The 144179-nt window shown below is 40.1% G+C and overlaps 1 protein-coding gene across 3 annotated transcripts; it reads left to right on the top strand.

Annotated features, from left to right (window-relative positions):
• The first annotated feature begins 71624 nt into the window (after positions 1–71624).
• On the top strand, positions 71625–138561 carry SLC7A11 (solute carrier family 7 member 11). Of its 3 annotated transcripts, none has more exons than XM_063157122.1 (13): positions 71625–71696; positions 75485–75710; positions 78380–78506; positions 83017–83132; positions 91567–91692; positions 94437–94536; positions 97504–97548; positions 124509–124632; positions 125903–126006; positions 126477–126573; positions 129594–129743; positions 131481–131658; positions 136385–138561. In XM_063157122.1, the coding sequence occupies exons 1-13, from the start codon at positions 71676–71678 to the stop codon at positions 136450–136452; spliced, it is 1482 nt and encodes a 493-aa protein (XP_063013192.1). In that variant the 5' UTR covers positions 71625–71675; the 3' UTR covers positions 136453–138561. The 3 variants fall into 3 exon arrangements, with proteins under 3 accessions (XP_063013192.1, XP_063013193.1, XP_063013191.1); XM_063157123.1 differs by lacking the exon at positions 71625–71696 and adding an exon at positions 75111–75148 and having other exon boundaries at positions 75636–75710; XM_063157121.1 differs by lacking the exon at positions 71625–71696 and having other exon boundaries at positions 75161–75710.
• Positions 138562–144179: the final 5618 nt, after the last annotated feature.

Here is a 144179-nt window from a genome sequence, read left to right as displayed (position 1 = left end):
CCCAAGCTCTTCCCACTGACAGGAGACCCTTGGCCCAGTCCGATGTTCCACTGCACCCCATGGATGGAGATATTTGGCCATCCAATTGGAGAAACCAATCCTCTTTGAGGGCACAGTGTCCTTGGTGTTCCCCTGCTGACTGCCTGTCCCATGTGAGGTGGGAAATGATTGCCAGGCAAAGTCACCCCAGAAACAAGTCTTTCTCCCATCTTCTTCCAGCTGCCTCCCGCAAGTGGCACATGTGCACCCCCTCTCCCACATGCTTCTGACACTGCAGAAACAGATCAGAATTGAGCTGGCTCCTCACACATATTCCAGATGTTTTAAATGAAGGCAGAAACGTTCAAGGTCAAGAAACTAGAGATGGGATCTTTAGAATCACATGTCCATCCTCCTGTGGAGAGCTCCCAAGAGGGGCACACAGCAACAGCTGGGAAGCCGCCCTCCCACTCTCCTCAGCCCAGCAGCACTTGGGGAGAGAGAGAAATGCCAACAACCTGGGCCTGCCCTGCCTTCCCAGTCAACTGTGCAAGCTGAGCAGAAATCTTAAAAAGGTTTTGATCTTGTTCCAACACCCTTTCCCCCAGCCCCATGCAGGGCAGAGAAGCCAAACCAACCCATCTCCTGCATGCCTCTGCTAAGCCTCACAAGCCCTTTGTTGTGCTTCCGACTGTGGTGCCTGTAGCCTCATGTTTTCACTTTGGAGACTTGCCTCATAACTGCCCTCTGTACAGTTCTAGTGCTCCTTTAAAGAGCTTCTTCATCCGCAGTAAGTGTTTTTATAAACCCAAAATTGTATTTTTCATAAGCATATTCCAGTTTTCACATCAGCACTATGATGTGACCCCTCATCCTTGATATCTAGTGCAACTGAAGGACAAAAGAGATCTTCACACTTTATCAAAGTGCTCTTCTCACTGCTTTTCTTTGTTTCTAAATCTATTTACTGAAAAAGTCCCTGTCATGTTACAATGTCAATGGCTTAGTGATAGACATCACCAAAAATCAAAATCACATTTGCCCCAAAATGTGGATGTTTATGTTCAGAAACATGAAGTCTAACAACATTTGATCTCTGCCTGGGAGCAGGAAAGAGAAATGATAAAACTTGTATTTTAAACATTGAGTCTTTGTCTTACAGTCAGTTTTTCTTTCAGCAGCTGGTCTTAGCAGAATTGTCTCTGCACAGCTTTGTGGCTCAAAGCCACCCAAAACAGAGTGGAAATGAAGCAGTTGTGTGTACGTCTCTGCCTCTCCTGCCCCGTGCTGAGGGCCTTTGAAGCAAAAGGAGGAAAGGTGTGCATGCAAAATGGGGTCAAGTGCAGTCACCATTCAGAAAACTGGGGCTGAACGTCATCTAGGTCACTGAGCACAAAAACAAATTCCAGCCATACACAAAGCTCATTTCATCAGTGTACAGAGTGCACCTCACCTCAATGAAGCTCAGCCATGACAGAGGTTGTTCTCTCATCTCTGTATTCCAGCACTTTTGGTCAAGAGAATAAAAGAAAAATGTCACCCTACTTAAAGAACTGCAAGGGGCTCACCTATAAGATGGGATTTCCCTCAGAGTAACAAGTGGTTGTTCATCAGAGTAGCTAATGCATAAATGCCGACCTTACAGCCAGACTCTCAGCCCAGAGTGGCAGTGAAGATGACGCCCAGATGTAAACACCCAGTGTTTATTAGCACAGTGTGGGGCTGAGGGACACCTGGTTCCTCTCAGGGGGAGATTCCAACACTTGAAACTCAGTTTCTAAATAAGCAGGGAAGGTACCAAACCTCCATCACAACCTCAGTGCTGCTGCTCTGCATGGGGCTTTGGTTACAATTGAATGGAGGAATGTTGGGGGACTGGAAGCAAAATTTGGCAATTTGTGCTTATTAATCCAGCGCCTTCTGCTGCTGCTGCAGGTAATGCAGGTAAAGCAACTTACAGGGATTGTATGAACTGATTGGGTATTCACACTTAAATACCTTTAAGAATTTTACTTCTACCAAAGCCTCTTTTAGAATGTGAGGCTGTCCTGGTCTGAGAGACAGGTGTCTGCCAAGGAAGGCGGGAACCTCCCTCCAAAGGGGAGGGACCCTCTTTGCTCCAAATTATTATAACTTTGGAATTATGGGGCCTTTTGGCAAAGATATGGGGAAAGGAGTTACAGCTTTTCCTTATATCTGTCTATGTATGCATAGATAGATAGATGGATAGATAGATAGATAGATAGATAGATAGATAGATAGATAGATAGATAGATAGATAAAACAAGGTAAGCAGTCTTGATGGCCCCATCATCATCATCATCAGCAGCAGCAGCAGCAGCACAAAGGCCCTGCAGCCTCTCTCGGCCCCTCCGGTGCAGTGCCGGGCACGGCCAGCAGGGGCGCTGGTGGCTCCCGGCCGGGCAGGGCGGGTGCGATGATTCCCCCGCGCCTGCAGGGGGCGCTGTGGCGCCAGCTCGGCCGCCTCTCCACACTGCCATGGCGGCTCCGGCGGTGTCAGGGAGAGAGGAGAGAAGCGGCTTTCCTTTGCAAAGCCACGGCAAGGAGCCGATCTCTGTGCCCCTCCGGTTCTGTCATGGACTACAGCAGGAACCTTGGAGCAGCAGGCTGGAACAGCAGAGGCGAGCATACCCGGGGTGGCAAATAAACTGTAGCAAAGACTCTGGAGCTGCCAGAAGCCACGAGGTGTCCAGTCGGGCATGGAATCAACATCCCATGGTTAAAGTGTAGTTAACATCCCAAAGCCCAAAGCAGCACCAGAAAACAGCAGGGTGGGACAGTGTCAGATGGGCCCCCACAGGCCGCTGCTGCACACAGCCGGGATATTCTCCCTCTGGAAATGGGGAGAGGGTAGGAGTCCCGGGTTTTCCCCTGAGGCACCTGAGCAGTTCCTGAGGATCCTTCTCAATGAGGTTGGGTGTTGAAAATGTCCCAGTTCAAAGGTTGCTCTTATGAGCAAAGGCTCATCCCCAGCAGGAGAAGCAGTCAAGGGCTGATCTCCACATGTCAGCGAACTGCGAATTCTGCCCTGCAGCAGCACCAGCCCGACCTTTCCCCTCCAGTCCTGAGAGCCAGAGAGAGCGAGGGATGAGCCCAGCCTCCACTGCCCAGCCAAAATCTCGTGGTGTTTCTGCCTTTCCCAAGAGAAAGCCCCACAGCTAAGAGACTGCAGCCAGCTGCAACCTTCCCCGCACCTTGGCCACATCCATTGTCTCTCTTAAGTATCCATAGGCAACAAATGCGATAAAAATTCTTTAAGGGAAAAGAAAAAATGACTAAAGCCTTACGCCACAACAGACATATATGTTTATTTAAAAGCCATTTATGACAATGACTGGGATTTGCTGATACACAAGCCTGTGCTTCTCTTCCCTACAAATACAGAAATGGGCAGAAGAAGCAAGAGCATGGGTAATTGTAAACAAAGGTTGAGTCTTTGTAAATCACCATCACTTCACCAGTGACAATTCTGTTTGTTGTCATGTGCCTTTCCTCCCTCTCTTAACTTGTGCTGTTGTGCTGCTGCTCTCTGTCCTGTTTGTTACTGGTCTGTGTAACCAGTCAGGGAAGTGGCTCTTAGGGCAAAACTTTGGTACCTGGCCCAAGGACAGTACATCCAGCTGGTAAACAGTCCCTGTCAGCCACAAGGTTGACAGGAATGGAAACAAAATTTTGTCATGTGTGGAAATAACCACACTAGAGTTTGCTGATGTGGAACACACTCCAGCAGTGGCTGGGATTTTCCCTCCTGTTAAGAAGCTGGGAGATTCCTCTCAGACTTTTTTAAGGTTATGTTAGCCAAGGAACGACACTCACTTTTGAAATTTTAATGGTTTATTAAACCTTAACAAAAATACAACAAAGGGCTGAATAATGAAAAATTATGGTGCTGGGACTCTCTGTGACCAGCAGCCACATGCTCGTCTACAAAATGGGTGCTCTGCCTTTTATACCCTTAGTGCCCCCCAAAGATTTGTTAGTAAATTCCTTCTCTGCACTCCATTGGTGGAGATCACTTTTGTACATCTTGGATGGAGGCCAGGCTTTGCCATGTCATGCCTCTTAGTAACAAGCCAGCCCTCCCCAAGTGACTACCAAGGCTATTACAAGGAGGAGGGGAAAGAGTACTATGAGAGGACATATTCTCATAACATACACATAATATCTATCTCTTAATTGTGAGAGCCAACTATCACATTACTCTCCTACAACAGGTTATCATTGGTGGGGAATGTCTGGTGTGACTTTTGCTTTGTGCCCTGTGACTTCTCAGAGCTTTCAGGACCTGCTTTATGAGGAAGCTCCAGGGGAAATTGCAGGGTGCTGTATGGATTTAGGGTGATCTGACCCTTCTGGGAATGGCAAGAAATAAGGTAGGCAGAAAAGAGGTGTTTGAAGGGGAACCAACTTTCTGGTTTAATGTGTCTATAAAAGCCACCCATATAAACAGGAGTGATTTTCCAACTCAGAGGAGTTAGCATGTTTTTTTAACCTATCTCTTTCATATGTGAAGAAATCTGGATTTTTCTGTAGTTTCTTTCTGCCTTTGGCTTTGAAAGAATGGTAGATTTTCACTTGGGGGTTGAATGCAGTACAGGCTGTCCTGGTGAAGTCCTCAGCTGAAGTAATGAGTTGATGCAGCTCCCATGAATTAAGGTAAAGTCCCTGCTGCATGTTTGCCTCTTGAGCTTTATACTATTGTTCAGCATCCTCCAAAATATTCATACTTCTGCGACAGGAGGGCACCAGTAGTGCAAAAGCCATGCATTGAATAGATTGAAGAAATTGAGATCTACTATATTTCAGGAGAAACAGATCCTTAGAATGGGGTGGGTTTTTTTAGCAGAACCTAATGTACATCAGGTTCATTTTTCTCATAAAAATTGGAGGGAATCTCGAATGTGCTGGGGTCATAAATAAATTTTCAAGTAAAGTGTTTTAAATGTTAACACTGATGTTAGGGTTATTTCCATTTGTGGTTTTACTCAGCCCTGGAGATGTAATACTTAATATTGTCAGAGCAAGAGCTTGGAGTCCATCTCAAGTCTGCTTTTCTTTCTTCATATTTTGTGGTATTTGTTTTGTTTTTTAAAAATTCCTGTTTGTTTCACCCTGCATTGGCAATTAATGTGACTCTCGTTAAAATTGGAGTATGATGACTTCTTCTAGTGTGCAAGATGCGGGTCAGTTTCAAATCCTCAGAGAAAACTTTTCATGATATTTAACAGGCTTCACTTATCTGAGCAAAAATTACTCATTTAAACCACTGTCAATGCGATGACTCAGGCTCTGTTAGCAAGCTAAGAAGGTGATGATCAGACATGTAGATGTATTCAGATTTATTAGGAGATGTCTCTTTAGGTGTCTGCCTTCAGATGTTATAACTACGAGTCTAACAGAGAGCACCTAGCACAGAGGTATGTAGTCAGCCTTTTACTGTATTTGACAAAAATGAAGAAAATAAATATGTTATTAATTCAGAGTAATTAATTTATTATATTAGACTATATCTTTGGCATGTGTTGTTGTTATGTGCTCAAATTTGACCACCTGAACTTACAGCTTTGGCAAATACAGGGTCGTCTTTAGCGCTTTAGTGTAATACTTTGAGCTTAGAAAAGCTTTTATGAAAATGGTGCAAAATAATTTTTGCCTTTTTTTTTTTTTTTCTACAAGAAATAAGAACAACATAAAAATCAGGTTCTGGTTTTTCCCTGAATATTAGTATCCCAGTCCCTGTGGCAGCACTGTGAACTGGCATGGAAACAGGCAAAGGGCTCCTGCTGCAGCAGAGAAATGAAGCAACTCTGCATCTCAGAACGCCACATGGATGTCTCACAGACCCTCTGGCACAGTCTCCACCAAACCTGTGCTTTCTTAAAACCTTGGAAATATCTACAGACTCCTCCATCCTTCAGCCACACTTGGGAACATCCCAGTCTTTTTAGTGCTAAATTACAAACAGTGTGGCCCCTTCACAGCCCATCTGGCCTCACCTGCAGAAGCTGCAGCAAGATAGGCTGATGTTCTCCTCCCATCCTATGACCTTTTGTGAGCTTTTAGAATATTTCAGAAGAACAGAATTTGTTACATCTGCCACAACAACAACAACAACAACAGCAAAAGCAGTTGCCTCCTTTGATGGCCCTGCAGACAGATGCTTCAAAGGAAGAAGGTCAATATTTAATTGACTGTGTGCTTTGAATTTTACTCTTCAGTGGAAAACAAGGATGCAGCACTTACACCCGCAAGGAGAAATGTGGCTAGGGTTCATTTTCAGCTACTATTAATGTTTTCCTGAGGAAGTGCAGGCTTCCTGTAAACTTGTTAAGAGGCAAAACTACTCTGGTTTTTAACACTATGCTTTAATATTTTCTACAATGAATAGAGATAGTGCAACACTTCAGATTTATCTTCTGCATTTTGTGACTTCCAATATTTGTGTTATATCTTATGTTATATGTTCACTTGTGCTGAGTCCATTCCTCTATGGGTCCTGCAGAAGTCATTAGGAATATTCAGGGGAAACAGATCTGTGCTACAAAATTGTGTTGCTCCAAGTTTTGTTATCAGGTAGCAGTTATCAGATGTATGCATCAGTGACACAGTGACATCAGGATGCTAATGTTGATCACATATCATCTTGTAGCCTGACCCCTGTAGCAGGATTCTGGATTCTCTGATAGAAAAAGCAGAGACCTCCTTTCCATGCTTTGATACAAAATCATGGAACACTGAAGTGTGTTGTCCAATATTGGATCAGCACGAAAGTATTTGTAATACTAAGGAAAACCGGGTCATGTAATTGCTTTTCCCCCTTCTCAGTGTTTTTGCAGCCCAGATTTTTTGCAAAGGATAAATCTTACAGCTCCTTTTATGCTTCATTTTTTTTCTATCAGCAGGAATCCAATCCCTTGCAAAGAGACATTTTGTTTTTTTCACCCTCTCTCATTATTTTTAAAAGAGTAAGTTACTTTTCCTTTCTATTCTTTGTTACATGCTTTGCATGGAAAAATTATTTTCCAAGAGTTTAGAATTAAGATAATGCCTAGTGCCTCTGGATTTACCTAATATTAGTAGTCCCACATTTGTGAAATGAAAAAAACATCAGAAATTAGTGAGAATTGCAACTTTCAATTAAGAATGAGCATGAAAGTGAAGAGAAATTAACATCTCTGACATTTGTCTTTCCTGACTGCTCTTTGTTATTTGGTTGGCTGCAGACCTGTGTTGTTTCTGAGAGCTCCAGGCTCTCTCAGGTGGGTTGACGTTACCCTTGGCACTGGCCTTCCTCTCTCCCCTGCTGTGTGCTTGAAAGTGCATGTGGCCCAGTTCATATGGAACACCGTGGTGTGGGGCAAGGTGTGGGTGGTTTGCCCCCAAGTGTGAAAGGGAAAATTCCTGGGTTTTGGCTCCTGGTGTTTTGTTGTATGACCTTCTCTTGTGGCAACCCAGCTTCAGAGCCCTCTTCTTGAAAGCTACTGATTGTCTCTGTCAAAGCCCATGCCTCTCAGCCTTCCCTGAGATGCCTTCAGCAGTGTTCCCATGATGGGAGATGATGCAGCTTGCCAGATGTGTCCTTACCTGCCTCTATTCCCCCCCATCATGATGAGATACCCCTGGATTTCTTTTCTCTCCCTTCTCCAGGTAGGAGGATAATATGTAGAGGGTACTTTCAGATGGAGCATCAGTGAACTTGGAAGTGCTAGGTTTACAGCTGGATTCAATGTTCTTAAGGATCTTCTCCAACCTAAATGATTTTACAGCCTATTTGCTTTGGCGTCACCTCAGCCCACTCATGGCAGCACAGGAGGCTGTGGGCATCGTCCACTCACAGCTACCTGTCAGGCCTGGCCTTTTTGTAACTGTGCAACAGTGAGTTCTCAAGCCAATGTCCTTTCTGTTTGACAGCAGAAGTGTTGAAGAGGGCTGTCTTCTTGTGACAAAATGACATAGTAGCTCAAATGACCAGAAAGGAGGAACCTCTCCACAGATGACACTGTGCATCACCCATCCAGGCTGTGTCTGATGCTGCAGGAATGTGGGGTTTTAGTGTGGCAAGGGCCATGACAACTTCTCGTTATCTATTTTTTTTTTTCTGTTCAGTCTTTTAAAACTAGCTATTTCACTTAGCCACTTGTTGTTAGACTTTCTTGCTAAGACCTTGCTAAAAAGGAGCCCTGTGGCATCTCTCTCCTACCTCACCCCCAGTGCAGAAGACCTGGGGAATGAAATGCCAGATAGTAGATGGGCAAGGAGTCATGGCACACCCGAATCATAATAGAGTGACTCCAGTTGCTCTGATGACAGGCAAGGCAGAATTCATCCACTATTCTCTGCAGACACACAGCTGTGACTGCTGTGGGATGCCGGTGATCGTTTCCTGTTAGCTGAGGGCATGTGTCTTTTAAGGAGATAACATTATAAAATTCAAAAATGTGTTTTTTCTGACTTGATCTGAAATTGTAAGGATCTATATATAAATCTCTAGTGATAAAACCTGTATGTTATGTTGACAAAGCTACACAGACTGAAGGTTGAAGGGTTAGAACTTTATCAATCGTAAGAATGAATAATTTTTAAATATCATCCAATAAAGGGTTTATCCTAGGTGCTTGGTAGGTTTTTCTACATGTGTTCATGACATGCATACAGCATTTCTTGTATTTCCAGCTATAAATAAAATGAAAATTTGTGCAGAATGTTTTTTTTTTTAAATGTGTTCTTATTTCTTCTTCTTTCACTGCCTAGCTGTCACATAAATATTTCCTGGTTTGTAAAAGCATGGAGATATTTTTAGATCTCTCCCTCCAACAAGAATGTGAGGTCAGCATGGTGTTTATATTGTTCCACCAAATCAGTGTGATGTTACACACTGAGATGTGGGGAGTTTTCTTCCCCTCTCTGTGTTACTGCCTTGCATTCAGACTTCAAAACAATGCAAAATGTCCAAAATACGAGGAGAAAGTTATAGTTCTCTCATCTTGGTAGGATTTTCTCACTGAAATAATTGTTCGCTTAAATTTTAGAACAAGCACCACTATAAAGGGCCAGTAGCTACTTTTTGATGTCAGATTCTATTCCATAACCTCTTATGTGATTTTGCAAACGTATCAAATTTTGCTCCAACTTTGCCAATGATCAAGGCTCTAAATTTAAACCCTTGTTTTAAATGTTTATAGACCTTGACTAGATCTGTGCTAACTATTTACTTTGGTTTTGCTGAGATTGTCTCAGTTCTGATGAGATCAGAGTTGTGCTTGAAAGCCAGTATCTAATGCCAAGTTTTGTTATTAAGATTCTCATGGCATTTTGTAGTCTACAAACTCCATTTGCTCAAGTATAGAAAATTTCATACCCCATCCTCTCATTGCCATTGATTAGGGCAATTTTAGACTTGTGAGAGTATTTGGGTATCATTTTGGATCTGGCATAACTTAGGTTTGCCCACATGTTGAACTCAAGAAGATGAGATTGGTTCTTTCAGGACTCTAGGAATGTTTTTTCATGATATTGATGCAGAAAGCAAGTAGCATAATGAGGGTACAAATGTTTTAGCAATAATATTCAATATACTGTTTGGTGGGATTGGAACTTTTTCTTCACTTCTTATTCCACAAATAAACTAATCTTGCAAGCAGGGACAGCAAATGAAACTTAGAAAAATTTAATTCTTTACTGGACCATGCTGCATCACAGACTGCCATCTTTTTTCTTAGCTCTCATAGCAGACTACCCCAATAAAATTGCTGCTCTCAGAACAGACAGAATGAATATATTTCACAGAACTTATATTGGCAAGACAAGACTGCTGAGGTGACGGTACCCTCAGTTTTGGTAATTTATGCATAATTTTATGTTCTCTACAATGAGAATTTCAGCACCACCAGACTGGCAGATAAATATCTAGAAATAGTAAAGTGACATCCATATATGTGTGGGAACATGCATGTCCTCCTTACAAAAGAGACCTCTAGAAAGGCAACATAGAGACAAAAATAAGGTGATGCTGTCTTGAAGGAACTTTGCCTTCTTCCCGTGTTCCAATTAAAATCTTGTTGTTCTGACCCTGTGTAAGTTGGGTCAGAATATGTTGCACTTTATTTTGAAGGGCAAAGTTGAGGCAATATAGCCGCAGTTTTGAGCACCAGTTCTCTGGTTTTGCTCAGACCTGGTTAAATGAGGCGCTCCCAGGGATGTAGAAAAGCTGATTTGGGAGCAATGTCTGCTGAGTGGCCCAACTTCTGTTGGAAAAAAGGTCAAGAAAGCTTTGAAAAGTCATTATTTTTATTATTTTCTATGATTTGCACAAGACTGTATCGAAGTATAAGACTGAAACAACTTCATTAATCTTCTTACCTGCTACAATTTCAGCATGAGGTGGGGAGGGCAGTTGGTTGTTTCCATTTGGCAAGTTTTACTTTTTTCTTTTCATCTAGGAATTCCAACAACAACAACATTGTTGCCCGTTTGTTCTTTGAGTTCAATGACTCAGTTATGAGGCGGGAGAAGAAAATGTTCATCGCAAGTGAATTGCTCTGCAAAGTACAGGCACAATGATGCTATCACCTAATTACATACTTTCAAGGTAATCTTCTCAGCCTTTCTTGGTTAGTCTTCTGAGGCACAGGGCCGAGTGTGACCTTGAGATCCATCACTTGAGAGTGCCACTGACTCCTGTAGTGCACTTCCAGCTCTCTGAGCTTTGTATGGCTTTCAAGAAACACAGCTTGTCCAGGGCAAGTAACAGACATGTATTTCTGTTTTTTTCACTGTTGGGAGCACATAAGAAAGGACTGCATGCTCCCCAAACTATTATTCAACAATGGAAATAAAAAAAGCTGAGGTGGATATGAATCATCTGTTTGCTTTCAAAATCCAAAAATACTTAAGAACTGTTGTAATTGCAGTATTCTGAAGGGGAACAGTGTTGGAAACTTGCCTTGTTGACAATCAATTAATGATGGGAAAAAGAAAAGATAAAGGGTTTCTAGGCTATCAGCACTGTGACTTTTTAATGAAGAACTGTGAACACAGACATACACATATGCACAGACACCTTCACAGTGCCCCAGGCAAATGATTATTAAAATTAACAGCTTTAATAGCTGTGGCTGCTGGTACACAGACAATTTTAAGTGTTTCCCCTGAAAGTTAAGCTAGCTTTTACTGAGACTCCCCCCAACATCCACAAATATTTTAAATGTTTTTGACATTTTGGAGACAACAGTAATGTTTTACAGAAGATAATACCAGACCAGAAACAGTAAAGCATTATGAAGAAGTTATTTTGGGAGGTTTGGGGAGAGAAGAGGATAGAATTGAGTCACAGCTGTGAAGCACATGGGAGCACAGAGCAGCCTGGCCTCGAGGGGAGGAGGTGCCAGAGGGCAGAGCCCTGCAGAGAGGAGCCTGCTGGAGCTGGCAGGTGAGCAGTGGGTGATCTCCCCTTATGGGGACACTGAGCAAGCACATTGCTGAAGTGGCAGCCTGCGAGAGGTCACTCAGTGAGAATTACCATGTAAGGAAATACTGTGTCCTAAAGAAGTCTATAAAACCAGCTCCTATCTTTGAATAAACTATTGAGATTCCTTGCTGGTCTGAGTCTGTGCCTCAGTCATTATTACAAAGAGGAGATGTCATATTTTTGTGTACCCCATAGGAACTGGTGCAGTCTTAACATGCAGCGGAGGGCTGTGAGAGGAAACATTTGCCACCTTCTCACTTGTGCCTCCTGCCAAATTGTTTTTGCTTTCTGGGGGCATGGTTCTCTTTAATGGGGTGTAATTACTCAGGGTTCTGCCTGAAATAGGCACAAACATGTCTGGTAGTTCACTTGGCTGTTACAGTGGCAGTGTGGAATCATGAGGACCTTACAGAGTCACGGTGGTTCACAGTCATGGATGGTTTTTAGAAGGAGAAGGAAAGTTGAAGAAGAAGAAACTTGCCATAAATGTGTTCTACAGTTCTTGTGCAAGGGTCAATCTTCAGTGGATAGATTAACCATGAAGTTCTTGAAAATTCCTATTCCTAATTTGTGGAGCTGCATGTCTTAAACCTTTCCCCCGTGCAGAGCCTGATATTTAGGTGAAGGATTTAGTAGCTATTGGAATGGTTACTTAAAATGTATTTTATACAAATTTCATATTACACTGCGAGAAACAGATCAGATTACATTTGTGCATATAAACCCTAGTTAAATGTTCTTTTAAACAATGCAAACCTGGGCATAATTTTTTTCTGGGTGTTTGTGTTGGTTTTTCTTTTTTCTTTTTTTCCCCAAGTGTTAATGGATTGCCTGGTTAATACTACCTGGAACTCTGCCAGTGTCAAACATAAACAACACATTACTTTTAACTAGCAAATTTATAAAGATTTACAAACTTGATAGATGGCAGTTACCAGAATTTTAAACAAATGATTCTGTTTTGAATTCTGTCTGCTCCAGAGAATTAATTTGAAAGGAATTCAGAAATAAATATGTTCATCCTATTTAATTCTTCGAGTGCTTTATCTGGCAGTTACTCTATTCAGTTTATATCCTACTTTATATTCTAATAGGCTATATGGTCTTTCTCTCTTTAAAGAGCAAACTTCAAGGGGGGAAGTTGCTTAAAGAAGTACAGTTGCAGAGATTTTCAAAATTATGAGCTTGCTGGAAGCTTCACAACTTCTTTATCCTCCTCAAAATAAATGAAAAATAATACAGAATAGCCTTAATGGATTTTTAAAGGAGTACCAAATTGAAGGGTTTAAGCACTGTGGAAGTTAAAAAATAAAATATTAATTTAAGTTATTGTCACTCCTGTCACTGCTAGGATCTTTCATTTTTTCATGCTACACACTTCCTCCCCCCAACCAAGTAATAAACCAGTCTGAACAATGACTGAACACTGAATGAAATATATTGAGATGTATTTAGAAAGCCATTAATGATAGTAAATTCCATTAGTGGAAGTTAAAAGGTTAAATGCTCATGCATGCAGCATCACATAAAGTAAGTGGCTTGGGAAGGGCAGAGGCTAGATTTTTATCCAGGTCCTTTCAGTCCCTTCACTTCTCAGTCCTGCCTTGCCATCCTGCTGTTAGTGTTCAGAAACATTATCATGAGAATGATTCTATGCAGGTGCTTTTATTGAAGAGCTCTAGGTGTCAGGGGTACAGACCCAAATCTTACTCTGACATGGGTTCGGGATGAACACATTTTTATATTCCATCGTTATATAACTTTCATGTTAATTATTAAACCTATATTGTTTACATAGATTTCATCCAAACATGGGCTCCTCGTGGCCTTCCTCAAACTTGTAACGTAGTTTCTCATGATTCTTCTTATGATTAAACAATAATTATATTTAATTACATCTACCATCTAACAATTATATCACTTGTCATACACTGCTTACACAGGTGCAATTTCACATGATCTGGCAAACACAAAGCCTAACATTTTCAGAGTCTATTTTTAACATTTTTCCAGGGCCCTACTGAGTCTAGCTTCTTTCTAATTCCCCGAATTTTATGATTTTAAAACCTTTTACTATCACTGCCACCCCACCTCTGAAAGTGTACAGAGCCAGCTTGGATGGGGTTCTGAGCAACCAGGTGTACTAAAAGGTGTTTCTTTTTTAAAACACAAGAAAACCTGAGCTCTTTCCTATCTTTTAAATCAAGGGTGTAGGAGAATGGATTGCAAGCAACTTCACCTCTAATTAGTTGCAGCTGTATTAATTACCAAAGAGGAGGAACAGCCCTGCCCTAAAGGAGTCACAGCCATGTCCAGTAAGGATGGGTGTTATAAAAGAGTGGGTTAGCTAGCTGAGAGAAGATCTGCTGTAAGCACAGTTGGAGCCTGCAGTCAGAGTCTGCTTGGAAAGCTTGTAGTTGGAGTCTGCTGGCTCTGCTGTGAGGAGGAAGGGTCAGGTGGTTGTATAAGGTACAGGAAGGGGCTGTTCTGCATGAAGAAACAAGTGCCTCGTCCATCTCATTTCAATCTCTAATGCAAGTTCTATAGCAAAACATGGGTATTTTTTTTCTAAATCATACTGTCAAATTCATGTAAAGTGGTAAAATCTCAAGCTTTTACTATTGATAAAGAAAGAAAATCCAGATGTGTTTTTATTATGACAGAATAAAATTATTATCCATTTTCAGTCTGCAAGCTCTCGGCAGATTGACGTTACCAACATGCATGCCAACTCAGTAATAATTGTTCCAGTTCCTAATGCAAATATAACATTGTTCCTTTGTAATCCAGTCTTAGTATTCCTTAATTTGTGTCTTTAAGATGATATTGACCACCTTGGCACACTGACATCCCCACTATTGAGCTTGTGCTTGACTGATTCTTCCCCACAAGTCATATGGGTTTCAGCCTAGAAGCCAACCCAAAGAGGTTCAGGAATGTGACCTCACACTATTCAAAGTTACTGTGTCCCTTGGCACATAGAGGAGAGTGTCCTACCTTTCTCCAATGAAGATTCTCCTCCTGCATGGGATATACTTGGAGACTGGAATTTGCTCAGAGACAAGCTGTGAAATTTAGACTACTGGAAGATCACACAAGAAAATGTTTGTTGTTGTTCTTGTTAAAACTTTCCCAAAGAAGCTTCAGTGCATGACAGTCTCATTCTTCTATGCCCATTGTTAAAATTTTCACATTTCCCAATTTCTGGAAGCAAATGTGACTTTTGTTTTGTCATATATACGAAGATGTTAATGTTGCCTTACAACAACTTCTATTCTTGTTGCTAATACGGAAAAAAGAATTCCAATCACTTTGGTTTTTAGGTCATTGAGCAATTAAGCAAAAAAAAATTGTCTTTCTAATGTTTGTTCTTAGACTTTACAGACCTTCAAAAGCTGGAGGTGGCTATTAATATTTTCTGCTATTTGTGAAAGACATCGTATCTCCCCCCCCCATGCTTGATCTTTGTAGGACTGGATGAGGTTGTTTTCGTTTTACTTTTTTTGAGCTGGACTGATGGTGCTCTTTGAGACTTAGCAAAGAGACAGATGTGTTGTGATGACTAGCATCTCTCTTCAGACCACATCCCTTAATCTCTATAAAAAATGTGTTTTCCATGAAAAGGTATTTGTCTAATTCTTCCAAGGCCACCATCTCTTTACTGTCCTTGCTGCCACTTTGTTTTTAGTGTTTTTAGTTTTGGATCACTGATGAAAAGACTGAATGGACTAAATCAACACTTGAAAGAAGAAGGTAAATTGTTGGGGTTTTTTCATTTTCTTTTTTTTTTTTTTTTGGTGTTTTTGTGGTTTTTTTTAAACTAGTATTAAAATAGGGAAAGCTTCAGTTACAGAGCATATGCTCCTCTCTGGCATCTAGTCCACAGAATTGTCCTTGAATGTGCTGGTTTGACTTACCTCATATAAACTTTGCCAGTCAGCTCTCTCAAAGTGAAGCAAAACATTCATGGCAGCCTGCTGAGAGGACAGTTTCAAATCCTCTTGAGATCTTACGGCACAGCACTACTGGCTGCTGATACAAAGATTTGACAGGACAGCTCAGTTTATTGTTTTCTGGGGATTAGTATTCTATCCCTGATGACTTAACATAAGTGATAAATGCCCTTGGAAATCCTATGGCACTTTTTGAGCGGTTGAACTCAGTCTTGGCAAGGCTAGCAGCATGATGATATGATGGCTGAAGATGCTCTAGTCATCACTGGATTTAGGGAAAATTTCAGAATAGCAATTCACATTGTCTTGAGTTCTCCCAGTTAATCCTGTAATGTGTATACTTGCTTTTGAACTTCTCCTTGCATTACTCTTCTTCTGATTCAGGTAAGGTCCCCAGTCTGTGTGCTAAGGAGAAGTCAGAAACCTGAAATTGTATGAAAAATACATAGGAACTCTTTTAGTACCATGGGCAGATATTCATAGCTAGATAAGGAATTACAGACATACTTTTTCTAGAGGGACGAGAGCAAGCAAGAGTGGAAAATAATCCCTTGTCTGACACATTCTCCTGAGAGTGACTGGATAACCTTTGTACCAGATTGTGCCTTTAATAATGGTAACTGCATAGCTAATATTTTTCCTTTCCTGATGAACTACCTTGAGGTTTTGTTCTTGCTCACAGACAGGACAGGGTTCTGCAGCATGTACATTTTCCAAAAATGATTATTCACCAAAAGGTTTTCAGAATGAGGTATCTGTCCCATTCCTCCCCTTGGGTGGATTCTGAATCTTTTTTATGGAGAGCAAACCTACTTATAGGTAGAGGGGCTAACATCAGCTCAGGATGATGATGCTGGAATTTATTTCCATGTGCTGGTCCCTGCTTTCACTGCTGATGTCTTTTCAAGTGCATTGTAAGCAAATTCTTCTTGATTACAGGATCCTTCTGTTGCAGGAAAAAATGTCCAGAGGCAAAAGAATTATTTGTTCTTACTCCTTGACCAGTACTGTGCACAATACTCCAGTTGCATAAAGAATGCTCTGGTTGTGTGAGGTTGTCAGGCACGGCTGATGCCTTTGCCTCCTGGCATTTCAACCCTGAGCAGAGCAAGTCCAACACACTGGGCTTGGCTGCTCTTATTGCTCTAAAACTGACAGCATCTAGGTTTCTTCTCTGTGAAAGGCATTATAAAAGCCAGATTGCTGCTGTTAATAGCAGATGTGATCTACCTCTAGCACAATGCAGGGATTTGGTTCACTAATCCATGACACTGCAGTCGCTTATGTTCTATTATTCTTCAAGTGGAAGACTAAAGCACATGATGCACTTTACATTGCATTCACTTAAATACAGCGAGTTTAACTCAAATGAGTTTTATATATGTTAAAATATATTATCAAGGTATATATATCTATGGATACATAGAACAATATAGTGGAAGATATCTGTAATAATGACCAAAAAAAAAATATATATTTCTGCCACTAGTGGGAGATGAATATTATGCCCAATCCGTGGCAGTGCTCAGGTTATCTGGGGTCCTGAGCAACCTGATCTAGTGAGTGGCATCCCTGACCATGGAATGGCAACTGGAACTAGATGACTTTTAAAGTTGCTTCTAGCCTATGGTTCTCTCTATATATCACTATTATTTCCTCAACAGAGCCTCTAATAAAGATTAGGAAGGCATTCTTCTGGGTGTTAGTATAACACAGTGTGAAATTCCGCTGCTCCAAGGGACCTTAATGATCTTATCTAAACTCGTTGATGAGTGGGATCTGCTGCTGTGGAATGAATATTTAACAACAACAACAACAAAAAAAAAAGGCAAGGTGTAGTTTCTCCAGAAAGAGAAATATAAGTATGTTAAACTTGTATAATATAAACTTATATAAGAAATATAAGTATGTTAAACTAATTATGAAATTATTGTGTGAAATACTTCTCACAAATCTGAAAACATGAAAGTATTTTCTCCTGAGCTTCATAAAAAAATATTTTAGATGAGCCTTGACGTTTTTCATCAGAACTGTGTATAAAATGGTCATAGAAAGGGGAAGGGAAAGCAGGAGAGAAAAAAAAGACATTTTCATCTTCTTTCTGCTGCTAATATTTTTAACTTTTTGAAACAGAAGGCTCTATAAAAAGGTAAAGAGTTTGCATCCATTTGGGCAAACCAAGAAGAATATGGGTTGGTTTTTCTTTTTTTTTTTTTGTGATTTGAGATGATACTGAATCAGATACACTGGTGGTTGTATCTTCTCAATGCTTGTGAGGAGCCAATTTAGTTTTGGTTTGTCTCAATACTGATTGTCAGCGGCATGTGGGGAGGGAGCGCACATATGCCACATACAGGAGTCAATCAGAAGATAGGAGAAAGCCTTGTCTCTGGGGAGACTTCACCTCAACAGCAGCTCACGTGGGACAGGCTGTCAGGAGAAGACACTGTACTCCTCAGAGGGGCTTCTCCAGTCAGATAGCAAAAGGTCTCCACCCATGGACTGCACTGAAAGGTTGGACTGGACCAATGGTCTCCTGCTGTCAGCAGGCAGAATTTGGGAGGGGCTAGGGAGTATAAAAGCTAACTGCTGCTTGCTCTCTGGCTCGCTCGTCCCTTTGCTGTGACCCCAGCCTGTCTTTTGGCTCTCCTACCTGTTGCAGCCATCCTTTATGAAAAATCCTTTCCTTAGGATTTTTCCTCCTGAAAAGCTGGGAGGCCTCAGGAACAAAATGCAAACATTGATTATCTGCTGCTGTGGAATGCAACAGGTGCATCTGTGATTGGCCCATGTTGGATGTTTGTAATTAATGGCCAATCACAGCCCAGCTGGCTCGGACAGAGAGCCGAGCCACAAACCTTTGTTATCATTCTTTGCTATTCTATTCTTAGCCAGCCTTCTGATGAAATCCTTTCTTCTATTCTTTTAGCATAGCTTTAATGTAATATATATAATAAAATAATAAATCAAGCCTTCTGAAACATGGAGTCAAATTCTCATCTCTTCCCTCATCCTGAGACCCCTGTGAACACCGTCACACCAACCTTGCCAGCTCTTGCTTGCCCTTGTGCCTGTCCTGTCCCTCTGTGTCTCTGCATCCAGCCCTGCCTGCCTCTGAGCCAGCCCAGCACTGGGATCCTCATCTGGACCCTGCCCAGGGTTCTGGACCTTCTGCCTGAGTAGCCTGTGTCCAGCCCTGCCCACCTCTGGCCCAGCCCACTGCTGCCATCCCTGCTGTGACTGTGCCCAGGGCCCTGGACCTGCTCCTGCTCGAGTGCCCACACATTCACTGCGTGCCCGCTCACCCGTCACTGGTGACCTCTCTGAGAGCTGCATGCACACCCCCTCTTGTGTGGATGTTGATGGCACTCCCTGATCCTGTATTCCTTTTCTCTTTTCCTTCCTTCTTTTTTGTCTTTTCCAGTCCTCTTTCCTTTGGGTAACTCCCTTCTCTTTTTTTTTGTTAGTGATAAATGTTTTTCAGATGTCACATTACAGCTAGTCTGTAGCTGGACAAGATAAATGTAGCCATAACGTAAATTCAATTTGGCTCATCTAGTTCAGAAATACACAAGTCTCTGAGTGAGCAATCATAGGATAGGTTTAAACTTAAACAGAGCCCTCAGCCAATCATGTTCAATCCAGAATGCAGAGATATCACTGCTCAAGGAGCTGGGCAGTGCTGAGACCTCAACAAATCTATACCCAGGAGTTTTGTAACTCCATATATGAGAAGACTCTGAACAATAAAACACGCTGTTGTCACTCTGTCCTGGTGACTCGACTGGTGAATCTACCTCCAACCTATGGACAAGGTTTGCTTTGTTTGACTTGACTTTGTTCCTGACCATCTAATTCTAAAAGAACTCCTCACATTTTCCCTCAGTGGAATGTGACAACACTACAGATTCATATTTCTCCAAGGAAGAGTATTTTTGGCTTGTAAAATGCTGAAGATTTCTATTACTAAATGTTTGTTATGAAAATGATCGCTTTATAATTTTCATTGGGAAAATATAAAAATAAATATCCATCCAAAAATCATAATTCTTACCCTATAATTAATGATTTGTATACCATAAATTACAAAGGAATATGTGTTCCATAATAACAGATGAAGTGCCTTGAGACAAATCTGAAATGTGTCATGTGCACATACTGTAAAGAAGCATAGATTAATTTTGCATGCATGAAGTAATGTAGTGTCGCTGGATAAAATTAAGGTAAAGATTTAGTTTAGGCATCTTCACCTACAACATTTTCAATGAGCTGGTTTTCCATTTAAGTAAGACTGTTTTTTTCTTATCTAGGTCATATGAATTTGAAGAACACAATAAATGATTTCTTGTAATCCATGTAAACCACTTAACATACCTTGAAATGGTTGTTTTCTGGCAATACAGTAGACACATTCACTTATTTCCCACAAAATCTATAGATATGAGTTGTATTTGTGGGCAAAAAATTTCAACAGACAATATGTTAATATCCGGGTGAAAGCTCAGGAGTGTCTGCAGTAGGCACTGTATTTTGTGAAAATTGCCTGAACAGCTCATTTTCAGATGCAAATCCTTATTTGTGTCACCCATGATAGGAAACTGCACAGAGCTAGGGTTACTAGCAGTTCTCTTTTTTTGTTTTTTGTTTTGTTTTTTTTTTCTTTTCTATTTCTGGCAATGCCCTCTTTTTCTGGAGCTCTTTTCCAGAAGGGTTATGGGAGATTTGATGCAATTGGTTTCCTGGAAACTGTAATTCTGACCAGCGCTGCCATTCTGTGCCAAGCACACTTCCATGGCCTGGTAAGTGATCAGTCATGATGGCATGTGGTTACACCTGGTCACACGTGGCAGTGGGACGCTAGGGGACAAAGAGGGACAAGACTCTTTCCACCAAACTTTCAAAATCCTGCTCTCTATAGAAGGAGAAAAAGTTACAGCAAGAAAATAATGGATAATGTGAGCATAAAGGAGAAAAGCAGAAGGTGAGGAGTCACCACTGTGCTCAGAAGAGCAGAAACAGAAAAATCCCAGGGAGAAAGTACAGGAAAGACTGATTTATCTGGATCGCAACTAAGCGGTTAAATTGTCTTGATAATCTAAAACAACTTGGTTGGATTATGTCTGATTGAATGACATCCACATTTTCAGATACAAGCAAGAGGTCTTTCATCCTACTTGAAATCAGTTGGTTGTAAGGATGTCTCTTGAAAGGTAGTCCCTTTTTTTCCTACTTCTATTTTCTGTCTTCTCTTTTATGAAGGCCCACCTGAGATGGCTGAATTTGTGTGTACAGTTTCCTCGGCCAAAACTAGATCCCTGGCAGCCTTCAAATCCCTTGTTTCCTGAGCTATCTCTGCTGAAGTTATTGAAATACTGACAGCTGTAAGCCTGACCTGAAGCCTCTTGCAAATGAGGTGGGTCAATATGCTTACAATCAGTATTCTAGAAATACCAGTTCAAAACCTCTTTGGCTTATGTCCTAAATCTAATTCTAAGATTTAAAACAAAGTTGTCTAGGTTTACGTATTCTAAACAAATTCCATTATAAATTATAAATTATATAGATGTGGATTTAAATGATGCGACTTCAGGTATAACTGAAATGAACTCTGAGCTTAAAAGATACTACAAATGCCTTTAAAGGTATTCTTTAAAGGTACTTAATCTGAGGTTAAAAGGTGCTACAAAAGGTACTACCCATAACCTTCATTCTGCTCTTTGGTAGCAAATGGAGAATCCACAATATGCTTGTCATACAGCAAGAGCTGTGATCCTTTAAAGAACTTGCAATCAAAGGAGCACAGTAAAACAATTGCCCAGTAACACCTGTGCCTGGGTCTCTGTGGAAAGGGGAAGCTTCTGGATCAGTTCACCCACCCAACAGCATCATCTGACAGCATCCAGGACAATAAGTATGAGCTGGTATGTAGAGCACTGATCATGTTTTTAAAATGCCCACTCTGAATGGTAAGCAGTTTTGTATACCGTATTACCTATGCCCATTTCTTCATCCATCCCTGGAGATGGGATGGGGCTCTGAGCAACCTGGTCTAGAGGAAGGTGTCCCTGCCTATGCAGGGGGATTGGAACTAGATAATTTTTAAGGTTCCTTCCAACCCAAACCATTCTATCATTCTATCTCCAGCCTGCATTTGATTTTCTTTTCATCATCATCACAAGATATATTTTGCAGATATTTGTTTGTGGATATACAGTTTAGGAAACCTTTCCCCCACAAGAAATTAATCTACTGAATACTCTTAAAATGTATAGTCAAGCATCTGAAAAGCAGAGTGATTTGTTCTGAGTTATTTATTAGAGGAACTGATAGAGTGCAAGTGAAGCATTTTAGATTAAGTGATTTCTTTATCACTGAAATGTGAATGAAGTACAGCTTGTTGCAATTGAGTTCTGTATCCAGTTGTTAGCTAGAATTAGAATTAGTGTTTGTTATTGGATATTATTGAAGAGCAGAAGGAATGGTTTTAAAAAAAATCTGTTTTTCCTGCAGATATCCATACCAAGCTTCAGTACTGCAACAATATTCTCAGACATGGGTGTAGTATCTGAAAATATGCCTTGGTCTAGGGAACAAGTGAAGATTAACTCATTGACATCAAGTTGGTTGGGAACCAAGCTACAAGGCCCATGAAAGGTCTAGAAAGCATCCTTGGCATTTGCATTTCTAGTAGCTAAAGTGACGTAGATCAAGGAGCAGAGGAAACCACAAGATAAATCAGAGGAAGGAATGGAGTGGTGAGAAAAGTGTAGTGCTTGTACTTTCTTTTGAAAATTATTTACATCAGCTTTAAACCAGTTTGGTTAGATTAGAAACTAATCAGATCACTGAGAGATTTATACAGCAGTGAAATTTGATTTCCTAGAAAGATTAGAAATGCAGGACAAAAGGGGATTTCAAGGACTGTGAAGTAGCGTTCCCTGTCAGGGAAGGCTCTGTCACTTAGTTATTTCCAATACTATAATTAGCATTCTTTTGTATTTAGAAATTTCCTTTTCCCACTAATTTGCTTGATTCACTGTCTATCCCTGTCCTAATACATTTATTAATGCCATTTTAATATCATAGATACATTTTTTGCTGGCATCAGGCTGATGGGGTTTATCCTCAGAGATCTACAAATAATTTTTATTCATAATTTTTATTTCTGTAGCATGGCAGTTCTTGCTAGGAGATGTAAAGAGAAGAATTCTGATGTCAAATGGAAAAAAAATTATTAATATATGAGTTCTTTGTGCTCTGAAATTTCTACATATTATGAAGAAATTCTGTTTGATTAATTGCTTTGGCAAAAAATTAAATTTATAATATTTTCTCTTGATACTTAGAATTCCTACATTATGCTTATTAGTTGTTGCTTCATCACCATCACAAAGCTGTGTGTACTTGCCAAACTCTTTTATTCTGAGTCTTCATTTTAAGGACACTTAACCACAGAGCTATAAGGGACAAGATAGTATCTAGAAAATCTTACTTCTGTTTTTCTGAGCAGCATTTGTGATGCTGTTTCCACTCAACACTGTTCTCCCTTTTTTAGTATTTGGTGAGCAAAGACAATTTCCATTTTTTCTACTTGGAACTCATAATTACTTCCTGGCTGCTTTTCTATGCATCCTGCACTGATTTTGGTATTGGTAGAGAATTTAAAGTATGAGGAGAAAAATATACCTGTTGAAAGCACCTTCATTTTTTTTTTTTTTTCTTTTTGTGTTCATCAGTAAGTGAGCAGAGAGGCACTAACAATTTGATGTTGATGGTTGCTAGAAATAATTTCAGATGGAGCAGAATGTCACCGGAAGGGGTCCAACAAAAAAGAAAAGGAACCAAAGAAGCAAGCAGTGAGAGTTCACAAGGGTAAACAGTAATCTGAACTGGCTACAGCAAGGTCAGATGTCTCTGCTCAGCAAAGTCCTAATTAGTAAAGCTGCTGATGAACTATGAGAGCAAGACTGCCAGGCTGGTGTTAATCACATGAACCTAACTCTCTTAATTGGATTGCATTTTGCCACTTGCAAGTCCTAATTGTACAAAGAGTTTATTTAGCAGCAGGCATGCTTTAACTCTACAAAATATTTTTTTCCCCTGTCACACCCTTCTTCATTAAATTAACTCTTTCTCAAGAAATCAGTTTCTCCTCCCCAGGTTGGATGCCTTTAACAACCATGGTTATTTTGCTGTTTTGTTCTTTTCTTTTCTTTTCTTTTCTTTTCTTTTCTTTTCTTTTCTTTTCTTTTCTTTTCTTTTCTTTTCTTTTCTTTTCTTTTCTTTTCTTTTCTTTTTCTTCCATCTCAAATCAATATTTACAGGTAAAATCTGGTCAATGGAGAGTTTCTAAAGAGGTGAGATGTAAATGAAAGATTGTTGCCACAAAGTAATTTTCCAGCCTGCTCAGAAAAAATAAAGCAAAACATAGTGATTCGTTGCAAGGCAAGGAGAGATGGTAAGACATTCTTCATTTTCAGCAGTCCAAACAAATGCTATAGATTTATCCATTTTGTTATGGTGGTGTTTGTGCAGAAGTGATTACTAGATCATTAGTGTTCTCTTTGGGTTTTGAATGTTTAGTGGATATGTTTTTAGGGCCTGCTGATTAGAAGTTTCAGGCATTGGCATAAACTGGCTCCCACCAAACCCCTGACTGAGCTCCCACAGTGGCACTGACAGAAACAGTTGAACTGCCTGGTAAATCCTCCCAGTTTCTCCCCTGAACATTTTTCTGGGAAGTGACTGCCTCATGCAAAGCACCATGTGCGTGTAGGTGCCTATTGCTTAACCAGAGCTAATTAGTTCAGCTCATCACCACCATTTCACTGTGCCTATATAATTTAAAGGAAACTTCTACACACACCTAGCTCTGTCAGTGCGGACTTGCCCCAAAACGTCAAGTTTCATTACTTTGATACCTCTTTGTTTCTGAATGGCAATTTATTTCCACAAAAGGCAGATGTCTTTTTTCTTTTCTAGAATGAAATGAAGATGACAGCTGCCATGGACAGCACTCTGATTGGTCTTTTCTGTTTTCTGTAGAGTCCAAATCTGTTTTTCATATACAAATCCCAGAATTCCTCTCTTAGGTCTACAAAGAGATCTTAAAGGTTTATGAGTATTTATGAAAAAAAAAAAAAAACCAAACCAAGAAACTGTCAGCAGGTAAGAAATCACAAAACAACTTCTGTTTCATTCCTATCTGGCCAACATACTTTTTTTTTTTTTTCACAAAGATAAAAATATTCTATGAGTTCAAAATATGTATCTAAAAATACTTTAAAACATCCCTGGTGCACTCTGCAATCTCTTTCCTCAAGATGTGCACAGTCAAACTGGCCAGGGGGTGCCACTGCATATTCCTAATCCAAGAGTCCTGATTTTCTGCCCCTGAAACTTGAACAAAGTGAAGATGTAGGGGAGAAGAAAAGTGGTTTTGGTACAGTAAGTCATACACATCTCATCCTATTGGAGGTGTTTGGATGTTGCCTTGCTGTCTGCTGCCCAGTAATATATGCCCTCAGTCCTCAGGTAGGTGCTGGGCACCTGTGTCTAATTTCTTCTTCTTTTTTTTTTTTCTCTTTAGGCATCTACCTTTCATCATCACCTATAGCAAATCTAATTCAGCCCCTGATATTTCAAAAGAATCTCTCACTGAAATATTTGAAATATGTTACACAACTAGGAGTGAGGAAGGGCCATGAGTACTAACAGTACAATGAGGTCAACATCTTTCACTTCCTTTTAATAAAATACTATATTCTGCTTGTTATGTGGAGTTTGATCTCTGAGAATGAAGTGTCATAGAGCCCAGTGAGATCTTGGCAGATTGTTCCATAGCTAAGGTTCTGTTTTTACAAATGACCTGTCATCAGATGATGAACATCTGATCTTCTCCAGCTGTGGGATCTCTAAGATGTGTGATTGTGTGTCTGGATTGGCTGATTCAAAAATACCAGAGTAACCTCCCCTTCCAAACCCCTCTCGAGGAGAGGAATTTTAGAAAAAAAAAGGGGGTTAAAATTAAAAAAAAAAGATTGTATGTAATAGTTTTATTGTAATATTGCTGAGAAAGCCTTCTGGCATTTTGAAAATTGGCCAGTGCCAAGGAACTTGAGATCCACGCAGAGCAGCCATGAGCAGCCATGACACCAGTGGTCAGGCCAAGGAGCAGCTGCAACTGCTGACATTATTTCCACCCTGAAGTTCAGCGCTGGGCTGTCACAGACACCTTTTGTGAAAAATCCTTTCTTGGGATTTTTCTCCCTTCTGAGCAGCTGTGGCCTCAGCAACAAGATGTAAACAATGGTTATCTGCTGCTGTGGAATGCAACGGGTGGATCCATGATTGGTCTCGGGTGGATGTTTGGATTTACTGACCACTCACGGCAGAGCTGCTCTCCCTCTCTGCTGAGACACAGATCTTTGTTATTCATTCTTTTCTATTCTTAGCTTAGCTAGCCTTCTGAGAACCTTTCTCTCTATTCTTTTTAGTATAGCCATAATGTAATATATATATCATAAAATAATAAATCAAGCCTTCTGAGCATGAGGTCAACATTCTCACCTCTCTCTTCACCTGCAAGCCTTGTGACCGCTGTCAAAACTGGTGAACCCCGAGTGACTGAGGAGGACAAAATCATCACTGGGCTCTCTGCTAGACCCACCTTACTGATCTTCTAGGCTATGCCTTGAACTCTGGAGCAGGTTTATGGGCAGTGGTGTACTAAATGTAAATCCGATACCATATTGTCTTTGACAGAGAACAGCAAATACTGTTAAAGCATTGGATTTTTTAAAATTAAAACTGTGTTGAAAACTACTGACATGACATAAACTGCTCCTTCACTAGGTAAACAACACTTTTTTAATAACCCCAAGGCCAACAGGCTTTTGAGATTGATAAATAACTTTTGGCAGAGAAGCTGTAATCATTGGCTACATTTTTGCCTTATTGGTGTAAAAAAGATAACCTATCTATAAGAGAAATGGACACCCATAAAAGAGACATGACCAATGCCTTAGGAAGTGATTCAAAAAGATCGATGCATAGGAACAGATAGTTCAAAATTGTGGAAAAGAAGTAAATATGACCCTCAGAGACGAAAATTATGACAGACTGAGGGGCCACCAAACAGAGAGACATTTCTAAGGCTTGCCTGACCTAAAGGAAGATGGATGAAGTAAAAGATGTTAGTGCTGTATGAAAGATGAACTGGTGTGGAGGAGCTCAAAGATGCTATGCTTTTTGCTCTTTCTCATTATAAAAGTACAAAGGGATATTGAAATTAAGGCAACAAATTTAAACTAGATAAAGAAAAACACATTTTCAGGCAACATTTATTCAATCTATAGAAGTTGCCAAGGCAGGACAATGCTGTTGCCAATAGCCTGATAGGTAATAAAAAGGATGAGACACACGTGAAAAGGAGTTGTTACACAAGTCATGAAAAAAGTTACATTCTATGAGCAATTAATGGGGCTTCAGGGAGAAACAATGATCATCTGCTGGGTGTTGGAGCCAACTGAGGTTTGAGTTTTAAAGAGGCAAAACTTCTTTTAAATTCAGTAGAATTTCCTCTAATTAAAGCCTGTATGATTGTCTTCATTGTCCCACCCTCTCCACAGGATGGCATAATTGCAAAAAAGGGTATATTTAAATAAATGGTGCTCGTTGCCTAAACACAGGATTTGGTTTTAATCTGCCTCTTCTTCTTCCTTTACTTAGGAAAATAATTTTGTGAAAAAGCCAGCTGATGTTTGGCTTGACATCCTGGAGTTATCCTGCCTGTGATGTTAAAGCCAATTTACACTCATAGCTTCAGAACAGTTTTGGGCAAGGATCTGGTTATAAAATCTAGACTTGATTCCTGCTACTAGATGAGGCTTCCTGCAGGAATGCAAAGCCACAGGATTTGTATGGTAGGCCGAGTATTTATTAGCATATTTTTGCTCCTGGGCTGCACAAGCTCTGTCATGTTGATATGGTACCAGAATTTTAATTAAAAAATTCTGGAGTGGAGACTTTTAGCAATTATATGTTCTGCTATTATCCTTTTATTAGTATAAAAAAATGCATTTACAATTATCTGATGCAAAATACAGTGAAATTACATTGGATGAATATAGACCTGCCAGCCTGCAATGTGTTATTAATAGCTAGTGTTAAAAAATTATTTTGAAAGGAAAGCTGCAAAATTCCAGTTTTTCTCAATGTAACTGGAACAAACCATTAAATCAAAAAGATTATCTCTTATTATCTCAGATCTCCTTTATAATATCCTGCCTAATGTTTAAAACATAAATCCTTCATATGGTAGAGTATTTCTGAAATTAAGCTTAGAACTTGAAAGTTTTTAAGCATTTTCTCATAAAGATCATTCTGGCTGTTTTGTATGCTGCAATGGTCAGTAGCAATTCAGCTTTCTTCCTTTAAAAAGACTTTTCAGGACCTCATTTTGCATATGCTGACAAAATGAACAGATATGAATGTTGTTCGGATTGCTTGTGTGTGAATATATCTCAAAGATAAAATAGAAAAATCCATTCACCACTGGACTGTCTGTGTCTGTAAAAGCAGAAGCTTCATATTTGACAGGCTGCTTACTTGGATTCTTCTCCCAGCTCAGTCTTGTCATGTCCTGAAGTCTTTATTATCTTGCTACTGTCTTGCAGGTCAGAGGCTATGGAACAAATTATTGTGATAAATGTCAATAGTTAATTTAACTTCCATTAAAATTTTCTCTGTCATAAGCCTTAAATTAAAGAGAAACAGCCTCTCTTTTATGACTTGACACGGCAGTAAAAACAGAATTACATCTGGCTTTGGCTCCAAGGGAGGGGATGATGACACTTGAAAAACTTTTTACAGAAATATAAGGGCAGAGCATGGTGACCTCCTGCTTTTAGTGGTTACCCGATGCTCTGCCCAAACTCGAATTCATACTGGAATCACTTAACTCTTAGTGAAATTTTATCTCATTCACTGAGGCTGGAGTGGAATAAATTTTTAAAATAATTATTATCCATTGTCTTTGTGCACTACCTGCCTCTGTTTGGAAGAGCTGTATCTTCAAGCTCTTTCCTTCTTTGAAGGAAATGTGCTCTAAAGTGGCAATCCATAAAAGCTGTAGAGCAGGGACTAGAATTCCTGTGTGGAGGACAAGAATCCATTAAAAACCCCTCAAAAACCTAAATCAAGGGAGCATGAGGAGGTGGACAAGGAACATATTTTTCATTAGTACCTCTGATTTTGTGACTCCACCCCAGAACTACAGCAAATTTGGAGTTTCTAAGAGAACGGGATGTGCTTTTCTGAGTTTAGTAGGTAACGTGTGAAATATTAATGTTATTTGATTTTATTGTTAGCCACTTGGAAAATGTGAGTCCAAGTGTGTGAGCAAGGCATTGCTAAAAATGTGCTTATTTTTCAACTATTTTTTATTTCCTCACAGTAGGTACTGTGGAAGTCTTAAGTCCGTGATTCAGACTGATCATGAAACATGACTACAGGGCACTGCCCTTGATTGGGAAAGTGCTACATGCTGCTGGGAATGCAGTCACATGAAGATGGTTATTCAGTGATCATTTTTCATGCTGATGGATTTAAGGACAAAGGGGCTGGTGGAAGCAATGCAAGTGTTTCTCTGTCACCTTTTCATTAGGTCATTAGGTTAGAGATGAAGCATCTTGTAATTAAGTTTGTGGGAAGTTATATTCACTTAATGTTAATTGCTGACAGATGAAGATATTTTTGTTAGAAATTTACTGTCATACGAAAGGAAATTCAAAGTTACATGTCTGAAGTTTTCTATTTTTAAAACATGAAAGTTATTTTAAGATTTTTAAAATTTGTTATTAAAGATTTCAGGTTGTCTTAAGGTCTTACCAGTTATTTTGTGTTTTATTTTTCTGCCCAACTTGATAAATAAAGGTTAGGCATAAATGAATATGCTATACACAATACATTTACATGTTTAATGTCTAACTTCACAAAAAACTCTCTAGGGAGAATCTCATCAGTAGAGTCACTTTAACTTATGGAAAGCTCATGTTCTGAAGTTTATAAACTGCATAGCCTCTGTGTCACACAGCTGAACTCATCTCAAACTGGTAACCTAGTCAGCTGTCTGTGGTTGTGGTTTCCTTTTTTGTATTGGCATACAGGAAGAATTCTTACAAGATGGAAAAAATATCAGTGGATTAAATAATACTTTTTCTCTCTTTTTTTTTTTAATTTTTGAATGCAGCATTATGGCAGTATTAAATTTTCAGGATGCTTTGAATGTTTGATCTGAAAATGAGAAAAACTCATAGGCTTTGCAATGAAAGTAACTGATACTGGAAGGGAAAGGAAAAACAAATACTGCAGAAATTTTGTTAAATATTTTAATATTGTGAAAGAAATACAAATGTGAGTTATAAGTAGTACTAGAGCTATGTTGGAATTTGAGCCTTTCATTTCTAATGTATCAATTCTTTCTTCTTTTCAAATGTACAGAGAAAGTGCTAAGGTAGCCACCTTCCTCCTCTATCTATTATTTGAAAATAGGCAATTAGGAGAGCAAAGAATTTAATATTAGTTGACAGATCATTAGCCTGTAACACAAAAAGCAGGAAAAGACAGGAGCCTAAGGAAGCAGTAATTATATTTGGAGTTCAGGGGGGAGTAAAAATGGTCTTAATTGGGAAGCATGATAATATCTACAGGTTAGGCACAAGAAAGCAGAAAATTGCTGGTACACAGAAAATTAGGATTATGCCTCTTTAGGCTGGTCTGTGTACAGTTCCTTCATGACCTGGGCCTCTCCTGGGGGATGGTAGTGCTGGGTGCCTGGTGAGTGACAGCTGTCATGAGCACATTTGGGTCTCGTTTCCCAGAGAGCTGAGTCTTCACTATGGTTGGGCTTTGAATGGTGGAAAATAGACTCAGCTCCTGGTAAAGATAAAATGGCTGGACTATTTAATGTGCTAAAATTGGGTTTATATGTCCTCCCATTTCAGGAGAGAGGAACTGGGGGGGTGTGTTGCAATGAGCAGCTACAGACTGGAGCCCGATATTGAAATGGGAATTTCATGAGACTGAAACAGTAAATCAGACAGCCCCATGAGTAGCTTTTTAAAATAGAGATTTTCTTTTAAAGAGTGATTTAGGTCGAGTTGTTACTTCATCCCAAACCTACATTCAAACTTCTTGGCTTTCTGCATCACATAATTTACAGTATGGGGTAAATCTTATTACAGCTCTTTCATAATGAAGGAAAGGTATAAGAAACACTTACCCTACAATGAAAACTGCTGCCAGATCTGTGCATGGTGATATAGTCACCACCTGTGAGCAAAACATTCCAGTAGGGAACAGCAGTACCAGCAATGGGAGACGGATGTCCTAGGACAGGGTAGGACACCTTTACAGAAAGAAAGGGGTTATGTATTTTTCTTTCAGGAATTATGATAACAGCAAACACTGGTCTGGAGCTAAGCTTTCACTTTAGGCAAATCAGTAAATTGTGTTCTACTGTTAATTTTAGGTGAGTTAATGGAGGGTATGATAAATATCCAGATAAACAGTCACTAGCTGAAATGCAATTTAGTAAGTATTACACTGGGGTTTTGGATGGCTGTTTAATTATAATTAGGTATATTATAATTTTTCAAAGCATTTTTTCCACTTTTAGTTGGGTTTTTTTAAGGAAAAATAAAAGAACTTTTTAATTAAATTAAAATTGAAAAAAAAAGTTCGTTCTTCTCTTTTCAGTGTTTTTTCAGAATGCTTACCTTTTGTTAAATTTTCTTCTCTCCCAGTACTAAAGGTTGTCTTTAATTAATTTCCATTTCTTCATGGTATATTATTAGGAAGTAGAATCTGTAGTGGAGATTAAAACAAATGTGAAGTTTTTTGTATTCCCTGAGAAACCTGGGGTCTGAATAGCTTAGAATAACATGCAATTCTTGAATATTATCTAATTATGAGCTGGGGTTTTTTTAAACCAAATTCCTAGAAGAATAAAATCAATGCTGTCTTTCTTTATAGTTTAAAGTCCCCATTCTGCAAAGACTTTTGCATAACAGTTTAGTAGCTGCTCAAAATGTATGAACTGTATACCCTTCTCTGCTTGAAGTGCATTTTTAGAGAGGCAGTTTAGGATATCTTTTAGATTGCTGGTGAGATATCTAGTCATATAAAATTATTCCATAGGACACAGTTTAGTACAAACCTTAAAAATTATAGCACACGTCCTTCATTTAAAAATAAGGGTATGGAATTTCAATGACATGCTTAGACGACTTTGAATTGAAAAATGGAGGAAAATAATAAACAGAGTTATGGAGGAAAGACATCTTTCCTGCAGGAGAACAAGTGAAACAAACTTGATTAAATTTTGGAGGGAGTCTGTCCCTCTAAAATCAGAATATATTGTAAATATAATACAGCACTTGTAAAAAAAAATAAATTATTGTAAGTCAAATGACAAGCTCCTAGCTGAAAAGCTGGGAGCCCTCAGCAACAATATTCCATCTGGTTATTCTGTTTTTTTCCCCTTGTTTTATCTTCTCTGTGTATACCTTTATGATTGCTGGAATCTGGGACTTCTCTGATACAATTATGTGATTATCCTGATCTGTTTTACAGCCCCTTCAATTCTCTGTTCTGTTTCTATCCAATGATTCTAACTTTAAAGTCCAGGAGCATATGGGATACCAGATATAGGTATATCCATCTTGTCAGAGGAATGATGCATTGCTGTATCATAATTGACATTTTCAAAGAGTGTTATCCTTGCATATTTCACAAACTGCTTTCTTTCACTAATACAAGAAAGCAGAATAGAGGAGTGAACTTATAACACTGATTTTAGAGGAAATGAGATAATCTAAATACATAGGTAAAGCAAAAATTTCCCTTAGAATTTAATTTGAAATCAAAGTTTTCAAACACAACTACCTTGGCTTATGCTGTTTCTTGATGAAGTGCTGCTTCTGGGCACACGTACAAACACATTGATGCATGCAAAATAGCATAAAAAGTAAAATCTACAAGTTCAATTTTTATGTATTTCTGTTGACCAGATTTTCTTCATTATTTTGTGTTTTGTCTGCTGCCAAGTACAGGTTCTGAGGAATTCAGAAGTTCAGGGTACCCTACAGGTATGAACTGTAGCCACAAAGTGGAGGTGGGTTGGGATGGCTGAAATTTTCTAGAGAATGCAGACGAACAGGGCTGCTCTGTATTTTTTAGTTTCAATTAAGGACAATCAAATCTTCCTTTCCTGTTAATTTGTGAGATATAGAATTGCCTTTTGTTTTTTAAGAAATCTTTAAAAATTTTTAAGTTTACCAGTGTTGTCCAGTAAATCAGACAACACTGAAAAAAAAACTGTCTCAGCTCTGAAACTTCTTGAGCCAATCTAAATGATGAATACTAATCAATATTTCTGTATTTATAAAACAAGTATTTCAGTCCATGGAGATTTACTTTTTGTGCCAGCCATGAGCCCAATAGTTCATGCTTGACTTGAGAGATTTTGAATGGTGCTAAAATTTCTTGTGGCTGGTTCTGACCGGCTTATGCCAAATGCCCGTAAGGCTGCAATTCTCTTCAGTTCACCACATTTTTCTCTGTCACACAGAATAAGCAATTTCTTGTGTTTTAAACACAGATTCAGGTAAGAACTTTAAAAAACTAGAAGTTTATTAATGGTTATTGTGAATGTCATTCATAATGACACATTGTGTCAACAGTAGCTTCCACCACTGGTTTCTCTCTATCATGTCGGAGAATAGTATGAGTTGTTAACTAGTTCCAACATTTCATCAGAAACTTTTGCAGTTTTCTGGAAGCCCTGACTTCTGGAGGGAAGACCCTAATCTTTTATTAGAAAAAGAGAAGAATGTGTTTTAGATCTTTCAGTTCATCTCTTTTGTATGGAAATGGCTGAAAGTATAAGCTTTATTCCTCCCTAGTACCTTGACAATACAATAAAAAGGGATCTTTCAGAAGAAAAAATTGTTTTTAAAAGGCATTTGAGGAAAGGGATTGTTTCAGGAGGGGTAAAGGCTGACGAATGAATTTATAAGGCCAGGAACTGACATGACTGTGTGCTGGAACTGAGCTCGTGCAGCTGGAGGCACAAGAAATGACTTTTCCCTTTTATCTTGCCTGTGCCAGCTAAGAGTTTAATCTTCTCTGTTTGCTGCGTAGGCCAGATGCTTCTCTTGGTCAGTGGATTACAGGAACAGAAAGCTCCTGTGCTTGTGAGACAATTACTCTCATCTTCCCACTGTTTGTGTGTTATAAACTGAGATAATATTTCAGATATTAAATAGATTCTGAATGATTTAGTGCTCAGCAGTGTGCTCTTCTGATCACTCAGTTATGAGTCCACCTTTCATTTGGAGATCACATTAACAAAAGAAGGTGTCATACAAACAATAGTCTGGTGTTGCTGTGTAATCATTCACTTATGCAAAGTTTCTTTATTTGCTTTTCAAAGAAAATTCAGGATGTGAGGTTGGCAGGAGTTCCAGCTGATTCAGGGTGACTATTGTGTAAAACAGTCTTGAGCGAAACCATGGCCTCTTCTGATTCTTTTATCTTCTATATCAGTGCGTAAATCTTGGGCAGGCATGCATGAGACTGGGAGAGATGGGATCTGGATGTTTAAGGCCAAGTTGGATGGGGCTCTGAGCAACCTGGTCTGTCACATTCACATTATCTTGAAAAATCCCTTCACCCAGGATTTTCCTCCCGGGAAGCTGAGGAGCCTCAGAGAAAAATGAAAACAATAATTATCTCATTTGCTTCTCCTCTGTTTTGCTCTTGTGGAATGTGTTTGGAGATTGTTTATCCAACAGGTGATTCATTGGTTTCTGGTGTGGGTTGTTTTCACTCTTTGGCCAATCAGGGCCAAGCTGTGTCAGGGCTCTGGAGAGAGTCACGAGTTTTCATTATTATATTTTTAGCATTCTGTAAGTATCATTTCTGTATTCTTTAGTATAGTTTCGTTTAGCATTCCTTAATACAAGTTAGTATCATAAAATGATAAATTAGCCTTCGGATAACATAGAGGGGTCAGCTTCGTTGTTCCTGCCTTCATCAGGGCACCCTGCAAATACAATACTGGTCTAGTTGAAGGTCCTGGAAAGAGATAGTCTTCAAGGAACCATTCTAGGATTCTATGGTGTGTTTCACTGTAGTCCAGATGTTGGCTTAACACTAACAGATGTGTGCTGGTGTGGTAGCTGAGGCTGCTCTTGGTCTCTGTCTCCTTTGCAAGGAGCCTGAAGGGCTGCTGTCATACCCTTCCCCAGCTGCCCTCACTACTCCCTAGTCCCCAGTGCAGAACAGCTGCTGACACTGGCTTGCACAGTTATGGGCTTGTGAAGGAGTGCAGGCCTCCTTTGTACCCTGTCACACTCTTTGCTGGGTTAGGTGCTTTAAAAGGTAGGTCCATCAGTATTCATTCACTGGCCTGCCCTTTCTGCATCCCTTTTGTTTGCTTTTTTAAGGGTATCAGCTTGTGTGAGCAGAGAAATGGACAACTGGCCCCATTAGAATCACTGCATAAATTGGCACTGTGTTGTTTTCTTGTTTGTGCTCAGCTAAACTTTGATTTCTGTCGTTTTTATTACTCAGGTTGTGTGAATAAAATCTGAGAGTGTAACAGAACATTCAAGACACAAACAGTGTCCTTTAAAACCTGCCTGAATTCACTCATTCATTAAATAAGCAATCAAAAATGCATGCCAGTCCATAATTGAATTAACATGTGTCAGAGACTGAAATATTATAGTTTATGATTTAAACATTTTCATGAAGGACATTTGCCTAGCAAAGACTGTATTACAAAAGCTGCAGAGAAGACCACCACACCCTGAACCTTTCTAACTGGGGCCCTGGACTGCTTGCTGATGGAGATAAGGTAAAGCAAACTCAGATCTGGGGAGAAAAGACTGCATTTACACAGGGATCAAGCTTAGCATCTTCCGGGTAGAGATGACAGCCCCAAGGCTATCAGCTGCCAGGTTTGCACAGACCCTCATACCAAAGGGTGGGTGGAGGGGGAGAGAGGCTTTGGGAGTATGTTGGAAAAGCCTCTGGTCAGAGGTGCAGTGAACGTCCACCCTCTGCTGTGCACAGCAGCTCAGCTGTGGAGCCCTTCACCTGGGGTAAAGCTTATCCACAGCAGAGGGGGTGTCATGGCCCATCAAAGGCACCCCTAGGGGATCCCCCAACCCTGCAGCAGAGCATCCACAGTGTTGCAAGGGACAGTGTCAAACTGGTCCCCTGCAAGGGAAGCACCTGCCCAAAAATATATTAATCCACTGGATTCTACCCTTCTTCATGGCACGGCATGGCATTGCAATGGGGGACCCTCATCACCAAGAAGACTAGATGGAGGGGAGCAATGAGTGTTGTTAGGACACCTGGAAAGGTGATATGCTTCCACCTAACCCACGTCACTCTCTCCCTGTCCCCCCAGACCCCATGCACTTTCCCTTTCCCCTTTCCCTTTCCCTTTCCCTTTCCCCTTTCCCCTTTCCCCGCCCCTTTTCCTTTCCCTACTAAGGAAGGCAGGAGACTCCCTTAGAATGGAGAATATGACCCCATTCCCTCTGAATTATTATAACCTTGAAATTAAGGGGCTTTCAGGCAAAGGTATGAGAAAAGGAATAACAGTTGTTTACAAGTGTATGTATGCATAACAAGGCAGCAAACAACCACAATGGTGACAAGAACAGAAATCCCGGGAACAGTCTCATCCTGCTCCTTAGGGGCTTCCCCCTCCTGTGCAGTGCCGGGCACGGCCAGCAGGGGCGCTGGTGGCTCCCGGCCGGGCAGGGCGGGTGCGATGATTCCCCCCGCGCCTGCAGGGGGCGCTGTGGCGCCAGCTCGGCCGCCTCTCCACACCGCCGTGGCAGGGAGAGAGGAGAGAAGCGGCTTTCCTTTGCAAAGCCACGGCAAGGAGCCGATCTCAGTGCCCCTCCAGGTCCTTCATGGACTACAGCAGGAACCTTGGAGCAGCAGGCTGGAACAGCAAAGGCGAGCACACCTGGGGCAGCAAATAAAGAGTAGCAAAGACTCTGGAGCTGCCAGAAGCCCCGAGGTGTCCGGTCGGGCACGGGATGTGGGGTTAAAGTGTGGCAAAAAGCCCAGGGCAGCACCAGAAAACAGCAGGGCTGGGCAGTTCAGCCACAGACTGCTGCTGCATGCAGCATGAAGATTCTCCCTCTAGGAATGGGGAGAGAGTTGAGGTCCCGGGTTTTCCCCTGAGGCACCCGAGCAGTTGCTGAGGGTTCTTCTCGTTGATGAGCCTAGCCCTCACTCCCCAGCCAAAGTCTCATGGTGTTTCTGCCTTTCCCAAGAGAAATCCCCAAAACTAAGAGACTGAAGCCTGCTGCACCCCTCCCTGCACTTTGGCAGGGGTGCTGTGGCACGAGCTCGGCCACCCCTCCACATGGATGATGGCGGACATAGCCAGGGGGAAGAGATGGAGGAGGGTGTTCCTTTAAAAACCCCCAAGGGCAGCTGATCCCAGTGTTCCCTCTAGATTGCAAAAGTGAGAGAAATAGGGCCGGGAGACCAGGTCTTTTAAAAAGGCCTTTATTAAAGACAGCTCTGGGTGGGGAACCTGAGGGGTCGCACACACTGCTGCTGCTCCCACAGGACGATGCTGAGGAGGTGGAGGAAGAGTGCAGCTTTGTCTCTTGGCAGAGCTGGGGCTTCTGTCCCCACGAGAGTCCTTAGGAAGACGATATTGGCTCATAGCTTAGGGGTATCCTCTGAGGCAAAGTGGAAATTTTCCAGGGTAGAAATCCATTTTGATTTAGGTGAAATGTACATTTTTGAGTTGGGTCTGTGGTTAGAAAACATAGCTATTTGGCCTGACTGCAAAACCTACACTCAGAGAAACTGCTTCAGTGAAGGACAGAGATAAGGTGCGGGAGACAGAGGGTGATAAAGAGAGACAGAGAGACTGCTGTGAGAGCAAGCCAACCTGACCTAGGAATTCTTTCTGATAAAGAAGAACTAGTGGCAAACGGAAAACGTCATGCGAAATCCGTAAAAATGAATATGTATGAACCTATTGTGAAATTGTATGCATATGTATTGAGAGGGGGACAGAAAAGGACCTGAAGTTCCCAGAGGCACGCATGTCATTTTGAGGAGAATGATTCCCACATGCGTCCAGCGCTGTAATAAACATACCGGCTTTACAACTTTCACAAAAGTTGTGGAGTTTTGATTATCTCCACAAAACACCTCCAAGCTGGGTACTATAAAAATTATGGTAGTAGGACGGAATCTGGCTGTGGTTAAGGGGGGGTGATTTAGTGTGGTACTGGTGGGTTAAAGTCATAGTTTAATGTGCTGGTTTGTTGTTTTGGAGAGGGTTCATATAGTTCCCACAGGCTCTCATTTAAATTCAGTCAGGGCACAAGTCCTTCTGGGAGCAGGGGAGCAGGGGGAATGGTTCCCGGAGGGAAGGGATACAAATCCGGGGTGAGATGAACCTTCAATGAACCTTCAAAGTTCTTTCCATTTTATTCACAGAGACCTAATTTTCTTTGTTCTTCCTTGCTCTGGTTTAAACCAGGTCATGCCAACATTTTTGTAGAACTTTTGGTGCTCTATTGCCTGTTTCTCTGTATGCTTTTCAAGGAGTCTTTAGCTCACAGGAAAACCACTTTTACCTGCCCTCAGCTTGGCTTCCTCATTGCTGTGGATTTGTAAATCCAAGGTAGTTGGAGCTCATACACACCAAGTCTAGCAAAATTCGTTGTCTTTGTACCCTTGTTTGTTCTCAATGACATGGCTCTGATATAGAGATTAAATATCTGTATGGTTAAAAAGAAGCTCAGCTTTATATAAAACTCTTCATTGTTCTTAAAGAGTGATGGATTAATGTCCATTGACTCCTTGGCTGGAACCATCTCTTCCTTCAGCTTTTCTCCTCAGATATTGCACTGTCAAAAGAGGGGGGTGCAGTAGGAACATCACTGATAAAGAATGCTTACTCCCGAAAATTTTGAATTTGTGCCTTACCATACAGTAGATTTGTCTATGTATAAAACCAATGAGGTTCCAAAGGTCTTGGGATATTGCTAGAAATATTGCTAGAATTTAATTGGTCTGAGTATGAGCATCTCACCTGCCTCTGTTCTATAGTCCTCGTGCTTTTGAGGAAAATGTTTGACATTTCAAAGAAAAGTAATACAAAATGCAGGAAAGCTTCTTCAGCATGTTGACATGGCAGACAAAGCAACACAATTGATTTGTGCATATTGTCATATTCGTGTTAATTTTTTATCAGTTTTGAAGTGGTTATATCCTTAAAGTAAGTATAATTACTTCTAATATGTTTAAAAAAAAATGTTGTATTTCTCCCTTCACCTTTCATGCTTGCACCTCAGACACATTGCAAGGAAGAAACTTGGTTTGTTCTTCAATTCATCATCAATTACAGCAGAATGGGCTTCTGACCTAATGCATCCTTTATGATAGCTCGTAATGAAGTAGATAACAGCTATTTTTGGTAAGCCGCACTTAAAGTTCCATTAAGTCTTTATTTCAGTAGCCTACAATGTAGATCAACTGAAATCACAAGATTTGGGTCAGAATTAGACAGAATATTAGGAAATAGAAACTTTTGTTATCTCCCTCAATACTACAGAATTCACAGGGAAGGATACGCTGCTGAGGCTACTTTTCCTACCTACCTACCTAATTCACCAAAGGCAGTTTTGAAACAACTTTAATTGTTTTTGTACTTGAAGACAGTGATTTAAAGCCTTTTTTGTGAGTATATTTTTGTTAAACAGGCAGAAGACACCAGAAACTGCTTTGTATTTTGCACAGGTAGGAGATGGGGTTGTTCAGCAATAAAGATTACCTGCATGCTGTCTCTGTCTTAGATGGCTGTAACTCATGGGAATTCACTGAAGTTATTCCTGATTTACAGTAATGTAAGGGAAGGGTCAGAGAATAGTTAGCTTTAAGAAAATGGAACAGGTTTGCAATTTCCTAATACCTGGCATTCCTAGAACCTTAAATTTATGTGTGTTTTGTAAGAAGGCATTTTCTTGGTCAGAATGCTGCTAATGGAATTAGTATTAGAAATCAGGAATCCACACCATTCAAATGGTAAACTTCCAAGTCTCTGCCTGGAGATTACATTTTTTCTTTTAGCCTGCACTGCTTGCTTTAGGACCTTTTGGATTTCCACTACGAAGGCTTCCACATCAGTGTTCAAAGAAAGGAAACCAGGAGGTACAGGTAACAGCCAAACTAGGCACAAAGTTATTATGTGCCAATATTTCTTATGAGAATGAAACGTACTTGTTTTGTACAGCACTCAGTTCTTTGTAGGTCTGGAAATGGTGGGATGTAGTCTTTTCTCAGCTACCACTGAAGCTGATCTTGTCAGTGGACATTCCTTCAGGAATGAATACTTTCCTGCATGAATATTTTTGGTAGTAAACATACATGTATCAGATAGATGCAGTATCTATCTGTTAGACCAGAGACTGAATCAGGCTGGAAAAAGGGCTTCAGAATACTGCATGAGATGGGTGGCATCATATGTTGACCTGGCACTGGTTGTGCTGTTGCTGCAGACAGGGAATCCTCTACTCCAGATCTGCCTGAGCAACACGGATCAGGTGCTCCCCTTTCTTTTCTCTTTTCCTTTTTCTCTAGTTGTGTGTTTTGTTGGGGGCCCTTAAGGAAAGTCACCTGGCAAGATTATCAAAGCACTTACTTATGTTAATAACAAAGTAAGAACATCAGTAGATTTGTATTTTCTACCTCTGAAAGAAATAAATAGGGAGCAGAAATTACTGACTGCTTGGAAGGATGCTTAGTTAACAAAATTACATTTTTTTTAAGAAAATAATTTCTCTGACTATCATCTGGTCATTTCTTGTGTGACCCCTGTAACCTACTGGTCATCTTGGTGTGTTTTTCCTACATTACTTGTGCACACACTGCTCTTCTCTTGCATTATTCATGGAAACCTTTTCCCTCTATGTTATCTTGTTAGCCAGCCATTGTTTTTACCTCCTGGTCTGGGTTATACAGGAAGAAAATGTCAGTGGGCAAACTTGTATCTTGTTTAGTGCCCCTTCAAGAATGCTGGTGTTGTTTTGGGACTTGGTTGTTTTTCTGTCTCTGGTAATTTATAGCAGCTGCTGCCCTTGAAAGTGGAGAGCACAAAGGTGAGCATATAATAAGGACTAAAGGCAGATCCCTGGAACGTTGAGCTTTGGCATAGTGCTGTGGTTTGCATCAGAATTACAAACAAGGCTAGTCCATGATATAGGAGAAACAGTGGGAGCAGGATTCCACAACTAATCAACTAACCAGCACGAACCCCTGCTTGATCCAAGAAGGGATCAGAGAAATGTAAACACAAAAGCTTTCTCTGGAGAAATGTTTGAGGGTGACAGCCAGAAGTTTTCTTGTGCCATTGCATCTAAGCGTAGCTTGTTGAGGTTTGCTTTTATTTTCTATAGGAAGCGGATGGCTACCTGATTCAACAGTGTTTTTTGAAAGGTAGCTGTTAACCTGCTGGGAATTCCAGATCAGAATAATAATTGCAGGATTATCCCAGCTCGCCTGGAAGATGTTCCTTCCCTAATGCTTCCCCTGAGCTTTGTTTCAAGCCTTTTGTGAGTCTTTTTCTTAGATGGAAAAAGGGAAAGAAGTACTTGTTTTCCTCTTCTAGCAATCCCTAGATAGGAGAAGGGTTATGGATATTGAATGTTCACTTTGGACATATTTTCACTCATTTACTGTTGCCACTTTCCAGTAAACACTTCATTATAATGACTTATTGAAAGCTCTGGCGTGTGATCACTAGAAGTGGCAATAAATATTTGGAACTTAATATTGAGCTGGTCTAAAGGAAGACCAGGAAGTCTTGTTGACTCTAGTAAGTGGTCTCAGACTTTTGATGTCTGCTCATCTTTCCAATGAAATCTGATGATCCTAGTGTAACTGAAATGCCAAGAGTGTTTGGGAAGTGAGAATTAAAAGAGGAACTGAGTTATTTGATAGTAGATCTGGTAGAGAAGGAAAAGAATAATATTGCAGAAAAACAACAGATACTGTCTTGTATAGGGAACCCAAGATCAATATCACTAACTTTTTAGAAAGATCCGAGTTGCTTTTATTATATATTATAAATAATTTTATCCTTTGTGTTGGGCTCATGTAGAATCAGAACAGGAACTCTTTAAGGAGCAGAATTTGAGTTCAATGTGCTCAGGTTTTTGTTATCTATGTATCAGTTCCACATACTTCAATATCCTAATGGTGTTTGGTTTTTCACCACTAAAACAATTTTCCTCCTTTTTTGGAGGCAGGATGGCTGTCTTTTCTAGGGTTACTTTTTTTGGCTGTTGTTCAGATAGATACCAGTAAAGAACAGCATCTTGCCTTCAGAATATTCCTTTTAGAGCCCAGCAGGGATTCAGTGTCTGGGATAGCTACAAAACTATTTTTTCAGTTTGATTCAGACTGAGACAGAGGTGGGTCTTGAGTTTTTTAAGAGAGACCTTGCCACCAAGACCTTGTGGCAAGAACTCTTGCCACCTCCTTGTGCCTGGGAGTAGAAATTCTGGCCAAATGTCTCCGGCTCACCCATTTTAGAGCACAGGGAGTTTTCAGGAAGGATGGAAGTGAAGAAGTTGTTGTTTGTTCCATATCAACTTGTTCCAGGTGTGATTTCCCAAGATCTACCAGTGTCAAAGGACTGTAGTGGGTTGACTTTGGCTAGACACCAGGTCCCCTCCATGACTTGAGAGAAGAGAGAAAATATAATAAAGGATTAATGAGCTAAGGACAAGGAGAAATCAATCACTGATTACTGTGACAGGCAACACAGACTTGACGGGGGGAAATTAGTTGCATTTATTACCAAGCAAATCAGAGCAGGATAATAAGAAATAAAATCTTCTAACATCCTCCACCCAACCCTCCTTTCTGCCCACACTCTACCTCCTCCTCTGCAAGCTAGGCAGGGAGACAAGGAGTGGCGGTTGTGGTCTGTCCATCACACATTCTTCCTGCTGCTGCTCAGGGAGTGGAGTCCTTGCCCTGGGTCCCTCCCATCAATAAATGTTCTTCATGAACTTCTCCAAAGTGAGTTCTTCCCATGGGCTATAGCTCTTCACTAAGTGCTCCAATGTGGGTCACTCTTCCATGGGATGATGTCCTTGAGGAGCTCAGCGTGGGTCCCCCACAGAGTCACAAGCCCCACCAGGAAATCTGCTCTAATGTGGGCTTCTGTCTCCATAGGCCCCTGCCAGAAACCTGCTCCAACACAGGCTTTACTACCCATGGGGTCACCAGCATCCTTTGGTCATCCACCTGCCTCAGCCTGGTCTCCTCCACAGGCTGCATGTGGGTCTCTGCATCCCCATGGACCTCCATGGGCTGCAGGGGCACAGCTGCTTCCCCATGGCTGCCCCACAGGGGACAATCAGCTCTAGTGCCTGGAGAACCTCCTGTCCCTCCTTCTTCACTGACCATGGTGCTGTTCATCTCCTATCTTCTTACTCCTCTCTCCTCTGTGCAATAATTTTTTTACCCTCCTTCTTACAAATGTTATTCCAGAGGCACTGCCACCATCTCTGATGGGCTTTGCTTTGTCCAGTGGTGTGTTCATCCTGGAGTCAGCTGGCACTGGTTCTGTCAGACATGGGGAAAGCCTCTGCAGCTTCTCACAGAAAGCCACTCCTGTAGCTCCCCTGCTACCAAAACCTGGCCAAAGCCCAACAAAGGGTCTCAGAGAAGAAGTTGCAAAACTCACTCTGGAAAACTTTTTCAGAGTTGAAGCACAGCTTCTTTAGCTGTTTTCTGTACATTACTCTTAATTTGCTTGATTTTCACATTGATGTTGGATCTATTTAGGATTTATAAGGACACTGTTAGATCCACATCCCCTAACCTTTGCGTTTTTAGATTGTCATTAGATTTAAATATGAAGCATCCTGAGTGCCAATTTAATTACATTGTATTACTGGCTAGTTTTCTGGCAGTATCTTGTCTCTGACAGTCCAGACTGGCTTCTGAAGGGAGCTACTTATGAAAATATAGTCCCTAGGGCAATGATTAGAGAGGAAAGACTAAAAGAAGAGTCTGTGCCCAAGGAGGAGTTAGTAGTCAATGCAGGTAGAGGAAACTCTGCATATTATCATGCAAATTTTGCCCAAGCTCTTGCATGCATAAAGAAGACCTCATGTACTACTCGCAAATGCAAATTGAAAAACAAACCCCTTACTGGAGCAGTTATTTTAAATAGCCTCATAACATTTTAAATAATATGTGAATTTATAGTTGAAATATTATGCAAAAATGGCTTATCTAGAAGATGCTTATTGGACCTCTAGGTGATATGTGGATATCAATTAGTGAGCATTACATTTATTATTTCTAATTAGCTTTAGAAACCCACCAAAACACTGAATTACAGCACCAAAGAACACATGTTTAGGGCTGAGTTTGTGCTTAAAGGAAGGACTCAGAATCTTTCTAGAGCTTAAATCGCCCTGTACTTGTGAATTCTCCCCCAAGCTGCTGACCTATTTGAAGCCTGGAGGAAATCTGCAGGTAGATGGAGAGAGCCAGACCACCCCCCTGCTGGGGGCTTGCTTCCAGGATGAACCAGTGCCATTCTGCTCTTCAGCTGTCAGCCTTTGTAAGGAATGCAGAGGTGAATTAGCATCACAGGGCCAGAGCTGTTACTGCCTGTATGGGCTCCATACCAACTTGGTCAACTACCTTAATATGCTAAAATAGGATGAGTTAGGAGTTGATTCATGAGTGGATCAGACATCCCTGCCTTGAGGGTGGCAACATCTGTTAGGCAGCTGGGGGAGGAAGGCAGGGAGTGACAGCAGCTTCAGCTGCCTGATTTTCCTCTGCTCCTGCATGTCTGCCAGAGCCCTGTGGTCGCAGGTTACCCCTCATTAAAATGTCCTTCCTGGACTGAGAGTTGCTGCTCGTTGTTCTCAGTGAGACTGAGGTTTACAGGATCAAAGGTTCTAGCTTTGCCTGACATATGGCCACGGGCTATATTTGCTTACTGAAAAAGCAAACTCTTCCTACCAGATGAGCCTGAGCTGTGCAATGCTTTCTCCAGCCCTCAGCATATGGAGAAGGAGGGCTGCAGTTTGAAACTTCTTTCCTTCCTGCTTTTTCAGTTTTTCTGACATCTTCCCCACCTTACTGGGTTGGCACTGCAGTTTTCTAATGTGGTTCAAGAAATCTTTTCCCTGTTCGTATCTTAAAGACAATTCTCATTCAGCTGCAGGCACCAGTCAGCCTTCCAAATGCTACAAGCTTGTCCTGGTCGCCCAGTTTTACGGCATCCCAGTTGTTCTCCGTCTAAGGTTCAGCTGTCATGGACAAAAATTTGCAGTCAGTCCCGGACACTGTCTGCAAAATAGTTAACTTAAAAAATTTAGTTGTAATTTGAGTTTGTTTGGTGGCTTGCTTTTATCTGTAGGAGTCTCTATGTTGCTTTATTGACGATGATAAATGAATGATTTCCTGATATCTTGCAGATTACAGGCTGAGGAATCCTGATCATCTGAAAAGTCTTGCCAGCATCTGAGAAATTTCAGTCACAGCCAAGGTCTTCATTGGTAAAGAAGAAGTTGCTGACATTTGTTAATTATGCTTGTATTTTTCTTGATCACCTTCTCAAGTTCAAGTAAGATAGAAATTGATTTGCTTAATGAAATTTATCTGTTTGATAATTCAGGATTTTATCTAAGATACATCTAGACTACATACTGGGTTCAACTATGGTGTGTGCAGGTGTTTTCTGCACAGAAATGGGATTTCAGGAGTAAAGGATCACTTGGGATGCAGAACACAGAACTGGAAGAGGATATGCACTCCTGCCGAGCCTGGTAATACAGATGCAGCTCAGACTTCTTCTGTTTCTGCTTATGATGACAAAATAAATAGTAAATAGTATTGCCTTTCCTCCTGGTATGAAATCCATTAAAAAGACAGACAGTTGTTCTTTTCTTTTATGCTGAAGAAGCTACTTGTATTGGAAGTGGAACTGAAAGAATCTAGCTTTCAGTAGGATGGTATGGAAGAACATGCTCAGCAAACATAAATAATGAAGAAGAACATCAGAAAATAGAGAAGATATGGTAAATGGGACAAACCATATTGTGAAATGTTTTATCAGAAACTGAAATTTTTCTTCCTAGTTCTCTTAATATTTTTAAAACAGTTTTCCACTCATTGCCATATATATATATATATATATAATTATATATAATTATTATTATTATTTATATTAGTTAGTGAGAAACACCAAAGAAATACTGCTGGTGCTCAACCCCTGCCAGAATGTAAAATCTGGAGAGGATCCCCTCTCAATTTCCAGTCATTCTGAGCACAGTCTGAGCATGAAGATGCAGATGGCCGGAATGTGGAGGCAAGAGGGGAGTGTGGGACATAGCAATAGTCCCAGTGAAGAACATCCTTATACTGTAAAACCTTATTCTGTCAAAAGCCCCATGCTTTCCTTACAGGTAATTAATATCCTTATATTTAAAAATTACAAGATTATTATTCTTTTAAGATGCCAAATCAGAGATATACTTCTGCAGAGGTATACCTGATGTATACCTTCACTCATTTTCAGTCTGCTCAGGATGAGACAAGTAGAAGTTCAGGACTAGATTCAAATTAGTTGTATATTGTTATGAACAAAAACAAGCTGCAGGTCTGCAGCTTCCCGTTCATATTGTTATGAATGGGAAGCTGCAGACCTGCCGAGCCGCCCAATCCTGAGCTGATCACTTTTAATAAAGGCATTAAAAAGGAGAAGAAGTCTCCTGGCCCTTTGTTTATTTCATATATTAAGTACACTTGCATGATAGGAATAATCTGTGCTAATTCTCTGAAATAAATGTTCCACTTCTCATTTCATTTACTCACTTTCTTTTGCAGAACCCCTAAATGAATAAGGGATTGTTTGTTGTCAGTTAATTGAAACTATCAACTAGATTATTTCTTTATCCCAAATTTATTGAATCACTTGGCTTCTAGTGTAAGAAAGATTTTATGAGGTTAATGTAGCACAGGAAAATATCAATGTAATTTTTTTGTTTGTGCCAAATTTTATTTTAGTTATTACTCATTAATAATATTTATTATTTAGTTCTGTTTTTTTTTTAGTAAAAAAGTTGTGAATAAAGCTCATCAGATATTCAGGCTGTTTCTGTCTCTCTGAAGTGAATGCTAGACAGTGAGTTAGTCAGATGTGATGCTGGGCGTGTTCTTACTTCTTCCACTGCTATCCTCACCCACATCCTTCCAATTAAATTGTTCAGTTTCAGATTATTTGATGACGATAGAAAACATCTGGTGTCTCCTGTGGGCTTGCATGGAGTCTAGGATGGAAAAGGAACACAGCCAGAGACAGACTTGGAGTGGACTGCTAGCAGATTGCTACAAGACTCTTTCCCACATAACCTTTTGCCACACAGCATGTCCCAATGTGTCTAATTACACCATACCAAGGGATTAAAATCCACAACAATGACCTACCTTGGAAGGAGAGTGGGGAAAAGGGAAGGCATTGCTATTCCAAGGCCCTGAAGTGCCTGGATATTCTGATCCTTTTTCTTCTAGCCAGTCTTCCCCAACTACTGTTTTCGTATATTCAGCTTTATACCTTTTCAGCTTCCTCCACAGAATTGTTACTGGGGGGCTGTAAGTAAATTTGCCAATCAAATGCTTTCATTATCACCTTTGAAGCTTTGTTATTTCCTGTGCTCCATCCTTTTTCTCATTCTGATCTCTTATTCTGAGTGTGTGCCTCAGGCAAGCATTACAGTCACACTGAATTCTGCAGCTCCTGCCTCTCTTGCTCCAACAAGCACACACATGAGTGTGAGACCCAGGCAGTGCACATGGAGCCATCCAGCTTTGGGCTTTAAACTGAAAGAGTACAGGTTTAGATTAGATAATTTGGAAAATATTTTTAGGATGAGGGTTGTAAAACACTGGCACAGGCTGCCCAGGGAAGTTGTGGATGACCCATCCCTGGAAGTGTTCAAGACCAGGTTGGATGGGGCATTGAGCATCCTGGTCTAGTGAAAGGTGTCCCAGCTCATTGCTGAGAAACTGGGCTAGGATACCTTTGAAACCCCCTTATAGCCCAAACTATTCTCTGATACCAAGATAATTAAGCAGGAGGAATTTGGATTGTGTTTGTTTTCTTCAGGAAAGTTGTGAAAGTAGTGCTTTCAAAAATCATGAAGGAACAAGATGATATCCTGTGCAGGCAGAACAGCAAACCTGTTCAGTCTGCTGTGGCATCTTGAAAATAAAATGGGTATGCATTTCTTTCTGCTAAGCACTTTGCATCAATAAATACTATAAGCCCTTGGCATTATTAATTGCCCTCACATTCTGTGAAGCAGGAAAACAGCCAAAGGTGAATAATCTTAATTCCTAGTCCCTTTATCTAATTTAAACAGTATTCAGTGACCTTTAGCCAGAGAATGATTTTTCAAAAGCCTTTTCAAACTCTATTTTAACATGACATCCAGCTTTTCAGCTGTGCCTGAGATTTCGCCAAGCCTGGGGGAAGGTCAGGGCATTATATAAAACATACCAGCTTCATCTAGCCATGTTCCGATAAAGAAATAAAATAGATCAATAAAGCATGTTGAAGTCATTATAATACAGATTTTGGAAACTCCTGTTAGCTGAGCACTTGTGGGTATTAACTGAAAATGTGTTTTTTTTAAGGATGAGTGGCTGCAGTATCTGCTGTCACTCAGTGACTGGGAGCTTTTTCTGCATGCAGATATCATGCCCAACTCAAAAATGTGTTGGCCAGGTGGCAGTCTTGATATGTGCCTTATCAAGGACACATTGGTAAAAGGAGAAGTATGTCAAAACTCTGATTATCCTTCAACTAAATTAATCCTGTTTTGGAAGTTTGGAAATTTTTCACTCACATGTTTGTATCTAGGTAGTCCTGATTAGGCAATGACTTTGTTCCTCTCTATTAAAAGAAAATGTTACATTTTTTGAACTCTGTTTTCTTGAAGGTGTTGATGGGCAATAAAAGATACATAAATAGTAACAAAATCATCAAATTTGAGAATATGTAACCAGTGACCCAAACAGCAAAATTAATTACTCTTCTTAATAAAAACGAAATCCTCGGTGTACTCCAGAGCAAAGGAATTTACCTAAGGAAAATAAAAATCCATAAAATGCTTAATGCTTGTCTTGCTATGGCATATTTCCTATTATAATTATAAAAAATTTCCAGTTGTCACCTGCTGTATTTTCTAGCTGCTCACCTTTTATAGATGGGATAAGTTCAGGAAATTAAGGTAGAAGGAACTGAAAGAGATAAATATAAGTTTCCTGTGTTTGAATGGATCATTTTATAAAATATGGTCCAAAAGTTGCACATATTGAACTATATCATAGGCTGATCATCCATATTTTAAAGAAATGGAGAAGATCATGTGAATATGGATACGAGTAATTGATTTACTTACTTCTAAGAAAACTATTCTATTATATATTGTTAATGTAACAAAGAAAATCCCAAGTGTGAAACAGCTGCAATAAAATGAAATTTCTTGTCTAAAAGAATTTTCAGGTTTTTAATGACCTTAATTTTTTTATAGAAGATATTCTTTGAATTCCTCCCCTTGTGATGCTTGCAGAAACAAACCAAATGAGTAATATCTGATTAATTCAAAATTAGATGAGATAAAGCTGTTTTGGACTATGCATTTATTTGTTTACAATGTTCCTAACCCAGAGTTTTGCTGAGCACTGACATGTTGGGTGCCTTGTGTTGTGGGGCAGGAGTTAGTTTGCTATAACTCTGCTAATTATAAGGTCATGGGATCTATGAAGAAGTAAAATTACTGCTCCTGCCAGGTGAGGATTTTTTCTAGAACAAATGCTATTCTTAGCTATGGTATTTAATAGCTGAAGGAGGGAAGCTTCCAGAAGGCACAGTGCAAGTCTGTAAGTGTGGTCACCCTCAGCTCTTCTGTGAGAGCAAAACAAACTAAGCAAAGTGAAGAAGTCAGCCAGTCCCACCTAAGCATGTGGGCTATAGACAGGAAGTTTAATGCATTTTCCTGTTCTCCAATTAATCTCATTATTCTCCCCCATTTCTCACTATTTCTTGAAATTTAATCCTTACACACAGGAGCAGTCAATCCCAGGGACATCTGAAGGACCAGGCATTATATGATGTGTGATGTCAGACCCTGATGAGGACGACTGTGTCCTTCCTTAGGACACAACAAGCATGTTCAATCCTTGTCTTTTTGTGATGTTCTGGGAACAAAATACATGACTTGTGTGTTTGAGTTGTGATGCCCAAGCATAAGCTTACAGCACTGACAGTTGCAATAATTTTTGCAAAGTGGTCAAGACTTGCTTTGGAAACTACTGGCATGACGTTAATTTTCTGAGGAAAGTCTTTACATAACTGCAAGAACCATGAACTTCTAAGGGGATTTTAACTGCAAATGAATTTGTTACAGTTTGGAGACACCCCCAAAGTACATGCAGTTTGATTTCACATGAAGTTAGATCCAAAAAATGTTCTTGGAAAATAGATACACCCTTAAGCAGTGGAAACAAATGCAGAGTACTGTTTATTGCTCACCAATTAAATTTTAACCTCAAATGTCAGGTACTTTTTGAAAAAAGAAAAAAATAAAGATCTTCAATGACAATCCTCAAGTAAGTATTTCTTAATAACTATTGATTCTACATGCACTAGTGCCTAAAGGAGATAGAAAGGAATCTCATAAATGTCAGAGAGAGAACATCAGCAAAACATTTTCTGTAGAAGTCACAGATTGTAAATATTTTCCTTTGAAATCACAACCAAACATAACAGCAGTTCCTGTCTCAAATGGTTAAGTAACCTTTTTTAATTTGAAAAATTTTAATTCCATACTGTTAAAGAGTGATTTGTTACTTTTCAATATTTGTTTATAGGGACATTTATAGCAGGAAAGTTTGGAGCTGTATTGTTTTTTGGTAGATTTTTTTTATTCTTTACTGAAGTCTTTAAATGTGAGGTCTTTTAACCTGTATTTTCATAAAAATAACAGCTCTTACAGCTGATAAAAATGCAAAAGCTATGGTACAGAATAAAGGACATAAGTCACATTATACCTATACAATAGCTAAGTACTGACCAAAAAAAACTGTCTGCCACTGAGTTTAAGTGCATGGCCAACATGATCATTTGCACCTTTTTGCAGTCAAAGCAAACAACTTCATTTAATTTTCAGTGAAATTATGTGCAACTTTATGCTGGTTTTCAAATTAATTGTATCATAGTCGAATAAAACCTGCAAATGTATTGCTTCCCTGGTTACAACATAACTTTCTGTCTTTGCACATAAGCATTTAGTCTCATAACACTCTGTAAACTGGGTGAAATTTTACAGTGAAAATGGGGGAAGGAGGGGAGTCTGTGGCATAAATAATTTCTGGTTTTAGGCAAATTAGTAATGTGAGGATTCCTGTGAAGCACAATGTGACCTAAAGTTATTACACAGGAAATTTAAATCTGCAAGTGCCTCCTGAAAATACAATTAGAAACTCTTCCAGACTGAGTAAAGAAAGGCAGAACTACTGGGATAAGAGAATCCTTTGGAGTAATACCTCAATAACTCTGCTTGCTGAGTTGAGGTATAAAGTTTGTGTTTAATGGTGATTATTGTTGTCGTGCTACTGCCAACCCTTCTAACCCTCCCATCCTGAACCTTCTTTGTACTCACAGTTTTTCTTTTTAAGTAGTTCTCTTCTTTGGTCCTTACATGTAGAAGAATTAAACAAGGCTGTCCAGGCTGCTAATAAGATCAAAATCTGTAAAATGAACTGGAGGATAGAAACAAAACTCAGTTTGAACAATAAACAAAGAAAAATAATTACGATGAAGGTCATAAGAAGATGATGAATCCTGAATTACCACAGGAGCCTGGCCATGAAACTATAATAAGGGGAAAAGAAAATCCACCCTAGCATATCTCATTTTAATTAAACTCTATTATTTTTATGTGCTGCCATAAATTTTGCCACCAGTTTTATAGATCCTGACTTGCCTAAGTCTGATTGCAGTCTGGGAGGTGCTATGTCCACACAGATTTCTATGGATTTATTCAGAAGTAGGAAAGGACTTTTGTTTCTTGTGTGGACCAAAATAGATATAACGCAAAGAAACCAGCAGTAAAAGAAAGCAGCTGCAGAACAACAGAGTACCAGTGAGCCTGGATGTCATGTGCTACAGTTAAACTTTTTCACTTTAATGTGTCTTTCTTTAGCATGTATGTGGTGATATTTAGTTGGTTGAGAGGAGGAGGTGTGTAGGTGTGAATTATTAGTGAAGCCTACTGCATCTGGGATGTGTTAGAAGCTCATGAGCTCTTCTGCCTCGAGCCCAAGAAAGGCTACTTGTAGTATAAGTCAGGCAATAATAGGAAAAAATATAGAGTAAAAATTGATGCAAGCTGTCTTATGGGGAATTCTGCTCCTTATATTGAAAACTTTGAATGTAGAAAGAGGACAGTTGCGCACAGGACGGTCTGAAGATAATAAAGTCATTTCTTTAAGTGCTTATGGTGCCTTCAGAGAGAAACATGTCCTATTGGTGTAACTTTTGTGACTTACGGAGTCTCCACAGCACATGGAAAGACTGAGCTGTCAACTTTGGCCACTCCTGAAATGCAGTAGCCTCTTAGGAGTGTGTGGCTGCATTGACAAGTGTCACAGAGGAAATGGAGACAGGAGGGAAGAAGGGAGGGAGGGAGGGAGAGAAGGAGGGAGGCAGGGATGTAGGGGAGCAGGGGGCCTGCAGGAGCTGCTGATCATAATCTGAATAGAAATTTAATTATGGCACTGTCACTTACACAGTTAATTTTATAAAGTTGCTATCTGATCTTTATTGATCCCAACTGGACTATGAATTTATTGTTTCTTCAGAAGAATCATAGAATCATTTAGTTTGGAAAGGATTTTACAATCACAGAGTTCAACCATTAACCTAACACTGCTGTCTCCACTATTAAACCACAGTTTTACCAGCCAGCTTATTAACCCACCCTGAGACTTTCTTTCCTCATGGCAGGACACAAACAGTCAAGGAGATTTCTGGAGGGCATCAGGAATAACTTCTTGCTTTAAGCACTGGAATGAGCAGCTAGTGTGATGCACAGACAGGTCTGCTCATTGTTAGCATTGAAGACATGGCTTTGGGATGTGGTAAGCAGTCAGGTTTGGAATCAAAGGGACCTTGAACATAATTTTGTTCTAATACGCCTACTGGTGGCAGGGACACTTTTCATTAGACCAGGTTGCTTGAAACCCCATACAGCCTGGTCTTGAACACTTCCAGCAATGAGGCATGCACAGTTTCTCTGGACAATGGCTGTGGGTGTGGAGGCCCATGAGCCTACCAGGGAAAAGGCAATGGCAATGGAAGGGTAGGTCTTAGGCTCTGGGCATTCCCCACAAGTTGTGATGAGGAAGGGGCTTCTCCCATGGTGTTCTGCAGCACAATGTTAATTATCCCCAGTTCTGTTCTCCCCAATGGCCCGTTGGCCTTACCTACCCCTTTTACCATGTTTGTACCCCAGTTCTAGAAAGTTCTTTGTGCCCTGTTTCCCCATTGGCCCTTGTATCCCTGCCTGTCCACCCTCTTGGCTGTTAGTATTTGCCCTGCCTGTGTACCATCCCCGTGCCCTCGGATCATTGATCCTTGATGCTCTGCTCCACCCCCTCTTACCTGGTCCCTCCTTTGTTCCCTGGCTTCCATCCCTGGCCCCTTAGTTGTGTGGATTCAATAAACCTCCAGCAGAACTCCATATGGAAGGCCATTCCCCTTTTCAGTCATTGACAGCTATGTGTGGTGAGACCGTATGTGACTGCATGATTGTCAGAGCACCTGCCCAAACATCCTCACCTGGAGACACTTTTGGGAGGGTAGTGGCAATTTACTATCCACCCAGACTGCTACAGTGGGGTCCAAAACAGTGGGGTTCAATATCCTGAGAGGAAGGAGGAAGGAGAGCAGTAGAGAACAACAGATCCTGGGCTCTGTAGTAACCATCTGTAGTGGTTTTTGTCATCAAATGGCTTTGATGAAGGGGCAGATGCCTCCTCAGTGAGCTCACTGATGGCACAAATCTGTGAGGAGTGAGCAATACTCCAGAGGGCTGTTAGCCCTTCAGAAGGACCTTGATAGACTGGAGAGGTGGACAGAGAAGAACTATCTGAAATTCAACAGAGGCAAGTGCAGGGTCCTGCACCTGGGGAAGAATAACCCCCTGCACCAGCACAGGCTGGGAGTGACCTGCTGGAAAGCAGGTCTGCAGAGACGGACCTCAGGGACATGGTGGACAACAAGCTGTCCGTGACCCAGCAGTGCACTCGTGGCCAAGAAGGCCGATGGTGTCCTGGAGTGCATCGGAATGAGCAATGCCAGCAGGTTGAGGGGGGTGATCCTGCCCCTCTCCTCAGCCCCAGTGAGGCACAGCTGGAGTGCTGTGCCCAGTTCTGGGCTCCTCCAGTACAAGAGGGACATGGAGATCCTGGAGCATGTCCAGCATAAGGCTATGAAGATAATGAGGGACTGGAGGAAAGGTTTGGAGCTGGTGCTGTTCAGCCTTGAGAAGAAAGCACCCTCATCAATGTCTGTGCGTCTGCAGGGAGATGTCAGAGGATGGACCAGGCTCTGCTCATTGGTGCTCAGCAAATGGACAAGAAACAGTGGGCAGAAACTGATGTGCAGGAAGTTCCACCTGAACATGAAGGAGAATTTCTTTACTATGTGGTGACCAAACACTCTTAACAGATTGTTCAGAGAGGGTGTGGAGTCTCCCTCACTGGAGATATTAAAAAACCGTCTGGACACCATCCTGTGCCTTGTGCTCTGCGATGACCCTGCTTGAGCAGGGAGGTGGGACCAGATCACCCACTGTGGTCCCTTCTTGACCCATTCTGTGACTCTGTGACTTCAGGAGAGCTTCAGCTCAGATTCTGCAGCAAAATGACAGCTGGGATGGCATGGGATGTTGTCGCAGACATTTCTTCACAGAAATCCTTTCTTTCGGATTTCTGCGTCTTCTGGAGGGCAAAGGCCTCCGAAGAGAAGGTAAACAATTATTATCAGCTGCTGTGGAATGTAATGGGATGCACCTTGATTGGCTCATGCTTCTTGTTTATAATTAAGGGCCAATCACAAAGTGCAAGCCAGGGACTCAGTCCTTGGGTACAACTTTGTTGTAGATTCTTTTCTATCTATTCTTAGCCTAGCCTAGCAGCTCTGCAAACCTTTCTCTATATTCTATTATTATAGTAATAATGTATTATATCTTATATCTTAATAAATCAAGCCTTCTGATCAAGAAACAAGATTCACCGTCTCTCTCTCACCAGCAGCGACCCACTCAGGCACTGTAATAGGATGTAGCTATAGGGGAAGGTAAGTCAGGAAGAGAAGCACGCTTATCAGGAGATGTTTGGGTACAGAGGGATGCCACCCACCACAACTATCTCTCACCTTTTTGCTTATGGATGAATGGTACAGAGCAAACAAAGCAGGATATCTAGTCTGTTCCTCTGAAGATTGGAAAAGGGCAAGATGTTCCAGTAGCTGTTCAAGGACTGGAATCTAGATGTCTCTATAGCTGACAGGGCTGTACCTGTCTCTTCCAAAGAAGTGCCTCGCCGGGGTGAGGGAGGTAGAACAGCAGAGAGGTTGAGGGCTGGCAGCTGTTGCCAGAGCCCTGAACCCAAGAGTATACTTAAAGCTGGCTATCTGGTGAGTCACATCTTCCCAAAGTAGCTAGCTGTACAGGGTGGAAATTTTCCATCTTTCTTTCTTGGGTTTGAAAAGTGATGCCGTCTTTTCCTTGAATCAGTGATGAAAAAATAAGTAATACCTGAGGTGTAACTGCAAGCTTGAGTAATGATTTCCTATCCACTCTCATGTCCTGGTAAATTACCAGAAGAATAATGTAATTGAACTAGAGCATAATTTTGAAAACTTATCAGTGGGGTTAAAGGGAGACTAAACCTATTTTACCTAGTGTGTGACTTCCAAAGAAACTCCACACATTGCAGAAGGTTATTAGCAGGTTACAGCAGCTATGAAATGTGTTTTGAAGGAAAGCTAACTGTATAATTATTTGGCTTTGATAAAACTGTTGCTGGTGTCAACTGACTAGCACTAATCTTAACACTGCATTGAAGCAGAATGTAGATAGCTTTACTGTTTTTCCTTTTTCTACAGCTTGAAATAGTGGTGCTGTTATTGCCTGATATTACTCTTAGCACAAAAAATTACTGCCTGACATAGCAAAAATAAAAATAACTAAAAAAGAAAAATAGGCCAAATGTCATAGGACTTCACTATCGAAAGCTATCCACAGGACACAAGATTACAAGTCCTTATTGCCATGACCTCATGGCCATGCGAGGCAACAAAAAACTGCTTTAACAGTTTTAACAGTTTTTTGTTCCAAAAAAACCTAGCCCTGGAATCGTCTGCCCTAGCAGCAAAGTTACCAGTCAGCTTAGCCTTTGGCTTTTGTCATTCACATGATTGTGAATCACTAAAGATTCTCTTGTACAGTAGATTTTTCTGTATCTTTTCTTACTGCAATTATTACACTTCAAGAAGTTGCTGAATGTTCTGACCTCAGTTGCAGCCTAAGCTGATCCTCTTTCTTTACATTTTATTCTGGTAATACTTACTCTTCTTTTGGCATACTACTGGGCTTGGGGAGAAAATTTTAAGTACCACAAGATCCAGAAATGGGAATGTGACAGTGCTTGAGATTCTTCTTAAGCTATTCTTTAAACTAGCAAAGAGATTTATGCAAAAATGAAAATACTAATCTTTAGATGATGTGGAAGTGAAACTTAAAAATGGCGTGTACAATATTATTTAGTTATCCATAAATATGAGGAGGAATCCTGTAGCATCTTTCATTTTAAGTATGTTTAAATGTGTGATGGAGAAAGAACTGCTAACAGCAAAGCTGGAAGAGGTAAAGGTGCTTCATCTTGGACCACAAATCTTCTGGACCTGTCATGCAGTGATAGGCAATTTCCAGAAAAAGGACCCAAGCATGAGTCATTTGTCATGGGAAAGTGAGGAATTTATCATGTTATTCTCCAGCCTTCTAAAATGTCCATCTCCCATGCTTACTCATTTAGAGGGTTTTCAACAGAGGAGCAGTACAGAAGGTATGCATTGGATTGTAGAGTTCCACCCCGATCTGTTTTATGTGTTTGTTTTAAAGTAGACCTTAAACACAGGACAAACCAAGCTTTAAGGAGAAGATCTGTTCATTTGGTAAAAATCTGAGGAGTAAGGTGTTAAGTTGTCTCAGCTTCTGTTAGTGCCTCATACTTTAGTACTACTTTGACTTTGGGATTTTTCTTATAATTTGTACTACTTCTGTTCAACTTTCCTGTTTTATACCATTTCTCACTTAACCACTAATTGTTCAGAAATTTCTAGTGAGAATTTTTATGTAGAAATTTTCAAGCTGTCTACAGGTTCAGTGGTTGTCATCCTACTAATCTTAAGTAGTGTGGAGTTGAGTTTTTATATATACTAATATATCCTATGTAAAATACCAGAAATTGAAAGTTTGGATGGAATTTTGTGGACATATTTGGTTCATACTCTAAGACAAAAACAGAGAGGATTCATTGCAACAAATTAATTGAAGCATCTACCCCTAGGTGAAAACCCTGCAGTTTTCTGATACATCACAATGTTTTTCACTGCCACCTCTTGTTTTTCTGAATACCTCTGTGTGCTGTTGTGAAACTCATTAGAAACCTGGACTGTTTTTCAAAGCTGCTCCCTTGGCTGGGGCAAAGGCATGCAGCAATCAATTGTTTCTTCTGTGATTCCTTTTATGTTCCCATGGTCCACTAGTACCAAGTATGAGCAAATTATGCCTTGCCATGCTATTGTGGGTAATTTTGTTTTGGGCTTTCCTTCGCCACCAAGGGTAGCTTCTTGCACTTTTTTTCCTTAAAGAAGTCTTTCTGCCAAATTTTATCCATCACTCTGTCATAACAATACAGAGTGATACTTTTGTGTAGCTAGAGAGAAGCTTGCCATAGATTTATCTAATATAACAATGTCTTGACATATACTAGAGTACACACAATTGCTTCCTCTGATAGTTAGCAACCATGGGAAAAGCTTTTCCTGGAGAGATGGAGCTTAAAGATAGCCAGTGACTTCTGACTCTGGTTTAAAGCTGTGCTGTGTAATGCTAGATAAGCAGAGTAACTGCATCACCTCTTGTTGTGAGAGCCTTTTATGGTCCAAGATTATAGGGATATGCCTTAAAACCTGAGGAGCTAAGGGACAGGTCAGAAAGACAAGTAGAGGAAAGGAAAATGATGACATGTTTTCAAGTTCCTTGTTGCATATAGGTAAAACCTTATAATTACCCACGAGAAAAAGATTCTGTACCCATGAGAATAATTTTGTACCCATGAAAAAGAATGTAAACATCTTTGGGAAGAAAGTCTTTGGTGAGCACGTACACTAGCAACTGCTAACCAATGAACTGAGTAGCAACAAGTTACTAACTGATTAAAATTAAACGATGCTCTTAGAAAACCATATAAATATGAGCTGTGAGCAATAAATATTGGCTATTGCTGCATGAAGGAAAGGTGTTTTGTCTGTTTCTACTGTGACAGTTCCTCTTTTTCCTGAATTGTTCATGCCCTCCAAAAATCTCCTTTCCACTTTTCCCTGTGTTTGTTTCTTTGGTTTCTTTGGTTATTAATGTTTTCTCTGCCCAAAGATATGCCTATGCCAGCCTGTTTGTCAGTCTATGAGATTCAGTTTAAGGCTAGGAGTTCTTATATGTGTTGGTGGTTTTTTTCTTTTCTTTTTTTTCTTTTCTTTTTTTTTTTTTTTTGTTTTGGTTTTTTTTTTTTTGTTTTTTTTTTGTTTTTTTTTTTTTTTTTTTGTGTCACTAGTACCTGATGCAGAAGCTTTGAAGTGGACACACTCTATTTTTACCCTCCTTGAAGGATTGAGGAGTAGTTCATCTGGCAAACACCTCATTCTGCTGCCTCTTCTCCTATAGCTTGCAACTTACACATGCATCTTAAATGGGTCATTAGCTAATCATTATCTTGAATTGGCAGATGGTAATTGCTGTATTAAAATTCTACATAACTTATTTGCCATGTAGGATTCAGCAGAATTATATGTGCCTCACCAGTGAGTTGATTAGAGATGCCTTAGGCATCATCTTTTCTAAGTTTTAAAAAATTACTCACTCACAGCTTTCATATGAACTCAGAACAGGGATAAAGTTGAAAACAAGACAGTTCTTAGAGCATACTCTACATATTCTTCATCTTTTTATAAACTCAGTCTGACCTCTGTCTGCCTCCAATGACCCATACATGAAAGAAGAAAAGGAGAAATATTGCAATGAATCAACTTTCTCCAGGCAGGATTTCTATTCCTTGTAAAAAAAAAAAAAAAGATGCAAATGAGAAAATAAAAAGCCAGAGTTGCTGAGCTGCTGATCTTGCCAGCGCTGGAATGGCTGAGGTACCCTTCGTTGGAGCATGTCAGGGTGCTAACATGGTGGAGGTGGAGATGTGTTCTAGCAGAGGTGCAGCATATTTCCATAGTACCAAAAATGACAAATTACATACCCTAAGCCTGCAAAAAGTACTCGGCTCTTAGTGAGTCTCTTTCTACGCTGGAGATTTTGCCATCCATGCTTGGGCTGATTTGTTCTCTCCACTGCCAATGGATGTGGTTGTAATGGAAAGCTTAGTTGTTATGCTTAGTTAGTGTCCTCTCAAAAGAACAGTAATTAATCTCAAAAGTACAGGAATTACAGTGGCCTAAAGAGCCCCTTTTGCAAAATATTTGAGGGAAGAGACAGAAGGTGGTGTAGGCTTTTAGTGGTCACCACTCTGTAGATAGCAAAGTGCACCAATTTTAGTGAAGTGATCTTGCTCAGTTTCCCATGTTGTGAGGAAGCCTTTGGTTAGGGTCCATCAGTAGAGCTGGACAAGAAACTTTGTGGCTTTGTTTTCCATGGCTTTGAATCTGGGCTTTGAGAACTGACCAAGTCTTGTTGGTGTGTTTATGTGATAGCTGGGAGAGATGCCTGCCAAATCAGTGAACAGCTGGGATGAACACTTGCACTGAGGCAGCCACAGGAATGTGTATACCAGGATGCGAAAAAGCCTGTGTGTGCCTGAGTACAGAGCAGTCTGAGGAATTTCTGTTGTGTTGATTGGTATGTGTTTGTAAATTGAAGAGCCAGTCCCTGCCTTAAAGGCCTTGCAACCTCAAATTGTGTGTTGAGTTTTGGGCCCTTTGCCTCAAGGAAGATATTGAGGTGCTAGAGCATGCCCAGGGAAGGGCAATGGAGCTGGGGAAGGGTCTGGAGCACGTGGTGGATGAGGAGTGCCTGAGGGAGGTGGGGGGTTCAGTCTGGAGAAAAGGAGGCTTGGGGGAGAGGAATAGAAATTTGTAGCCATGTGGAATTTGGTCTTTTCTCCTGGGTAACAAGTGATGGGACAACAAGCAATGACCTCAAATTGCACCAGGGAGGTTTAGATTGGACATTAAGAGAGATTTCTTCACAGGAAGTGTTGTCAAGAATTGCCAAGTATTGCCCAGGGAAACTGTGAAGTCACCCTCCCTGGAAATTTTAAAATTTAAAAAAAATCCAGGCGTGGCACTGAGTGACATAGCTTAAAGATGAAGATGGCAGTGCTGGATTGTTGGACTGGTGACCTTAGAGGCCTTTTCCAACCTAAATAATTTGATGATTCTTAATACTACTGAAATATACCTAGTGGAATACCTGAAAAAAATACCTAGTGGAATGAAGTAAAGTGTAGGAGTCACTGGGCAGGCAGTGGGACTGGAGATGTTGGCTGCAAATACAAGAAAGCTGATGTGGCAGGTGGTGGAAAGAGAAGTTGTTGAAGGATTCTCTGCCTATGGTCCACTGTCTTTTGGAGGCTAATAAGTGTTTTCCTCATTTTAAAAGCAGAGTGAAAAATTCCCTTTTGCTTGTTACTCAGGGAGGTTTTGAGAAAATTACAACAATTTTGCATTAGAAAACCTGACAAGTACTCTAAAAGAAGCTTCTTTTTCCATTTGTAATTCACCAAGATGTAATGATGTTCACAACAAAAATAATGTCAAAAGCGCAAGATTATGATGAAATTTGTGAGAAAAGCAATATAAGCAACTTATTTACTGGTAATGGGCATAACTGAAGCCAACAGACAAAGGGGGGTGGACTGCTTTCTATCCAAACCAAAATCAATTATTTGATAGTAATGCAAAATCAATGTCCAGTGCCATCATTGTCTCTGCAGCTGCATGCTGGGATTAGTCAATGATTATTTCACTGGATGAGCTTTAGGATGTAAGTAGAGTTAAATCACACAGCCAGTTAAATCACCAGTATTTCTTCCTGCACTGCTGTGCTGAATGTAAACATAGTGATTACTTCCCTTCCTTCCATGCCGCTTGGTGGTATGATAAATAAATGTGTGGTGTTCTGGTTACTGCTGACAGCTGGTGGAGTCACTTTTGCAGAAGAGGTGGTTTATATCACCAGGTTTGTCATTTTATTGATGGTTCATGACAGAGATTGTCATGTAGTCAGTGCACATTCCTATGAACAAATGGATGAAAGAAGCTGCTTATGGAACTTCCAAGAGAACATAAAGCTGAACTTTTCTTACCCACATATTAGGAGTAATAGTAGATGTAGCTATTTACATGTACACAATCATTAGCTTCAAAACGAAGAACTGCTAAATTTATTTTCATCCATAAAAATCTGTCTGAGTTTTGTTGTTTTTATTTAATTTGCTATTGGATAGATGCTGAAAAAGTTCATGGCTGATACTCTGATGAAATTGTGCTTCTTATGTGTAGAAAACTACCTGAATAAAGAGCTGAAGATGTCTGTGAGAACTGAATTAAACTAGTTCAAGCTTTAAGCACACCCAACAAGTATCTCTTGAAGGGTGTGGTGTGCTCATTGAGGTCCAAATTGATAGATTCTCTGGTGTAAGCAATTAATGAAGAATTCCTTAATTATAAGAAATGAAACAACTACAGTAGAGAAAAATACTGTTTATTTTATTATGACATCCAAATTTTTGGAGCCTGATCTGCGAGCAGAATTGGTCCATATATAGTTCACTTGCAGAGAGAAGGACAAGAGAGGAAGGTATTGCACTAAATCATTAATCTGTTGGTTTGCAACTGTAATGAGATCAGTCCCTCACTGTACTAATGTACCACTTCCCATCTACAGCTCAGACTGGCTCGTTCAAACTTGGAGAGAGTTCTACCAAAAAAGAGAGAAATATTACTTGTTCGAGGTTTTTCTGGAAGAATTGGTTTGAAATATTTAAGCACTACAAAGTTTTCTGACCTAAATGAACAGTGTGGGAGACTCAGAGGTCTGCTTTACCTTTGGCTTTTTTTTTTTTTTTTTTTTTTTTTTTTTTTTTTTTTTTATTGCCAGGAGAAAACTTAATGTAATAGTGAAATGTGCTATAATCTGTCTCTCAGAGGTCCTATTCAGAAATTTATCTTCCTCTTCTTTAGCATTTAAGCCTGATCATTACTTCCTGAGGAATTTAAAAGGAAATTGAGATGTTCATAGTTTAAGTGCATACAGATGTCAAATTGCTTTGTGAATGATATTCAAGAGTGTTAATGAGGGGGAAAAGTCCTATGATAGATATTGGTGAAGATCAAGATTTAGTTTTCTTTTTTCTTCTTTCTTTCTTCATATCTTATTCCTTAAAGTGGTTGAAAAATACATCTAAGAAAACTTCCTCTAGACTAAAAGGAAACGAACTAAAGAGCAGGATAGTGTGGAGTTTTAATGTGAGTGGATGGTCTAAAATAAAACATATTTTAAGCAGAAATATGGAAAACATTTTTTTTGTTTTGTTTTCGCCAGAGTTAAACATGTCTCAAAGGGACTTACGCAAATTCATGTGGGGTGGTGTTCTGGCAATTAAAATAGAGGTAATTCAGATGCAATTTTTGTGTCACGAGCTCTTGGGACTGCAGCCGGAGTCAAGCCTATGTCCTATAGGTGGATAGTGATTGCTGGGGAATCCAGTTTGGCAGGCTTTGAAGAACTGCTATGATAAAATGCTATGGTGACATTAAGCTAGTGTGCAGCAGTTAATAAGGGAACAAGAAATTACTTCTTTGTTGTGGAAAGAGATTATCCTAGAAGAGAAAGGTGAACAGTACCAGTTCAGTATTAGCCTCTTGTCTCACTTATCTCCACCAAAAAAATAAAGGTTGGTAATTTTTCTTTCTCTTAGCTTTCAGTTGAGAGTGCACCAAGAGACCATCAGGTTACTGTGGAAAGGCTTCAACATGAATAAATAGGACACTATTGATTAAACTACTCAGATCTGCAAAAATGGTGACATCTGTTAGTTACAGTGTTTGTTTCTCTGATTTTTTTGCCATACTCAGCCAACCTACTGTGTGTAAACAATAATTGTAGAACTGGGCGGAACCATGACGCCTTTAATGTTTTAGAGATGTAGCTGAAAGCTGGCCAGCTGATGGGATGAGTTCTGCAAGGGTGCTGCGTTCTGCCTTGATGGAGGTGTCACTTTGAAGGCTGCCTTTTAGTGTGATTCATCCAAAGCATTTCTATTTTATTTCTGCAAAGACTTTTGATAGCTAAGCCAAAGGTGTTTTTAAACCTGACCAGGTTTTATTGATATACAGAGAGGGGATAGTAGAGAATGGAGAGATAAGCATGCCACAACTGAAATGTGTAAAAGAGCAGGTGAGATCCTGAACTGTTTCACTGGTTATGTGATTTAATACTCCCTGCTTTGAGTGAGATTCACTCAAGGACTTTGCACGATTTAATACTCCCTGCTTTAAGTGAGATTCACTCAAGGACTTTGCACTCTGTATCCTCAGAGTCTGCAGCACAGAGCTTTGTTGTGCTAAGTGCATCTATTAAATGACTTGCAGTTTCCTTATGTGCTATGCCAAAAGGGGGGAGATATATAGAAAAGAGGCAGAAAAAAAGTTGAAAAAAAAGTTTTATTACAGGATAGAAAAGAAAGAAGGATTTAAAAAATGGAAAGGAAAAAAACCCTGGCATTTGTTAGTTGGCTGTTCATGTTAATCCTCTTTAAGACACATGTGACCTCAGCTGGAAAACCCCTCACATTTTTCAATCTGTTGTGAAGCAGCGAGCTTAGTGACAATCATAAGAACCTTTAAAAATTTCTGAGCAGTTTCTAGCCCCTCTCAGTGTCACTCTCTGAGTCTCTAGGCTGGCATACCAGCACTGCTCAGTGACTTGGACCAAATGATAAATACTAAGCCTGCTTCTATATATATCAGTCAGTCTGTTCCAGGACTACTGGTCCAAAATGACATGTCAGAAATGGATGTGTGGATTTTTGAAAAGTGACTTGAACAGAATTTTCATTTTTGAAATTGAATTTAATAATTTGTAATGTGTGCCAAAAAAAACATGCCCTGGATTTCAGCTGTTAAGGTAGTTCAGAGGAGTTGCTAAAAGTCCTGGTAGGACAAAGCAGAACATAGTGCTGAAAGCCTTCCCTCTTAAATGACTGTAGCAGTAACAAATTTAAAAAAATGAAAGAAAGTGTAATGCAATAGATAATTTTGTCTCTTATGCTGTCAAAGCTGAAGCAGGATCATACATTGTTATTTTCAGTACTTATCCAGATTAATTTTGGTTGTTTTGAGGAGCTGGATTTTACTGCCATATACGTCCAGAACTATGGACATGGGTTTATTTCAGTTTTTCTTTACTGTGTGGGATCTTAAATATATTACCAGGAAATGTGGGCTGACTGAGAATACTAATAATATGGCTCATATGGTCTAACTGTATGGATTAACTGTATGACAATGGTTTTAGACCTTAAAATAAAACTTACACCTTCCATAATTCAGAGGAAAAAACAACTTAGAAAAGAAAGGAAATGGTCAGGTTTGGAGTTTTTATTTAACCATTAATTTTTCTGCATTATCTGTGCTTAAGAACTGAAGGGAACAGCTGTCTGCTTGAAATGGTACTTTATGCTGAGCTCAAGTGAAGTTTATTTTTATCCCTTTGGTGCTATCCTGTTGTCTTTATTTTGCCTAAATTTTTAACGCATTTATAGTGATGAAATTTGATGTTGTATGATTCCTTTCATATTGTGAGAAATGAAATGTGTAGCTGTCTGAAACCACCAAAAAAATAATTTATCTTTTCTCAGATCTCATCAATTATGAGAGCTTGGGTTTTTCTGTGTATAAATGCTTCAGTCAGATTGGTTGCCAATAAAAATGCTAAACCTATAGAAACTGAATGAATGTGTTTTACCACAAAACACAGAAAATATATATGAAAAGATTTATTTTATCTGATGGTTGTGAGATGATATGTCAGGAATTAAGTACAAGGACGTATTTTGTCATACCAAGATATCACTCTTAAATGAAACCTTTGTGTTCATGCTGACAGACTCTTTATTCTTCCTAAGTGATTTCCAGGTTGTAACTAGCATTCATGAATGCAGCGACAATTTTAAGACTGTGTTTTTTAAATGTAAGTGTGTCATCTCTAGTTTCATGAACTGCTTCTCTATGAGGTCAATCTCTAAAGTTCACATGTGCATATAAATTTAAAAGAAATTTTGTTTTTCCTTGTAAAATGCAGCAGTGAGAATGATTAAAAAGCATCCTGGAAAGTGAGTCATCATAAATGAGGAAAAGCATTTTGGGAATATGACCTTGAGAAGTCTGGGGACCTGGTCCATAAATCCTACTGCCACTAAATTTTTGATGGCAAGTAGTAAAACTCAGCGCAAAGGTTGAATTGTACTTGAAATTATATTTTAAAATGAAATAACAGTAAAGCAGTGTCTGACTGCACTTAGATAAACCTTAAAGGTTTATATTATATGGGTGATATATGAAAGATAAAATTTACAAAGGGACAATGTGTGAATGGGAGCAGCCAGGCAGGCTGGGGGCGTGGCCATCAATTTATGCACACAACTGCATTTTCAACATAATTAGCTGTCTAATTGAGCATTATGGTTTAACTGACACATTTAAACATATAATTTATTTGAATGCACACTGCTTGTGATCTATTTCTAATGTTTGCTCTTCAGGACGGTATCAGACTCTAGAAGAGGAAATTATCCTTCTGATGAGCAGAAAAAAGAACCAAGAATATGTTGAGAAGCCTTGAATGCAAATAAATTTCTGTAATTTGAGATCAGAAGGGAAGCATGGAAGCAGAAAAGCCATGCAGAGAAAGTTAAGTACTGAGCATGACTGTAAAGACACGACTTAATTTCAAATACCAGAGCTGTGCTCCACTTCATGTTATCAGGCTACAGTGAAAATGTGACTGGTTCACCTGACACCTAGGTAAGAGGGATGTTGTAGCAACTGAGAGGTTTAAACTGCACATCTGTCTTCACCCAAGGGGAAAAAAACCCCCATCTTTTTCTCAATGTGACGGATTTTGCCATATAGATATGGCTGGATTTTTCCATTCCTGAACAGGGACAAGGGCACATCACCCATACTCTGTTAAAATATACAGAGTAGTCTGCCAGCAAGTTGCAGGAGGAAGGAAGAAGAATTTCCTTCATTTACAGTTGCACAATCCCTGGTGTGCCAAAATTTCACTCTTTGGGTGATAACTGGGCACTTGGACATTTATTTTTGGAGAAGAAACAAACCAATGTATGTTTGATTTTGTTCCCAGACCTTTTTTTTTCCCCTTTACTTTTGGGACTTTTCTGAACAAAATAGTGGCAGATTTTCTTTTAACCCAGCAAACTTCAGTAGTTGCAGCTCATTCTGTATTTTGTGGTGCTGAGCTGTGAATCTGCTGCTTCGATTACAGAAACTGCCAACAGACATGAAAATCCAGAACATAGAGGCTAAACAATGCCTGCTTTTTATCTTTGGAATTACTTTTGCACACTGACAATTTCTCCTTCTAAACAAAATGTAGTAACAGCTACAGTTAAGGAATTCAAAACAACTATTGCAAAACTTTGCTGCCAAAATAGAGAAGAAAAGTACTTTTTCAAACCTGAGGTTGGCACAATTCCTGGCTTTTCTCCTCACCTTTCCCTCTGCTCTCCACACTCCCAAGTAATTAATTATCAGAAGGGAAGAAAAGAAATTAAATGCAAGATCATGAAAGTAGAAATAAAAATGCATGAGTCTTTTACACCAAGATGAATTCACTTATTAGGAGACTCTGAAGTTTATAGGAGTGGACTTTGCATATCTGGATAGATAAGGTAGAATAAGCTCAGAAGATAAAAATAAAACAGTGAATGTCAAAGGATCTCTGAAATTTGCATAGGTTTCCAAATACATGGCTGCCATGCAGAAGCCAAGAGGAAAGGGAATACATACAGAAAAACTGGCCTTTGTACCCTTCATGGGGAGATGAAGGGAGATTTAGGAAGATGGACTGTGACTCAGAGCATTGTTTCTCATTTCCAGTTTTTTGACAGAACAATTGTCAGGAGGTAGAATTTCTATTTTGTTGCCCAGTGTTTTCAGAATAGCTCTTGTCAGGAGAAGCAGTATTGGAAATATAATGAGAAATACATTACAGAAAATAAAATTCTTTACTACTTTGACCTTTCAGTCCTTTACATCATGCTCCATGGTGATATCTTCCATTTTGTGAGGAATATCAAGGCTGTCCATACAAAGAGGAGAGCACTTCAAAAAGCTCCCTACTCTGGTTATGGGATTTGTTGGAACTTCTGGATCCTACTTTAGTTCAGACTTTACTGAGCATGTGCCTTCAGGTGGAAAAAAAAAGGGGAGAAATAAAGATCAAAAACTAAAATAAAGCAACAATTAATAGCAGGATACTCCTTATGTAGCAGATTCATTGCTGTCATGCCTGACGAGAGGCCTTTAAATATATGTTGTTTTCAGAAAGCTGAATTGGGCTATTTTCCTTAGTTTCTCTGAAGGGTTTTATAAATTGGAGATAATTATTAACAAAAGCTGTATGCAGATGATTAACGAAATATCTCTGCTTAAACTATACTCCTGTCCCTTTATTTCTTATTTAAATTAAGAATAAATAAAAGCCTACATTGTGTTACCTGAAGAGAAATGGATACAGGAGCAGCTCAAATTTTCCCCAGCCTAAATTTCTGTGGCATTCTGACCTATTCTGCAGGAAGTGTTCATGTGATTTACAGTGCACCATCTTTCTGTAGTCCCTCTCTGCATCCCTTCTGTCTAACACAGAATATCTTTTACAGGGACGTGTTGTGCTACTCAAAAATGACCACAGTTACTTGGTGTGCTGTTTTAACTCAAGTACAATTTGTATTTTGATTCAGCAGATGGATACTCAGTAAAGGAGATATCTGTATATTCAGGGGTGCATCCTCAAGGGGAGGGCCACTTCAGTGGGGGGGAGGTTATGCAGTGGGAAGGATTTGCTTTAGCTATAGAGATAAGTTTTCTTTAGCTATAGAGATAAGTTTTCTACTGTGTATATCAGCTCCAAATTTCAGCACTCTGTGTGTGTGTGTGTGTGTGTGTGTGTGTGTGTCTGTGTGTGTGTGTTTGTTTGTGTTAAAGAGGAGTGAGAGTCTTTTATCCTGTTGAATCCCTCTCTGCCACCATCTCTTGTGAGGGGACTGTTAGGGCTCTGAAGCCTCTAGAAAAGTGTGAACAATACTGATTATATTCATTTATTTTAAGGCAAGAGCCCTCAAATTGTGCTCTCTTACAGAGTCCTCTCAACTCTCCTCTTTGAAGTGCAACAAAGAAGAATAAAATCTGAGGTTAGTGTCCATTTTGTTATAAAAGAGCCTATGATAAGAGTAGAAACATTTGATAGGAAAGCCTCCTCTCTTAATCTTTGAACTAGATTAAAGGTGGAAGGAATGGAGGAATGCTGGAAGTGGTGCATTATACACAGAGAGGGTTGAGCTGTTGGCTATTTTTATATGTCAAGCATGAGCTTGAAATGGGCTTAGAAATCCATGTCAGTACTTTTTGTTGTCCTGGAGACTGAATTTCTCAGGATATGGGTAAACTGTACCTCCTCACAAATGTGGGGAGGGGGAAGAGGACATATTTCTGTCATGGTAGCTCTTTTGCACAAAATTCTAAAGTCTAGAAGTGGCAAGTCAGAAGTACCTTCATCAAGCCCAGACACTGTGTCCATCTGTCACACATCGGATTCTTAATCTTTTTACTAAATGTCACAAAACTTGGTAAAATTACTATGCTTGAGTAGGCAGTGTCTCTGAAGAATAGATTGTGAATGTGGAAAATAGGAACTTCACTTTCAAAGTAAAAACGGAGGCTGACCTCAGCACTAAAATACTGCTCTCTTTTGAAGTGTGGGAATAATATATGGAGCTGCACCAGTACAAACTGCTGAAGCACCTTGGCAGTGCTCCAAGCAAGTGCTTTTTCTTTTGGAGTTCTTAATACTTCAAGAAGACAAAGTATGTGTATTTAGATGCCAATGATATGATTCCCTGTATGATCCACAGGCTGCATTTCAACACTAAACTGCCACGACTGTGTGAATGATTGCCAGTCATTTCTGGGCATGTATGTGCTTTTGCTTATCTGCAGGTTAAAGCCCTTCTTGTGGCAAACTCTGTCACTGCTTCAATCCTTAACTGAGATGCCTCTGTCCATCTCTATTGATGGAGATGTTGTGCCATTGCTGCTGAAGAAGACCTGACCACCCCAGAACTCACTGACTGAAGCCTGACCTTGCTGCATTCATGGCCTGCACAATGTCCCAACCAAGATTTGTTTGGTCTCCAGTCAAAAACAATCTACATTAAATGAGAAAGGGGAAAAATCTATATTAAAAGGGAAAAAGTGCGAGTATTGCTGCATATGGCAATTGAGACAGGAATGAGAACAAGATGGGACCTACAATTCCCATCACAATTCTTCTTGGGTAAGAGTTGTAGTTTTCTGCTTAAGAAAAATCAAACAACTTTATAGATATTCTCTATTTTGTCTAAATTGTATGCAGCAGAAGGGGAAGGAGCTCACCTAATCTGGTGGGACAGACAGGTGACCTTCTGTTGAGGGTGGAGGTAAGGAACTGGGCTTCAGATCACGACAAGGGATCTGAAAGATTTCTCCACTTAGTGGTCAGTAAATTAAAACTTTGTTTAAGGTCTTGAATTCTCCTCTTCAAGATTTTGCATAGATCCTTTTCATAACAGAATTCAGCAGCTGAATCTACCTGTCACACCTGTGAAACTGGGATAAGTGTCATTAACCCTTTTTAGAAAAAGAAAAATGTGATTTATAGTGGAAAACCATAATTCACAGAAAGTTCAGCACCTGATCAAATAGAAGAGTAATACAGATGGAAAATGATACTGTATGAATTGTATGAAAAATACCATAAAAGTGAATATGGAGTTGCTAAAGAGCCAAGGTAAAATTTGACAATCTATGTGGTTGTTGTATGTTTTCTTCACATTACAAGCTTTTATCTGCTGTGAAGGATTCTCCCATGATGAATGGGGAAATGGGTTAGAAAACATTCTCACTGCTGATCCTGTCTCTATTTGAGTTTTTCAAAGATTTTTTTTTTCTGAAGTGCCAATTAATTCTCTTCACATGCCCAGCCTAGAGCCTCAGTCATCTGAAATAAAATCCTGACTCCCTGAAGCTGCCAGCAATCTTGCCATCGTGCCAGGTATCTGGCACATGCAGTTTTAATGGAAATTTACCCTGAGGTCTTGATTTCTTGAGTGCCATGAGGTATCTCAGTGTCTGCATCCAAAAGCTGAGGAAAAATAACATGGGGACTCTGAAAGTTGTTGTTTCATTCTGCTAATGAGAAATGCAAACACAGAAAACTCAAGAATAACATTTATGTACAGCATTGCTTAGATTATGATTACATATATCCTGAATATGAAAAATGGGATAGTATAAAACACACTCATATTTTCACATCCACAGGGCTTCAGTGAGAATTGGCTTTCTCTCATGTGGAGCTTTCATGCTTGATACAAGGTGCTAATGATTCCTGTCTGCTTAAAAAAGACCCATTAAACTGTCAAACCATTCGGCCAAATTCATCATGTCTTTTGAAATAGAGCTTTAATAGTGAGAAAAATAGAAGGGATTTCAGATTTCAGAAATCCCTTTTTCTTTCCTTCTTTTCGAGCTGAAAATTGACTGGCAGCTATCAGCAAATTGAACACAGGGAAACTTTCAGAAGCATTTGCCTTCTAAACTGCTCTTGCCTGCAGTCTTCCAGATATCAGATTTTTATTTGCTTCCTGCATTTTGTAGGAAGCTTTTGACTGAGAATACAAGAAAAAATATTTGAATTGCTTTTGGATTTCTTATAGACATTTTACCTTATTTTTAAAATCTGTGAGCTCGATGTGTATTTCATTCCTTCTCACTTTTTCTTTTGCTGCTAAATAAGTTTGTATCCAGCACAGAGTGGAATGCAAAATAATTTGAGTAATTTGTAAGACTCTGACTAGAAAATAGCAACCCCCCCCAACATTCTCAGCAGTTCCATTTTAACTGAAGATTTGACCTGTAGTAGAGATAACAAAGTATTTTGATATTCTCAGTTCTATGTTTGCATTAAAGCTTTAAAAATCTTTCCCAGTCTGTTGAGATATTTGTTACCTCATAATGATTTATTCTCAGTGACACCTTAGTTTTTAAATGCTTATAGATTTTCTCCCCCCAGTGCTAGTTAAACTCCTTCTCAACACTACAATAGGAGCTGAAATCCCCAGTCAAAACTTCTCAACGCTAGATTATCTACATGAAACAAATACTTTTAGGTATTTTGCCATCCTTTGACATTTGAAACCACACTGCTGCCTTTCTGCAGGGCTGCTTTCTGAAGCTCACAAACAACTTGGCATTATACACAGAAGACTCAGATCAGTTTTCTAAACAACACTTTTCATGCCATGCCACCCACATGTAATAGTTTGGGGCTTTCCTCGCCTTTTCAGTCTGGCTGAACTTCCTCTTTCATTCCTGTGTTTCCAGTCAGCGTGGTAATGTGTGGCTGGAGGCTTGACTTGTGACTCTTTGGATTTGTTTGACGCAATAAGCTGATAGACAAATGACTGGAAACGTTGTCAAGGTATGCTCTCTACATCTAGAAATTATAGAGTTTTTGTGGGCTTGAGAATTGGGAACTCAAGTTCAGGATTGAACTTTAGGTTCTTCACTTTGCTGCATTTGTTGTAGCATTACCATAAAGGTGAATGCTTTGTGTGTGTTCTGTAGCATTCCACCAGGGGAAATTCCAAAACTGTAGCTTCTTTGGAATGATACAGCTGTGTCCAGATGTTGGCAAAAACTCTGTTACTGTGAAAAGCAGGGCTAACATCATGTCAGGTGTGTTCAGCCTGAGGTACTGAGCTGTTGTTATTCCCTGTGATGCTCAAGCACTGAGAAGAAAGGTGCAGCTGGCCAGCAAGGTTATTCACACTGTGAGAGGCCACTGATGGCATTCAGGCAACCAGTCTGGGTTGCTGAATCTTCTGGCTGATGTTTTGGTGATGTTTTAGCTCTTTGCAGGGTATAGGTGTAGGACTTGTAGGCTTTTCTGGTAAGGATTTTTGTTTGGAACAGACAGTGGATGGATTGATCAGGGCTGGCAGTGAGATTAAAAAGGAAACTGCTTCACAGTGATGATCTCAGTTATGCTTTAAAATGTTTGTTCAGGAGAAAATGTCTATGAATTGGAAAAAAAACAACCAGAGAGAAAAAATAAAAAGTCTATGCACAATGCCAGATGCTATTAGAGGCTGAAGGTTTCTTTTCAGAACATGTTCTTTAGAAACACTTCTTCAAAAAAATTCATCACTCTAAAGAAAATTGCACCTTATACCTTTTTGTTCTGCTTTTAGAGTAAGTTTTTATGGAAGAATGGGGCTGTTCTGAGTGTTGGACAGGTTAAGCCCTGTGCTTTCAGAAAAGCTCTTTGAAAAGACACTGAGCATTGTTTGTTGTGTTTGCATAGCAGTCCTTGCTCTGTGATGAATAATTGAAGTAAAAGTGGCCGGTGAGATACAAATAATCAGAGGAGATTTTGTGAGCACACTGTAAGTGGGGTCAGCAGACAGTTGTGACCCTCTTCCAGCTTTGTGACCTCCTCAGGACTGGGCTCAGTTGATGGATAATTCTCATGAAATTCCCAGAATATAACAAATAATCCCCCAACACCAAATAAGTATTCTTTAGCCTGAGTGGAACTAATAATTGGAAGTAAGGCTGGAACTCAAAGGAGAAAAGCTCCTATTTTTCTTCATTTTAGTGGATAGCATGGAGAAGCTATGAAGAAGAAGTACACAAACATACTCCCTGGGAAGACTACAAATAATGAGATCACTAGCAAGCTGCCATGAGTTAGGAAAAGGAGTTTTCTGCATCTAGCTTTTCTCTGGTCCTTCCTCATAAATTTCCCTGGGAATTTCACAAAGTCCTAAGCTTTGCATGCATGCTATCCCTATACCACTGAAGGAGCAAGCACCCTTTTCCCTGCGTGGGAGAGTGTTAATTGCTATGCCCAAAGGGGAAATATGTATTCTCCTGGCTAGTAATCAAATGTTATTTGAAAGCCATTATACTGCCCAGGGTTTGTACTGGATGGTTGTTGCAGACAACTGGCTTGCTGGGAGCTGCCTCGGGGTCGTCTGGTTATTGAGCTTTTGGTTTGATCTTGGAACCAGCTTCCTGTGTAAATAAAGGGTAAACATTAGTTAAGAATGTCTCCGTTAAAGCATCAGATGTTTGAAGATGTCATGTGCTTCTTCATTAAAAAGCCTTTGAAAATGAAAATAAAGGTCACCAGCCCAACTCAGTTCTCAGGTTAATGCTTTTTGCTGGTTTGATTTGCTCCAGTTGCCTGATGTTATTGGGGGGCAGCCTGTGGAACGTGCACCAAGAGAAAACCTCTTGGCACAGCGTGCCACCTAATCCTGGCCTTACTCGTACCTGGTGCCATGGAAATTGGCTTGGTCTGGGCGGTGGGGTGGCAGGGAAGGTCCTGTCTGCAGTCAGTCTGTGCAGTCACATGGGGGCTCTGCACAGGGATCAGCAGACAGCTGAGGGATCCGCTGCTGAGCGCATCAGCAGGGGGAGGCAGAAGGAGGATGTGTTCAGAAAACAGGACAAGCACTTCTTGACTGCTCTGCAGCCAAAAGCTACAGTCACTTTGCTTTTCACCTGCGTGCATTTAAACCAGATAAGCTTTTGTTACGCTTTCTTTTATCTCAGTGCCAACTATTACAGGTGAGTTATAACTGAAAATATGAGGCTTTAAAAACACTCAAGTTTTACAGCTGCAGCATGTTGGTAGCCCAGTATCTCTTCTTTCTCACATAAATTTGAAAGCAGAGTTGTGCTCCGAGCTGAGTGCCTTCTTTTGGAAGGATAAAATGGTTTAACTGGTCTTCTTTTTACTCCCAAACCAAGGTACTAATTAAGCTATACCTGTAAAAGCAGTAACTGTAGCAATAACCTCTCACTACACTGATCTAATCTGAAGCTATTAGCAGCTGCAATAGTTATGCCACGAAGAATTTTTCCCCTTTGGCATATGTTATAAAGGCTGTCCCTTGATTAGGTCAAAAATGCTTGAAGGCTATTTATTTTTGATCTGTTTTAGGAGAAGGCACCTCTTTTTAACACTTTAAATGCTCCGTTTGAATTTTGAATGATCAGGTGAAGCAAACGTATTTATGCATCTGATTACCCGTTTATCTGGCACGGGGAGCGCTGCAGATTTTTGTGTTATCGGGGATAACTCAGAAATGCCATTCTGATTCCGGAGCTGCTGGAGATCCTGTGCTCCGGGGTGTTGCCCTGCTCCTGCCTGCTCGCACATGCCAGGTGGCTGTGAACCTTTGCAGTGCGTTTTAACAAGGTGGTGTCACGGTGCTGCTTCCTGACACCCCGGAAAACAGCTGCACCTAGGAAAACTCCTGTTCTCTGGAAATCACGCCTTAGGCTGATTGGGAGGTGTTGCTAAGTAACGGGGGGTAACACCGGGGCTCTATGGATCCTTTACAGTGGGTCTTGGTCCCTGCAGAGATCTCCAAATTCGCAACACGGACGTGGGAGAGGCGGATCAACTGCGACGCTACAAGTTCAGCCCCCGCAAACTGAACTTTTGTTGGGAGTTTTTCGAGAATGAAATTGGATTAGACCCAGGGATGACGTATCCTGTTTGATTTCTTTTCCCCTTGTGCTCTGACGAGCTTTATGTTTAGGCAGGCTTTTGTTTCTGGCTCTGAGGTGCTTTAAAAAATTGGGAGTGTGTCTCAGGGTGTCGAGGGTGATATGCTTGCATTGATTGGTGAGGTTTGGCTCGAGTTGCTTGCGAGTGCTTTGTTCTTCTCACCACCCCCAGGTCAGTTGCACAACATGCCCCTACAGTTTAAAAAGAAAAAAAAAAAAAAAGAAGGGGGGGGGGGGGAGGAAAAACAACAACCAAAAAAAGAAGAAATGCTGAGTAATGCCAGCGGTTTCTCAAATGGCTGATGCAAACCTGGAGAATTTGCATCATCATTCAGCTAGAGTAACTTGGTATGACAAGAGCTTAAATACAAGTCCATGCGGAAGCTGAGCTGGTTTCCAATGATAGGGCAGTACCACAGTGTGAAAACGCAGGTGTTCCTGAGCTGGGCTTGGATCACAGGAAGGGCTCACAGACTCTTTAAGAGCTTGTTACCTGTGTGTAGGAGCAGCTGGAAAGATAAAACAGGAAGAGACAAAGTAGTCGGCTACACAGAGAGGGAAAAAAACCTCTTCAGTTTCTGCTGAAAACTTTTCTGCCTGTGCTTGCCAGCAGAGTGCTGGTGGCACTGTAGCATGTTTAGGAAAGCTGCTGTGCCCACGGTCTCTAATGGAAGCTACTTGCAGGGACAAGCTAATGGCAAGTTGTCCTCTCTGGACAGCGGACAGCCAGCCCGGGAGGGAAAAGTTGTGCTGAAGAAGAAAGTGACGCTTTTGAGGGGGATATCCATCATAATTGGCACTATCATTGGAGCTGGCATCTTCATCTCTCCCAAAGGCATCCTGAAGAACACAGGCAGTGTGGGCATGTCCTTGACTATCTGGACAGTGTGTGGTATCCTCTCGCTTTTTGGTAAGTCCCTGAAAAGTTTCTAATTGGTCTAGAGGGGCAGCTGGAGAATTGTTGTGATTATTTCTCTGATTTTACTATTGGATAGGAAGTCAGAGTGCAGAGCTTGAGCACCAATGGGACTACAGAAGGTCTGTGCTTCACGATGGGTTTGCGGAGGGTGCAAAGATTTGCAACCCCTGTCCCCCAACTCCCGGCACCAGCTGGTGAAAGCTGGAAGCATAAATTTTATTTTATATTTTAATGGGTTCCTAAAGGAACAGGAAAACTAAATGAGCATTTTTCCCTATAGAAAGTGCTGTATGTTTTTCTCCTGTCTGTAAGATGTATTTATGGTTTGCTTGTAAAGCCCTGGCAGCTGGATGAACACACTTCTTGAACACCACTGAAATGTTTAGACAGCTCAAACTAGTTCCCCAGAGGCTAGAGCAAGGTCTGAGAGGAATAATTCCTACTGTAGGTAAGCTGTATTGGCATGAAGGGGAGCAAAGCAATAATACTAATAACCCCTCTTCCCAGCTCTTCCTTCCTCGCTCATGATGTTGCTTTGAAAGATTTGGCTACAAAAACCAGTGTGATGGAAGCAAATCTGCCCTGGGAGTTTGATTGCTGGCCTGCATATTGTGGGAGTGTTTTTGTTTGATTCTTTGTGTTCTTGAAGAGTGTTGAATTGTGAAGAAGTCCAGTTAAGTTGTTCTGTACAAAACAAAAACCTCATTCAGAGTGGAAAACCCCACCCTGGCCTCTGTGGGACAGAGGGTTCATTGACCTATTTAATGAGTTAATCTCAAAGAAACTGAAGAAGTAACATGAATATTGGCTTTATTTGAAAGGGAAACTGCTTGTTTACTGGCAGGAGGTGAAGAGGACAAAGAGAGACTGAGTGTCTACTTAATAGGCGGAACATGCAAATGCCACCTTGTAAATTGGCTCTGAACTTAAAAGAAATATTCTTCACAGGCTAAACCCACCCAGGCCAAACAGTCGAGTAAGTTAGGACCCATTTGGGTCAAGTGATAAATATGCAGCACAATCTCTTGTACAAATATGGAAGATCTGCCTGCAACAAAATTCTGCTATCAAGAAAAACCTCAGATCCTATTTGTAACCCTGTCAAAAGACCTTGGTCTTTTGAGTTACTTCACCCAGAATTTGCTTGAGCACTGCCTTAATGGCTATAACTTTAGCAGTGGTAAAGTTATTCTGGCTGTGAGATAAAGTCTGTACCAAAAAAACCCAAACAAACAAACAAACCAAAAACAAAACCAAAACCCAAGCAGAAAACCACAAAAACCCCAAATCAAAACAACAACAAAAAAATCCCCTCTCTTTTATCAAACAGATTTTTTAGGTCATTTTCCAGACCTCTAGATATGAAGAACTGTGTAAATTAGCACAGCAAAACATAGTATGTTGTTTTCAGAAGGGACCTGTTACAGATTGATTGTTTGTTTTTTTGGCTGTTGCTTTTTTTTTTTTAATATTTTGGGTTTTAGTTCCTTGTGTGACTTAGTTATAGTTGAATCACATGTAGAGGTCACGTAAGGTCTTGCTGAGGCTGTGTTTATAACTTATATTAAAACACAATTTAATTTCATCCTGAATCTCAACAGAAGAGGCTAGCAAAAGAAAATTCAGAGAGACCTTTTTTTAATGTGGCTGTAAGGATTCCTTTAAACACATCTTCAGGTGAGCTAGAGAACAGCAGATAAAAAGTTGCCACATTTTTGCAAAGTCCCAAGCAAAACAAATGAATAGGGCTGGAGAATTTGTCACCATGTGGTACAGCTTTGATGGGCTTGTACATGTGATGTGGTTTTGACAACTGTAGTTCTTATCTAAAAGTGTTGTGATGTAAAGGCGTGCGGAGAAGAGAGCTAAAATGAGTTCCTGTATGTTGCTGATCTTAACCCTCTGTGATGCAGTGCTAACAAACTTCATTGCTGTTTATTACTGTTTTCCCAGAATCTCCCAAGAGGGCTGGCTGTGTGTGTTGGTTGTGAAACGCTGTTGATGTGGTCCGTGTGTGGAGCCGTGAATCCCCGGCTTTGTAACTGGCTGAAGGTTCCTGACCTTTCGCTGCATTTGCAGTGCACAAAAAACAATCCATCAGCATTGAAAAGCTGTGACTAAGCCATCCCCCGAGTTTTGTATGGAAGATGTTAGGAGTAGTGTTGAGGAAAATTCTTATTCTGCAGATCCTGCTTCCAAATTTTGGCCATTTGGTTGCCTTTGCCCATGGCTGAGGAGAGGCAATACAGTTTTTAGACCTTCAGAGTTGGAGCCAGGCATCTCTAAGGCTGAAAGGAGTAGATCAGCCTTTGATAACAAGCAATTGTGTCAGAAATCTTTCATTTAGTAGTGCAATCTGGCTGCCTGAGAAGTATGGTGGCTGGTGTGACACCCCAATTTTTTGTCCTTCTTCACAAGGTATTGAGTAGCACAGTAGTAATTGCAAATAGCTTGTCCAGAGGCTTTAAATATAACTGGATAAATGGTTTGGTTTACTGCGTGTCTAACTGAGTGAATTAAAACTTACAAAATTAATTGGAAAAAAATTAAAAAATACAAAAAGTAGTTGTGATGCCATGGAAGCTCTGTTGTTTAGGCTATAACTGTTTTGATAGGTATTTCTGGATATCTCTCATGTTGGCACTGTTGAATTCTCACAGGTGCCCTCTGCTATGCTGAACTAGGAACATGCATTAAGAAATCTGGTGGTCACTACACCTATATCCTGGAGGCCTTTGGCCCATTGCCTGCATTTGTGAGGGTCTGGGTTGAACTCCTCATCATTCGGTAAGTGTATCAAGACTCTTTCTTTTCTGATGGCACTGCGCTTGTCAGTCATAAAGAAAAATCTCTGATATATGCTGGGCAAAAAAAAAAGAAAAATCAATTATATTTAAGTCAGTTAACTGTGTTCTTTCACTATGATTGCTTCAGAGAGTTTAAAAATGCTATTCTGCTCATCAGCTTTGAAATGTTCAAGGAGACACGTGTGTATATATGGGGGAAATAAGAAAACTCCCTGCCACAAAAATTCAATAAATTGCCTTCATTTTGGTAAGTTTACTATGTCCATTGATATCACTAATAATGTTGTTAGCCATACCTAGATATGGTACAGTGAAAAAGAGAAATCACCTTTGCCTTTTCTCAGTCTTGGCACTACCTTCTGGAGGAATTACTGTTGTCTATGGATACAGGAATAACTCCTGGTGAGACTGTTGTCCAGTAGTTTTCAGAGTTAGGGGCACCATATACATGATTTATATGTCAGATTGGGGCCCTGATTTTTTGTTTTTGTGGGGTGTTGGAGAACTTGACTCTTACTTTGAAAAACACTGGCTGACCGAATAAAGAAACATTGTCTTCACATACCTAAAATGTCCAATATGTTGCCTTGGTGTGTAAACCTGTGACTCATACAGCCTTTGTGCAGAAGAATTACAATATGAAAGTGTTGAATCATATAAAATAAACTTTCATAATGTAAATGGATCAACATCTCAAACTCACGTGTAGCCTCTCTTTGTTTTTACAGTTGTGCTGAGATCTTGATACCTGTAGAGCAGGGCAACTCACTTATACAAAATGACTTTGGGAATGCTCCATCCCCTGCCTCAGGCTGGTTAGCGCTTCTTCCCCCTCCTCTGCAATCAGCAGATTAGTCACAAATGAGGCACAAGCATGATTTCAAATCACAGCCACGTTTACATAACACTGACAAGTCCTAGCATAGATTGTGGAGTTTAGAAGTGCTGACGGTGCTGAGTCATAATGAGTCTATAAACCCTTGTGTTGTTTCCAGAGGAAATAGTTTTGTACGTCAGATGGTCCAACACCACCTCCCCACCAAAATGTAACCTTTGAATTAACTGCATCATTTCCATCAAATGTGATGAAAGGGCAGATGTCTCAACTGTATGGACTTTTTGCCAAGAAGGAAAATCAGGCAGTGGAATGAGAACTATGTTTTCACAGGTCTCTGTGAACAGCTATATCATTTCACATCAGAGAATATACAAAAGGGAACAGTAATAGAAATCTCCCTCTTAATTGCACCTGGTTGGGCAGAGGGAACTTATTAACCTAGGCACAACACCCACGAGAAACCAGGCATCATAAATTCCTTTCCTCACAAAATAATTACTTTTTTACATACAACAGTGTCCCAGGAGTGTTGTATAAATGCTCTTAGTCATCGTGATCTGCCCCACACCCAGAAAATAATCGTGTTGCATGGGAGAGAACATCAGTGGATTCTTTAATCACCCAGTGTGAGAGGTTGTGAGGAAGCCATACGTGTTATAACTTGCAACGACCAGAGCAGCACTGCTGAAACTCTGTGTGGAGTTTTATATCTGACTCCTGCATCAGGAAACTAATTGACTGCTACCATCAAAGAACTTGAGACCGCTTATATGTTTATTTTTTGTTTTCAGCAGATGAAGTTGCACACACACGTCTCAGCTAGACTGATTTTTCTTCTGAAAAATTGCAGGAGTATCACACTCCCTGAGTGTGATAATCCTGAAAAATTGCAGGATTATCACACAGAGGAGTCACAACCAAAACAGACATTTCCTGCTCTCATAAATCTCTTTAAAGCTGCTACTTGACAGTGGAGGACACACTTAACTACTCTGCCCACATACCAACTAGTTCTGCTTTGCATTGCACTGCTTCTCACTCAGTGTGAACATTTTTCTCTCCCAAACCCAGGTTGTGTGTATTTTATACATATTTATGTACCTTTAAAAAAACCCCAACAACTACTTTTCAAACAAGGGAAGACAGCAGTGTGACCGCATGGTCTGTAGAGCTTCACTGTGGTGGTTGCTAAACAAAGGCTGGATCAGAGTGTGCTGCCAGGTGCCTGGCTCACCTGTGGTATGTGCTGGGACCCTGTCTTGGTCCTCATCTGGTGTCTTCCTATATCCTTGCCCTTCAGTGAAAGCTGGTCATGCACTTTCTACCTGCTCCTGAACACACAGCTATTGAGCACTGTAGCAAAAGGAAAAGCATAGGATCAGAAAGGCTGGAAAAGACCTCCAAGATCTTTGAGTCCAACCATTAACTCAGCACTGCTGAGTCCACCACTCAGCTATGTCCCTAAACACTCATCTGTGTGTTTTTTTAATACTGTTTCACTCTTTGAACTTCCCCCTCCACTGATTGACTGCGCTGCCAGCAACATCTCCCCCAAGACATGGGAATGTCAGAGCTTTTTATTAGAGATGCCATTTAGGAGCTATGCTTTTAGAAACATAGTGGTGGTATACATAGCTTCTTTAAAAGGCTTTTCCTTGAAATGGGAGGGCAAGATCCAAGTTCTGGGGAAAGGAGCTGGGACCAAGGAAAAAAGTCTGGGACAGCTCCAAAGATCTGATCTTTCATCTGATCTAGGGTACTCCAAAACCACTTATGGCAGGCTGCCTGCAGTACTTGAAAGCCAGAAGCCTGATGATCTTCTGATATGAATTAGAAATAGGTAAAGTCAATAAATGTCTGTGAAAATCCAGACAAAATTTGTAAAGCCATTTTTTGGCCAGTGAGAAGAACATCCCCATGCGTGGGAGATGCTCATGCAGCAGCCCTTGCTCATCCATGCAGAAACTTACTGAGGCAGATTGTTCTGTTCTGTCCTGCTCTGCAGCTTGGTCCAACACAGTGTGTGACTTCTGGCTTGAGTCATAGCACAAAGAAAGTGAGTTTTGTTTCCAGGGTGCAACTCCCTTGTGGGAAATTCTTTTATTGTTTGATGGAGAACAACAACGTCTCTGCAGAATTTTTACCCTGTTCCATAGAATTTTGATCAAAATTCTGTGAAGTGAGGTGTTGCAGATTTTTTCACAAGAAATTTGCATGGACTCTTGTTCAACTCAGAAATCCTTTGAGAATCGTGTCCTTTTGTCCTACAGTATGTATGTGATAAAACACAGATGCCACCAGCTGTCCTAAAAAGAGTGAAAATGTCCTCCCAAATGGAACATGAACAGTAACATGCAGGAACAGGCTAATTTGCTACTAATGTGTGTCAGTGCTAAGGCTTCTGTCAAACAATTAGCTTCCCTCAAAGGGAAAGGCTGTATAAATATTATGAGCATTTCAAATTTGTAAATGCAACAACTTTGTGGGGTGTTGGAGAGCTTAATTCTTACTATGAAAAGCACTAACTGACCAAATAAAGAAATATTATGTATTTTTTCATATTCCTTTGTTTTATGGTATTCTATGGTTTGCTACAGGGATTTTTGCTTTCAGCTGCAGTGTTAGGAAATTGTTAGTCAATAAAAGAAAAATATTCTGTTTGTATTTTAGAAAATCCCATTTGGACTGTCCCAGAAGTTAATAAAAGATCTGGGTAGATTTTGGATGCTTATTTTAGTAAACCAGAATTCTCACTGTGAATGAATTTCATTTGCTTTTGTCTCTGAGGAGTGAGGTATAGCTGGCCATTAAAATTCACTGACTTTTGAGCAGGGTGTTGCCCATGTAATCTGATCCTGCTGTTAGGAAAATTAATCCACAAACATCAGAGGTTTATGTCCAAGAAGGAGACAGAGGAATCCTTTTACTTTGTTCAAAAAAAGGAGAAGCCATGAGGCATTGCCCTGAGGTCTCTCAGATTTTTGGAGGACACAGCCTCCTTTTTATCCCAATTTCCCAGCCACATTTTCCTTCTCTCTTTCCCCATTGGCTGATGTACTTGAGAGGTACAGACTTCCCCATATGCCTAATACCGAAGATTCCCCTCTAAAGTACAACCTCCCCTTTTAATTTTTAATTCTTGTGGAATTTAGGGGATTTTATTCCCCATTGTTTCTTTCATCTTTCAATGTCTAATTTCATTTATCAGCAAACCTAAAGTTCATTTGTAAAAGCAAATATCTTTTTCCATTCATCAATCAGTGTAATCCTTCCCATAGTTTCTTTTATCTCCCGGTGCTAGTTTTATCTACCAGCAGACCCAGAGATGGTTTGTAAAGACAAATCTGCTATTCCTCTCACTGGCCATGTTCACTTCAAGTGAATGAATGAAGATTTCTATTGATACTTTTCCTTTTTGATTATGACTGCTTTGCAACGTGGAAGCTGTAAGAGCCACCCTGGTAAGAAGTGTTGCTGTCAAGAATGTTCTGCTACATTCAGAAGCTGTGGTGCATGTCAGCAAAGCTACAAGGAAGCACCAAAATTAAGGTTCACAGTTCTCTGATAGTGAAGCTACAGTATGATCCAGTAAGAATAATAACTATGTACTATCACAGATTAATTTTGTGACTTTGTTTTCCTTTCCCTCCAGCCCTGCTGCCACAGCAGTGATATCATTGGCATTTGGACGCTACATCTTGGAGCCTTTCTTTATGCAGTGTGAAATCCCAGAACTTGCGATTAAACTTATCACAGCTGTTGGCATCAGTAAGTGTCCCATTTTAGGTTTTGGGGGGGAGGGGGGGGGGGAGTAAAGATTATATAAATTTAAAAAAAATATATAGCACACTGAGCAGGTTGTTGCTTGGTGTAAATCATTAATTACTGTGCATCCAATGCCAGGGACACCTGTGTGACATTTTGCCTGGGTGTGTGTGTTTGTGAACAAACGCAGGAGCAAAAAGAACAGCAGACTTTATCAATGGCTGGGAAAATCTATTATCAAGGCTGATTCTGTTGCCACTTGAATTTATGGCCAAATTTTCATTATTTTTGTAGAAGCAATTTCAGTCCCTAAGAGATGGCGAGGCAGCGCCAGAGATATGGAAGAATGATTACCTTCTTTAAGTGCTTTGCTCTACCTTGGTTTTAGGAGGCAACTGAATGCCAAATATGATGTCATGAAGAAATGTAGTTCTCTTGAGTGCAGACAGCAACATGAGGTCATCTTCCCCAGTCCCACTCTTTCCATCCTGGCAATAATCCTTGTTGAGGCACTTGTGGTTCAGAAAGCAGGAACTGAATTCTGGGAGCAGAACATACGGCCTGGTGCATGGTTGTTGCTGACTTGTTGTCCTACACTTGCTAACTCTGCAGTTAGTGTAAAAGGGATCATTTAGGGTCACAGAAAGCCAATATTTGCAGTAGAAAGAGGGGCACTACCCTGAGAGCAGAGGCCTTACAGTGTACCTGGGCTGGTGTGGAGGATGCATGCAATGGGAGGGCACAAAAAATGATGGGACTGGGACTCTGGAGCTTGTAGCATTAGAGGCTTGTTTCCAGGTCTGCCTGGTCACAGGTGAGAATGCTCCTTGTGGGCACACATTGGAATTCAGCTGTGCTGGGAGGGAGTGCAGAGTAGACCTGAGTAATTAGTCACAGGTTGTTCCTTTAAATTTGCTCAGTGCACATATCAGAAACAAAAAGACTGGAAAAAGGAATTAAGACATGCAAAATGATCAAAGGCCCACAGGAGACCCCTTCCGTTTTGCACAATAATAGGTTCAGATGACTTTTTTTCTTGGGAGCAAGGAGTTCAATTGACATTTAAATTTCCAGTCTCCAGGTTACTGTGGCTTTTTGTGGGAGCTCTGTCTGTAGGATTTCCTTTCTGCTGGAAGTGTTAAAATATCAGTATGTGACTGCATTCCTTTCCAACTTAATTATGCACAAACTATAGGTTTCATAGGAATAATTGAATTAGGGGTTTGAATTTTGAGGTCAATGACTTTTTTCAGCTACATGTGTCTAAAGCACTTCAGTGCAAGATAGGAGTGAAACAGATGTTCGGTAACATTAAGGTCACTGAGACAAAAGGAATATTAAGTGAGGACTCCATCAAAGCATTTTGTTAATTGCATGTGATTCAAGCACAATAGGTGAACAATTTGAAATATGTTTTTATTACTTTTAATTTAAGTGAAAATCTGTATGATAGGCCAGGGCTTGGCAAAACAATTGAACGAATAAGTAGCATTGCAGGGGAGGTGGAGTTAGGCTGAAATAATCACAGCCTAAAGAGAGAGGGGAGGTCAGATGCTTCTGTTCAGAGTGGGTGTGTACAGCACAGTTAGGGTGAGCTGGCATTTCACTGAAAGAAGGGATTCTTGTAGAAAACTTGTAGTGGTGAATGGGATGATGCTGAGAAAAACAATGACGTGTCAGACTGGGGCTTCATTATTTGCAGTATGTTCTACAGTGGAGTTTCATTTGTAGTAGTTCTTAGAACTCATGCTGCAATTAACCTCAAGGATCCCAGAGTGTCTGAGTGTTATCCTTGTGTGGTAAGAATCATGCTGTGGTGGTAATTGCTACAAATGTTTGGTGTTGGGCATGTAGGTAGAGTGACAGGTAAGATTAGGGTGCTGAGCTGAACAGACACTTTGGAGCTCTGGAGATCTTGCAATCCAATATAACGGTGCAAAAGGTAGTGTTTGTTTCCACTTCAAATTTTAAGTTAATCAGAAGGTGAAATTACATGCCTTTTTCTTACCCATGTCTGGTCCCTTTTCCTTTCTTGCCTGATGAGAGAGCACAGATTGTGTATATGTCTTTATTGCATGGGGAAAGGCAGTGGGATGCACCACTGAACTCTGTCCTTGGCTCAAAGTTTTTCCTTGTCATTTCTCATTGTACTAGAAAGGAGAGGGAGAAATTTTGAAAAATCTTCTGGTGATCCCCTGATCCCAAACACAATCAGTGTTATCTAAACAATTTCTTACAGATGTTTGTCAAAACTGGCCTTGAAATCTCCAGCCTGGGAGTTTTTTAAACCCTCACTGTCATTGTAGTCCAGTTTTTTTGGTCCTTGTCACAGTACAGATTTTCTCTTTCCTTTTTTTGTTTTTCTGCCCACCTGTATCTCCACTGATGCATCTGGAGCCTATTATTAAAAGGTTGACTGAGGTGCATGCAACCAGGATTATGCTGAGGAGTAACAAATACTATTGCTTCTCTACCAGCTGCCAAAAAATATTTCTTATAGAGGGGCTGGAGCCATTCTGTGCCTCTTCAGTGAAAAAGGAAAGACAGTGCAAAGGAGATGTAGATCAGATGAAAGTTTAAATGCAACTACTGGTCACAGTGACTTTTAAAAAATCCCTTGTCCTGGCTTTATTATTTATTAGAAAAAGACATATGCTGGGCACAAAATTCCCCTCAAAATCACCTGTTCAGAGCAATCTTGAACAATCTGTAAAAACAAATTTTCTGTTCCACAATATGCTGCTTTCATTTTTAGTTGTCTTTATTATGGTTTTTCTCTTTTTACCATGACCAACCAACCAAAATGTCCAAACATTTCAATGTCTCTGTAGAGAGAAGGATGCTTGTGTGGAGTCTCTATTCAGATGCCACAGCTTTCTGAACCTCTGAGCAAAACCTTCCTGTTCTTTTCAAACTTATAAATCGCTTAAATTCACTTGGTGTTTCTTAAGCAAGTCTTCACAAGGAGAAAAACCTAGATCAAATGCTGGATATGCAGATCTCAATTTGTCAGTCTGCCATAAACTTTTTCTCAACTCAGTTAATTAACTGTATGTGAAAGAGGAGCAGATGTCTCAAAGATTTTTGTTACACTATACATTTCATAGGCTCATAGAATGGTTTAGGTTGGAAAGGATGTTTAAGATCACCCTGTCATGGGAAGGGACATCTCCTACTGGATCAGGTTGCTCAAAGCCCCATTCAGCCTAGCCTTGAACTCTTCCAGAGACAGGATCTAATTGCTACAATTTTATGAAAATAAATGGCCAACTAGAGGAGAGAGAAGCTGGATGTGCTCCTGCACAGGGAAGGACAGCTGAAGAAAATGCAGGGAGGAGATTAGCCCTTCTGACTCCCTGCTTTGTTCCAGCAGGCCAAAATAACTCCAGGACACAAAGCAAAGGGGTGTTGTCAACCTTTGTTCTGATGCTGAAGGTAGTCTTTTTAGGAGAAAGAGTTTAAAACTCATTTACCTCTTGAAGTGAAAGTTGATAAACTGCTCCATATTTGTTGCTTCTTGACATGAAGCAACATCCTGTCACCATGCCTATCATTGCAAAAAAGGCCCTATATTCATACATTGCTTTGTTTGTATCTATTAATTATTTTCCTAACGGTAAACTTAAATATAATGGTAACAGGAAGGGATAAATTGGACTGTGCAAAGGTATCAAACTCTTCTATCAATATGTAGCCTGAATAGGAACTGAGCCTTTTCCAAACTTTTCACATGGCCTCCATGTCTGAAAGCAGATAAACAGGTTTCAACCATTAAAAACTGTGAGACTGAAAACCACTCACTAACTCTACCAACTCACATGAGTTCTTGCACTAATTCATACGTGTATTTTGGGCATTTTACACCGCAATAATATATAATTTCCCCTCTTTTCTTTCTACTTTTTTTTCTTTTGAGAAGTGTGCTAGCAAACTCAAATACCCCAAATTTGGCTGTTAGAGCTAAAGTTATGCTTGAAAACTGTGGTTGGCTGTAGGTCTTGCTGGCAAATGCTCCAGTCCCAGGTTTTATTGGTGTCTAGGTGTGTCTATAATTAGGTGCCTTTTTTCCCCTCATCATGGCAGATGTTGCAGATGCCACTCTACTGCTGACAGTCTTCAGACAAACAGTTTACATTAAAATATCTCTTGGCTTGCAGGGATCTGCTCTGATATTCTTTTGCAGATATGCTCTGATAGGTGCTCTTGTGCTTCCTGTGACTTTTAATTGGCTCATTAGGGTCTGCAGATTGAGGGTATTTTTTGGCATTTTTTGAATGCCTTGACCCTAAAAGTGTGACAAGTTATGGGAAAGCATTTTCTTGGTCTCCTGCTGAGGCAATGGTACATATATTCTGAAAAGTAGGCCAGGATGTAATGCTCACTGCTGCTTCTCCCATTAGATTTTGTTATCTGTCTAGAGCTGTGCCTGTGGAAGGGAAGAGATTGTAAAAAACATGCTTGGTGTTCCCATTGTATTTGATTGTTCATGTACCCCATTTTGTTCTCCCTCCACACTACGCTTGGTTAGGATTCATCTTAGCAAGGTGTTTAGTCTAGGTAATCTCATGTGCTCCCCATACAGTGGGGAAAGAGGAACTTCCTGAAGGTAAACGATCTCATCTGGGATAGGCATCTTGCAGAGGTATTGTTATTCATCCTCTGGAGCTAACTGTCTCTTCATTGAGATTGCAGCCACGCTCAATGCCTGACTTTTAGTTAGAAAAGTTAGATCTGAGTCCTCCTTTCACTTCCCCTTTTCTGAGAAACTGCTCCTTCTGATATTTGCTGTGATCCCTTATCAAAGTGTCTGCAATCAGCTTCTCTAAATATCTCCAATAGGCTCTGTTCTGAAGAGAGGTGTTGACTAATGGCCATAGTCCCAGAATATAATGTCCTTCCTGAGCCCTGGCACAGCTGTCATCATCTTTTTTTGCTTTTTAGCAGCTTTCTTCATGACTTCACTTCCCCATTGCCTTTCACTACCCAGTTGCTCACACAATCAGTACTATGGTACTGGTGTAAGTCCCACATTTCTAGACAAGTGTCATGCACACAGAACCCTTAACACTGAATATTTTATTAAAAAATACTACTATTATTATTAGTCTACAATGAACAATAATGCATTTATATTATGTAGTATTATATGATAAAGAAGACTGTAAACTCCTACAGCCTAAAAAGTGCAATAAAATAAAATTTAAAAAAAAAATGGCCTCAAATTTTCTAAGCATTTGTAAGCACTTAAGTCTCAGCTCTTCGGCCTGAATTACTACTATTGCAGTCCTTCAGCTCTGCACTTACTCTTGTGAAGGACTACCAAAGGACATTTTTATCAAGGGATTTTTTACAAGGGACTTATTTACAAATAAGGACACAGTGATGTGAACCTTTCAGCCAGGTTAGTGTTAATTTCTTCCCAGTAGCTATTACAGGGCTGTGTTTTGGATTTGGAATGAGAATGGTGTTGGTAACACCGTGATGTTTTGGTTTTTTGCTAAGTCCATTTTTTGCATAGTCAAGGACATTTTTCCCTGCCTCCATGTTCTGCCAGTGAGGAGGTTCACAAAAGAAGCTGGGAGGGAGCATAGCCAGGACAGGTGATTACCAAATGCATATTCCACACCACAGAGCATCACGCCTGGTATATAAACTGGGAAGATTTAAATGAAAACGCATCTGATCTGGGTTTGGGAATGGGGGTTCTGGCTCTGTTCAGTGGGTGGTGAGCAATTGCATTGGGCAGCACTTGCTTTTCTTCATTATTATTATTATTATTATTATTATTATTATTATTATTATTATTATTATTATTACTATTACTATTATTAATGTTATTGTTAATATTATTAATAATCTTGATAATTATCAATAATGATTATTAATAATATTAATAATTATTATTATCCTTTGGTTATTTCTGTATTTTACTTTGTTTTCAATTATTAAACTGTTCTTTTCTCAACCCACCAGTTTTACTTTGATTCTCCTCCTCATTCCAGTGGTGGATGCAGGGAGAAAGGGGGGAATTGAGCAAGCTGCTGCCAGGTTTAATTTCCATTTGGGCTTAAACCGCGACAACAGGATGAGGGGAAATGGCTTCATGCTGGAAAAGGGCTGGTTTAGATTAGATATATGGAAGAAATTTTTCTGATGTCCCTGGTAAGACACTGGCTCAGGTTGTCCAGAGAAGTTGTGGCTGACCCATTCCCGAAGTGTTCGAGGCCATGCCATCCAGAAACCTTCTCATATGTGTATCAGGAAGGTAAAACCAGTGCATCAGAAAACCTGGAGAAGCTCTCCCCACTCATGTTACCTACTCTGACCTGTGTGAGGTTGACAGACTGATTGCTGCAGTCAGCTTGGACTCTGAGTAAACTGGGTATCAAATTGCAGATTCTCTTACACAAAAATACTCCTCCTTGGCATTTTCTTGTGCTCTGGTCCATGCCTGGGTTTCACTTTCTACAGAAGGAAAGTATTGTATCCTGAGTCTTCCAGGAAAATTAAAATAAGCTAGTGCTTGGCTACAGCACTAGATTTTTCTAACTTATGCATTTTCGGTCAAATGAATATTTTAAATATATTTTGCTTAAATAACAGTCGTTAGTCTTGTTGGTAATCAGGACTCAGGGAAAGAAGGGGAAACTCAAAGAGCGCTAATATTAGTCAGCAACCTAAAGGAATCTTTCAAAATTTAAATGAGTCAAGATATGTCAGTGTACAGTGTAATATTGGAACAACAGAGTAATGAATCAGGCCCTGGGATTTTCTGTTGCCTGTCAAATATAGGTATACAAGGAAGTAATAAGCAAAAAAAAACAAAAAAAACCCCCCAAAAAAAAAAAAAAAAAAAAAAAGAAAAGTGTTTGAAACATCATTGCATGTTTGGGTCTCAAGTGAAATGTTGCAAAGTCCAAGCAAATTTTTTGTGACTTCAGAAGACTTCAGCTCTGAAATATGGTGAGATACAAAACTGAGTAAAGATTTTGATCTCCAAGATCCTTTTCTGGTGAAAAAATTGTGTTAGGTGGTGTTGTGAGTATATATTGACTTGTAAATTGCTCATTGGAGAGTGGAACTGTATCTCCCAAATAAAAATTATAGAGAAATACTTTTTTTTCCCCCCTGTAATTTTTATTTTATTAAAAATATATGAAAAATACATTGGGATCCAGATGACATGGAATTTTTCCCCGGTTCCATTAAACTCAAATTACTTTCAGTTGAAATGAGAAGATTTTTAAATATTTTTTAACCTCGTTGGTGAAGAGAAACTGTATAAAATAAAAGACTTGAGATAAATCAGTGGGGTTTTTTTTTTTTCCAGAAAGCCTGTGCCATGCCAGATTTACAGCGCTAGCTCCTACAAAGTAGCAAATTGTGCTTTTTGTGTCTTGAGATGTGTGATGTGGCTGATGATTTACACAAACTGCTGCTCTTGAGAGAGCTTGAGTTACAGGAGGATTGAGATGAGGAGCTACTTCATTAGCTCCACATGATGGCAAGAAAGAGAGGAACATGCTTGACCATGTTTACCTGGAGCAGCGGGGGAAAGAGATTTTTTGTCTAGTAAAATGGCTCCCATCTTCCATTCTTTAGGGAAATTTTTGTTTTTAATCTCTAAACTCCTTCTGTTTAAGTAATCTAGAATAAGTGGCACTGAAATGACAAGACCTGCCCTCCTCCTGTCAGTCAGTGCTGTAGGAAATGCTAGAGGATGCTGTCCCTGACCTAGAAGGAGATGCAAGCTGACCAGGCAGGATGTAAATACCCTTTTCACTGATCTCTCCACATGCTGGAGAGCTGCAGACCTGGGCTTTGTTTTCAAGAAGTAAAAGCTCTCTGTTTCTTTACTGGTTCCTAGCAAAGGTGGGTACAGTACTTACACTCTGGCCCTCCTGCTTCTCTGGTGGTACAGCAAAAAGGGAGGAGAACATGGAAAAGAGGACCAGAGGTAAAGCAGCTACAAATTTATGTGTGGCCTAAATGAGGGCGAGAAAGTTCAATATGGTTATTAATTGTTATTGTTTATGAAAAATACAAATCTCTACTGAAAGCAGCGCTGACAAAGAAATCTGGAATGACAAGAGTTAGGCAATTAATTTATTTCATCTCAAGAAGTGTCCTGGCAGCCTGTTGTCTACCAGCAGCTGACAATTCTGGGTCAATGAAGCTGCAGTTTGGTGTGGAGGATGTCAGGCAGAGAAGGGACAGAAGGATGGTCAGTGCAGTGGGCGAGGCACAGGGGCTCAGCTCAAGCCTTTGTTGCAGTACCTCGAAGGGGGATCGGAGAAGAGGGAGGACAAGAGCTGGAGAGGGTTATCAGGGTGTACTTCCTTTAATGCATCAGGATCTGTTGTTTGTGTGACCTCTCTGCTGGCAAAGAATTCTGTGACAATTATTACTTTCTGACTTTTCTTCTTCCCCCTCACAGCACTGGTGATGGTCCTGAATAGCACAAGTGTCAGCTGGAGCGCCCGCATTCAGATGTTCCTTACCTTTTGTAAGCTTGTAGCAATTCTGATAATTATAGTCCCTGGAGTTATCCAGCTAATTAAAGGTATGAAATGAAAAGTAAATGCTTTTAAAGAGCTTTTATCTTTACACTCAGCAGTCTTTCCCCACCTGCCTCCACCACATAATGCTTATAGCAGCAAAATCTCTTAATTAGTCTGTGCTTGCTTAACTGAGGCTCTGTACTGTCATGTCATTGATAAGAAGTGGAACTAACACTGGGATGAAATGGTATTTCCTTCAGCATGCAATGAGACTATTCCAATCAGACTTGCTTTTCCAAGGAGCAAATGGACTGCTCTTCTTCTGGAATCTGTCTTTGGCCTGAACTTTGTGAAAGGGGCAGGGTGGGATTTAAAGGCAGGTAGATACACATGCATCTCCCCAGAGCACATGCCTAGCCCAGGCAGGATGGCTGCTCTGGCTGTGCTAGTCCCTAGTCATGGTACATGTGTGTGTGTTGTGCTAGAGGGGGCTCCCCATTCACAGAACCACACAATCACACGGTGGTGTGGGTTGGAAGGGACCTTAAAGATCATCTAGTTCAAACCCTCTGCCATGGCAGAGATGTCTTCCACCGGGCTGTGTTTTTCAAAGGCCCATCCAAAGCCTTGAACACTTTCAGAGCATCCTGGGTTGCTTCTCTGGACAATCTGTTCCAGTGCCTCATGACTGTCACGGGGCAGATTTTTTCCTAACATGTAATCTAAACCTGCCCTCTGTCAGTTTATAGCTATTTCCCCTTTTCCTGTCACTACATGTCCTTGTAAAGGCCCTCTTTTCACTGACAGGTGCTCAGCTACCTGTAGAGACTTTCCCATCCCAGCCCTCTGAGCAGCAGGTGTGAGATGGTGACAAGCCCCGGGTCACCCTCCCTCAAGAACCACAGAGAGCGCCAGCAGCCATGCAGCGCACAGGGGCAGAGCAAGGAGCCCTCTTGAGTGTGTTGGTGGCAGATTCTATCCAACAAAAACTGTCACAGTTTTGGGCTATGTCCCACCCAAGTGAAGAGCGCAGTGTTAGTCTGTGCAGTGAACTCAGTTTCTCAGGGACAGGAGGCTCTCTGTGGTTAACATAGACTCTGAAATAAAAGTTTTCCTGTGTGGCACTCTGCTGATTCACTATTTTTGTTTTCTTGTTTTTCACTTTCTTTCTGGCACTTGCAATGTCGTTGCGTCTCTGTATTTGTATAGGTTTAGAGCAAATTTGGGGAAGAATTTCTTAAAGGACTTCTGGTGGGAAAAGCAGGTCTAATCGGCCCCTCCCTGCAACTGGTCCGGGAGGAAAAAATACTTCTTTGGAGAAAGGTGGAAAAAACCTGTTTATTAAACAATAAAACTAAAACAATATCAAACAATGAGACTTCTTGCTAATCTAAAAGAGATGACAAACTGAGAAAACCCCATCCCCGGGTTGCAGCTTACTCAGTCTCTGGTCAGTCCCTCAGTGCTGGCAATGTCGTAGGTCAGGCCCGGCCCGGTGGGCCACAGGTGCAGCTGCCGGTGCTCCCCTGGGTGTTCAGGCCAGAGCAGGTTAAACAGCCCCAAAGAAAAGGGAAAAAAACACAGTCCAGGGAACTTCTTTGCCTCAGCTAGCTAACACTAACTAAAAAGCAAAAGAAGAACTCCGTCCTGCTGTCTGTCCACAGACTACAACAGTCCAGGAGGAGGAACGTGGGGGAGTGAGAGCAGTGTCTGGAGGAAAAAAACCTGCACTTCTCTCCCCCCTTCACTCTTTGCAATAAGTCTTAAAGGTGCAAAAAAATTCAGCATAAACAGAACAAGACGATTGGGGATAAAAGCACCATACAGCCAACCCAGGACAGTCTCGCATGTGACATATGAAATGTGTAAAATTTCTCTCTGTTCCCATCCACCCCACTTTTTCTAGACCTTTGGAGCAGGTCAAACCTGCTCCAACCCTTGGGGGTTGTTGCCCTGATGTAGCTCAGCTAAGTGTCCCTGATTCTCCACTGGGACCTTCTTCTGGCCACAGTTCCTCCCTTAACCAAAAAGCCTCTGCTTCAACAGGGATTTTGACTGAGGGCTTAGTAAAACCAGACCAAAGGTAGAGGATTTGACTCATTGCTAATTTAAATCTGAATTAATTAAGTTTCTTCCTGCTCCATATTTGTGGAGGATCATTGCTTCTCAGGAAATTTGGGATATGGTAGGGACATTTCACAAACCATAAAGTGCTTTGTAAATGCATGAGAGCATAACAAAAGTGTTCCACATTTGCATTTATAGATATATAGATAATTCTTACTCGATGTAATATTAATACAGTATTGATTATCATGGTTGGGCGTTACTAAACTAATTTTTCAATGGTAGAAATTTCTAGAATTTTGGGTTTATTTATCTTATAAATGTTTCTTCTGAATGAAACGCCAGCAAAGTGCCTTCTGATTAAAATGTTGAACAAGTGAAATTTTCCACATCAAAGACTACTGAGCTCATTCTGCTCTTTCATGTTGATGTAAGTCACTGCTGGAAATGACAGAGCAGTGAGTGTCATCAAGCTCAGCATGCTTTGAAATAAACTAATAGGTCAAATTCTCCTATTGCATGAATACAGATTCCACAAAGCCTTTTACAATTGCTGGCAGATTATGGCTGTGAGGGTTGGGTCAGAATTTAAGGTCAAGGGGCAGAACTTCATGTCAGTGAACTGTTGGGTGATTAAATGATGTTAAATAAATGTTCCATGATGTGTTATATATATTTTTTTTTGACTAGTTATGACCAAAGAGCTCATTTTTCAACATTTTTGTTGTTGATTTTGCAGGAGAAACACAGCACTTTAAAAATGCCTTTGCAGGGAATGATGCCAGTGTTATGGGATTACCACTTGCTTTCTATTCAGGAATGTATGCCTATTCAGGCTGGTAAGTGGATGAAACTTATATGTGTTTGTCCTGAAAAAAACCCACTAATGTGCTTTAACAAAGCTATTTATTTATATGAAACAATGAGTCGCACATTCTACATCTTTTGCCAAGCTACATCATACAGCTAGGGTAGTTGTCATCACTTTTCCATATGCTCAGTGGTGATTGTGCAAGCAGCTCTGGAAGGGAAAGATTTTTCTTTTTCAGTGTATAATATATGCACTGACCACCACAATAATCACACCACAAGAAATGAATAATCTTCATTTTTTCATTAAATATTTTAATAAAAGGATAAAAGTACAAATGAAGCTTTAATTTTTTTGAAGAAGTCAGTAATTTTATAAAAAACAAATCTATGATTATGTTGCAAAATGGCCCTTAGCCTTGCTTTCTAAGAGCAGTATTTGACAAGTAAGAAACAATGAGATTGGTATGGGCCACAAAACAGAATAGGAATCTTTAGATTTTTAAACTTCTTGGTCTGAGAGATCTGGACCATACTTAAAAGAAGTGCAGCTGGCTTCCACAAAAGTCAGGTGCGATTGACTGTGAGCAAAGGTATGAGAATCTACCTTCAGGTATCCTGCTTAGAACTTTCAAGTCCTTTCTCTCTTTTCCCTACAAAGTACACAGCAGCTGGTTTGAAAGGTGCTGCCCCTTCTAGAATCTGCCTTTACAATTTATTCATGCTCCTCGGGGCTCTGCATTGTGCAGTGCCAAAGGGCTTTAGCAGCAGCAGCCTGGGGGGAAGGAAGCAGACTGCAGCGCACAGAGTGGGCTTATTTTGAGATAGCTTTGTCTGCAGGCCTTCCCTTTGCTCCCCATAGCCTCACAGGCAGCCAAGTCCTTTACCTTGCACAAAAAAGCGAGGGCTGCAAGATAAGGGGTTTATTTATTTAATATGAAAGGACAATGGGCCGGGCATTGGAGTTCTCTGCCCATCTGTAACTCCCCGGTTGCAGGAGCATTATAAATGTTCACACTGAAGTATGAACAGAACTTTATATACTAAATGACAGCAGGGGAAGAAACCCAAGAGAGTCCAAAGCCTTTATCTGAGATAGACATGTAAGAAAAGAGCCTGGCATTTTGAAGCCTCAAAGAAATGGAATTGATTATGTGGAGATCTCTACTTTTTTCCCCTCTCTCTCCTATAACTGACTCTGTCTCTCATATCCATGCATGTGATGGTTTCTCACTTTTAAAATATTAACCTAAGTTTTTGTATGAAAGCAATTTAAAAAGCTTGTTATTATTATTCAGAATTTCTTTCCTGCAAAATGCTTAATCAAAAATACTGTTATTCTGTTGCTTCCTTCCCATTTTTCACATAACGGTTCAAAGCCTTGCAATAAAAATTACCTTTTTTTGCCCTTTACACCTTCTGACTTTTATTTCAAGGTCCTTATTTGCTACTTATAAAATAAATTAGCAGGAAAAAGACCTAATTTGGCTAGTTGTTCTTCCCTGCTGTCTATTTTCCTTTGTTATCAACTAAAATTCATCACCTCATCACGAGGAGCAGACCATTAAGTGGAGTGGCAATATCCTTGCACTATCAGTTTCATGGGGCTAAATCAATGCAATTAGCTGAATATGAAGGAGTGTTGGAAGTGTTGGTGATGTGTCCTGGGATGCAGGCAGAATTCACAAGACTGTTAAATTTTAACTGTTAACTCTTAAAGATACAGTTTTGAAGAAAAGAAAAGCAGTATCTCTTCTGTGTGTGGGTTCATGCTGCCAAGAGCAAGTGTAGACTATGGGGTATGTAAAATGTTGGCTGAAAAAGTGGAGAAAAGAATGCGAGGAAACATGCCTTTGCATCAATAAAAGGACTGATGCTGGGCTATCACAGAATGGTTTGGGTTGAAAGGGACCTTAAAGATAATTTTGTTCCAATCCCCCTGCCAAGGATAGGGACACTTCCCACCAGACCAGAGTGCTAAAAGCCCCATGCAACCTGACCTTGAACGCTTCCAGGGATGGGGCATCCACAGCTTCCTTGGGCAACCAGTTCCAGTGCTCCAGCACCCTCACTGGAAAGACTTTCCTCCATATATCTAACCTAAATCTACTTCTGTGCTCTATGTGCTAGAAAGTTTAAAAACAAGTACTGATGTTTTTGCACAAGGTGGCAAAGAATTTCTTGCGCAGTCACAAAATCACTATTTTTAAAGAGCCACGTTAACTTGTTCTGCTAACCCAGTTCTGCTCCAAGACTTGTGATGGGGCAAATCTCCCAGACTTCCTGCCAGCTTGGTCACCAGTGGTTTATTCACAGCAGCAGTGCTGGCTCAGGTGCCATTTGTCTTTCTGCACAAGATCAGAAGACCAGCATAGGTGCTGTACGGACTGCTCTGTTTGATTAGACAAGATCTGACTTCGGGCCTGTCTCTGAGCCAGGCACAATTGTGTTCCAGGCAGGCACAGACTGAGTGCTAATAAATGTAGAACAGAGGGTTCAGTGGCCTTGGGGCTTGTGGCTGCTTTGCATGCAGGGCTGTGCCTGGTGAGCAGCTCCTATGAATTCTCATACAGAGCTCTCCCTTGAATGCTGCTGGAATGTGATCAGAGTGCAGCCTGTACTGGATAAAAGGCAGCAAGCACAAATGGAATATAAAGCTTGAAGTGTGCATGTGTGTGCGTATGTATGGAATTAGGGTAAACCATTAACTGTGTAGTATGCTCAGGGGGAAAAAAAATTAATTACACACTGACTGTACATAGTCACTGTCTTTTTCTTCTCCTGCTTTGCTGTCTTTTCTGAGAATTCCCTTCCTGAGTGTGAGGATAAGGGAAGGTTAAATATCCCTCTCTCCTTAATCCAAACATGGGCCTGCAAAGCCTACTGTAACTGACAGCAGTGCTTAACTAAAATCATCTTCTTGATTCTTAGTGAGAGAAATACAGAATAAAAGTACAGGAATAAATCTTATCATGCATTTTATAACTATTTTCTAGGTTTTACCTCAATTTTGTCACCGAAGAAGTGGAAAACCCTGAAAAGTACGTACTTAATGTTTTCCTTGACTTTTGAGAAATGTTGTAAAAGTAGTGATCTTCAAAGATGCTGGTCAAGCTGCTTGCCTTCCAGCAGATTTGGTATCTATTTGAATTGCAACTGCTCGAAAATTTGCTATTTTTGGTCTTTTGTGACCTTATTATGTATTCTGCTTTTATCTGCACTGAAAGAGTGGCTGGTTTTGTGTATTCCAGGATTAAGTGGATCTGTCTCTAGGGCTCTGGTTCTCCCCCTCAGGATACAAGTAACTATCAGCAGCTCCTTTCAGTGGAAGCTACTGATATCCTGTCAGGGAAATCTTGCCCAAGAAACTTATCTGCTGCAATATTTGTCAGTTTTGCTGTGTTTAAATATTAATGAAATACTTAGTTCTACTTGCTCTAGATGTCTCAGAAATGCAGGATCTTGAATACATGCCACAAAGCATCCAATCTAATTAAACAGGTGATATGGGTTTGAGCTGGTTTCCAGTCAGAGCTGAATACTCCCACATCACCTGCCTGAAAAACATGGAAAGTTGTCTTGTTAGGGAGAGTTTGATTTGTCCCATCTATTTGGGTAGATGTGTTTTGGTACATGGGGCCAGTAATAAAAGGCTACTAAATTTTTCTAAAAGTTAAAGAAAATGTGTCTTTCCAGATCAATTTTCTTTCTTTGAGGAAAAGAAGCTATTTACTTGACAAAGAAATTAATGGCTAAATTTTCTTAGATTTTTAAAATAAGATAGCTGGCTGGGTACCAAATTGCTTATTGTTTTAAAAGGACCCTCAGCACTGTGCACTTAGATAATATGAATCTGAGACATATAGGGAAAGAAAACCCCAAGCCATTGACTGGGAGCATCCAGGAGAGTTTTGTTAGTTTCTTCAAAGTCTGAACCAAATCTGATGCTATTTCAGAGGCCTGAAATTATAAGAAAATGGATGATAAAACATGAGGCTGTTAGAAACACTGGCAGATTTCTATTGTTTCAGTGACTTTGGGACGTGTTGTGTTTTAGCAGACTCTTTGATGTGATCTAGATATGTAGAGTGAGAATTGTGTGACCGGAATCTGAGACCAGGTAGAAAATACTGCATTAATATTTGTGAATAATCATTATGACAGATATCTATGTACAAATGAGTTTTTCACTAGTAATCTTCAGTTCTGATACGATGCCATTTTAGGAGCTGTGGTTTAGTAAACATGACTCTGGATGTATTTAAAATGTGTAGATGTGGCACTTGGGGACATGGTTTAGTGACGGACTTGGCAGTGCTGGTTTCATGGTTAGACTCAGTGGTCTTAGAGTTCTTTTCAAACCTGAAGGCTTCTGTGCTTTTAAGGCATTTGTATCAGTGGAGAGCTGTTGCAGACATCTTTTATGAAAAATCCTTTCCTTAGGGTTTTTCCTCCTGAGAAGCTGGGAGACCTCAGGAACAAAATGCAAACATTGATTATCTGCTGCTGTGGAATGCAACAGGTGCATCTGTGATTGGCCCATGCTGGATGTTTGTAATTAATGGCCAATCACAGCCCAGCTGGCTCGGACAGAGAGCCGAGCCACAAACCTTTGTTATCATTCTTTGCTATTCTATTCTTAGCTAGCCTTCTGCTGAAATCCTTTCTTCTATTCATTTAGTATAGTTTTAATGTAATATAAATCACAAAATAATAAATCAAGCCTTCTGAAACATGGAGTCAGATCCTCATCTCTTCCCTCAACCTGAGACCCCTGTGAACATCATCAAAAAGAGCAGCTGGCTAAAGATTCCCAGCCTTGGGACACACATGAACTCAAGCTGGATGATCTAGGGGTTAACTACCAAGGATCTGTTCTCTTTATAAAATCATGAGAGACATACACTAAAACCAAAAGACAACTTAGAGATTTTTTTTTTACTTTTGAAAAATTTTTGTGTCACAGACTGATTTTAAATGTGAAACTAAATGTAGCTGTGAAGGGATTCTGGTCCAAGACATCTAGCTCTTCAGGAAATTCTGGGGAGATAGGTTAGGAGCCAGAGTCTTGGTGGTATGATTAAATTCAGGTAGAAGCAATAAAATTTGTAAATTATCATGTGGTTACCACCAATACCGTGTGATCTTTTTAAACGTGCAGATGTCTAAACCCTTTGTGACTTTTCAAACAACTTCTGTGTCTGCAGTTCTTTTAACTGGAATTCTTGGTAATTTTCATTATAGCTATTTTTACATCTGTTGAGTTTTTTGTGACTGAAGTCAGAGGAGTGCCTATTTTTGAACATTTTGCTCTCTGCTGCATAGGACAGAAAAGGATAGCTCCTCTCTCTTTTAAAAGCTAAGCACCCCTCAAAGCATGATATATCTCTGCTAAGAGAAATGGTGCTGGTTCAATTCTGATGATGTTTTTCCATTGCAGCTAGGATGTGAGGGAAGAAGACTGTCTTTTCCCATCTCAGGAGAACTTCTCTGTACTCCAGGTTATCTTTGGAGATCTGCTGAAGTTATGTGTGCTGCTAGTGAGGATGTAGGACTGGAGGGTAAACCATGTAACGTGGCTGATTTAGTGTATTCCAGGATGGCACTGGAAAAAAAAAAAAACCCTCAATATTACATGTGCAATGTTATCACAAGGCTCTTGAAACTTTCCTTCATCACTCTTCCTCTTGAGGCTGCACTTTGAGAGGATGAGTGGATGCCCAGTTTTTACAATCTCCATGCTAAGGTATAATGTAGACTAGAAGAGAGTGGGATATTAAAAATTGCTAAATAAGTGGCAGGTGATGGTGGGGCAAATGGATTGTTACTGTCTGTGGTGTCAGAGACCTCTGTACCACCTGTAAGTGGGGATTCTGGACTCCCTTGAGCTGAAATAAGCAATTCAATGAAACATTTGGAACATATTTTTTATTTGGTTGTCACCTGTGAATGGGTCTGTTGGAAAGATGTCCTGAATCAAGGGCTGTTCCACCATGGTTCCCAAAGCTACAGGGCAAGAGAATAGTGTGGATTAATCTCAGTGGCAACTGTCTCAGCTCCCACTAAACCCAATGCAAATGTTAGATGAGCCACAGATTATTCTGCTGTTGTAGGCATTTATTAAGACTAAACTGCCTTTTCTTTCTTTTTTTTTTTTTTTTTTTTAACCTAAAATGCTGTCTTTCACTCTTCCTGTGAGCATTATGTTAAAGGCTGCACTGAGCAACCTGGTCTAGGGGAAGGTATCCCTGCCCATGGGCAGGGGGCTTGGAGCTACAACTTCAAGGTCCCTCCCAACCCAAACTATTCTGTGATTCTACTGTTGGTATGATGCTGCTGATTTTTAAAAGGAAGAGGAAAATACAGGCTTGAACCACTTAGAGCTTGTAACACATCCAGATGTGCAATTTGTAATGTTTTTCAATGGTTAGGATGGATGAAAATTACTTACAGCAAAGGAGGTGAGCACAGTGAGGTCTTCTGCTCCGCAGCTGTCAAAGTAAATGTTTGCCAGAGAATCAGTCACAGTTGTGCATTTCCAGATGTGCAACAGCTTTGGAAGCAGCTGAGGTGAATGATCAGCTCCATGCCCATGTGAACCAGCAGGTTGCAAACCCCCAGTGAACGTACCAAGGGGACGTGCCAGGTTTACAGCAGAGGGATGGCAGGAATGCTCTAGCAGAGAGTGGGGATGGGGCTTTGAGCAGCTTGGCCCAGTGGAAGGTGTCCCCACCTATGGCAACAAGATTGGAACAAGATGATCTTTACGGTCCCTTCCGACCCAAAACATTCTTTGGCAGTGGGCCCTAGAATATATCCTGAGATGTGTTGGAAGGTGGAAGCATCTGCTATTAGACTTTAAGTTTCCCAGATAGGGATTGCATTTCTTTCTGTGGTATATGGCACCAGGGAGACCCTTTGGAATATGGCATGTGTTGTTGGGAATGCAGGAGAGAGGCAGGGAAAGGGGGATGCTTGTGCTCTTGGCCAGTCCCCTCTGTGCTCCAAGCAGCTGTTTGTAGAGGCAGGAAGGGCTTTGGAGGCTGTGGGAATCTGTAGAGGTGCAGCTGCCTGCCCAGGTGCAATAAATTCCACACTTAGGTCTATAAGTAGGATAAATACTCTGGGTCTGAGACACTGGGGTGCTGAGGCAATACAAAACCCTAGAGAGGGAGAGCAGAAACAGAGGGAATGAGCAAAGCAAGGGAGCAAGGGGATCAAGCATCCTTGACAGTACAGAAGGAAGAACAGAAACACTTTAAAAAAAATCTCAAAGTGATTGTCGTTGCTTTTTGAAGAGAGTTTTGGAAGTAGTGTTGAATTCTCACTTTGGAAATGCCCCTGTTCCTTCTTTTGTGTAAGGACATTATTATAACCCCGATTATCATAAGATGTAAAAGTAGCTGTTTCTGTCTTTTACTAAACCCCTTTTTGATGTCTCATTTTTAAGCCTGAACTCCTTTCTTTATACCTCTTTGTTCAAATGCTTCTCTCCTTCTCTCATGTAGCTATTAGTAGCACCTGAAGAAACACAAAGTTAATGTTTATTTTAGAAGGAGCTGGGGTTGCAGTCTTAATATACAATTTTTAAAAATAGCCTGAAGTAATTTTAGCATCAAGAATATGTGGAATAACATTAAAGTGTGACAAGAAATTTCTTTTCCTTTTTTTGAAAATTATGCTTTGCGTGTACAGGCTGGGTCAATAGCAATTGTTGTTTCAAATAAAATACCTAAATAATCCTTGAAGCAGAACTTCACCAAAACAAACTTGTGCAGCCACATCACCTGCAGCTTTGATCTTTTTGATTTCTTACTCTATAAAGATCAGTCTCAAACTGAGGTCTTATTGTTAAATAATAGGTGAGTGAAGGAACAGCCAGGTCTCTGAGGGAGTTTGTCACCTGAAAATTGACAGGAGCCATGTTTTCTGGAGCAGGAAATTTTTAGGAGTAGGAATCATGCATGAACTTCCAGACTAATTTCTTGGTACATAGTCTTTGATCTCATCCGTATCCATGAGCACCCACTTGTCACAGACATCTTTTATGAAAAATCCTTTCCTTAGGATTTTTCCTCCTGAGAAGCTGGGAGGCCTCAGGAACAAAATGCAAACATTGATTATCTGCTGCTGTGGAATGCAACAGGTGCATCTCTGATTGGCCCATGTTGGATCTTTGTAATTAATGGCCAATCACAGTGAGCTGGCTCGGACAGAGAGCCGAGCCACAAAGCTTTGTTATCATTCTTTGCTATTCTATTCCTAGCCAGCCTTCTGATGAAATCCCTTCTTCTATTCTTTTAGTATAGTTTTAATGTAATATATATCATAAAATAATAAATCAAGCCTTCTAAAACGTGGAGTCAGATCCTCATTTCTTCCCTCATCTTCAGACCCCTGTGAACACTGTCACACCCACTATGTACTCTCAAGAAACAGGCTGAGTTTTTTCACTCAAGACCCTGAAAGCAGCTCATGCCTGAAGAGCACTTCCCTCTTCCCTCCCTAGGCAGAGCACTGCAGGATCAGTGCTGTAGTTCATCAAGAATTTTGGCAGCCTCCAGACGAGAAGATTAACACAGAAGTGTTTTCACATCACAGCAACACTTTCAGAGCCCTGTCAAAGTCAGAGCCAGGTTGTGTCAGATGCTGGCCAAAGTGAATCCCACTTTAACAAAATTGTGCTCCATCCTCACTATGAGTAGATGATTGGCCTGAATTCTTCAAGTTGTGAAGATTAGGATTGTGTTGGAAGAGAGAGAAAATATTGTTTCACTTTAAGGGGAGGGAAACTTAGACTCAAATTCCTTACTGACTTCAAGGCTGTCTGCCATCAAGTGGGCAACTTGAGAGAGATGTGAATTTATGGCTCTTGTTTTACTAAATAATTTTATTTATTTGGCTGTGTAGGTTTTTGTTGGTGTTGTTGAACTTAGGGAATATTTTTCATTTAGTGGACAAAAATAATAGAATTTCGAAGGATGTGGATTCTGAAAACATTTTACAGCATAGATTACTTTGCAGTTGCAGTTAAGCACAGCTGCTATTTGGCATAATCCTTTCTTTTGTCTCTCTATCTCTTGTCTTTTTTTTTTCCCATTTCTCCTTCACCCCCACCCCCCTGCCTTATTGAACCATTTCATTTGCAAATATTTCATTTTTGTTTGCAAAATAACTTTGGTCCAGCCCAGGCAATGTATCATTGTTTAAAAAATTACACAGTGCAAAGAACATATTATTGAGATGTATAGTGTTTATAAGTGTAGTCTCAGATTGATAAATCATGTCTTGTGCTGTTGAAAAACCAAGAAATGAATTGCTTTGCTATGACCTTGGTGTCTGAGATCAGTCAGTTTGTCTATTAGATTTTTCCACGTTCTTCTCACTTCATTTATTCCTTCTTTTCCAAAATACCAAGAAACAGTAGCTGTATAGCAAGCCACCCGAGCTTGGTATCATCAGACATTTTATAAAATCAGGCTATCAAAATATTTGATAAAATATATTTTTATACTGTTTTTAAATAATGTGAATGTCATGTCTAGCTAATGTGTGCCGCCCGTTCATTCTAATTATAGAATCAACTTTGCGTCTATGAGGACTGAGTGAGAGAAATAAAATATTAGGGGTGTGTTCTTCAATCTGTCTGAGAATTACAGAGATGCAGATGGATGGGAGGGGAATGGTGGCTGAGATGCTACAACTCTTCCAGCTCCCCTGTTATTTGTGGCCATCTGATTTTTGGCACTTCTCGTTAAAATGCAGCCCCCTGCCAAAGTCAGTCAGAAACTTGAATTGCACTGTTGCTCATTGTCAATCTAACCACTGATTAGGGATCAGATTCCCAGTAAGCAAAAGAGTAAAAAAATCATTTCAGTGTTAATTGAGAGGATGCAAACCTTTGATATTTCTGCCTCTCTGCTTCTTACATTTTTTGGTTGTTATTTTATAATTTAATGACAAGATTTACTCTGAAGAGGAATATTAATATCACTACTCTTAGACACTTGAAAGGTTTATCTGCTTGGAGCTTGACATCTTTCTTGTATCATTATATTCTGCTTATTCCTAAAAGATACATTTGACTCCAATTCATTTTCTTCATGTCAAGCTACAATGCCAAATATTCAGTGCAGAAGTTATAGGATTACATTGTGATGTTTGACCTGAAGATAATGAAAAGAGACAAATGCTAATCTTTCCAGTATTTTGTAAAGCCCATTTGCTCATGTGAATCCATCAGATTACCTTAAAGGGAAAACCAGGTCTGTTAAGTGAGCATTTGCAGTTTTTCCTCTATATATTATTTATGTCTTGGTAGATTTTTTGCACTTGAATACTCATTCTTCATCCTAATCCTAATTAGCCTCCCCCAGCTATTTCTGTGTCTCTTTAATAGAAGTTTTATACTTTCTAAATTTGACTATATCTGACAGCATTGCAGTCTGCTTAAATTCTTTCAGTTATCTGGGAGGCACCTCAGATGAGGTGTCCAAACCTGGTGAATTCAACAACAATTTCTGCAGTTTACTTTTGCCCTCTGTAAGTGATAAAATTGTGTTTTCAGATCTAGAAAATCCTTTAATGGGGAGCTGAATCTGCCAAATAAAGAAAACAAATTAATTGACTAGCTCAAATCTGCTTTCAGGAAACCAAGCATGGGTTTTGCTATTTGTAAAATGTTTGAAAAACATTTAATTAAGAATGTGATTCAGTAGTATTTGTGTGTGTTTGAGAGGGACAAATAGACAATTCCTAGCTCTCAGGGGAGCTGACTCACCAGCTGTTCTTAATAAAATGATCTTTCCTTTACTTTTGCTTTCTCACTAATCTTATTGGCTCCTTACTATGACTCACATCTTCAACTCATTAATTATTGTTTCTTTTAGAAATTACTAATAACTCATTTCTGAGACTAAGTATTTCAGTCTTGGATGCATGATTTCTGACATCTCAGTATGGGAACAAACTTTTCTCCTTTCATAAATTTATTTCATTCTTTTTGGTTGGAGGATGGTGCTCTTGCTGGAAGGTGGAAATTCTCTTATAAGCGGGACTCAACTATCCTGAGTTGCTTTGCCTTTTATTTATATTATTTCTTCACTCTTAGTTTGGGAGATTTTAGACCAGGCTTCTCAGGGCCCCCTCCAACCTCGCCTTGGATACTCCTGAGTTCTGGCTCCAACATTTCCCTTCTTCACTCTTGCACTAGTTTGAAAGCAAATCAGTACGAGACTCCACATCAGATCTACAATTTAATAGGAAAATTAAAATAAATGAAAAAAAAAATGGTTTAACCTGACAGAGTGAGGATACAACCTGACACGCTGTGGGTCAGGGTGTTGGCAGCAGTCCCATTAAATGGTGGCTGCAGCCCTCCTGCAGTGCCAGGTGTGATTCTGTTGGAGCAGGGATCCTGTAGAAGGGTTTGGTCTTCCTCTGACCGTCCAGTGGTGTTTATGTAGCTCTTGTCCTCTGGGAATCCAATAGATAAGGCTGTTTGTGGTGCTCCAAGTCTCAGATTATATGCAGTTAGGAATGCTTGGCTCCTCCCCTTGGGTGGAGCCTCTCGCAATGGGATGGTGTAATTTTAAGAGTCATTCAGTGAAGCTTGATGGCCCATTAACAGAAGATATCCCCTGGAGTTATCAGGCATGAGTCATGGAAGAGATAAAGAACACTGCCCCACCTGATTTTAACAGGTGGTCATAGAATACATACTTTTGGTTACATCTTACATTGTAACCTAAGATTACCCTCCATCCCACCCCTCAGGAGATGTGCCATAAACGCCCTAATCTTGACAATCTGTTGGATCTGCTGACAAAATATGATTGAGTTTCATGTGATAGATGCAAATGATTCAAGGGTTGCAACTTGCTTGTGAGCCCTAATTGGGTTCTGTCTGTGATAGGATTTGTTGGGGGTCACTGAATTCACAAAATATTTCCAACCAGAGTAAGAAGGAAAACCGTGATTTTAACTGTGTTACCAGCTTGAGGTAAAAATGGGGAAAGATTCAGAATAGAATTGGATGGTAACCCAAACTAAAGTCCAAATAATTGGTTTCTTTCTTTTTTTGTTAACTTCAATTACATTGGACTGGATTTTTGGATTTGATAATGTGTGTTATCCTGTAGTCTTGTAGTGAAGACGTTTCTTTGGCCCTGTAATTTTTGAGACTTTCAACATAGTAGCTACCATATATAATTAAGTGAGGATGCAGATTCAATCCTTTTGTTCTTGTTTTCCTTACTCTTGGCTGTTGAATGCAAATTCCTCCTGCCTCACCTGAGTGTCCCCTGCCCCACAGGTGCATGAGGCCCTACTTCACAGCAGCGCTGTGTCACAAGAGAGAGGGAGTAGAGAGCACAGTGTGCTGTGCAGCCTGAGTCTGGAGGGACACAGATGCATGCAGAAAACACAGCAAATCCCCAGCCCTGTCTTTGACAGATGCACCTTGTGTCTGAGCAGCGCTCTGAATTCACCAGGGCAGGAGAAGCGGGCAGCAGAGGGTCTGGGAAGATGACTCCCTGCATGAATTCACAGGGAGCAAAGGCTCCAGCAGCAGGGATAACAAAAGGGCTGCAGATTTCATTGGGCACTATTCCTCTTCCTTTCCTCTGACACAGCCGCTGTGTGTGCCTGCTGCTTTCCAGAGGCTGCATGTTTTCCTAAGGCATTTAGTTAGGGATGTTGTTACAGTCTATGATGTTCATGGTGTGTATGTGACACACATATTCAATAATTCAATACATATTATCAGATTTTGTTATTTATTTTTCCTTTTCCCATGTGCAGTTATTTGCTTTTTTTTCCCCCTACCCCATTTTTTTGGGAGTGCTTATGTCACTGTTGAGTCCTGTGGTGAAATTCTACACCATAGGAGAGATGACCCTGGGGTGCTGCATCTTTGTCATTGGCAGCTGATTTCTAAACCCCAGTTTAGCATTTGAATTGGTTCAGCTGTCTTCAGGTCTTTCTAACTCCTACTTCCTCTTTATTATCTTTCTGTTTTATGTAAAAAAAAAAAAAAAGAAAAAAGAAAAAAAAAAAAAAAAGTGATGTTCTGTTTAGAAATTGACTGTAGTGAAGAGCTACCTGTGGCAGGCTTTAAACTGATATGCCAGTCAATATGAGTAAATTAGAAAAGAGAGTGATGTAATCTATAGTGTCTGTAAAGATTTCAAAGATGTACCTTGATCATTAATTAAGACAATAAGGATGTCTTATAAAACTGCAGTTGAGAAGACTAATAATTCATTATTGAATGAAGCAAGGCAAGGTCACTTGTATAATTGCCTGTTCTAACATTTATATTCCTTGTGTAAAATACTCCTACTCACATAAAAGTCAAGCTGAAGGCTGTGGAAATATTCAGGATGAGGCAATGCAGTTTTCATACCTAAAGGTTTGTGCACAATAAAGAAACACAGTAGTTGTCTTTTTCTATGTATTTGTTTGATTTTTATAAACTGAATTATTATCTCATACAAAGTTAACTTATAGCACACACCTGGCATGGGTTTTGGAGAAGAGTGAGTGGGAAAATGGCAGAATAAAAATGAGTGCTACAAATGCATGATTAGATACAGTATTGCTGCGCTGGGTTTTATCTGTGGGTATGTGAGTTGAAATTAATAGTGCTACCTCTGCTCTTTTTCCCCTAATTGTCTGATAGACAATCTGATTTTAACCTCTTTTATGTCCCAAAAATGTAATAAGGATACTGCCAAGACATTAGTCAGAAATCAGGAAGGTAGTCTGTGACAGTGTTCACAGGGGTCTTTGGATGAGGGAAGAGATGAGGATCTGACTCCATGTTTCAGAAGGCTTGATTTATTATTTTGTGATTTATATTACATTAAAGCTATACTAAAGAATAGAAGAAAGGATTTCATCAGAAGGCTGGCTAAGAATAGAAAAAGAAAGAATGATAACAAAGGTCTGTGGCTCAACAGAGAGTCCAAGCCAGCTCACTGTGATTGGCCATTAATTACAAACATCCAACATGGGCCAATCACAGATGCACCTGTTGCATTTCACAGCAGCAGATAATCAATGTTTGCATTTTGTTCCTGAGGCCTCCCAGCTTCTCAGGAGGAAAAATCATAAGGAAAGGATTTTTCATAAAAGATGTCTGTGACAGTAGTCAGCTACCTGAAAAATCAAATCTAGGCAGCAAGCATAGGTGGAGGATGGAAGGAAAAAGATGAATTGCAAGGGCAGAGAGTGTAATTCCATACTGCTATATCCCAGTGTAATTCCATACTGCTATATGCCAGGACACAGGGGCAGTAGTGGTTCTGTTCTGTGTGTGCTGTTGGGAGGGAATATGGTAAAGCAGGGTGGGAGCGCGTGCTGCCCGAGGGATCGTCCTCCTCCTCTAAGGCAGATCTACATTAAGGCAATACTTCAGAAGCCATTGCTTTGATATGTTTGTTTCTGTTTGCGTAGACTCTGTGGCTTAAGATAAAAGAACCAACTTGAAATGAAAATGACTGGATAAATTCCTTCAGAATCGTGGAGACAACTAAAACTTTTTGAAGATTATTTGTTAGAACTATTTGATAGTTCTAAAAATGCATCATTGGGGCAGGATCCTGGGAGGGTGGGAGAGGTTCCTGCAAACCCACCAGATGAATGGGCATGTGAATGCCTGGGCTGTTGTGATGCCTGTCCTTATCTCTTCTTTTTATCCAGGGCCAGTGGAGAAAAGGGGTCTGGACTAATCTCTTCTGAAGGGATGATGATTGAGCAGACTGGTCAAGGGGAAAGTGTCCCTGTCCATGGCAGAGGGTGAAACTAGACGGTCTTTAAGGTCCCTTTCAACCAAAACTATTGCATGATTTCAATATTTTGATTTTTACAAGTGCCTGTTTTCGTTAGTTCATAGGTGACAGCGGAAGGTATGGGTGAGGTTCTGCTTGCAGTGTACACAGAAGGGGAAAACATCTACGTGGAGGTGCCCACTTAGGATACAAGCCCTCAAACAAGCTTTCCTCTGCCAAGCCTGTGGCACCTCTTCTGAGGAAGCAAAGTCCAGGGAGCTCGGGTGGAGGAGCTTCCTGCCCTCCCTCCTGCTCCGCAGTGAAGGTGTGTCCTGGGCGCTGCAGAGGGTCCTGCAGCCCCTCTGTTTCACGGAGCTCTGGTGTCTCCAAGGTGTGAGGATGTGGCAAGCCCATGTGCTGGCCCTGTCTGTCCCCACAGTGGCTGTCTGTCTGTCCCCACAGTGGCTATTCAGTGTGTGGTGCACGGTGTCGTGCCACTGCGCAACACATTGCTCCTTTCTAGCTCTCGTGGATCATTTTGTTTGCCAATGTGATAACCTGCTGAGTGTAAGGTTTGTTTGCTTTCCTGTTGCTGGTTTTACTTTTTTTGTTTTTTTAAAATCACTTCTGTTTGTTTATATGAATCATGGTTACTATGAATCAGCTCTCCTAAGGAAGTAAAACAAATGTTTATCCACGGTCTCTCTGGGTAGCTGGAAAAAAACGTAATCTGCTTTACCAGCACGGTAATGTAACACAAAATATTGTAACCTTTGAAGTTTCCATTGCCCCGGATTTTCCTTCATTTTCACCAGCTGATACACATGCAAAACTGTTCTAACATCTATTTCTGTTTCACTGAGTTACATAGCAGTACCTGTAGAGAAGGGTGACAGTTTCCTCTTCATGGGGAACCTGAGTTGCTCAGCAAAATATTCATGGTGGGAATAAAAATCCCTTGCAAGACTGATGCTCTGTTGCAGAACAGAGTGTATTTTACTGGAGAGATGATGGGTTTCTCAGGGCTGAGCAGCTGTTCTCTCTGCCACAGTGAAGGTTCCATTAGACATTTCCATTCTCTTTTGGTGGTTCCTAAGCAGGAGGCCTGGCTGAAATTACTGTAAAAGTGATGGGCAATAGTGTATTAGGGGTAGATAGAAACATGAGTAAATTCACTAGGGTGACAAGTCCAGCTGAGGTGATTCAGAGCAGTCACTGAAGCTGCACCTCACATCTCCTGTCCTGGGTCCTAGGGGTGTTGCACTCTTTGTGAAAGCAAATGTGTTTTATAGAATTTCTAGTGTGGGTGCTGCTCTGTGTTGTAGGTAAACCTCTCCCAGATTTTCTCTTTCCCACTTTAAAACTGGAACCTGGCTTTGTGTGATGCTTGAGCTCTTATTTCTGTGTTTACCAACAGCATTAGTTCTTGTGGACGTGACTCAGAGCACTCGCCCTAATGTTTTGGTCTGAGATTTAAATCTGTTTTTCAAATGGCACTGAAATCTTGCTGAAAACCGCAGCCAAAACCCTGAAATTCCTTATGAAATTACAGGTCAGCCTTTTCTCGTGGGTACAGTCAGTGTTGGTTTATAGCCTGGGTATAGAAAAAGGGGTCTCACAGCCATTTATCCTGGTCTTTGTGACAGCAAATGACCCCCACTACATATGGTTATTTATATAGGGCAGCAATAGCTACTTTAATTCATAGTGCAATGTTGTGATCTGTATGTGGTGCATCCTCTCCTGGAGCCAGGAGGGGGATGACCCTCTTCTGCCAATTTTTATTTCATTTTCTCTTTAATGCTGAGCCTCAAAAATGAGGAAGAGCAGAGTGCTAAGGCAGTGTTAGGTAAGCAGGGTGTTACACCAGCACATGTAGCAGCATCTTGCTTGCCATTAACAGCAAATCTTTTACTGGAGTATACCACTAGGCTGGTGCTGGCTAGCATCATCTGACGGAGGTGGTGAGATGACTTTCAGAGAAAGCAAGACAGCATTTTTTACTGGGATAAGATAAAAAATCAGAGAACAAAATACAAACAAAGCAATGGGCAACAAAAATGGCAAGGGCCATATGCCCTTTATTGCAGTCATGCACATCAGATTGGAGTTTTATAATGCACAAAGAGTTAATAACATGTGCCATGTCACCATGAGTAGTTGGCATGGTCACAATTCCAATAGCAATGGTATTACACACACAAGAAAAGGCATATGTTCCACTTCAGCCAGCACAATGACTTACTCTGACACAGTCTTTGTATGAGACATTAAATGGGGTTCTCTTATCTGATTGTTCATTTTTCATAGGTAGTGAGATTGCTGGCTTGTATTTAAGATCTGTAATAGCATATAAAAATGAGACAATTTGGCTTTGTATATCTTTCCTGTAGATGAGTACATAATTTCCTGTGTTACAGCAGAATTTCCATCAGGGAGAATTGATCTTTACCTAGTGAATGCTAAGATTGTTATTCCCCTGCACACCCCTTCACAGCATGATGGCTGTTTTATGTGAGTGCTTATGGGTGTGCAGATGTTCTGGGAGCAGGTTCTGATCATTTACATGTTGATATTTGGCTGTGAATATCTTGGAATTTTAAACACAAAGTGACAGTGATATTTTATTTATGGAACAACTATTGTTAAATAAGTGACCATTAGGGTTTTTAAGCATTTAAATTACAGTACAGCCTATATCCATGAAATGTAAACTAAGAGGATTTATATAAGATTATTAATGCTCCAGGGGTGCTGTGAAGTGAATAATCTGCATTTCACAAGTAGCGTTGCTGTGGTTTATTCTGTCAATCCTCATTCACTTGTAGCACTTGCTGTTGAACAAGTGCTGTTATTTCCATCTTCACCTTGACATTATGTTTTGTTTATTGTCAAAAAGTGGACTATACAGTAACAGTATTTAATTTTTTGAAGTATGATGGAATGGAAAATCCCTTACAAGAATAGTTTTGATACCATCATTTGGAAAGATCTGACAGCAATTTAGAGACCTACTCCATAGATAATAAGAATGGATAATGAATAGGAGCACTCTGATATGGCAAGAGGTTTAACTTCTATGTGGGGGTGTTTTAAAGGAAAGAAAATTTACAGTGATCTAGCACTGTAAAGGAATGACAGGCACTTCTAGTTCATCGTATCTGTTGATTACAGAAAAAAAACCCAACAGTTGCAAAGCAAAACCAGATAAAAGTAAAGATTTATCCACAAGGAATGTAGAAGACCATGAAATTCATTTTCCTTGGGCAAAACTCCCATTAGAGGATAAGCTGCTTGTGAGTCTAAGGAAGAAATATTTCAATGGATGTGAAAAAAAAGCAGCACTGCTTTAAGGTTCTTGCTTGGTGATTGTAAAAGTCATGAGCAGAGGCTTTTTCTTAGTTGCAGACTATCCCAGACATGAACAGATCCAAGCTTTAGGCCACCTCAGCTTGGTGTTAAGTGTTGACAGAGTCACGATGCTGTACGGGAATGACCCTGGAGTGCAGTGAATTACATATTTTCTCTGCTTTTAAGAATATATTTTTGCCCACAGAGAGGCCCAAAAGCTGCCATTTGCTTTGTGCTTATTTTGGTTACTGAAAAAATGTCTTGCAAGCACTATTGCTACACTGACACATAAATTTGTCTCTGTTCCCCAGAGCTGGTGTTTTTAAATGGGGTCCTGCAAGAAAAATGAAGACAGAATTTTTATAAAGGATCTGTTGCAATGTACAGAAAAAGGGGTAATGATTTTAAACCAAAGGAGAATAGATTTAGATTAGCTACATGGAAGAAGAGGTTTACAATTGCAAAGCAGTGGAATGGGTTGCCTGGGGCAGTGGTGGATGCCCCATCCTGGGAACATTCAAGGCCAGGCTGGGTGGGGTTCTGAGCTATCTGATCCAGGGGAAGGTGTCTGTGCTCTTCAGGGGAAGTAGGGGAATGTTCAAGGGTCCCTTTCAACCTAAATCTCTCTATGATTATCTAGGTTTACTTTCAAATGCAGAAGTCAGGGAGGCTGGTGCTGGACAGGCTGCTGTGGAGTGCCAGGATGTAGGGATTTGTGATGGCCAGTACATGGTCCTTTTAAGCTGATGTTATGGGTCAGGATAAGAGATAATGTGGTAAATTCTGTATGAACCCTCGTTATCACTTTCATTTTAAGATTTTAGCATGGAAGAGTAGAGCATTTTGCAGAGGGTACACTGAACAATGTACAATGGCAAAGATGAGTCAGCCTTAAAATCCTGAGTCTCATTGATTATACTGACCAAGATAATTGAAATAGGCTACTAAGTCTGGCTATTTCATGTCACTATCAACTGCAGGGAACTTGATTTGCAGCAGAATTTCAGGATTAACTAAGATTATATTTAAGGTGATGTTTAAGATTTCTCAGTTTGAACACAGAAAAAGGAAACTTCAGCCTTACTGGCCATTCTGAAAATTGTCCATATTTTGATTCATGATATCACTTCATCAAAAAAGACAAGGATAAGTTTTTCTCTTATGACTGTGATTGTAGTTTCAGCATTATGAAGTTTTAGTGAGAGAGGATTTCAGCTTACTGTTTCCCTACTCAAAGCACAGAAGGTAATAAAGTAGAAAAAGTTGATATTCACATTTGAACTCCATTCAAGTGCTTCCAGTTACTGTGTGCTGCAAAGGCATATTTAAGCTCACATATGAAGTTTTCTGGATTTCTGTTATATGTCAGAACTCCTACAGAGTTATTTCAGTGGCTGTATAGGCTGTCCCACATCTGTAGGTGCTTTGCTGGGCTGTCCTTAGCAAGACCAGAATTTCCCTGCTTTCTGCAGAGAAAACAATTTATCTGCTAGATAGCCACCTTCATGGCAGTGCAGTATTGTTAAGACATCTCCTTTTAATTTCATTTACACCTTTTTGTGTCTTTGAAAATGCTAATGCTTTAAGGCACCTGCATTTACCATTTTTTCTCATTTTGAATTTCTTTGGAAGAAGACCCTGTCTTGGTTTTTTTAAATGATCAAATCGATAGCCGAAGTTATGAAAAATTTAACAACGATTTATTGGGTCAATTACAAAAAAATATAATTTTGAGCAACCACCACAATCAAGACAGCGTCAGTCCCGGGTATGGGCGCTGGGTGAAACCAGAGGTTTGACCTACAGAGTGACAGTGTCCCCTCTAAGGTTCACCCGGAGTGTTTCCAGCATCCAGCTTATATACAGTTTATTCTGCCTGAGGCACAGGTGACCACATCTTTCTATTCACTTCTTCGAATGCAAATCTATTTCCATACATATGTTGAAATAGACAAAGATGGGTCCCGGTCTGCAGACAGAAGTTTGGTACGCAGGGGAAGTTTGCTTTCACATGTAATAAGTTGGTATAGGTCCCTGAGTACCCAGATGCAATCAGGAGGTGTCTGAATCTAGTGAAATTCTTGGGACACTGCAATGAATCACCAGGAAGGCCCCGATGTTATCTCCCAGGTGCAGGAGATAACGAAATGATCCTTGATGGTCCAGGAAGGTTCCATTCAGACGATAAACAGGTCTGATGCTATCTTGAGCTGCCAGGAATTAGTTACAATCTGAATAGATCTCTTGCCAGGAATTAGTTACAATCTGAATAGATCTCTGTTCCTGGCTGGGGAGGTTAAAACATAATTTTTACAGTATTTTATACCCACACATATCTGTTTATACAGCATGAATGAACTCCATTACATATCACATTGGTAAATGATATTTCAGTTTCCATGGTGCTCGTTATTACAAATAGCTGCTCTTTTCATCACCAAATGGTGCAATTTTCATTCATGCTGAAATATCAATGGTAACCTACAGCAGCAAATTGTTCCTTTATGATCCTTGGCATTGTGGAAACTCTCCTGCTCAAAATTAAATGTCAAGGAATTTAGCAAGTATGAAAAATCTGGCTCCTTTTATTCACATACATGCAGAGATGTATGTTCTCCCCTTTGTGCTCTGTGCATCTAAGCATTTGCCTTCCTTTATTCCTGTAAGGAGTCATTAATATGCTCCCAGTGATGCTTCCCCAAAAGTCCAGCTATTTGAGGGGTTAAGGGGATAGCATTCCCTCCTGTTCCTTCCACTGGAACTGAGTGAGGAGTTTGGTATTCAGGCTACTTGTTGCCAGGCTGTGAGTGTGAGTAGATAATTTTGGGAATGATAGCAGCCTTGCCAGCTCCCTTGCATTCCTCAAAGTGCTTCTCTGTCCTTTGCCCTGGCCCAAATTACAAACATAGACAGTAGAAATACTCACAGATCAAGGCAGGGCTCTGCTTCCACCCCAGCCCCACTCCCTGCAAACCCTGAGGTACTTGTGGCAGTGTGGGGAGGGTACTGTGACAGGCAGCACTGTTTTCAGTTGGATTCCTTTCACAGCCACTGTGATCTCTTTCCCTGGCCATGATATTGTTATGCAGGAGATGGTGGGTTAGGTTTCTCAGCTACGTGGCCTGATTGGCACATTTCCTAGATCAGGTTCCCTTGTTTATAATTCTAAATATCCCTCACTCCCCCACTGCCAACTGCTGCCAGTGGTCCATTTTTCCTAAGAAAAGTGATCCTGTCTGGAGAAAGTAGACACTGTTCATAAATCAGGCGCTCAGGGAATTAATAATTTCAAACTCCCAGGAGAGCCCGCTGTGTCACAGACATCTTTTATGAAAAATCCTTTCCTTAGGATTTTTCCTCCTGAGAAGCTGAGAGGCTCAGGAACAAAATGCAAACATTGATTATCTGCTGCTGTGGAATGCAACAGGTGTATCTGTGATTGGCCCATGTTGGATGTTTGTAATTAATGGCCAATCACAGCCCAGCTGGCTCAGACAGAGAGCCGAGCCACAAACCTTTGTTATCATTCCTTCCCATTCTATTCTTAGCTAGCCTTATGATGAAATCCTTTCTTCTATTCTTTTAGTATAGCTTTAATGTAATATATATCATGAAGTAATAAATCAAGCCTTCTGAAACATGGAGTCAGTTCCTCATCTCTTCCCTCAACCTGAGACCCCTGTGAACACCGTCACACTGCTGTAATAAATTGAACTACTTTTGATACACAATCACTTCACTTCTTCCCTTTTGCATTTATTTAAGTCTGGCAATGAGATATGTGATGATATGGAGTAGTTAAGAGGAAGTTTGACCCACTAGACCCACTAAATAAAGCAGCTTGGAGGAAGTGCTTTGGGTTGTGCCTCTGCCCTCTTTCCCCTTCATTTCCATGCAGGAGCTGGGTGCAGGCAGATGTTTATTTTTTACAGCCCTATGTCAGGTTTGTTTTTATGGCTTCCTTGCCTCCAAGCAAGCACCATGATTTGCTAGTGCTTCTCACCATGATCTACACCACTGGCAGTACTGGGAGCACTTCCACAAATAGACCTCAGGAGCAAATAAAATGCTGGAACTTTCTTTGAGAGAGCAGAGGTGCTCCTTTCATCTTTTGGCTGGGAGGGAGCTGGGCAATAAAGGTAAAATCTGACGTTTTGTCCCTGTGGTGGAAAAGGTCACAAACTTCCTCGAGGACAATAATGTTCCCCACAAATGAAATAAAAGGAGGGTGATGTTAAATGATGATGTAAGATAGAAACATAGAAGTCATTCATCAAACCCAGGTGTGACAGTATATTTGTATTTGAATCCTCTGAATTTAGACTGCTGCTTTTTAAATGGCAAGCTTTTGTGAGAGTGGCAGACAACCTTTTAACTAAACCTCACTTTAATTGCAGTACACTAGATAAATTACCATTGTCTTCTGGCCATCTTCATCACCATTTCAGGTTCTGAAATGCAAAATGCAGATCCTTTGCTAGAGATCCTGCGTTTTCCAGGCACCTGGCTGTTCTCTGGTTAAGCCTCCCAGACTCTTAACAATAAGCACACTTGAGTTCCTAGGGTAGGCCTAGTTCCCTGCAGGTATGACTGTAGCAGTAGGAAAGAAAAGCAAGCTCCTTGGGACTTTCAGTTTGTCAAGAGGGATGTGATAATGCCGTTTGTAATAACCAAATGTGGCTTTTATTTTGCACTTGAACTTGGGGTCATGTTACAGTGCAAAATAAAAGCCACATTTGGTTATTCACACGTCTTTTGGAAACAGTTTTAAACTTAGTACAATAAGTTTGCAATATGAAGATGTTGAACACTGGCACTTGATGTACTTATGGAAATAGAGTTGACTGAGAAATCACAGGGGTTGTTGATATTTTATGTTTCAAGCCTGTATTCCATTTCTTCTTTTTCAGAGATTTTAAAAATTAGTCCCCATAGTAGCTCTGTGTGCTGCCTCTTATGCTTAATTTCTGGCTCCTGGGAGTGCTCACATGCCTGCTATAGAAGAAAAGGCTAAGCAGAGACAGAGGGACTAATATTTAGTGCTGTAATCTCAAAAGTTCTTTGTGTATTTAGCTGTCACCTTTGACATCTGCTGTGTTGGCACAGTTTTCTTTGGGAATGCCAATAGTGCTATGCATTCCATGCAAAATGTTTCAGGATCCTGCTTGACCATGAGGAGTGTCTCTGGCTGGCAGTCCAAGTTTCAGAGTTCATTTTGCTCTTCCAAGAAAGATGTTTCATAAAAGGTATTGACTTGACAGGGTGGGGCTTGACATAAATGAGCACTGTGGTCAGATATCTGGCTTGGCAACCTGAGTTTACACAAAGACATCACAGCCAACTTTAAACATCTATTAAAATAAAGCAAATCCCCTTGTGAGCATAACAACTATTCTTAGTTTCTCAAGGGCTGTGGACAGATTTGCCTCTTGAGACTTGAGCTGGGAGAGTTTGCCTGAAAGGAGATATTTTATGGAAGAGTGTTACCTTGTGCAATTAATACCTAAGTCTTAAGGCAGTAATTATGCTGATTAGTTTTTAAGGAAAACCTGGTGGAAAAAGTGCCAAAAACATCTGAGAAGTTAATAAAATTTCCTGCCTTTTGCAGCACACTGAATACACAGTATGACCCTTTAAAGTCAGTTGGTCATGGAAGACCCTATTTACAAACTGTAAGCAATTATAATCTGAACCAGTGAAGCCAAACACTGAGAAGACAATAAGTAATTAGCACAGCAGAAGCTCTTTTCTTCTCTTGCTAGGTAATAGAAGGCAAGAAGGCTTTTAAATACAGACTGCAGCCTGATTCTTCACTCTTTTATCCCAGAGTCATGCTGCTGTGTCTCTGAAGTAAGAGATATGTAACCAAAGCATGGAAATGAATAAGGGGAGCCCTTTAAAACTTCACTCCTGCAGTAGCTTCCATGGAGCATGTGGTGGTGTAAATGAGAGTGCAGCTTAATGACTGAGCTTTCCTTTCTTTCATTCCTCCTCTCAAAAATCAAAAAAAGATCACAGGATGACAGAGGGCAGTTATATAATTGAATATTGCCTAAGCTTCAAGCCCACAGAGTGCAAGTCCATCTGATCTAGAACACAAGGATGGAACATTTTGGAAGGCAGTGAAGAGATGACTTGCTGATGGGAATCTTCGATAAACAAAATAACAGCTTGTCACTGAAGTCAGCAGTTGCTGAGACACTGGTTAGCATGTAGAAATATGTGGATCTGAGAGGTGCTGTGATGATGCCCATCCCTTCTGTCTCTCCATTCCTGGCTTCGATTCAGTCCTGGGAGGTGACCTAAAATGCAGTTTTACGTCTGCCTTTTCTCCTAGCAGATGGATGAGATTGTAGTTTTTTCACCTATTGATATGGTGAGGATGATTTGACCCCTTCAGTGTAAAGTCCTGTCTTATAGGCTGCATTTTACATGAAAAACATGTCAGGGATAAGTGAGTTTATATTGAAATGTGCTGCTTGCTGTCCAGGATTTAGGATTGCCACAGTTCATGGAATGACCACCTGGGAATGGTGAGAGACATAGTTTGGACTCTGGAACACACTGCTTACTAAGGCAAGCCTGTATGTCTTCTAGTCTTGCACTGAAGTCCTGGAAATATTAAATTTTTCTTGCCACTTTCTGTATTTGTTTTTTTTTTTTCTTTGTTTGTTTGTTTTTTGGTTTTTGTTTTTTTTTTTTTTTCCTCAGTGTCAGGTTATTTGGATAAATTTACTCTTGTGATAAATGTGCTCTTTTTCTGCCAAGTTTTCGTGCTATGGGCAGTGCAGTGGATGATTAGATTTTTTTTTTTAAGAGTGCTAAAATCTGGAAAGAGTTCATTTCAAAAATTGCTCAGCGGATTGCAAATGGTGAATAGATTATTGCACAAGGGAACTTTTCAAACTCCTCTGGTGGTAAATTTTCAAGTAAGGAAATATAGAATATACAGCATCATGCTCATGAAAGCTAAGTAAATTCTTGCCCATAAATCATGTGAGGGAATTAGGATTTCTTTCCTTCTTTGTTATTGTCATTCTAAATTTATATGCAAAATTATCTTCCACAATTTTTTTACTACAGTAAAGATGTAATTTCATGTAACTGTACGAGTTATTAAGTTATTTATTTCAACCTTTTTATTTATGTTTCCTGGCTGGGTCCTGCTAGTGCAGCTTTGTCCAGGACAGTTGACTATGTTGAGTATTTGTAAAACTTGGCTTTGATATGGATGCAAGGAAGAGGTTTTGGTATGACCTCTAAGTGACAAAGAATGCGGCAGGAAGATGCTTCACTGTTGTGAGCTCAGCTTGGAGGGGTGTCTTTGACTGTGTGGTTGTCATTTCATAGGGAAAAGAGCCCTCAGTGGACATGGCTCTTAGTGTTCTGTTTGCTGTTATAAAAGTTGACATTAACCTGGAATATGTGCTATGCATTTCTAGGAATGTTCCTCAGCTGATTTATTGACATGGTTTTTGTCACCCTCGGGTTCTTCCTCTGGCTTTCTCTCTTTTTCCATTTATATTGTTTTTGTTTTTTTTTTTTTTCCCTTTCTCTTGCTTGCTCTGCTTTCGGTTTTTTTTTTTTTCCTGCAAAAATATTTGTAGGAGTAGAGATGTACTAGAACAGATTATCAGAAGATCTATGATTCTGCAGCACTGAAGGTTAAGTGCAAAGCCCAGTGGTTATCCTGATTAACTGAACCATATGCCCTAGCTCTGGTGCCTTTTACAGGCTCTAGAGGAAGGAAATTTGCTCCCAAGCAATATACAGCATGGCTTGGCAACCATTTCAGCCCTGTATGGCACAGGATGGGCTAGCTGTATTTCCAACCCTGAACTTCTGTGTGATGGTAGGCTCCTTGGTGACTCTTTTTCTGGGAATCACAGGGTAAATGCACTCTTTGCTCAAGTGTGATTCTTCATTACAGTTACTCTGTGTATAGGGCAGAAGGGGAAGATTTAGCTTTGAATAGCAGCTAAGGATGGGTAAGTCTTAAAAGGTATGAAAATTCAATTCAACTGTAGTCAACATTCAGCTGCACAGAAGCTATCCTAATTGTCTCTCACCCACTTTTTAAAAGACTGTTTAATTATAGGGTCAACATTGTCCTCATTCAGATTTCCGTAGATTCCCTTTGATACTGATTTTCTTCAAAGATTTGGGAGAAGACATGAGTGTTGCAAGAAGACTTTCCTGGCAGCAGCTTCCCCTTCCAACCAATTATTGAATTTTCTCTCTGTAGTCCAAAAGTCTCAGCTAGCTGTGAGGCAGCTGTGAATTTGTTTTACATCAGAAACATGGCTTATCAGCATTGTGGGCACCCTGTGTTGTGTGTGATTCATAGAATGCAGCAGTGAAAAGGTGGAAACTGCATCAGTAGAGGCAGTTTATGGAGACTAGAACCTAGGTATGATTTTTCTTATTTAGAGACAGATTTGGAGGTCTGGAGAGTATCTAAAATATTCCAAGAAAATTGATACAGTGATCCTCTAAGGAAAGGATGTAGTCTTTATTGCTAATGGCATTATAGCTTTTATTCCAGCATGGAGACTAGTTCACAGCAGAGAATCTGATAATGGGATTCTGTTGCAAATTGGGCACTGTCTCTTAAACTGGATGGATAGAAAAGACACAATTTAAGCCCTCACTCAGTGGTTTTGCATATGGTTCCTGCCTGTCTGCCTGTGTTTTCAGGTGTTTTGAGGACCAATGCGAATCTGAATGGCGGTGTCAGTGAGAAGTGAACCATACTGTACCGCTTATCCCCGAAATCTCGAAACTGGCCTTGTATTTCTGTCGGAATCTGCCACTGGAAGCAGTGGGGTAATAAGCAGCACTTGAAAGGGCTGTGCAGGGATAGCACAGCCCTCTGAAAGCTCACTCCTGACCAGGAGACAAAAGGTGCTGCAGCCTGAGCACTCGTTTTCTCCAGGAACAGGGGCTTGGGGGCTGAGAAGTCACAGAATCCCTTGTGCTGCTCCAGGCGCTGGGTTATGATTTGCAGGCTTTTTAATTAACAGTGCTTCCTGACTAGTTCTGGCTTGTTCAGGGGTTTTATTCTTCTGAATGTGTTTGTTGGTATTACTATCCAAGGGCGTTAGCACTCTTCAGCATAACAAAGCAGGATTTGCAGTGCTCAGAGAATGGTCACGTTTTGTGAAGAATTCCAATCACTTGTTTTTTTTAAATTTTAAAGGTTTAATAGTAATAAAATGGTTATAACAATAGTAATATAATTAGAGTAATAATAATTTGGACAATTTGGATTAGGACAATATGAGACAATAGAAACAAAGAGTTACGGATATCCAGGTACCTTTTTCTGGGCAAAATAAGCCTGAAAAAGGACACACGTTAACAGAGGATTAACCCTTAAAAATAATAGCCTGTTGCATATTCATACACTTCATACATGATGCATAAATTCCATTCTAACACAGGATTCTGTCTGGTCATCGTCAGCTTCTTCCTCTCAATTCTAACGGTGTCTTCATGGCTGAGTGAGGCAGGAAGATGTTTCTTTCTTCTGATAATGGAACAATAAATTCTCTTTCTCTCAAAGATTTAGGTGTCCTGTGGCCGCTATCTCAGTGTGAGTCCTTTCTTTAGAAAAAAAGCATCCTACATAGCACAGTTTCTATTTTACCATTATGTTTTAACCTAAAACTATATTTAACATGCTACTTGAGAAAATGAATACAGCATCACTTTCTAAGATAATGTAATATTCATTTTAATATTTGTGAAAAGCCAATCATAAAATACGTATTCTTCACATGTTTGGAAGCATGATTCTTAGCCCCACCACCTCCTCCCCATTTTGAATTGCCATTTTGTTTTATCACAAGTTAAACTGGGATTTAAATTAGATGTGGATATAATGTGTTTAGTAAGAGTTAGAACAAACATAGATTATCTATTAAGTTTAGCACTACGCTTTCAGTCATTTAAATGGTATTTGTGAAAAAAGTCCAAATTTACTATATTTGGCTGAAAACACTCTTTTTAAGGTTGGAGTCAGGGCTGATTTTTCCAAAAGCTTGGTGGTTGAAGCATTCATCTGCGATGCAGAAAATATAGATAAAATACCTGCTCTGAGAGGCTTTCAATCCATGTATCCCTACCTTGAATCAGATGCTAAGAGGATTGAATTCAATTTATACACCCAGGTCAGGTAAGAAGCTTAACCCAACTGATTCCAATATATCTAGCAACTTACAGACCCCATTTTGCCTTCTATTATCTATCTGAGTTGCAAACCTCATTTTGGCATAAATTATCACCACACAGAGCTGCAGTTATTTCTTGTGTCCATAACTGTGGGTTTTCCAGCAATACAGCACCTGTATTCTGGGCTCTTTGCTCTAGTCCTTGCTGTCATCTTCTCCATCAACAGACACATCCTACAAGCTGACTGGCTTTCCTTCTTCCAGTTTCTTCACCTGAGATGTGTGCATGAGGTAACTGTGGCTTAATACAGTATCATGATGCCTACTCAGATTTGGTGTTACATTCCCAGCATGATCCTCTTACCCACCTGTGTGTCTGGGTTAATGGGAGCATTTGACACCATGGTTTCTGAGGTGGGCAAGATGTGCAACAATGATACCGTTCTGTTTTATTTATTTATAAATACATTTATTTATTCAGTCTCAGCTTAGAGCTTGTTTTCAGCCCTATACAGCCATAATGATGTGAAGCATCTATTTGAGAAATAAAGTGAAGAAGATCCTTAAATTCCTACCTGGCTATGTTTCTTTGAGAAAAAAATATCAGAAAAGAAAAATCTTTGTGCTGGTTTTCAAAATACCTTTTCCTTTGAGGTGATTACAAAAGTCCTTGAGAAATGTGCTTGTGATCTCTTCTGGAATTCCAGAATTCCTAGTCCTGTCTTTCCTTTAGCCACCTGCTGGGGTGACCTTCTTTAAATATGGCAACCCCACCATCCCTCCAAAAGCAGCCTTAATATAGAAAGCTGGAAGGAACCAGCCGTGAAGGAGGGGCTCTCAGCTCTCCTCAGAGGGACTGTACATGCCAGCCTTGGAACTAAAGGATTGGTTTCAGATCTGAGGTTTTTCTCGGTGTGACGTAGATATCAATAATATTAGGTGGAAAGAGACTAGATTAACACTTGGGGCACCTGGGTTTTTCTCCTGACTCAAACATTTGCTTGCAGTGTGGCTTTGAACACATTCACTGTGCCTCTGTTCCTCCTTTTAAAAACAGAAATAATTCCACTTTTCTGACTAGAAGGACATGCTACATAAAAGTTTGGTATTATTATTTTTTTGTTTGTTGTTCTCTATTTTAGCTAGGATGGCAGGAGGGTTGTGTTTTTCAGTATCATTTGTGCTGTACTAAATTTACAAATTTGTACTGTTTCCCTTTCTGTGTCATGTTCTGCTCTCATGTTCCCCTGAATAGTGAGAGAGATCACTGGGATGTGGTAAGGTGTGTAAAAGAAGAAGTACACCCAGCAGGAAAGGGCAGAATTTTGCATGCTGGATATTTTGGTATCCAGGGGAAGATGTCAAACACCTCCAGGTGTTTGGGTTCAGCTTGCAGGTCAATAATCTGAGTAGGCAACTTAAATGGGAAGTGGGGGACCAATGGGAAGCATGGGGGCCATAATCCCCTTGGTATCCCCAAAGGACTCCTCCCTCAAATGGTTTCTCACCTCTTCGTTATAAACCTATTTCCTTTGTCCAGAAGGTTTTGTTTATTCCTTTTTTTTTACTGGTAGTTTCTAGTGATGATATTTTGGGATCTCTAAATGTGCATTCACCATCATTAGTGGCTTTTTCCCATGTTATTTGTTTCATGTTCAGGGATTAGCAACCAGATTGCAAAATAATGAGCTGCCTTGTGTATTTCAGAAACATACCCCTCGCAATATGCATTTCAATGATTATCGTCACAGTTGGCTATGTGTTAACAAACGTGGCTTATTTCACTACAATCAGTGCTGGGGAATTGCTGCTTTCAAAAGCTGTAGCAGTGGTAAGTTACAGAAGAAAAGTACAAAGATATATTCCTGCTGCAGTTATGTTTGTTGATATTATTCTTGTTTTCAGGGGGGAAAAAGATTGGGTGGACACATCCAGTCAGGTTTTAGTATGGCAGCACTTATCAGCATCCCAGTGAAATCTGATTTTTGACTGATGAGTGGGATTGCAGTTCAGGTCATCGGTAGCATTTATAATGTAACATTGGACTGTATTTATTTACCTCATAACAAAGTCAATAGGACTTACATTTCATAGCCAAGTACATGCTTGAAAAATTCAGAGCTAAATTGTAAACTCAGCTTCTGGGAAGCAGGTATTACAGATATTTATGGAAGAGAGAACTCTGAACTATCTGGAGTGGCAGAATACAGTAACTTTGTCTCTGCACAATGTGTGTCCTGAGTACTTGGGAAGGGGGTTGCTGTGAGTATTTGAGCTCATTTGGGAAGGAGTTGCAAGGCAACCTGGCTAGGAAACACTATATTTTATATTTTATATTTTATATTTTATATTTTATATTTTATATTTTATATTTTATATTTTATATTTTATATTTTATATTTTATATTTTATATTTTATATTTTATATTTTATATTTTATATTTTATATTTTATATTTTATATTTTTAAATTTCTGTGTCTGAGGCACAATGAGGAAATAAATAATTCCATTTCTTTTCCAGTAGTGATACTGCCTGTGGCTATTTCAATTGACATGAGTTTTGAAAAATGACCAAATTCTGTAGCTAATGGGAGATCTAGAAAGAAATCATTTTATAAACAGGACAAAAAATATGCATCTTGCCTGTGGTGCCCCAAACTCCCATTAAGGCTCTTCTGCTAGCCTAAAACACTAAAGCCTGAATGGATAGATGATAGCACTGGGTAGTACCAGCTGAGTGCAAGGAAAATGGGAGAAAAAAGGTATTAAATGTGCAGATCAAATCTTAATCCATTCAGGTCTTGATCTTCTTCTTTGGAGCCATAATGGTTTAAATTGGTATGAGTCTGGGCCTGATTCCACCTCCCCATTGTGGCTTCAGCTGGAGCCATGCCCTTCCACACGCCCTCAGCGGTGGGGGTAGGACAGCCCAGCTGTATCAGCTGAACTCTCACAAAAGAAGGAACAAATGCACTGCACAATTTTCAGTGAGGGATGCAGAGAAGGGGGATAACTAACGCCGTGATAACTTGTTAATAGAAGGAAATTATTTTCCCGTTTTTTGAAAAGTCATTGTGTGTTTCTCTCTCTCTTCTAACAGACCTTTGCCGAACGACTGATGGGAAACTTCTCTTTAGCTGTGCCCGTGTTTGTGGCTCTCTCCTGCTTTGGATCTATGAATGGTGGTGTTTTTGCAGTATCCAGGTGAGCACTGCTGATGTTCCTGGGGGTCAGGGCTTGGGAGACACACTGAAGGTATGGAAGCAAGGGGAAAGGAGAGTAAGGTTTATTCCTGTAGCGGGATATGATGAATGACTACACTGTTTACCAGGTGTAGGGCTTTTTCTCACTTTGTGTGGGGTACTATTTTAAAAATCCTTTGAATGGTTTGGAAATGAGTGCTCTGAGGCTAGCCCTTAATCAATGGCTGCTTTTTTTTCATGTAAAGGAGGAAAACTGCAGGGAAAATATTAACTCCTTCCCAACACCAGTCAAGGGACACCTTCAGAGATAGTTTTGCTTTCTGTGTGGGGGTTTCTCCTGCCAGTGCTTTCATTTAGAACACCTCAAACAAGACTAAGAAGTTCTGCTGTGCTCTGTGACTTTCATGAGCCACTTTGCGTACTCACAGTAATGAGCACATTTAAAGTCTGTCCACATTTATTTCCCACCAGGATGTTCTTCGTTGCATCCCGTGAGGGTCACCTTCCAGAAATTCTCTCCATGATTCATGTCCGCAAGCACACTCCTCTGCCAGCTGTCATTGTTTTGGTAAATCATACAAACAAATGTTCCTGCACTAGAATTCATATTACAAGGCTTGCTCTAGAGTATTCAAACAGAATTTGGGCACTGCTTGAGTCTCATTTATTAATGTGAACATGGGCTTTGGGCAGGGTGGAGGACAGGAGAAAGAGGAATGAGATTTGTGAGTTGTTCTTATTCCATCATCTCCTCCTTTCTTTCTTTCCTCTCACTGCAATCTAATTCACTTCTTATTGCTCTTTTCTAATTTCTAAGGACCTGCTAGTGGTGAGCTAGTTGCCTTTCAGAGAAACAAATTCTAGTTAAACAAACAAAAAAGGGATTCAGTTCACTGAAAGTTGAATTAAACGCCAGCATCTGGGAGTACCCTAAGGGCTCATTTTACTACCTTATAGTAAAAAATGCAAGCAGTTTTGCAACTAAGATAAAGGAGGAAGAACCCTCAGCTGTCCAGCATAGTGATGATTAAAAAATGAGAGAACATGTGCCTGTGAAATGGTCGGTGGGTTTTCTAAGGAAAACCACTGGTGCTTCAGTGGAAATCCTATTACAGACTTCTAAAATAAGCAGCAAAGGTAAATGTTGGCCATGTGTTAGCTTTGCAGACTAATTTTTATGGTAAAATGTTAGGACCGAATGTCAAAATGCCAGCTTCAAAGTTCAGTTTTCATAGTGCCAGGAAGATTTTCACTTAACATGCAGTCCTCATATTCATGGGTATTCAGCCCCACTTTGGGGATCAATGACTGCAGTGTATCTGGATGGGTCTCTGCCATATTTAAGGACTCTCAGCCAAAGCAAAAGATGCACCTATGAGTCTATGCTACTAAGAGCAAATCCTTGTGGAATTTAAATTGGTTTTTGCTCTTGAAGCCTATAAGCTCACTGCTGAATTGTTGAATTTCATATGTGCACATATAACCATAGGCTTTGAAGTTTTGAAAATTAGGCAGTGTGATTATGGTGAAATGTTTTAATGAAATTAATTTTCCATAAACATTTACTTTGCATTTTATTTCTTTGGGTGTAGTCATACCTTGTGGGTAAATTGCATTGACTGTTTTTTTGTGGAATGAAATGCACAAAACGTATTAATATTATTTTTTTTTCCTGACAGACATTTCCTGGTATTGCATGTGGTCCTGTTACACCAGTGCATTGATTTCCTTTGAAAAAGTCAGATTCTAGTATGAAGATGGCTTTCCTTCAAAGATTGCAATTTTTTAGCTCACCTTACTGCAAATAGAGCAATGGCAGGATATATTCTACATCAATAGTAATTTTAGCATTTCCCTATTTTATTTCTCCTTCCAAGTTCTACACACTGTAAAAAGGAAAGAGCTTTTGAGGATAAACTGAGAAAACGAGCATGCGCTTGAGGCTTGTTAAATTAAAAAAAAAAAAAAAAGCCAAAACAAAACAAACCAACACCTTTTTTTTTTTTTTAATTAAGAAATCTGTTTATGTGTGTATGTTGCTAGAGAAATTTTCCAGTCTGACCATTTTTTGTTGCCTCAAAAGTTGGCTATTCATGGCCTCTTCTCTCAGGCCTCTACACAGAGCTCAGCCTGCATTTCAATCTGCATCTCAGTCTGCAAGTTGAGCTACCTGGACCAGAAGTATTTCTCACCAACATGAGGAATTTGATAGATGTGTGTAGTGACTTATAGAAATCAAGCCATCTGATTGTAATCCTGCTTTCTTGTATTTTCTCTTGATAGCTCTCCTTCACTTTCATTATTGTATATAGCTTGCATTCTAGTTATGACTCAGATTTTAAGCCTTTAGAGGTTGAGTTTGCAGAGAAGAAATCTTGCCCAATACAATTCAGTGGTATAATTTCCCTTGACATTTACATAGGAGTTTGCTTACTATCTATTGTAGGGAACCAAGTACTTTATTACAGGTTGGAGGCCAGAGACCCACATTTGAAATATTGAGTCTTCTGATTCAAATCCATGTTGTCCGCACTCCTTTGAAAAAAAGGAGAGCATGGCTGTGAATCTAGGTAAATAATACAAGTTAGTTTTCTATGTGTAAACATTTAGCCCAGTGTTTTACTGCATCTGCAGTTGATTTCACCTGTGGCCTTGTTATAAACCTCTAACTTCCAAGACCTTCCCTCCTGCTGAAGAATGAGGGATATGGTGAATTTGACTTACTCCTTCGTGCCCAAATGCAAGGACATTTTTTTTCTCCAGATACGCCTTTGAAATAGATCCATGTAGCCTCCCCTAACCATCTAACCCACAACAAAACACCAGTTTGTACATAACCTTCTGCCTGCCCCACAGAAGCCTTGTATCTCAGACTAGTTTTTTAGTGAGGAACTGTGTGTATTCTGGTGTCCTCTCTCCTTCTTGCTCTTCAGTAACTACCTGAGTGACAGCTAAATTCTTCCTTCTTCTCATAAATATTTGCATTTCCAATGTGCCGTAAGTCTACACTCAGCAAGTCTGCACAAAGGCAAACCCCAGCTTGTGGCAGCCCAGTGTGCCCAGCTGGCATCTCATGGTGTGGAACTGCCCCTTGCCATGTCCTCCTTGCTCACTTCCCCTGTGAAGCCTGGGGGACTAAGACTTTTTCCTTCCACAAAACACCTAGAAACTTCTGCTTTCATATGATTAGATGTGACCAAAATGTAACTGTTCTTATTATTTACATCAGCAATGAGCAAGTAAACCTGCAGTGAGCTTATATCCCACGAGAGTGCTGCCCAGGATGCTCCAGCACTTTGGTGGTGCAGCGTGCCTGTGTATTTTTGTCTGGGTCACAGGGGACAGATCTGTATTGACTACGTGTGGCCACCCAGGACAGATATATATTGATGCAAAATGGTCTCAGGGGACAGCTAGACATTGATCACATACCTGATTTTATGACAAAGGCAAGCCTGAAGTCTGTGGCACTCAACTGTGTGCATAAGGCTGTGCTGCTTGTCCCTGAGGAAAACTTTGACATCGCCGCTGTAAAATAATAGAGATCGATCTACTAAACCCCTCTTATGCTCTGAATTTCTTTTGCAGCATCCTCTCACAATGATAATGTTATTCAACGGGGATCTCTACAGCCTCTTGAATTTCCTCAGCTTTGCCAGGTGGCTTTTTATTGGACTGGTAGTTGCTGGGTTGATTTATCTCAGATATAAACGTCCTGATATGCCTCGTCCTTTCAAGGTAACATCTGCTCTCTACTCTTTTACATGAATCCTCCCTCCTCTCTGTCCTGCAGTCAGACAGCAAGGGAGCATTTTCTGATGTAACAGGCTAACCTCTTTCTCAGGAAAAACCGATTTAAGAGAAAACAGTGCTTTGCTGTGAAGAGTGAGAGCTTTCCTGCAAGGTCCCCAGTGCTACCCCAGCTGTGTTCCATCCTGGAAAAGAATTCTTCCCTCTTGCCTATGCTTGGGGAGCAGAGACTGAAGGTGCTGTGCTGAGATGAAGGCATTTGCTCAGTTTTGCCTGTCTGTTGTGCTCAGGCTGTGCGATGCGAGCTGTGTGAAAATACCGCGGGCACTCTGCAGCCACATAGGGCTCAGGCTGCAAATATTGGGGTTACTTGAGCCAACCTGATTTTCAGCCAGTCCTCTGTTTAATGTCTCCTTTGATAAAGGCCTGGATAATTTTATGATCAAATATACAATAACATGATCAAAAAAGTCATGTCAAGCACAAGAATTTATGAGAGAGGGCATTTATGTCATTGCCTGTCCAATATCAAGTATGCCAATTTTCTTTGCAAATAAGTGGTCAGTGTGATTATTGTAATATTTGGCACTTGCAGTGGATTGGCAGACAGACTTATTGTGAACCCTGAAAGAAAATGCTAATAGTCCAGCCTCTTGAATAGTATCTATTTTGGCCTTGGTTCTGCTATTTTTCTTGCTTGTTTTAAGTAGCATCATACAAAGTAAGTTGTCCCATTGTGTATCCAGAAAGATAATATCCATCATCAAAAAACTGGGAAATATATCTCTGTTTAGATGCTGCCAAGACAACTATTTTGTGCAGAACTAAGAATGTGTATTGTTGCATTCTTGTAGGTATATTAGTAAATAAGGAGGTATAATAGTAAATAAGTACAGCCTATTTTGCTTTGATTAAAGAAAAGCTTTGACAGTACACAAAAGAAGAACAGTAATGCTTTGAGGCATGAAAGGAAGAGAACAATCTCCAAGGAATTCTCAATTTTTCATTACACTTAATGTCTCATAAGCCATGCCTGTAGGCATTTCCTTCAGAGACTTGCTAAGAGAGTGATTGTATTGGTGTTTTTGAAAATTGAGCAAATAAATTTGATATGGTTACTTTGTGTGCTTTCAGCAGTGACACTGGCAATGCCATCAGTCATACAGTCAGAAAGTGCTTTTTCAATCCCTATCAGGTGCATAACACCATCAAATATCTTTATCACTAATCAAATTGCTGTTTAATTTGCTCTCTTCCTGCTAGATTTTGATTTTTACCTTAGGAAGAAAATCAATATGTTCCTAATAGTTTTAAAAGGTGACTTGAGCTCCTGGTTGTGTTTTAAAATGTTTTCTAATGGGTAATTATCAAAATGGAAATCTTTACTGTGGTTAGAGCTGCTTGCTTATAGGCTGGGGGATTAGAGGAAGGACTTTTACAATGTAACTTATTTACAGTCCTTGCATTTTAAAGGAAGTAAAACACTGGAGTGTTTTAGAGTGTAATTCAGACACTTCTGTGGTACTCACTGCATAGCACTTGGCAGGGCCTGGCTTCTGCAGTCACTGACATTTTGTGTGCCTGTTCTAGGTACCCTTATTTCTCCAGAACTGTCCTGTACTGCTGGGTCTTATCCAATTTACATCTCATGGAAAGCTAAATGCCTTGGTCATTACTTTACAATGACCTTATTATTTAATGGTCCTTTGTGTGGCTATTTTTCAGGTTCCTTTATTTATTCCAGCGTTGTTCTCCTTCACTTGCCTCTTCATGGTGGCGCTGTCGCTTTACTCTGATCCAGTGAACACAGGGATTGGATTTGCCATAACCCTGACAGGCATTCCTGCCTACTACCTCTTCATTGTGTGGGACAACAAGCCAAAGTGGTTCAGAAAGCTTCTGGGTAAGTCCTGGGGTGGTAAGTCCTTCTAGGCAAGTCCAGTGTCCCCTAACTAATGAGGGACATTCACAGCAGGGCTGTTCCTCAGCCAGTGATTGACTTCAAAGGACTGATGCTTCTTTCCTGCCCTCCCCTAAATCTAATTCCTTTTAAACCACCATCACCTTCTCCTGGCCCTGCCTCTGTGCTAATGAAGACAGCACTGCACTCCTTGGAGAATCTGTTTGGAATCTTGAGCAAAGCAAGTGTGCTATCAGGATGAGCTTGGTGCTCCCTGCCGACACTGTGTGTCTGTGGACCACTGAGGAGTGTTTGGAATGGGGCTGGAAGTGTCTGGCAGATTCAGACAGGTGGGGATTCATGGGGATGCTCTCCTTAGCAGTGGCTCCTGACAGGGCAATAGCAGCATATACCGTGGCCTCTTTGGAAATCATTTCTGTGCTTCATGAAGAATGACTTCTGTGTGTCTTGGCTCGGTAGTATTTCATGCCTGAAATACACTGAGAATACTTTCTGTACCATTTCTGAAAGGTTTTGAAAGGATTTGTGGAAGTTCTGATGTGTTGGAGAAGGATTATTTGAAAAAAATCAATTAGAAGTCAGTATTTATTTATAGTTTATTACAGCTCTTCACTCTAATTTTTTTGTTACTAGGATGATAGGCTTCTAAAATAAAGGGAATTTTCAAAATATCAAATAAGACTATTGGCAAGGTATTTCAGGAATGATGGATAATTTATTAAACAAAAAAAAAGATAATTTATTTTTCTGCAAAACTAAAACTCAGCCTGTGAAATCTTTAACTAAAACTAGTTGATTTCTGTAGATGCTGAATTAAAAGTGCATATTGTCTTCTGTGCTTCAGTCTTAATTGATGATTTAAAATGAGCTGCCCTCAAGAAAAGAATAGTGCTTTTATATGTAATTACAGTGTAACCAGCTATATATATTTTCTCAATATAAATAATTTATAGAGTTATATCCTATCTTCTGTAGAATATGTGAATTTCCCTCTCAATACATGCTGGGAAGTCCATAGGCAATAGGGCAGGAAGTATTTACAGCAAAATGTGTTAGTTTGCACTAGCAAAATCTTAATTTTATAGCAAAAATGTTATAAATTACTTGCATTATCCTCGGAATGGGTAGAAATCTTCAGTACAAATTAAAGCAGTTGTACGCAGAAGGACATTCAATTAAGTAGTTGGGGTTTAGTCTGTTTAAAATCTCTCAGTCTTGACATTTAGGGTGTAGGAATTTTCCCCTCATCAAAATTCAGGAGATTTTTTGGCATTTTCTGTTGTGTCTCAGAGGTTTTGGAATACAGCTACTTGAATCTTTGGCCACGGGATGACAGTGTTGAACTACATTACTTGGGCAAGAGAAAGAATATTCTTCTCTTTAAGGTAGACTGGATAGATGTGAAGATTTTTCTGCCAACTGTGACAAGGAAGGTGAATAATTTCTAGATTTGAGATAACACAAAATTCTCCTCCTAGAAAGAAGCCTGTGTGCCTGTGTCATATCTATGGATGGGCATGGTGTACTGGCTCAGAGAGGAATGCAGCAGAAGCCAGTCAGTGAGGGAAACAGCTCATTTTCTTTGCAATGATTATCCCCAAAATAGCAACAGTAATGACAGAAAACTGATGCTGACAGTTTTGAGCAGGGGCAGAGTGGAGATTTACTTGTGAAACAGATTTTTCTTTTTCCCTAAAGAGAAGCAATAAACCTTCTCTGTGGAGTCATTAAGCTGGCATTATTTTGGGAGCCTGAGAACATTTACAAAAGGTATTGATTGAGGATAAATTCACTTAAGGTACCTCTGTGAGATATAGAAAAGAAATTGGGCTGCTGCAAGCTTGATATTCTAACCTTGAAACAATATGTCTTGCATGGGCATGAAAGTGTAATTCCTGACACAAGGTAAAGGACAGCATAAAAAAACGGGATTTTCATTTAAGAGGTAGATTTTTGCCAGAGTAACTGGGTAACTTTCTATGAGAAGATAAATGACTTTTTTTTTTGTTGTTGTTTTTACAAATGTGATGAATCCAATCTACTTATACTTGACCAAAGCGTTTCCTGTGGTACCAGAGGAGAAGTAGCAGCCTGCTAGTCTGGGCACACTGCTGTGCTGCCAATACTATTCCCAAGCTGTTTCATGTGCCCAGATCAGCACATGGGCAGCTGGTGTGGGGCTTTGAAATGTCACCTCCTTGAGGTATTGACTGGTTCAGCTGCCCAGCTGTGCTCATAAACCCCATAAGGTGCAAATGCCCATGGGCGCAGACCAGTCCCATGTAAGGTCAGAGGGAATATCCTGAACAGGCTTTGTAAGGATCAGAGGAAAGGCAGAATGAGTAGTGGGATAAAAGAGCCAGGCTGAAGATACCTGTATTTCTGAAAGGAGTTTCACGCTGATCACACCAGCAGAGCCCTGGAATGGATTACCCAAGGAATCCCCTCCCAAGGCTGAAAGGCTTTGATCTGTACTTAGGGCATTTACATTGCCCATTCTCCTTATGCAACTGCTGCATTGAACAAGAGGTAACTTTACAGCTCTCAGGGTTTGTAGATTCTGGGATGGTGTTTTGCAATGAGAATAACATTTTGTTCTGGCCTCTTTCAAAGGAATTCTGCTGTAGAACTAGGTGTGCTGGGACAAATAATTTTCAGCTGGTACAGGCTTCGTTTGACAACTGCATTCTTTCTTTTTGTAAAACTAAGGTGAAAATGAAAAAAAAGTTGAGCCTAGCAAATCCTAAGCAGCAAATCAGTGTGTAAAAGGATGCATCACCAGCATGAGAATGCTTCTATCTGTACTTCCCCAGGTGAAAACCCAACCCTAGACTTTTACTTAAAAACATCTATTCCTTTACAATGAGTTGAATTGCAAAGAGGTAAAAAGTTGAATCCTACTTTTTTTTTCATACCTGAGCCCTTGATGGAAATGAGATCTCTTTATATAGAAAAATATCTGTCAGGGTTATTTAGCAATTCCAGAGGATAACACTTGTTCACTTAGGACAAAGTGTTATATGCTCAATTTGCTTCTCTTTGTCAAGTTTATGGTGGGATCCATGGGAGATTATCTCAACATTTTGTTGTTACAGATTTCATGTCCAGTCATATATATGTGATAAAATTCCTGCTTTCTTTCCTCACCTAAACTTTATGTAGTGCTTGTGTGGATACAAAGTCTGGGTTTATTTTTTTTTTTTTTTTTTTGTTTTTCTTTCTTTTTTTTTAATAAAGGTTGTCCCCTGGGACCCATTTGCAGTGAATTTTTTCAAAAAGGGATAATTAGGATTTTAAGTGGGCTGGGGAAGTTATCTGCATTGCCATGGCATGTTAAGCTGTCTTGTGACAAATGTGAAATTGGTCCTGTAACTCTAGGTACTGCTCCAAGCAGACCACATAGAGGTAGGTATTGACTGGAAACAGATTGGGACATTTTCATAGGGGAAAATGCTCCTTATACTGATTTTTTCTGGGTGTATTGCAACAAAAAAATGCAAAGAATGCCAGCTCCCCTAACTTTTCTGCTCCACTGTGGCTTCACCCCAGGAGAGAGAAAAACTGCTGCATGGAAATGGAGAGCTGGGCAAGGTCTTGCTGCTGGTGGGCATGTCTGAGGTGAACAGAATCACAGCCAGCTCTAGAGATGCCCAGGATTTCCTTCTGCTGCTGTGCCCTCTCCTAAGAACTGTCATGCCTCTGCTCAGCTTCATAAAATTCTCTTTTTCCCTTTGCTTGTCCTCAGAGCTGGAAGGGCTGGGATGGCAGGGGTGAAGCCTTGCTGTTTTCCTGCTGCTGTCTTTGCTCCCTGCTGCACCCAGCCCAGCTCTGATGTCCCCACAACGGGTAGGGAAAGCAGATGGGAGGAAAATGCAAAGCCTGGAGACTCTGCCCCTGTCCGTTTATAGTCTAAGGGCAACCTGGCTTTGCACTGAACTGGTGACATCCAGAGAAAAGAGGAAAGGGTGGTGGAATCTGCCTTAGACAGGAGATCAGAGAAACGGTTTCAGTTCATATCTTCTGTGAGCTGCACTATTTTACCCTTCTGGCATTGTGCCCTTGTCAACATTCATGCCAGACATTCAAGGAAAATGAGAACTTTCTTTTCAACAATTTCTGCTTATTTTAAATAGGATATTAAAAAAGAGTGATAAGTGAAAGAAATTGGAAAAAATGTTCTTTTACTATTCTCTATGTGCTGTACGAGAATTAACTGTGCCATTTATGCATCAGTACCTAAAAAGAAAACCACCAAAAGCACCAGAAGGAAATAAATGTTCAGAGTGAAAAAAAGAAAACATGAAGTTACTTGGATGAGTGACTTTTTTTTTTTTTTGCTTAGGCAGGTCTTGGCACAAATTAAGTTATTTGAATTTTTCCAGATTTTTATTTCAACATAAAATCTTGATAAAGCTAAGCAGTTCTGCAGAGTAGTAATTTTTTTAAGATAGCCTTTAAAAGCATGCAGACTTTTATTGAATAAGATTATACATCCATACCCTTCTATTATTATTGTGTATGCATAGCCTTGGATCAGAGGCATGGAAAACAGTTAATAGGAAAATGTCGAGTTTAAATGACAAATGTATATGACCTGTGTGAAGTCTATGTGCAAGTAGCCTGCATAGAAGCTAAGATAATTTTCCTGACCGCTCCTCCTTAATCTCTCCTGCAAAATCTTACCATGTATATGCTTTTATCTTTGCAGGCAGGGTAACCACAACATTGCAAATCCTCCTGGAAGTCATCCCAGCAGAGGAAAATCAAAAATCATGATCATCATGCACAGCTTTTGGCTTGGTGTTTCATTTCTACCTGAAATAAAAAGAGCAGGGAGATTTATCTCCCTTCCTAACATGCTGCAAACTGGAGGAACAAGTCACAGTTGCAATGGATACCGAACAAGTCCCTCACCAGAATTGTCTTCCATGATGCTCTTGCAACACTTTTTTAACACGGTTGATCTATATGTAGAAAGCAAGTACTTGTGCTACGAGGGAACTCTTTACTGGTTTTTTTTGGTTAACAGTGTATTATTTTAACAGACTGTAAGTTCATCATACTGGGATTTTGTTTGCCTTGTCACTGGAGATGGGTTTAAGTGATGTGTAACAGCTCGGTGTACTGTGAAGATGGATCTTGCTTTCTGTCCCTGGAGATCTCAACCCTCACCAGAGCAAGGGTGAGGTAAAGCTGCTGAGTTTCACATCCTAAGTTCTTCCCACCACTCTCTTTGGCAGCCTGATTTGACTTCTTTTGGCTTGCTGGAAGCCCCAGTGCACAGATGCAGGAGCACCAATCCTCAGACCTTTGTGGTGGCAAACTCCAGGTTTCTTCATTCCAGAGTTCTTAAACCGTAGCCAACAGAAACATCTCCTGGGACTCAACATTTCTGCCAGTGGGGCAGAAAGATTTTAGCATGGGAATTTTAGCAGTAATTTTATGCACACTAACTTTTTTACCAGGCTGGAATTGATCACTGGTTTTACCAGTGTTTGTGGGCCTACACACACAAAATCCAGCAAGTTGAGCACTGACGTTCAAAATGAATCAAAATATTTGAAGATCACCTCCACTGCTGTATGAATATTTCCTATCTAGGAGCATATGATCCTGCAGTTATCAGTCAGGCAAGCCTGATTTTAAAGTTTTATATCAGTGTTGGTGGGCAGAAATAGATGTCACTTGGTGGGAAATGGTACAGACATGGCAATAAATGCAATATTTTCTTATGAGTAAGATATAAGGCAGGCTACAGCAGATTTGCTGATTTGAGTAAGATGTGTGCTTTTCACTCAAGCACACTCCAGTTAACAGAGCTTTGGAACATTGAGGAACATGTGCTTTTCCTGTCTTCTCATGGGTTTTATCTCAGCAGAAACAGAGAAAGGCCTTCAAAACAGATAAAATGAAATGAAATTAATCTCCAGAGCTATTTTTGAGCTGAACTCTGGCTCAAATGTGAGCTGAAATTTTGCCCTTTTTAAAAGATAATTGTATAGCTGAAGAAGTTTTTTAATACTTAGAAATTGAATTTTATATTCTTAATGACTACCCAACCTTAAGGTTAAGGTTTATTATCCCTCTGTTAAGAACATAACACCTAACTATTCAATGCACTACTATTTGAGCTGTCTGCTTTCAGCAAGTCACGTTTCATGAAAATTCTTATGGAACTAAGCAACATTTAACTTCCTAAATTGGGAGAAAAGCACAACTAGTAGCCAGACCACTACAGTAAAGGGAGACTGTATTGTATATGTGATGTATATATCCAGAATATCTACTGCTTTAAAGGCGTAGGGTAATGTGTCTTAAATGTATACATGTTTTTTGATTTTGTATCTCTGTGGTGGAATTTCACAAAAGTAGGGAAATGCACGTAACTGCTTATGGAGAAGAGCAGTAATTTAAGACACAGAAAGCATTTTGCAAATAGCGTTTTTCTTTAAATGTTTTCTGTTTACAGTAATTTAGTGTTATTTGAAATTTTTTTAGGCAAACGTTTTGAGAGGGCTTTTTGTGCTGACAGTGGGTGTGTTTATTTAGTACTTACCTTTGGGTCACAGTTCTGCCTTTGAGGCCATCCCCGTTCATTGGGGTTTGGCCTCTGTCACCATGGAGCATCTCCAAAGCACACAAACTCTGCTCCTCTCTGACAGAAATAAACTGTCTGGCACCCTGCAGGAGTGCACCTAACCCATTCCTCCCCTGATGAATGCAAAGTGCATGGGATCCAGAACAAACCACTTCCAGAGCCACAGCAGATATGACTTTTTCACTCTGTTTCATTCCCATGTATTCACTTCTGTTGTGCCACATTACTTGAAAATTGGATTGTTGGCAGTGTTAACTTGTAGAAATAAATGGGCTCCATAAATATAACTGAATGTTGCTTTATTTTCCCATTGTGGTCTTTAAAGTTTAGAAATGTTTTTGAAGCCTGATTCAGTGAACATATCTTTACTAGCTTTAGTTCATGTAAAGGGTTAATTTATCCCAAGGGAAATCCTAGGACTTGTTGATTGTGAAGTTGTATACTTTAGGAGAAAAAACAATACATGGAAAATAAAAATCTGGGGGTTTTGAAGGTGCACAGGGATTTTAATTTCAGATTTAGTTTCTATAGCACATGCAAAAGCAATACAAAATAACATAATTGGGTTTCCACAGTATGATGAAAATCAGTATTAAGGATTTTTATTGCACTTGAAAGTGAGGCATATCTTCAGAAATGGAGGAAAAATATATTTTTTTAAAGCATCAAGTTCTCTTATAAGATTTTTAAGTATTTCTTTTCAGAGTCATAGAGGAAATTCTTCTAGAATAAAGAATAAACTTTATATATACTTTTTCTTATTAGGGCCTGAGGTGGTCAGCCAATGAGACCATTTCTCTGGAGATATTCAGTAGTTCTTATTTTTCTTGCCTTTTGCACTTGTATATCAACTGGATGTGCCAAAAGATATTTTCCTGTTTGTTTAGGTGGTTGTTGCTGTTTTTTTTTTCTTCTTTGAATTTGTCACTTTTCTGGGGTATAGGTAAAAATTTCACTGAAGGCAAGAGAAATGTGTATCTTATGTGAGTAGCAAATACTGGTCAGGTTTAGTATAAGATAGAGAAACTGTTCAGCACCTGAAGCTCTGAAGGGGCTGACATGCCTTTGCATCTCCTAATCTGGAGCATCACAATTCCCCCATAAGAATTACTTATTTTCAATTCAAATTGAAACAGAGGCTTCTCTTGACCACACTACATCTTCCATATTTTTCAATCTGAATGGAAAAAAAACCCCAAAAAACTTTGCTTGCCAAAGGTTTATGTGCCTTTCACTATATGTATATAAATATAACTCTTTGTCGGAATGCATATGCTCCTGCTTTTTTGATTTTCACAGGAAAATCAGGCTTCAATTTAAGAATAGTTTTCAAGTATTTTTCTACAGAAGAAAGTAGTAGTTACCTATTTTCACAGGGTGCATAATTGATATAACAAGATAAATAGGATTTCCCATTATGTTCTGTGCCTCCAGAATTTCTGACTTAAGAATTAGCCATACATCACAATCCAAGCAGATTTTAATTAGCATAAGTCTTCGAGAAATAGGGGTTGATCTTTCCTAGGAGGAACTAGATATTTCATTTTTTTTCATTGTACCTATCAAATATTGTGTTCAATGAGCAGCAGACCACAGACAGCTTGGACATCAGAGCATGGTGCAGGTAACCAATATACTGAAATCCAATACACAAGCTGTATTCATGTCTGCCAAGGATGCCAAGTGTGAATGAAGTCTGGCATTTGAACCCAGGCAGGAGTGGTCAGGGGGCAGTGCAGGACGATGTGTGATGACTCCTAATGGTGATTGGGCAGATTGAGGCTGGAGACTCTTCTGCTGGACAAGCATCCTAAAAATTAATGCTTGTGCCCATGCCAGTTTGTGTCCTGCCGAAGGTGCTGTGGAGTCCCTTTAGCCTGGCTCTCCCCCAGCAGGAAAGGTCTCAGGAAAGGCTGGTACTGTCCAAAGGAGAGGGCAGATTGAGATATCCCTGAGCCTTTTCTGTAGAAGACATCACTTGTGATTTTCCTTTTGCCCCCTGACCCTCCCCCTGCATCCTTTGAGCCATTCCTCTCTGGGGGTGTCTGCAGTAACTGCGGGAAGCCTCCACGCCTTCAACACCTCTGGGGATTTGTTGAGACTTGGCAAACTCATGGAATTTTTTTGTTGCCTTCAGAAGCCTGTAGAATTTTCTTCTGTGTGTTAGTCCAGGTTTAATTTGTTTTCTATGGTATTTTTGCCAAGGAACTCTTGAGGGACATGTCAACAATGGACACCATTTCTGTTTACATTCGCTTTCCTATTTCTTTATTTATTCAAAGAAACGTTTGAAATAATTTTTCCTTGAAGTGCAAAGAACCAAGTGGATAAAACACCTGTTCCAACAAAGGATTAACTTTATCAGGAGAGTTTGGATCCTCTTCATATTCCCTATAACAGCAATGTCTACGGTGTCGTGATGCATACCAAAGCTTTGATATTTTCTAAATATGCTATTGGGGGTGATCCAACACGGTTCTAAAAATGCTGTGGCAACAGTCAGTTTTATGCTCCTCTAGCTCATTCTCTGCTCCCAACCCAGGCTACAAAATGTTCTCACTGCCAAGCTTTTCCACTGGCCTTTTTCAGATGCAGGAATTCACCTACATCCCTTCCTTCGTGGTGCACCTGACCTGGATGTGAGCAGGTGACCTTAGCTCCAGACAGGCCCTTTGCTGAGCCCAGAGCTTGTTCTGTTCGAGGGAAGTTGGAACCCTGGGTTTTAAAAAGAAGCTGGCTTTTGCAATCACCTCTCTCATTTGTTTTGTAAAACAGTTAGATAGGAATTTTAGTGCTGTTTTTTAAATGTGGTTTTGTGTGTGAATGTGCGTGAATGCGATTTCTATTTTCCCCCCTCCCTGTTAGTTATGAGAAGTTAAATGTTATGGGATCTTCTAATTTTACCCTGCACCTTTGGCTCTGCCTGAAGAGAGCTGTTTGATGCAGCTTCAGCTGCCAATATCTCTTTGCCACTGAGTCATTACAGTGTAATTAGAACTAAAGCATGTCTATAATTTGCTGCTAGCAATGCTGGCTTGTCTTAATTATGACTTCCAGCTGATTTCTGATGATTCCCACCAATGAATATGCATAGCAAGGCAGTCAGACTGGTGCAGATGAATAACTCTTCTTGGGAACTTGAGCTTTCATGCTATCAAGGTGTTTAAAAGCAATAAGGCAGGATCTCTGGCTTAAACTGGATGCAGGCCTTCAGATGGGCACAGCCCAGCACACCATGACTGCAAAGCCTGAGATGTTTCAGGTTCTATATAAGTATGCATTCTTCCACATTTGGCAAAATTTCTGGGAGAAAATGAGGAAAATCTGAGAGGTATAAATGTGACCTCCTAGGCAGATGATTTCCCCAGTGCTTTCTTCTGCATTCACACTGACTGAAGGCTACAAATACATTTTCACTGAGAGCATTTCTATTCAGTGTCTCTTCTGCAAGCCAACTCTTTGAAACATCTGGATTTAATTTTAGGCTGGGTGCTATTCTTGTCCATTTGCTTGTTATCTTTTTACACCTCCTATTTTTCCTCACCTAAAAGCTGTCATGTCATAGAAAACTGGTTTTTCAGGCTGTAACCAGTACTTTTGAAAAACAACACAGTCATAAATTAGGGTCACATAAAGCTCTAAAGCGGTTCCAAGCTGCTCTCTCCTAACAGGCTCATATAGTTTTCTTTGCAGATTGCAGCCAGAGGATCTTAAAGTTTATCACAGCAAATGCCCAGCTCCTCTCAGGTATCAAGGGTGTGGTGTTTTAATAGAATCCTGCACTTGCACTCCAACACCTGATTAGAGGTCCTGACTTGGCCAACTTGGCATTAGAAAATTTAGGCATGTGGCAAAACTCATTCAAGGTTATGAAAACTCTGTGGGGACAGTGAGAGATTTGGACAAGCTGAAAGACTACATGCACAGCAGTGAATTTTATGATTAGCCTTCTATGTATACTTAATTACTTGCATATTTTCAATTACCAATAGCTTCATTAAAAAATATCTGTTCTACTGTTCTAGAGGGACATTTCAGGTTTCCTGAGTTTGGGTTTTTTTTTCTTTTTTCTTTTTTTTTTTCTTTTTCTTTTTCGTTTTGGTTTTTTCCTTTTTTTCTTTTTTCTTTTTTTCCCTTTTTTTCCTTTTCTTTTTTCCTTTTTTTCCATTTTCTTTTTCATATTTCTTTCCTTTGCTTTTAAGCATTATATTCAGGACAGCTCCCTCAGGTGTTTTGAAAGCTGGGGCAGACAAAGAAGCTTTTAAGGGAATTCTCACTGTATTTTCTCTACAGGTACTGCACAGTGCAATTCAATATTCATAAATTACTTTTGGCTGCTGTTAGTATTTCCCATCTCTGTTTGCTAATTCACGTACCAGATATATTTAAAATGAATCACTAAACATCAGGGGATATGATGCTTGTTCCACATGCAACAGCTCACTATTGAACAAAACTCCAGTGCTTTGTACTAATGCTAAGCCCTGCCTTTGATTTTGTAATAAATACAGGAGTCAGAGGCAGAATAAATCAGATCCTGTACTGTCAGGCTGGCAGAGATGATTGATCCTACCTTTCTGACAGCACTGCATTTGACTGCAAGTCTCATGCAGCCCTGCTTTGATCATAGAGAGGCATCTGGATGATGAAAATCATACAGTGCTGCACCACTGTCACATTTATTTAGTGGTGTGTGTCTGCTGAAAGGCTTCAGAGTGTAGCTCATGGTAATAATTCCCTCTTGTGTTGAATCCATCCTCCCCATTTTTATTCCTTTACCCATATTTAAAACAAAAATTGTTCAAAAACCTTTCTAAAATGGAAACATAAAGCCTTTAGCTAAAGCAGACCCATGTGGGTAATAAAATAGCTCATCTGTGCACTCACTAAGAGTGCAGCTTTTAGAAATGAAATCATTATGTGTTAGTCAAAAGCTTAGGTGGTCACGCAAACACTGATGTTCCTCCTACCTCAGAAAAAAGTGCTTACTCAAGAATCAGAAATTCTCTGGTCATACAAACTTGAGTTTGGTTGCTGTTTGGCTCTTGGCAATGGATGTCTGCACCAAGGCTCTGGTCTTGAACACCGAATTTGGACCTGAAAGCCGAAAATTGATCTCGGCAGAGGGAGCAAGGAGCAGCAGCCTGTGACTATCTCCCTGTCCTGCCTTGCTGGTGAGGGCTTTGTGCATCTGTCATAAGAACAGAACTCATCTGGAAGCTGCTCTCATGGAGAAATTGCAGTTCATTCGTGTTAGGAATATGCCTGCATACAAACTACAGAGTGGTTCAGCACATTGTGCTGGGTTTTCTCACGATTTTTCAAGATGCTACTTGAGATGCATTTATGTTTGGCTTGCATTGCTTTCATTTGGCTTTCTCTTTTATAATACAAACAATGTTCTGTGTGTACATACACATGTATGTGTGTATTCTTTAGGGCTAGTGATGCAGAGCTGCACTCCTGTGTTGCAAGTTTAAGACAATCAATGAAGCATTATTTAATGCGTGCCAACTTCTTTTTTAATGCTGTTTCTGAAGTAAATTGCAGCAAGCACACAGCTATCCACCATGGAATAATAAATTGATATAGAATGTGTGGGGAATAGGCAATAAGCCAGAATAATTAAAAAGCTCAGTGCACCACTCCAAAAACACAAAGCAGCCCTAAAGCTGAGGCTGGAATTGCAGTCAGCAAATGGTGTACGCCAGTAAATCTGGCCCTGGTAATTTTACTGCAAATGACACACAAGCCAGAAAAACATTTAGATAATTGAAATTAACACTTTTAACAAGGATCTATAAAGCAGTGAATGATAATCAAGAGGTTTCTTTCAAGCTCTTTGTAGCAAACTTATAGTACTTCACACTCTGTTTTTCTCCAACATCAGTGAGACAAAAGAACA

The sequence above is a fragment of the Melospiza melodia genome, chromosome 5, assembly GCF_035770615.1.
Source record: "Melospiza melodia melodia isolate bMelMel2 chromosome 5, bMelMel2.pri, whole genome shotgun sequence".
Classification (NCBI taxonomy): domain Eukaryota; kingdom Metazoa; phylum Chordata; class Aves; order Passeriformes; family Passerellidae; genus Melospiza; species Melospiza melodia.
The sequence above is the reverse complement of the archived record's forward strand: the minus strand, read 5'-3'. Positions and strand labels throughout refer to the sequence as shown.

What these genes read in the sequence shown, in the direction of transcription:
- SLC7A11 (XM_063157121.1), top strand. Translation starts at nt 75,434, where the DNA reads ATGTTTAGGAAAGCTGCTGTGCCCACGGTCTCTAATGGAAGCTACTTG. An exon ending in TATCACAGCTGTTGGCATCA is followed by an intron (nt 83,133 to 91,566) that starts GTAAGTGTCCCA and finishes TCCCCCTCACAG; the next exon opens with CACTGGTGATGGTCCTGAAT. An exon ending in TTTCAAAAGCTGTAGCAGTG is followed by an intron (nt 124,633 to 125,902) that starts GTAAGTTACAGA and finishes CTCTTCTAACAG; the next exon opens with ACCTTTGCCGAACGACTGAT.